This window comes from Coregonus clupeaformis, chromosome 21 (genome assembly GCF_020615455.1).
Source record: "Coregonus clupeaformis isolate EN_2021a chromosome 21, ASM2061545v1, whole genome shotgun sequence".
NCBI lineage: Eukaryota > Metazoa > Chordata > Actinopteri > Salmoniformes > Salmonidae > Coregonus > Coregonus clupeaformis.
Window position 1 is genome coordinate 22,025,425 of NC_059212.1, and position 116,937 is coordinate 22,142,361.

General features: G+C 44.2%; 2 protein-coding genes across 4 annotated transcripts in view; one reads left to right on the forward strand and one right to left on the reverse strand.

The window, feature by feature from the left end:
* Window positions 1-3,349, reverse strand: part of ackr4a (atypical chemokine receptor 4a) — a 5,174-nt gene extending 1,825 nt beyond the window's left edge. Inside the window, exon 1 of the mRNA XM_041841173.2 lies at window positions 3,251-3,349. Coding sequence (XP_041697107.1) covers window positions 3,251-3,339 — 89 coding nt within the window. The 5' untranslated portion in view covers window positions 3,340-3,349. The remainder of the gene's footprint in view (window positions 1-3,250) is intronic.
* A 43,515-nt stretch (window positions 3,350-46,864) lies between these two features.
* myripa (myosin VIIA and Rab interacting protein a) lies at window positions 46,865-113,157 on the forward strand. Of its 3 annotated transcripts, none has more exons than XM_045206247.1 (16): window positions 46,865-47,137; window positions 50,096-50,276; window positions 75,034-75,255; window positions 86,569-86,705; window positions 99,452-99,529; window positions 106,459-106,556; window positions 106,644-106,724; window positions 106,802-106,963; window positions 107,362-107,509; window positions 107,862-108,469; window positions 108,563-110,803; window positions 111,290-111,475; window positions 111,621-111,782; window positions 111,902-111,964; window positions 112,184-112,279; window positions 112,866-113,157. In XM_045206247.1, exons 1-16 carry the CDS (start codon window positions 47,035-47,037, stop codon window positions 112,887-112,889), a joined length of 4,590 nt encoding a protein of 1,529 aa, XP_045062182.1. In that variant the 5' UTR covers window positions 46,865-47,034; the 3' UTR covers window positions 112,890-113,157. The 3 variants fall into 3 exon arrangements, with proteins under 3 accessions (XP_045062182.1, XP_045062183.1, XP_041697726.2); XM_045206248.1 differs by having other exon boundaries at window positions 107,874-108,469; XM_041841792.2 differs by lacking the exon at window positions 111,902-111,964.
* The last annotated feature ends 3,780 nt before the right edge of the window (window positions 113,158-116,937 follow it).

The window sequence follows — 116,937 nt, forward strand, 5'->3', positions numbered from 1 at the left end:
AGGCCATGGAAGAACTGGGACATTTTCAGCTTCCAGGAATTGTGTTCCAATCCTTGTGACATGGGGCCGTGCATTATCATGCTGAAACATGAGGTGATGGCGGCGGATGAATGGCACGACATTGGGCCTCAGGATCTCGGCACGTCTTTGTGCCCATCGATAAAATGCAATTGTGTTCGTTGTCCGTAGTTTATGCCTGCCCATACCATAACCCCACCGCCACCATGGGGCACTCTGTTCACAACGTTGACATCAGCAAACTGTTCACCAACACGACGCCATAGATGCTGTCTGCCATCTTTCCGTTACAGTTGAAACCGAGATTCATCTGTGAAGAGCACACTTCTCCAGTGTGCCAGTGGCCATCGAAGGTGAGCATTTGCCCACTGAAATCGGTTATGACACCTAACTGCAGTAAGGTCAAGACCCTGGTGAGGACGACGAGAAAGCAGATGAGTTTCCCTGAGACGGTTTCTGACAGTTTATGCAGAAATTCTTCGGTTGTCCAAACCCACAGTTTCATCAGCTGTCCAAGTGACTGGTCTCAGATGATTCTGCAGGTGAAGAAGCCGAATATGGAGGTCCTGGGCTGGCGTGGTTACACGTGGTCTGTGGTTGTGAGGCCGGTTGGACGTACTGCCAAATTCTCTAAAACAACATTTGAGGCGGCTTATGGTAGAGAAATGAACATTCAATTATCTGGCAACAGCTCTGGTGGACATTCCTGCAGTCAGCATGCCAAGTGCACACTCCCTCAAAACTTGAGACATCTGTGGCATTGTGTTGTGACAAAACTGCACATTTTAGAGTGGTCTTTTATTGTCCCCAGCACAAGGTGCACCTGTGTAATGATCATGCTGTTTAATCAACTTATTGATATGCCACACCTTTCAGGTGGCTGGATTATCTTGGCAAAGGAGAAATGCTCACTAACAGGAACGTAAACAAATTTGTGCACATTTCTGAGAAATACGCTTTTTGTGCGTGTTTCTGGGATCTTTTATTTCAGCTCATGACACATGGGACCAACACTTTACATGTTGCGTTTATATTTTTGTTCAGTATATATTGAAAGTGAAAGGAGAAAGAAATGTAAACACCTCAATTTCCCAGCGTCATTGTGAAACATGTGTGGGGACAACGGTTTGTCACACCCAAAACAAAATGTGGTTTTGAGATGCAGAGTAGAGCATGAATCTACTAGCCTTTTCATACTCGATTCTTTCTGATAACTGGGATGGTTCTCCTAGTTAGCTTGTCTCAATAGTGCACTTATTATAATTTTTTTAATGAAAGTGCATTTACATTTTAACATCTCAATGTGCATTACAGCAAAACAGATACAGTAAAATAAAATGCAAGACATAAAAAGCAAGAATTACAACAAGCAGAGAGTGATTATATGGAAACCAGGGACATAAAAAGTGTTGGGCCACAGGCACATCACTATCACCTTGCTCTTTCCTCTGCTTGCTTTGAACACTGTGTGATCTCTATGGGATCTCACTCTGACCCAGTCAACTGCTATTGGAATGCCATTTGCTCAATCCATCCCAGCTCTTTCCGTTGTGTCTTTTACCTCATGAGGTTGCAAAATCATTGCGGACTGTAAATCGTGTGAGTGGAATCTACCTACTTACTCATACAGGCAGAAAGGTGGGGTTGAACTCCTGTGTCTCATGGCTATCTAAATGCATTAGCAGCATAAGTACCATAGAGGAGTTAAAAGAACAACAAATAAAATGTAATGTTATAGGAAACCTCTAATATGTGTATCATCCAGTAGGGTATGTGAGTGTTATGCCCATCCCAGACGTTCTCACCAGTGCTGGACCAATAATAACAGACACTAAAAATAAAGAGTTTCATTCCAAAATGCTATATATCAATTTTCAGAAATGTTGGTAAATTAGCTTTTATTGTTTAAAGAAATTATGAAAGAGATTGGTATGTTTTTTCCTCTATCTAATCATGGCATGAGGCTGTTAAAAGACAGACATGTATTTGTTTAAAATCTATCACTTAAATGGTTTCATTTCAGAGAGACAAATAATCATGTTTCTTTGCAAAATGCTATAAATCTGCCTCACTGTCAGATAAATAAGTAGTACTGCTAGGTTTTACACAGTCAAATGTAACAAATAACTACATGTTGAATAAATAAATTAGCAAATGCTACATTTGTGACATCAATATAAGTATATATATATATATTTTTAAAAGAATTCAACACAGATCTGTATGTAGGCTTTTGTCGAGAGCGACTTACAGTAAGTGCATTCATCTTAAGATAGCTAGGTGAGACAAACACATATCACAGTACAAATATACAGGATACGAACATTCCATTCCAGCTAAACAATGGGTATATAGCGTTTTTGCAAAAAATCTAAAATCTATAAATAAATAAATCTGTGAACAGTCATATTTCACACACATGAAGGTACTCATAAGTCATCATTTTTGATGAACAAACACAAATGTGAAAAATTGGTGGATATAGCGTTTCGGAAAGAAACTTCAAATAAATAAATAAAAGCTTGTACATTCACCTGGATTTACTCTACGCATTTGGGGAAAGTATATGACATACATACAGTGAGGGAAAAAAGTATTTGATCCCCTGCTGATTTTGTACGTTTGCCCACTGACAAAGACATGATCAGTCTATAATTTTAATGGTAGGTTTATTTGAACAGTGAGAGACAGAATAACAACAACAACAAAAAATCCAGAAAAACGCATGTCAAAAATGTTATAAATTGATTTGCATTTTAATGAGGGAAATAAGTATTTGACCCCTCTGCAAAACATGACTTAGTACTTGGTGGCAAAACCTGTATAAAAGACACCTTGGAGCCGGAAATCTTTCTGATTGAGAGGGGGTCAAATACTTATTTCCCTCATTAAAATGCAAATCAATTTATAACATTTTTGACATGCGTTTTTCTGGACTTTTTTGTTGTTATTCTGTCTCTCACTGTTCAAATAAACATACATTAAAATTATAGACTGATCATTTCTTTGTCAGTGGGCAAACGTACAAAATCAGCAGGGGATCAAATACCTTTTTCCCTCACTGTAGGTATACAGTATAAAGAAACAAAGACACCCTGTCTCTCCACATCCAACCATATCTTCAGCCAATCTATAGTCAGATGTTTTTGCTCGCTAAGGCACATATGAAGTACTAACCAGCTTTACAATGTCACTGCTAGGAATACTTTCTCCACAAATAAGTAAGCCTTACCGCCTCTGCTTGTCTCCTCTCCTGCAGTGAGCTATAGCTACTGGTCCGGTCCTCCTCTGTGCTTTTGGGAACTCTGACTCATAGCACATGATAAGGAGGGTGTTATTTTCTTAGATTGAGTGAGTGAGAGAATGAGAGCGTGAGAGAATGAGAGAGCGAGAGAATGAGAGCGTGAGAGAATGAGAGAGCGAGAGGGGAGGGAGAGAGTGAGAGGGGAGGGAGAGAGCGAGAGAGCGAAAGGGAGAGAGTAACACACCTAATTTGCTCAATCATAACAGAGTACAGCATTCTTACTACTATAACTGTTTAGAAATCATATGGGGCTTACAGGCTTGTAATTAGTGTTACCAAAACAAAAGTGCCGGTAAGTAATGTCATAACTTATTTTGCTGCCACAAACTCTCTCAACATCTTCTGTCATATATTTGTGGTCGGATAATTGAACAGCTCTGGAGAAGATGATGTTCAGTGATGGTGTCAAGGCGTGCTGAAGGTGGGTGTGGTGTAGGAATCATGCGCAGGACACAGAGGCTCAGTCCAAAGGCTTTAGTGCAAGAAATATATATCCAACCGAAGCAAAATAAGCCCGAAGGCAAAATGCACGACGCACACAGGCGACAAAACGAATGACGCACAAACATGTGCAAACAACTCTCACAAACACTGGAGGGAAAATGTAGCTCCAAAACACGAAACAGTAGTACAATCACACACAACGACAAGCACACACAACGGGAACTAAATAGGGCACTAACGAGGACTAACAAGACACAGGTGTACAACATCCAGACAAAACCAATCGAACATGAAACATAGATCGGTGGCAGCTAGTACTCCGGGGACGACGACCGCCGAAGCCTGCCCGAACCAGGAGGAGGAGCAGCCTCGGCCGAAACCGTGACAGTACCCCCTTGACGCGCGGCTCCAGCCGTGCGCCGACCCCGGCCTCGGGGACGACCAGGAGGACGCGGAGCAGGGCGCGCGGGGATGGTCCCGTGGAACTCCGACAGGAGAGATGGGTCTAGGATGTCCCTCCGCGGCACCCAGCACCGCTCCTCCGGGCCGTACCCCTCCCACTCCACGAGATACTGAAGACCCCCATCCGGCGCCTAGAATCCAAGATGGACCGAACGGTGTACGCCGGAGCCCCCTCGATGTCCAGTGGGGGCGGAGGAGTCTCCCCTATCTCATTGTCCTGGAGTGGACCAGCTACCACCGGCCTGAGAAGAGACACATGGAACGAGGGGTTAATATTCCTATACTCAACAGGTAGATGTAATCTATAACATACCTCGTTCAATCTTCTCAGGACTTTAAAGGGCCCCACAAACCGCCGACCCAGCTTCCCGGCAGGGCAGGCGGAGGGGTAGGTTTCTGGTAGAGAGCCAGACTCGATCTCCGGGTGCGTACACCGGCCCCTCACTGCGGTGGAGATCGGCGCGCGCCTTGTGACGAAGGACGGCCCGCTGCAGGTGGACGTGGGCAGCGTTCCACGTCTCTTCCGAGCGCCTCATCCAATCATCCACCGCAGGGGCCTCGATCTGGCTCTGCTGCCAAGGTGCCAGAACCGGCTGGTACCCTAACACACATTGGAAGGGGGTTAGGTTAGTAGAGGAGTGGCGGAGAGAGTTCTGGGTCTCGGCCCAGGGATTCCGTGCCACGGTCCTGGCAATACGACCTCAGAAACCTACCCACATCCTGGTTGACACGTTCTACCTGCCCGTTACTCTCCGGGTGGTACCCTGAGGTAAGGCTAACCGAGACCCCCAAACGCTCCATGAACGCTCTCCAAACACGAGAGGTAAACTGGGGACCTCGATCAGACACTATATCCTCGGGTACCCCGTAATGCCGGAAGACATGGGTAAATAGGGCCTCAGCGGTCTGTAGGGCAGTAGGAAGACCCGCCATAGGGAGAAGACGACAGGCCTTAGAGAACCGGTCCACAACAACCAGGATGGTGGTATTCCCCTGAGAGAGGGGAAGGTCTGTCACAAAATCCACCGAGAGGTGGGACCATGGTCGTTGTGGAACGGGCAGGGGTTGTAACTTACCCCTGGGCAGATGTCGGGCGCCTTACACTGGGCACACACCGAGCAGGAGGAGACATAAACCCTCACATCCCTAGCCAAAGTGGGCCACCAGTATTTAGTGCTGAGGCAATGCACCGTCCGGCCGATACCGGATGTCCAGAGGAGGGTGACGTGTGAGCCCAGTAAATGAGTCGATCCCCGAATCTCGCGGAACGTACTTCCGACCCTCAGGACACTGTGGAGGGCTGGGGTCGGTACGCAACGCCGCTCGATTCGGCATCGACCTCCCACACCACCGGTGCCACTAGGCAAGACTCCGGTAGTATGGGAGTGGGCTCAACGGACCTCTCCTCCGTGTCATACCGCCGGGACAGCGCATCTGCCTTACCATTCTGGGACCCAGGGATGTACGTGATTTTAAATACGAACCTGGTGAGAAACATACTCCATCGAGCCTGGCAAGGGTTCAGTCTCCTCGCTGCCCGGATGTACTCCTGGTCAGTCAAAATGAGGAAAGGGTGTTGAGCCCCCTCAAGCCAATGCCTCCACACCTTAAGGGGTTGAACTACAGCTAACAGCTCCCTGTCCCCAACGTCATAGTTACGCTCCGCCGGGCTGAGCTTCTTACTGTAAAAAGCACAGGGGCGGAGTTTAGGTGGCGTGCCGGACCGTTGAGAGAGAACGGCCCCTATACCAGCCTCAGACGCGTCTACCTCGACCTGAAAGGGTAATGCGGGATCCGGATGCGCTAGCACCGGAGCCGACGTAAACAGGTCCTTCAGTCTCCTAAAGGCCCTGTCCGCATCGCTGACCACTGCAGGCGCACCGACCCCCTTCAGAAGGGACGTGATGGGAGCTGCCACCTGTCCAAAACCCCGGATAAACCTCCGGTAGTAATTCGCAAAGCCCAAAAACTGCTGCACCTCTTTTACAGTAGTTGGGGTTTGCCAATTACGCACAGCGGACACACGATCCACCTCCATTCTCACCCCTGACGCGGACAACCGATAACCCAAAAAGGAGACCGACTCCTGGAAAAACAGACATTTCTCTGCCTTGACATATAGGTCGTGCTCCAACAGCCTCCTCAATACACGCCGCACCAGGGTTATATGCTCGGCTCGGGTAGACGAGTACACCAGAATGTCATCAATGTATACGACCACCCCTTGTCCCTGCATATCCCGGAAAATGTTATCTACGAAGGATTGGAAGACTGATGGAGCATTCATCAACCCATATGGCATGACGAGATATTCGAAATGACCAGACGTGGTACTAAACGCTGTCTTCCATTCGTCACCCTCCCTAATGCGCACCAAGTTATACGCGCTCCTGAGATCCAGTTTTGTGAAAAACCGCGCTCCATGCAATGACTCCGTCATGGTCGCAATCAGAGGGAGTGGATAACTGTATTTCACAGTAATCTGATTGAGACCACGGTAATCAATGCACGGGCGCAACCCTCCATCTCTCTTTTTCACAAAAAGAAGCTCGAGGAGGCGGGAGAAGTGGAGGGCCGAATGTATCCCTGTCTCAAAGATTCGGCTATATAAGTCTCCATAGCTTTCCTCTCCTCTTGAGACAAAGGATACACATGGCTCCGTGGGAGCGCTGCTCCTGCCTGGAGATCAATCGCACAATCCCCCTGTCTATGAGGAGGCAACTGCGTCGCCCTAGTTTTACTAAACACGAGTGCTAAATCCCCATATTCAGGCGGAATGTGCAGTGCGGGCACTTGGTTTGGACTTTCCACCGAAGTCGCCCCCACGGAAACACCCAGACATCGCCCCCTCGCACTGAGCAGACCACCCATCGAGAGCCCTCTGTTGCCACGAAATAGCAGGGTTATGGGTGCTTAACCAGGGAATCCCCAGCACCACTGGGTACGCAGGAGAGTCGATCAGATACAACTGTATAGTCTCCTCATGACCCCCTGCGCACACATCCGAAGTGGCGCTGTGATCTCCCTGATCAACCCCGACCCCAACGGACGGCTGTCTAAGGCATGAACGGGAAAAGGTTGGTCAACAGGTAGGAGAGGGATCCCTAACTCAAAACAAAACTTACGATCAACAAAATTCCCAGCTGCGCCTGAATCTACTAGCGCCTTATGCTGGGAATGAGGTGCAACCTGTGGAAAACAAACAGGTATACAAAAGTGTGCAACAGAAAGCTCTGGGTAAGTGGGACGTCTACTCACCTGGGAGGCCCCCAGTGCGTGACCTGTTGTCGTTACTCCCGGAGAACCCTCCCCAGCACCTGGCCGTAGTGTGCCCTCCACGACCGCACTTGGTGCAGGAGACAGGCCCCCTCGGGCTCTTCCTACTCCGTTCTCTAGCGCCGGCACCCCCGAGCTCCATAGGGCTCGGCTCGGAGGTGCCGGAGGGCGGAATGGACGGACTCCCCTCGGGACGTCCACGGGTGGCCAGCAGGGTGTCCAGACGGATGGACATATCGACCAACTGGTCGAAGGTAAGATGGGTATCCCTGCAGGCCAACTCACGTTGAACGTCCTCTCGTAGGCTACATCGAAAATGGTCGATGAGAGCCCGTTCATTCCACCCTGCATCCGCCGCTAGAGTCCGGTACTCTAGAGCGAACACCTGAGCGCTCCTCCTCCCCTGTCTCAAATGGACCAGACGCTCCCCCGCCGCTTTGCCCTCAGGTGGATGGTCGAACACGGCCTTGAAGCGGCGGGAGAACTCGGCGTAGGTAATGGTGTTGGCGTCCATCTTCCTCCACTCGGCGTTAGCCCACTCCAACGCCTTGCCCGTGAGACAGGAGATGAGGGCGGAAACGCTCTCGTATCCCGAGGGCACTGGGTGTACAGTGGCCAGGTAGAGCTCTACCTGCAGGAGGAACCCCTGACACCCGGCAGCTGTTCCGTCATACGCCCTCGGGAGCGAGAGCCGAATCCCCCTGGGTTCCGAACCTGGGACTGGTGGACCGACCGATGGGATGGACAGGGTAGGTGGAGGTGTGGGTACACTGCTGGCCTCCCATCGGTGCATGATGTTGATTACCTCCTGTAGAGCGGTCTCCAGGTGTCGGATCTGGTCCTCTTGCCCACGGAGATGCTCCTCGAGCGACACAGGCGTCACTGCAGATCCTGCTGATTCCATTATAAAGGTGTGTGATTCTGTCAAGGCGTGCTGAAGGTGGGTGTGGTGTAGGAATCATGCGCAGGACACAGAGGCTCAGTCCAAAGGCTTTAGTGCAAGAAATATATATCCAACCGAAGCAAAATAAGCCCGAAGGCAAAATGCACGACGCACACAGGCGACAAAACGAATGACGCACAAACATGTGCAAACAACCCTCACAAACACTGGAGGGAAAATGTAGCTCCAAAACACGAAACAGTAGTACAATCACACACAACGACAAGCACACTCAACGAGAACTAAATAGGGCACTAACGAGGACTAACAAGACACAGGTGTACAACATCCAGACAAAACCAATCGAACATGAAACATAGATCGGTGGCAGCTAGTACTCCGGGGACGACGACCGCCGAAGCCTGCCCGAACGAGGAGGAGGAGCAGCCTCGGCCGAAACCGTGACAGATGGTGAACCACACCGCAAAAGTAAAGATCTGATTGATTTCATTTGATACTACAGCATGAGCTCTTTCAAAAAGTAATTTAATAAATTTAGCGATGACAGCGAAAATGCAATCAGATGTTAGTGCAGTGAAAGACAAGAGAGAAATAACCAACATGTTGCATTACAACAAACCAAAGTGTGAATGAATGCGTGTGTAAATATTCATGCTAGCTGACAGGGATGTCAAAGCTTTCACACTAAGTTGTAGGCTACACAAGTGCAATTTATTACTTGTGAAAAGTTGTCAAAGTTTTTGTCTTGTTTGGAGAAAACAGAATTTTCCTCTCTCCTGTAAGAAAGGACACAGAGAGACAATTCACAGAAAATACACCACAGTTTCTGTGACTTCATGAATTACATATCAATATAAAGTTCAATGGAATAATAAAGGAATAGAGTCAAGCAGTGTAATACCATAATATTACAATATTTTCATTATTGCTGTATGTATGTTGAGGCCTATGAGCTAGAATCACAATTTTAAGGATGGATATAGAGGGTCCACTGAGTCCAGGACTCAATATTCAGTACACACGTAATGTTGATATTGGATCAAGTATTTATCTGTGGGAGTCAGGAGGGAAATTAATGATTTACCATCTTTAGGTACATTTCCATCATGGTTTGACTGAAGTATGAATTCTGGAAATATTTCTCTGCTAAAGTTCTGTTCTTTGGCCAAGTGTCACTTGCCAAAGCATATCAGCTTGGCTTCCAGGCTAATGCGACACCGCCCAGAGACAGCACTGAGGTGATTCACTGCTCTGTTAAAAGTTGCAGACAGCTGGTCTTCTAACTCTGTATATATTCTCTCACTGCCTCCCTAAATCTACCTAAGTTTCAACTGACCTTACAAAAAATCTGGGGTTGTGATGCTTTCTTGATTGAGTCAAATCTCTCGTAATAACCACAGTAGGAATAAATTGGATTGTGTTCCTGTCCTGGATATAACATTTCTATTTAGTAGAACAGACATATAAAACTGTTAAAAGGTTTGCTATGGTAAAATATGCAGTAACATTGAGCATTTTACAAAGAATAAAGTGAAATTGTGAAATTACTGACTACTGAAACAAATACATTGAATGCGTGTCTTGAAATGTTTGTTTCCATTGTTTTAACTGTGATTTAAGGTGTTGAATAACATTAAAATATAGAGTCGATTCCAGGAACATAGCGATCCCCCTTCAAGTTTGGTGACCCCAATGTGATTTGTCTTACAGAACAATAAAGAATTGCTTTCATAGCCCAGTCAGCACCGTGGGAGAGTTTTATTTATAATTGCATTACTGGAAAACTGAAAACAAAGTCAATGAAGGTTTTACTGTCTATACCACATAAACTACATGACCAAAAGTATGTGGACGCCTGCTCATTGAACATCTAATTTTAAAAATCATGGCCATTAATATGGAGTTGGTTCCCCCTTTGCGGCTATAACAGCCTCCACTCTTCTGGGAAGGCTTTCCAATAGATATTGGAACATTGCTGCAGGGACTTGCTTCCATTCAGCCACAAGAGCATTAGTGAGGTTGGGCACTGATGTTGGGTGATTAGGCATGGCTCTCAGTCGGCGTTCCATTTCATCCCAAAGTTGTTTGATGGAGTTGAGGTCAGGGCTCTGTGCAGGCCAGTCAAGTACTTCCACACCGATAGACAAAACATTTCTGTATGGACCTCGCTTTGTGCACGGGGGCATTGTCATGCTGAAACAGGAAAGGGCCTTCCCCAAACTATTGCCACAAAGTTGGAAGCACAGAATCATCTAGAATGTCATTGTATGCTGTAGCATTAAGATTTCCCTTCACTGGAACTAAGGGGCCTAGCCCGAACGATGAAAAACAGCCCCAGACCATCATTCCATCTCCACCAAACTTTACAGTTGGCACTATGCAGTCGGGCAGGTAGCATTCTCCTGGCATCCGCCAAACCCAGATTCATCTGTCGGACTGCCAGATGGTGAAGCGTGATTCATCACAATAGAGAATGTGTTTCCACTGCTCCAGAGTCCAATGGCGGCAATCTTTACAAATCAAATTGTATTTGTCACATACATGTTTAGCAGATGTTATTGCGGGTGTAGCGAAATGCTTGTGTTTCTAGCTCCAACAGTGCTGTATATTTCACAATGCATAACAATACACACAATACACACAACCTAAAAGTAAAATAATGGAATTAAGGAATATATGAATATTATAAATATTAGGATGAGCAATGTCGGAGTGGCATAGACTAAAATACAGTAGAATAGAATACAGTATATACATATGAGATTAATAATGTTTACATACTGCTTTACTAGAGTGACTAGTGTTCCATTATTAAAGTGGCCAGTGATTCCATGTCTATGTATATAGGGCAGCAGCCTCTAAGGTGCAGGGTTATGTAACCAGGTGGAAGCCGACTACTGATGGCTATTTAACAGTCTGATGGCCTTGAGATAGAAGCTGTGTTTCATTCTCTCGGTCCCAGCTTTGATGCACCTGTACTGACCTTGCCTTCTGGATGATAGCGGGGTGAACAGGCAGTGGCTCGGGTGGTTGTTGTCCTTGATGATCTTTTTGGCCTTCCTGTGACATCGGGTGCTGTAGGTGTCCTGGAGGGCAGGTAGTTTGCCCCCGGTGATGCTTTGGGCAGACTGCACCACCCTCTGGAGAGCCCTGCAGTTGCGGGCGGTGCAGTTGCCATACCAAGGTTGGTATGTTGCCAAGGATGCTCTCAATTGCAAAGTTTGTGAGGGTTTTAGGTGCCAATCCAAATTTCATCAGCCTCCTGCAGGCTCATCCTGACATGGCCCTCCAGCATGACAATGCCACCAGCCATACTGCTCATTCTGTGTGTGATTTCCTGCAAGACAGGAATGTCAGTGTTCTGCCATGGCCAGCGAAGAGCCCGGATCTCAATTCCATTGAGCACGTCTGGGACCTGTTGGATCAGAGGGTGAGGGCTAGGGCCATTCCCTCCAGAAATGTCCGGAAACTTGCAGGTGCCTTGGTGGAAGAGTGGGGTAACATTTCACAGCAAGAACTGGCAAATCTGGTGCAGTCCATGAGGAGGAGATGCACTGCAGTACTTAATGCAGCTGGTGGCCACACCAGATACTGACTGTTACATTTGATTTTGACTCCCACTTTGTTCAGGGACACATTATTCAATTTCTGTTAGTCACATGTCTGTGGAACTTGTTCAGTTTATGTCTCAGTTATTGAATCTTATGTTCATACAAATATTTACACATGTTAAGTTTACAGAAATAAACGCAGTTGACAGTGAGAGGACGTTTCTTTTTTTGCTGAGTTTATATACACATTTACATACACATACATACATGTAAATACATATACATACACACATATCCTTAAAAATATATATATATTTCCCTTTATTACTTTCCAACCCCACCACCCCTTCCCTAATTGGAGTAAACTAGTGAACAACAATGCTTAGGCCTCTACTTGCAGCTTATACATACTATCTACATTTTATGGACACAATCAATTTTACAATAATTAAATTTGGTTTGTTTTTACTCCTGAACTTCCTCTACCCTCAACCTCTCCGATAATTTTCATGATGTCCATCCAGTTTGCTTCTACAGTGAGGGAAAAAAGTATTTGATCCCCTACAGATTTTGTACGTATGCCCACTGACAAAGAAATGATCAGTCTATAATTTTAATGGTAGGTTTATTTGGACAGTGAGAGACAGAATAACAACAACAAAATCCAGAAAAACGCATGTAAAAAATGTTATACATTGATTTGCATTTTAATGAGGGAAATAAGTATTTGACCCCCTCTCAATCAGAAAGATTTCTGGCTCCCAGGTGTCTTTTATACAGGTAACGAGCTGAGATTAGGAGCACACTCTTAAAGGGAGTGCTCCTAATCTCAGTTTGTTACCTGTATAAAAGACACCTGTCCACAGAAGCAATCAATCAATCAGATTCCAAACTCTCCACCATGGCCAAGACCAAAGAGCTCTCCAAGGATGTCAGGGACAAGATTGTAGACCTACACAAGGCTGGAATGGGCTACAAGACCATCGCCAAGCAGCTTGGTGAGAAGGTGACAACAGTTGGTGCGATTATTTGCAAATGGAAGAAACACAAAATAACTGTCAATCTCCCTCTGCCTGGGGCTCCATGCAAGATCTCACCTGGTGGAGTTGCAATGATCATGAGAACAGTGAGGAATCAGCCCAGAACTACACGGGAGGATCTTGTCAATGATCTCAAGGCAGCTGGGACCATAGTCACCAAGAAAACAACTGGTAACACACTACGCCGTGAAGGACTGAAATCCTGCAGCGCCTGCAAGGTCCCCCTGCTCAAGAAAGCACATATACAGGGCCGTCTGAAGTTTGCCAATGAACATCTGAATGATTCAGAGGAGAACTGGGTGAAAGTGTTGTGGTCAGATGAGACCAAAATCGAGCTCTTTGGCATCAACTCAACTTGCCGTGTTTGGAGGAGGAGGAATGCTGCCTATGACCCCAAGAACACCATCCCCACCGTCAAACATGGAGGTGGAAACATTATGCTTTGGGGGTGTTTTTCTGCTAAGGGGACAGGACAACTTCACCGCATCAAAGGGACGATGGATGGGGCCATGTACCGTCAAATCTTGGGTGAGAACCTCCTTCCCTCAGCCAGGGCATTGAAAATGGGTCGTAGATGGGTATTCCAGCATGACAATGACCCAAAACACACGGCCAAGGCAACAAAGGAGTGGCTCAAGAAGAAGCACATTAAGGTCCTGGAGTGGCCTAGCCAGTCTCCAGACCTTAATCCCATAGAAAATCTGTGGAGGGAGCTGAAGGTTCGAGTTGCCAAACGTCAGCCTCGAAACCTTAATGACTTGGAGAAGATCTGCAAAGAGGAGTGGGACAAAATCCCTCCTGAGATGTGTGCAAACCTGGTGGCCAACTACAAGAAACGTCTGACCTCTGTGATTGCCAACAAGGGTTTTGCCACCAAGTACTAAGTCATGTTTTTGCAGAGGGGTCAAATACTTATTTCCCTCATTAAAATGCTAATCAATTCATAACATTTTTGACATGCATTTTTTTCTGGATTTTTCTGTTGTTATTATGTCTCTCACTGTTCAAATAAACCTACCATTAAAATTATAGACGGATCTTGTCTTTGTCAGTGGGCAAACGTACAAAATCAGCAGGGGATCAAATACTTTTTTCCCTCACTGTAAATATTGCAATCCTTCACACATTCCATTACCTGTGACCAAAAAGAAGCTACAAATGCACAGTACCAAAACAAATGATCTAATGATTCTGTCTTTTCGCAGCAAAATCTGCAGAGCTGGGAAGATTGTATCCCCCATATAAATAACATTCTATTGATAGCAAGAATTTTGTATAATAATTTAAATGGAACAATTTTAAGTTTTGAATCCGGCGTCGTTTTGCGTATCAGTTCATAAACACTGTGCCATGGGATCGGTACGTCAAAAATCTCTTCCAAACTATTTTGCAGTCTATATGGGACGGCTGTCAATCCTTTGGTTCTTAAATGAAACTGGTATACTTTTTTATTTATCACAATTTTCTTTAACCAATTATGTTATTTTAATGCAGGGCCAACAGAAAAGTTCCTTACTTTTCCCCCTTCCACTTTCCTCTTCCATTTTTGCGGTAATGCTGCAATTATTTGGTTGTAATTTTGGGTAGAGCAGACATTTCCATATGTTTTTGTTAGCTGTATGTGCGACATAACTCCACCAGTCCTACCTATGATATCATTTACGAAGATTATACCTTTGATAGAATAATTATTAATGACTAATTATTACACCCTGAAACTGTGTGAAATGTGTTAGAATGTGTGAGTGTAGGACCAGTAAAGACTATGACATTGAGCTACTATTTAGCAATGTGAGTAAGAGTGAGACAAGGAGAACTGTCTACAGACAACTGAGAAACCAACATAAAGAGGCCTCCCAATTTAGGGAGGAGAGAGAGAGAAACTGTTAGGCTTTTTAAGGAGTATGAAATATGGTGCAGGATATTGTGAGGACGTCGATAACTAAGGAATGCATGTGTGTGTGTGTGTATGTATGTGTGTGTGTGTGTATGTATGTGTGTGTGTATGCATGTGTGTGTGTGTATGTATGTGTGTGTGTGTATGTTTGTGTGTGTGTATGTGAACTGATGGTCAGGAGAGCAGTTTTAAAGTGGAAAACTACAGCCTGCCTAAAGAGGGGAGGGATTTTTGTATGACGTGTGAGTATAAAAGATGGACTCTGAAATTGTGATGGCAGAATTCTCAATGAATAAACATCTCTGACTATGCAGACTGGGACTCTGTCCGTTTCTTGATCCTTTTGGGAGACGCACAGAGACACTGAAATCGTTTGTTAAATAATTATCATAACAACCTTTTTTAAAAATGTCTTCAAAAAATAATTGTTTTTTATCAATTAGTATATTTGAGTTTAACCACAATATTTGTTGCATTATTTGTTCTGTGTCACGCCCTGACCTTAGAGATAACCTGTATTCTCTGTTTGGTTAGGTCAAGGTGTGATTTGGATAGAATCTAGTTTATTCTATTTCTATGTTGGCCGGGTGTGGTTCCCAATCAGAGGCAGCTGTCGATCGTTGTCTCTGATTAGGGATCATACTTAGGCAGCCATTTTGCCTACCTATGTTGTGGGATCTTGTTTCTGTTTCTGCTTGTTGCTGTTAGCCTTTAGAACTTCACGGTCTGTTGGATTTTGTTATTATTTTGTCTGTGTTTCTTAAAATAAACGTCTATGTACGCATACCACGCTGCACCTTGGTCCGATCCTTTACACAACGAATGTGACAGAAGATCCCACCACCAACAGACCAAGCAACGTGAACAGGAGGAGCAGACATCATGGACATGGGAGGAGATATTAGACGGAAAATGATCATGGACATGGGAGGAGATCCAGGCAGGTATGGATCGCCTTCCTTGGGAGCAGATGGAGACAGCGAGGGAGAAAAAACGGCGACTCAAAAGGTCCCGATCACTAAGGAAGCCCGAGAGGCAGCCCCAATAATTTTTTTGGGGGGGCACATGGGGTGGTGGGCGAAGCAGAAGGAGGCCTGGAAAGACCTGCAGCTCAGCACTCTGAGAGAGGAGACCACCACCTTACGGGGGCTGATAGATAAGAGGGAGCAGGAGCTCTCCCTTCAGAAGGAGGCACTGCAGGAGGCCCACAGGGATAAGGAGTCAGTGGATGCACAGAGAGAGGAGCTGGCTAGGCAACAGGAGGAGCTGAGAGAGGAGTTAACCCTACAGCAAAAGAGAACGTAGTCCTTAGAGCAGAGGCTGGCGGAGCCAGTTTTCAGAGTACAGCCAACTCCCCGCACTCACGTTAAGGAGCGTGGGACCATACAGGCACCCTGTTATGCTGTGATATGCACTGTATCTCCAGTGTGCATTCACAGCCCGGTGCACTTGGTGCCCGCGCCCCGCTCTTGCCGAGCTAAAGTGAGCGTTCAGCCAGGACGGGTTGTGCCTGCTCCTCGCACCAAACCTGTGTTGCGTGTCTCCAGTCCTGTACAGCCCGTTCCTGCTCCTCGCACTAAACCAGTGGTGCGTGTTGCCAGCCCGGTGCGCCCCGAACCTGCTCCTCGCACCAAATAAGTGGTGCGTGTCGCCAGCCCGGTATGCCCCGTCCCTGCTCCTCGCACCAAACCAGTGGTGCGTGTCTCCAGTCCGGTACGGCCCGTGCCTGCTCCTCGCACCAGACCAATGGTGCATGTTTCCAGTCAGGTACGGCCCGTGCCTGCTCCTCGCACCAGACCAGTGGTGCGTGTCTCCAGTCCGGTACGGCCTGTTCCTGCGCCACGCACCAGACCTCCACGAGGGTCCTCTGCTCCACTCTGGTGCCAGAGCAGTCCGCTCCACCGGTGCCTAGTCCAGCTCCGGTTATCTGCTCCCTACCAGAGCCGGGGCAGTCCGCTTCACCGGGGCCCAGACCGGGTCCGGTCGTCTACTCTTCCCCCATGCCGGAGCCAGACGTCAACCCCTCTCCAGGGTCGAGGGCTCCCACACCAGGGTCCAGACAGGACTTGGTGCATCGCGGGAGGACTGCTGGGCCGGGACCAGACGTCAGCCCCTCTCCAGGGTCGAGGGCTCCCACACCAGGGTCCAGACAGGGCTTGGTGCATCGTGGGAGGACTGAGAAGGGGAGCATCGCGCCAGGGTCCAGACTGGACCGGGCGTGCAACGGGGAGGCAGGATGGGAGAGGAGTTTACTGCCTACGTCACGTCTGAAGCCAGAGCTGCCACCGAGGCTGGAAGCCCACCCGGACCCTCCCTTAATGAGTCAGGTTTTTGCGGCCGGAGTCCGCACCTTTGGGGGGGGGGGGTGTACTGTCACGCCCTGACCTTAGAGATCACCTGTATTCTCTGTTTGGTTAGGTCAAGGTGTGATTTGGATAGAATCTAGTTTATTATATTTCTATGTTGGCCGGGTGTGGTTCCCAATCAGAGGCAGCTGTCGATCGTTGTCTCTGATTGGGGATCATACTTAGGCAGCCATTTTGCCTACCTATGTTGTGCGATCTTGTTTCTGTTTAGGCTTGTTGCTTTTAGCCTTTAGAACTTCACGTTCTGTTGGATTTTGTTATTTTGTTGGTGTTTCTTAAAATAAACGACTATGTACGTATACCACGCTGCACCTTGGTCTGATCCTTTATACAACGAACATGACATTCTGTCGTTTCTGGAGGATTAAATTGAAATTGCAACCAACTTTCTATGGCTTGTTTTAGAAATAATGATATTTGGGAGATTATTTCCTTTTCAAATAACTGAAAGTGAGAGGTTGTAATCTGAATAAAGGGGAAAAGGCCATTCTTGAACATGGGGTGAGACAATCTTACTAATTTGCTAGAGAACCAGTTCGGATTTAAGTATAACTTTTGTATGACTGAAGCTTTTAGTGATAGGTCTAGTACTTTCATGTTTAATAATTTCTGTCCTCAGAATTCATATTCATTATATAAATAGGCCCGTTTAATTTTGTCTGGCTTGCCGTTCCAAATAAAATTGAATCTTTTTTTCTCATACAATTAAAAAAACTGTTCGCTGGCGTAGGCAAGACCATAAGCATATTTTTGCTAACTTTCATTTAAAATGAATTGGAGTGAGATCATTTATTTCATTTGGGATATGTATTCCGAGTATATACACATCACCATCAGACCATTTCATTGCTAAACTACATGGTAATGTAAAAACTGTATTTTTTAGTGATCCAATATGTAATATAGTATATTTATCATAATATGGTTGTAATCCAGAGAGGTTAGAAAATGTATCTAGATACTCTATGAGGAAGTGGAGGGATTCAAGTTGTGGATTTAAAAGAAAACATGAATCATCAGCATACAATGACACCTTTGTTTTTAAACCCTGGATTTCTAATCCTTTGATATTATTGTTGGATCTGATTTTAATAGCTAACATTTCGATGGCCACAATAAACAGATATGCCGATAGTGTACAACCTTGTTTTACTCCTCTTGACAGTTTAAAACTTTTGGAGAAATAGCCATTATTTACTATTTTACACCTAGGGTTACTATACATGATTTTAACCCATTTTATAAGAGATTCTCCAAAATTGAAATGCTCCAGGCATTTTTCTTTTCTTTTTTACCTTTATTTAACTAGGCAAGTCAGTTAAGAACAAATTCTTATTTACAATGACGGCCTACACTGGCCAAACCCGGATGACGCTGGACCAATTATGCGCTGCCCTTTGGGCCGGTTATGATACAGTCTAGAATCAAACCAGGGGGTCTGTAGTGACACCTCAAGCACTGAGATGCAGTGCCTTAGACCGCTGTGCCACACTGAATAATGTCCGACAATACCTTTTTAATTATATGCGCTATGCATTTTGCTAGAATTTATGCATCACAACACTGAAGTGTAAGGGGCCTCCAATTTTTTTAATGGACTGGATCTTTATATTTCCCACTTGTATCCTGTTTCAGTAATAATGAAATCAGACCTTCTTCTTGAGTGTCTGATAATCTACCATTTACATAGGAGTGGTTAAAACATGCTAATAACGGTCCTCTGAGTATATCAAAAAAGGTTTGGTATACCTCGACTGGTATGCCATCCAACCCTGGAGTTATCCCGGACAATTAGCTTCAGTTAGAGGAGATGGAGGCGACTGAAATGAAACATTTGGTGAATCATGGGTGACTACACTGTTTGTATTTGGCCATATTCCCAGTCACCTTGCCATGGTTAAATATACCAATCCAGCTGACACTTGGCATTCCACATGGTGATCTTAGGCTCGTTTGCTGCTGCTCGGCCATGGAAACCCATTTCATGAAGCTCCCCACGAACACTTCTTGTGCTGACGTTGCTTCCAGAGGCAGTTTGGAATTCGTAGTGAGTGTTGCAACCGAGGAGAGACTATTTTTATGTGCTACGCGGCTGAGCCGTTGTTGCTCCTAGATGTTTCCACTTCACAAGAACAGCACTTTCAGTTGACCGGGGCAGCTCTAGCAGGGCAGAAAATTGACCAACTGACTTCTTGGAAAGGTGGCATCCTGCCAATGTTTGTCTATGGAGATTGCATGGCGGCGTGCTTGATTTTATACACAGGTTCATGTTTATTTCACTTCTGACCATGCTGTCGAGAAAATAACACAAGTTTCAGTAATGGTTTTCTCTCCATGGCCTGTCTTCTGTCTCAGTACCGTCTTCTTCTATGCTGAGGATCTGTAAGGCTGAATGCACAGATTAAAAAAAAATAAAAAATACATATGGCAGCAAAGGATTAATACAATCAGATACATTTTACATTTTTACATTTTAGTCATTTAGCAGATGCTCTTGTCCAGAGCGACTTACAGTTAGTGAGTGCATACATTTTTCATACAGTGCCTTCGGAAAGTATTCAGACCCCTTGACTTTTTCCACATTGTTAGGTTACAGCCTTATTCTAAAATGTATTAAATATGATTTTTTCTCATCAATCTACACACAATACCCCATAATGACAATGCAAAAACAGGTTTTTAGAAATGTTTGCTAATTTATTAAAAATAAAAAAACGGAAATGTAACATTTACATAAGTATTCAGACCCCTTACTCAGTATTTGTTGAAGCACCTTTGGCAGCGATTACTGCCTCGAGTCTTCTTAGGTATGACGCTACAAGCTTGGCACACCTGTATTTGGGGAGTTTCTCCCCTTCTTCTCTGCAGATCCTCTTAAGCTCTGTCAGGTTGGATGGGGAGCGTTGCTGCACAGCTATTTTCAGGTCTCTCCAGCGATGTTCGATCGGGTTCAAGTCCGGGCTCTGGCTGGGCCACTCAAGGATATTCAGAGACTTGTCACGAAGCCACTCCTGCGTTGTCTTGGCTGTGAGCTTAGGGTTGTTGTCCTGTTGGAAGGTGAAACTTCACCCCAGTCTGAGGCCCTGAGCGCTCTCGAGCAGGTTTTCATCAAGGATCTCTCTGTACTTTGCTCTTTGCTTCATCCTGACTAGTCTCCCAGTCCCTGTTGCTGAAAAACATCCCCACAAGCATGATGCTGCTACCCCCATGCTTCACCGAATGCACTGTATAGTGTCATGAACCGGCTCGTAGCCCGTAACAAATAGGGAGACAACGCGGAGATCAAGGAATAACAAAAATATATTAACTAAAGTAACTATATACAATTAACAATGGTGTGTGTAGTCAGTAATCAGTAGTGGAAGTGTAGTGAGTGGTTGCGTGCATAGATGGTGATAATGAGGGGTGTTGAGCGGTGCCCAAACAAACAAGCCACAAAATACCACAACCAAAAATACAGTGTGTCTGCATGGAGAGTCTCCACAATGAATGGGGAAAAGGTGTATTTATCCCTGGGACACACCCGAGCCCAGGTGTGTCCCATTTCTCTGACGACACTCCGCCCACCGACATCCTATTAAGGAAAACAATGAGAGAATTCGGCAGACAGAGTGGGAGGGTCGTCACAATAATCAGATGCTTTTGCTCGCTAACGAAAATATTACTCCTAATCAGCTGCACAATGTCACTGCCAGGAATACTCTCCACAAATCAGCAAATCCTTCACAAATAAATAAGCCTTACCTCTGCATTCTTACTACTATAACTGTGTCTAGAAATCATATGGGGCTTACAGGCTTGAAATTAGTGTTTTTCGTTTATTAATTCAACCATTTTAAAATACAAGCACACATAAAACTTGAAAAGCCATGCATGCACATGAGTAAAATCATCGAGGATCACACACAAAGTCTGTGACTTATTTCCATTGTGGTCCTCTTGAGACAAGATGGCTCAAGAGGACCATGGTTGCACACAGTATGACAGCAAGATAATAAAACATAAAAACAAAGAAGAACATTATCTCATCATTGCAGTCGCATCATAAGGTACATTCAAATGGACACAGAACACATCAGTTTTTTACTTTAAAAATAAAGCTGCCCAGAAAGGATGTCATTTTTATGGGCAAAGGCAACACATTCCACTCTGAGGCTCCAGTATAAAAGAAAGTACCTTTCCCAGCATTACTCCTGAACCTGTATAAGCACACATTAGCAACACCTGATCTGTTGCTGTGATTGTGTGCATCGCTAACATGGGGAAAGTAATCAGTTAGATATCTGGGCGCAGAGCCATAAATACTTCTGTAAACCAAACCCAGTCTAATCTGGGACACCCTGGCCTCAACAGGCAGCCAGTTGAGTTCCCGAAAGCAGCTCCTGCCTATGTGAGTATGTGGACTCACCTTCAATACTACCCTGATCATCTTATTCTGGGCTATCTGGAGCTCCCACTTCAGAAGCTTAGATAAGGTCCCCAAACCAGGAAGTACTAGCGTAGTCAAAATGGCATTGAATGAGGGCAGTGGCTAGCACTCACATAGAGTCCTTATCAAGCAGCTTGGACTAGACAAAAACGTAGTCCTGGCATTAACCTTCTCTAGCACTTTAGTGGCCATGCTCATACCTCCCAAGCTTCCATCAAGGATGCATCCCAGGTAACTAACAGAGGTTTTAGTAGTCAGGACCTCACCCACTAACTCCACTCTGATTTCAGAGGACCTACACAATTTAGGTCTGGACCCAAGAATAATTGCTTAAGTTTTACGTAAGTGCAGAGATGGCTTATTATCTCCAAACCATTTGCTAATGTTAGTAAGCTCTGTGCTCAGTATGCTCTCCAACATATTTTTACGAGACACCCGAAGTGTAGAGTCATCCACATAAAGGAAAAGACGGCAAGAACAAGCATCTTTAATATCGTTTCTATACAATATTGTTACCAAAACAATATTACCGGTAAGCAAAGGGATATTGAACAGCTTTGGAGAAGATGTTCAGTGAAGGTGCACCACACCGCATAATTAAAGACCTGATTGATTTTACAGCATGAGCTCTTTCAAAAAGTAATTTCATAAATGAAGTTGTCATGCCTGCTCCCCATCTCCAGCACTCGACGTCGCCGGTCTACTAACCACCGGTTCTGGCAACCATCATTACGCACACCTGCTCCCCATCATTACACACACCTGGACTTCATCACCTTGATTACCTTCCCTTTATTTAGCCCTCAGTAATCATCAGTATTGGTTTGTTTTCACATTCAGTACGCTTCTCCTATTTTGTTCATCTGCCTTGTCTTAAACTCTCTTTCTGCACCTGCTTCCTGACTCACTACGTATACGTCACAGAAGTGATGACCAGTGGCGACCCATCATTGAGCCCCACATGTTTCGCTAATATATATATATATATATATATATATATATATTTTACCAGTCAAAAGTTTGGACACACCTACTCATTCAAGGGTTTTTCTTTATTTTTACATTGTAGAATAATAGTGAAGACATCTAAACTTTGAAATAAAACATATGGAATCATGTAGTAAACAAAAAAGTGTTAAACAAATCAAAATATATATTTGAGATTCTTCAAATAGCCAGCTTGCCACACTCTTGGGATTCTCTCAACCAGCTTCACCAACAGTCTTGAAGGAGTTCCTACATATGCTGAGCACTTGTTGGCTGCTTTTCCTTCACCCTGTGGTCCGACTCATCCCAAACCGTCTCAATTGGGTTGAGGTCAGGGGATAGTGGAGGCCAGGTCATCTGATGCAGCAATCCATCACTATCCTTCTTGGTAAAATAGCCCTTACACAGTCTGGAGGTGTGTTGGGTCATTGACCTGTTGAAAAACAAATGATAGTCCCGCTAAGCCCAAACCAGATGGGATGGCGTATCGCTGCAGAATGCTGTGATAGCCCTGCTGGTTAAGTGTACCTTGAATTCTAAATAAATCACAGACAGTGTCACCAGCAAAGCATCCCCTCACCATAACACCTCCTCTTCCATGCTTTACGGTGGGAAATACACATGCGGAGATCATCCGTTCACCCACACCGCGTCTCACAAAGACACGGCGGATGGAACCAAAAATCTCCAATATGGACTCATCAGACCAAAGGACACACACACACACACACACACACAGTGCCTTCGGAAAAGTATTCAGACCCCTTGACTTTTACCACATTTTGTTACGTTACAGCCTCATTCTAAAATGGATTAAATAAATAAAAATCCTCAGCAATCTACACACAATATCCCATAATGACAAAGACAAAACAGGTTTTTAGAAATACCTTATTTACATAAGTATTCAGACCCTTTGCTATGAGACTCGAAATTGAGCTCAGGTGCATCCTGTTTCCATTGATCATCCTTGAGATGTTTCTATAACTTGATTGGAGTCCATCTGTGGTAAATTCAATTGATATTACATGATTTCGAAAGGCACACACACCTGTCTATATAAGGTCCCACAGTTGACAGTGCATGTCAGAGCAAAAATCAAGCCATGGATGTCAAAGGAATTGTCCGTAGAGCTCCGAGACAGGATTGTGTCAAGGCACAGATTTGGGGAATTGAAGGTCACCAAGAACAAAGTGGCCTTACATTTACATTACATTTTAGTCATTTAGCAGACGCTCTTATCCAGAGCGACTTACAGTTAGTGAATGCATACATGTTTATTTTTTAATTTTTTTCATACTGGCCCCCTGTGAGAAATGAACCCACATCCCTGCCGGCCAAACCCTCCCCTACCTTGGACGATGCTGGACCAATTGTGCACTGCCCATGGGTCTCCCGGTCGCGGCCGGCTGCGACAGAACCTGGACTTGAACCAGGATCTCTAGTGGCACAGCTAGCAATGCGATGCAGTGCCTTAGACCACTGCGCCACTCGGGAGTCGTTCATCATTCTTAAATGGAAGAAGTTTGGAACCACCAAGACTCTTCCTAGAGCTGGCCGCCCCCGGCCAAACTGAGCAATCGGGGGAGAAGGGTCTTGATCAGGGAGGTGACCAAGAACCTGATGGTCACTCTGACAGAGCTCTGGAGTTCCTCTGTGGCGATGGGAGAACTTTCCAGAAGGACAATCATCTCTGCAGCACTCCAACAATCAGGCCTTTATGGAAGAGTGGCCAGACGTAAGCCACTCCTCAGTAAAAGGCACATGACAGCCCGCTTGGAGTTTGCCAAAAGGCACCTAAAGGCTCTCAGACCATGGGAAACAAGATTATCTGCTCTGATGAAACCAAGATTGAACTATTTGGCCTGAATGCTAAGCGTCACGTCTGGAGGAAACCTGGCACCATCCCTACGGTGAAGCATGGTGGTGGCAGCATCATGCTGTGGGGATGTTTTTCAGGGACTGGGAGACTAGTCAGGATCGAGGCAAAGATGAACGGAGCAAAGTACAGAGAGATCCTTGATGAAAACCTGCTCGAGAGCGCTCAGAACCTCAGACTGGGGTGAAGGTTAACCTTTCAACAGGACAACGACCGTAAGCACACAGCCAAGACAACGCAGGAGTGGCTTCGGGCCAAGTCTCTGAATGTCCTTGAGTGTCCCAGCCAGAGCCCGTACTTGAACCCGATCGAACATCGCTGGAGAGGCCTGAAAATAGCTGTGCAGCAACGCTCCCCATCCAACCTGACAGAGCTTAAGAGGATCTGCAGAGAATAATGGGAGAAACTCCCCAAATACAGGTGTGCCAAGCATGTAGCGTCATACACAAGAAGACTCTAGGTTGTAATCGCTGCCAAAGGTACTTCAACAAAGTACTGGGTAAAGGGTCTGAATACTTATGTAAATGTGATATTTCAAATATTATTATTTTTTTGCAAAAATGTCTACCAACTGGTTTTTGCTTTGTTGTTATGGGATATTGTGTGTAGATTGAGGGATTAAAAAAAAAAAAAAAAAATTTAGAATAAGGTTGTAACCTAACAAAATTTAGAAAAAGTCAAGAGGTCTGAATACGAAGGCACTGTATATATAATAATTATGTTGTTTCCTGTTTTGCATGTTATTTTGGCATTAATACGTGTCACATATCAGTTTACAAACAATGTAAAATAAATAAGCATTGAATTAATAAAGCCACATACAAACATGATCTCTTTTTTGCTTTTTTGAGTAAGTCAGCTCCAAAATGCAGGTGTTTCAGCCTAGCTCAGTGCTTTCTGTGGTGGTGGGGGTAGCCAGCAGAAAATACAGAGCGTAGGGGTAGGTAATGTTTTCTAGTTGTGCCGTGATTGGCTCAGTGTTCTGTCACCTATGGATGCAAAATCTTCAGGGAGAGCTCGAAAATTCAAGCCCCTTGGGAGCTGCCATGGATTTACATTAAAAGTGCCCATCCAAGAATGCTCAAGGTCATTGGCCACAGATAAAATGTCAAATCACGTTATATATACCGTAGCTTTGATTGGACTGATCATGTCAACATCATACTTTCAAAATCTTAGCTAGCAAGCTAGACAAGCAGTCATCATGAATCAAGTTGACAATCTACTGGCAAATCCTTATCAATCCTATGAAAAATGTATGCACTAACTGTAAGTCGCTCTGGATAAGATAAGAGCATCTGCTAAATGACTAAAATGTAAAATGTAATCCTTGTCACATGAAGAGAAATTATAGATAAAACGTATTGGTGCTCATCGGCCATTGGACATAAACTTTACACAAGTTGGAAATCGCAAATTCAACAATGAGTGGTTTGGAAGGAATCAGTGGCTAACTGAAAGCGTTGCAAAGAAATCATTAGCCTGCTATTCAGTGGAGAGGGTGTGTCGTCCAAGTCTGGGTTTAAGGGTCTCTTTTCCAAGCTTAAAAGGATAAACATTCACATGCAACACCATGGGCCAGAAAAGGTTGAATACATTGGCCATGCTGTCAATCCAGCATGACTTCTGCCGCGTTCAAAACAACTGGAAACTCGGAACTGGGAAATCTCAAACTTCAGTAAGTTCAAGACCATTGGGAACGCAGAAAAAACTAGCTCCGACTGGGAAAATACGTTTTGAACGGTCATCCAACTCGGAATTCCAAGTCGGGAAGTCAGGCCCGTTTCTAGAGCTCTGACCTGAAGATCACCGACATCATGATTCAACCTTGTTTTTTTTCAGAGTTCCTAGTTGTCTTGAAAGCACCATAAAATCAGAGAATGCCAGACTGGTGACAAAGTTTGATAAAATTTGCCCAAAAGACAGACTGCCATACAACCTTCCTGTTCAAGTCAGTACATCACAACAGTGAGTCCAAAAAAGTATTGTATGCTGCTGCATAAATGATGTAATATGCCAGGGAGATATGTATACTGTAGCTAAGAAAGTAATACTAAGTGTATGAAGTGTAGTAAACTGTTAGTAGCCGATGTGCCTCACCCTAATTATTTGGTCCCTTTCCCCCTCATAACTTAGCCTACTGTTCTGACTTGTAGCCTGTAGCCTGTTTTAGAGAAATGTCATCATCAAATATTGTAAGAGCTTTCATTGTCTGCTTATATGCCCCCTTTATTTATCCTACGGTTCTGACTTGGTGTACAGGGAGAATAATGTAAGAACGGCCCATGTTCTGAATTCTGTCGATGTACATTTCAAAAGTGCTGAACAAATAGTTATGACTACGTCAGTCTTAGCTCGCTCATTAATGTCTTAATCAAAATTACAGATTGCCTCTTATCCGCTCATCGTTCCCTTATGCCATAATTTGTACATCTCAATTGTCAGTAGAAACCACATTTGTTTAAGCAAGTCAGCCATATCAGCTGTTTTTTAAAAAGCCAGTAAATGAGGCTGAATGAACTGTTTTTCTGCCAGACATGTCAGCTGTTGCTGCTCCAGAGAACAAAGTAGATCTGGCCACAGCCAGATTAAAACAACCACCACCCAACCGGTTTAGGTGTGTATAATTAGGCTCTTACCCTTCCGGGCCACGCTCTCTCCTGGCCGGCAGATGTAGCCAACGAGCAGCAATATACCGGCCATCACACACCCACCCTCTCAATCCATCACATGATGTACACTACATGACCAAAAGTATCTTGATGGACCTCACTTTGTGCATGGGGGCATTGTCATGCTGAAACAGGAAAGGGCCTTCCCCAAACTGTTGCCACAAAGTTGAAAGCACAGAATCGTCTAGAATGTCATTGTATGCTGTGGCATTAAGATTTCCCTTCACTGGAACTAAGGGGCTTAGCCCGAACCATGAAAAACAGCCCCAGACAATTATTCCTTCACCACCAAACTTTACAGATGGCACTATTCATTCTGGCAGGTAGCGTTCTCCTGGCATCCGCCAAACCCAGATTTGTCAGTCGGACTCCAAGTTTCCAATGGTGACGAGCTTTACACCACTACAGCCAACGCTTCGCATTGCGCATGGTGATCTTAGGCTATTCGGCCATGGAAACCATGTCATGAAGCTCCCGACGAACAGTTATTGTGCTGACATTGCTTCCAGAGGCAGTTTGGAACTTGGTAGTGAGTGTTGCAACTGAGGACAGACAACTTTGACGGGCTACATGCTTCAGCACTCGGTGGTCCCGTTCTGTGAGCTTGTGTGGCCTACTGTTTCGAAGCTGAGACGTTGTTGCTCATAGATTTTTCCACTTCACAATAACAGCACTTACAGTTGACAAGGGCAGCTCTTGCAGGGCAGAAATTTGTCAGCAACGGATGGGGCGCAACTTTCACTGGGGACGGGGGGACATGACCCCCCACACATTCTGAAATTGCGTGTTTGTCCGCCCCCCTTATCATTGCACTGTGATACAAAACGTTCCTCCGGTGTGCTTTAGGACCATGCAGACACCTCAGAGCATGCGGAAAGGCTGTGTGAAGGCAAAGCTTCTGAAAGGCTGGCGTATAGGACCAGCACGGGAGAGATGAACAGAGGCAGCTGTTGTTTGTGTTGTGCTTTTTCTCAGAGTTTAAAAAAAAGAACAGAGCAGAAACTGGCTACTCTTTAGTTGAATGATCTAGCTGGCAAGGTAACTGCTGTTTGACAGAACATATACATATATATATTCCCAGTGCTGAGCTAGTAGTGTAACTGACATGTTACGTTAGCTAATATTTAATCCCCTCTAGACTGAAGTGAATGAACTACTAGCAGCTAGTTAGCTAGCTAGTAGCTACCGTCAACAGTCAGTTCAGCTCTAGCTAGCCTCTAGCTACAGTATCTGTCAGGTAGCAGTATCTAACAGCTGTTTTGTCCCGTTTCAACATAAGTACATTTGATGATGTAAAATTGTACCATTAGCTAGCAGAGCTAGCCAAAAGTTGGCTAACGTTAGCTAGCTCACTAATTTTAGCTATTATTTTTGCCTCAATCACACTAGACCTGAATTAAATGATGAAACCAGCGGCCAAACGATTGAAGACTGATATTCTGATTTTTTTTCAGTGCAATGTGAGTTTCTATTAGTCAGTATAGCAATGTAACGTTATTGATCTGTCAGTTTCCCTAGCTAATTCCCTACTTTTCACACATACAATGTTTAAACAGCTCTACAGGCTTCACTGTCATGGTGCACAGTCAGTACACAACACAATGCTCTACAGTACTATTAGGCCTATGATATGAATTATGTGGAGGGTGTACTGTTTCTTTGTGTTAGTGTGTAAGTTTATGTGTGTTTTTATACAAGTTTTCCAAACCTTTCCATGAGACATAACAAAAAAGATGGGAAGGAAGTTGTGTTGGGGAGAGAGTTGAGTTATTGACTAGATTGGTGGGGGTTGGGCGTGCAGACGGCTTGGGCTGACTGGGTAGTCTGGCTGGAATTTGATATAGAGGATGTCTTAATAAAGACAATCAGAAGTCTTTGTACTTTATTTGTAAGAGTTGTTCATTTGTTAGGCTATTGGTTAAAGGTGCAACACAATAGTGATTGTTGAATTATCATTGATCTAGTTCAGTCTTATCAATCACTTAAACATATTTAATTATGATCTCTTACCTATATTGATGACTGGGCATTTTTGCTTACTTTATGCTGTTCTAAATAGAGATGGCTAGAAGGGCCATGGGCCATATTAGATTGTGTAGAAATGCAGGAAATTAACTTTAGATGCCCCCATAAAGGGGATGACCCCCCCACCAAGTTATGTCTCCCCCACTTCTAAAACCAAAGTTGCGCCCCTGGCAACGGGTGTGGCTGAAATAGCCTAACACACTAATTCGAAGGCGTGTCCACATACTTTTGTATATATAGTGTATGTATGTTGAAGCCTATGAGCTAGAATCACAATTTTAAGGATGGATATAGAGGGTCCACTGAGTCCAGGACTCAATATTCAGTACACACGTAATGTTGATATTGGATCAAGTATTTATCTGTGGGAGTTAGGAGGGAAATTAATGATTTACCATCGTTCTGTACATTTCCATCAAGGTTTGGCTGAAGCATGTTGTTCTGTAAACATTTCTCTGCTAAGGTTCTGTTCTTTGGTGTCTACACTGCACTAGTCTGGGATCTGAACTAATTCCCTGGTGAAACAGAGCATACTGTTCCTTGCAAAAGTATTCATCCCCCTTGGCATTTTTCCTATTTTGTTGCATTACAACCTGTCATTTAAATGTATTTTTATTTGGATTTCACGTAATGGACATACACAAAATAATCCAAATTGGTGAAGTGAAATGAAAAAATTCTAAAAAATAAGTAACGGAAAAGTGGTGCGTGCATATGTATTCACCCCCTTTGCTTTGAAGCCCCTAAATAAGATCTGGTGCAACCAATTACCTTCATATAAGGTCATAATAATTAGTCATATAATTAGTTAAATAAAGTCCACCTGTGTGCAATCTAAGTGTCACATGATCTGTCACATGCTCTCAGTATATTCCCACGGGGGGCCAGTATGAAAAAACAAAAACAAAAAAAAGATGTATGCACTCACTAACTGTAAGTCGCTCTGGATAAGAGCGTCTGCTAAATTATGTAAATGTAAATATACATGTACACCTGTTCTGAAAGGCCGCAGAGTCTGCAACCCCACTAAGCAAGGGGCACCACCAAGCAAGCGGCACCATGAAGACCAAGGAGCTCTCCAAACAGGTCAGGGACAAAGTTGTGGAGAAGTACAGATCAGGGTTGGGTTATAAAAAAATATCCAAAACTTTGAACATCCCACAGAGCAAAATTAAATCCATTATTAAAAAATTGAAAGAATATGGCATCACAACAGACCTGCCAAGAGAGGGCCGCCCACCAAAACCCACGGACCAGGCATGGAGGGTAGTAATCAGAGAAGCAACAAAGAGACCAAAGATAACCCTGAAGGAGCTGCAAAGCTCCACAGCGGAGATTGGAGTATCTGTCCATAGGACCACTTTAAGCCGTACACTCCACAGAGCTGGGCTTTATGGAAGAGTGGCCAGAAAAAAAGCCATTGCTTAAAGAAAAAAATAAGCAAACATGTTTGTTGTTCGCCAAAAGGCACGTGGGAGACTCCCCAAACATATGGAAGAAGGTACTCTGGTCGGATGAGACTAAAATTGAGCTTTTTGGCCATCAAGGAAAACGTTATGTCTGGCGCAAACCCAACACCTCTAATCACCCCGAGAACCCCATCCCCACAGTGAAGCATGGTGGTGGCAGCATCATGCTGTGGGGATGTTTTTCATCGGCAGGGACTGGGAAACTGTTCAGAATTGAAGGAATGATGGATGGCGCTAAATACAGGGAAATTCTTGAGGGAAACCTGTTTCAGTTTTACAGAGATTTGAGACTGGGACGGAGGTTCACCTTCCAGCAGGACAATGACCCTAAGCATACTGCTAAAGCAACACTAGAGTGGTTTAAGGGGAAAAATTTACTTGAAGGAGCTGGAGCAGTTTTGCCTTGAAGAATGGGCAAAAATCCCAGGCAAATGCGACACCGCCCAGAGACAGCACTGAGGTGATTCACTGCTCTGTTAAAAGTTGCAGACAGCTGGTCTTCTAACTCTGTATATATTATCTCACTGCCTCCCTAAATCTATCTAAGTTTCAACTGTTGATTGGAACTAGTGGATATATTGCAAACGTCCATGATGACCTTACCAAAAATAAAAAAATCTGGGGTTGTAATGCTTTCTTGATTGAGTCAAATCTCTCGTAATAACCACAGTAGGAATACATTGGATTGTATTCCTGTCCTGGATATAACATTTCTATTTAGTAGAACAGACATATAACTGTTAAAATATGCAGCAACATTGAGCATTTGACAAAGAATAAAGTGAAATTGGGAAATTATTGACTACTGAAACAAATACATTGAATGCGTGTCTTGAAATGTTTGTTTCCTTTGTTTTAACTGTGATTTAAGGCTTTGAATAACATTAAAATACAGAGTCGATTCCAGGAACATAGCTATCCCCCTACAAGTTTGATAACCCCAATGTGATTTGTCTTACAAAACAATCAGAAATGAGTGAATCGCTTTCATAGTCCAGTCCACAGCACGGGAGAGTTTTATTTCTAATTGCATTACTGGAAAACTGAAAACAAAGTCAATGAAAGTTTAGTCCCGCTTTATTTGAAATGCATCTTATGAAGGCTTCATAAAGCCATATAGGCTTCATAAGCACTACATAGATGCTTCACATATCATCTATAACCTTATATCTTGCTATATAAAGATTCATAATGTGGCATAACTGTGTGACATAACCATACATTTATTTGTTCATATTTATACATCACATTTATAAATCTTTTATAGAGCATGAAATATGGTTATAGATTATTCGTGACCCATTTATGCAGTGCTTATGAAGCCTATATGAATGTTTTTTAAAGCCTTCTCAGGATGCACTTCAAATAAAGCGGGACCGAGTGTTTTACTGTCTATACCACATATTTATTTCATGTTTATTTCACTTCTGACCAAAATAAAAGTACGTTTCAGCGGTGGGTTTCTCTCCATGGCCTGTCCTGTGTCTCAGTACCGTCTTCTTCTATGCTGAGGATCTGTAAGGCTGAATGCACAGATTTTTAAAAAAAATGTACGTATGGCAGCAAAGGATTAATACAATCAGATACATATACCATCATGTAAACCACACCACCTCTAGCATTCAGTTATGGACGATTGTCGGTCACCACACTTACAGGAACAGTTGGATCGGAAATTACAGCCAAGGCTCCAGGACGATAGGGTCTTTTGCGTCTGTCCTTGGTTCTCTCCTGCCTCTTAGTCCTGGAACTCTGAGGTGAAAGGATTACGAGTGGAAATTAGGACATTGATTCCGATCAAATCTGTTACTGTAACTGATCACAAAGTCAGTGCAGTTCTTTGAGAGCTGCATATAATATTAAATGAATTTAAGAGATTTCATATCAACCTTGCAGTATGACAGTACAATAGCATTGTTATGTCATGGGCTGTCCACTCTATCAGTCAGTTATACACTCTTAGAAAAAAAGTGCTATCTAGAACCTTAAAGGGTTCTTTGGCTGTCCCCATAGGAGAACCCTTTGAATAACTATTTTTGGATGCAGGTAGAACCCTTTTGGAACCCTTTTTTTCTGAGTGTAATTTTGATACATTTAAGGTTACTTATTCCCTTGACAGAGATGTAGTACCTTACTTAAAATTAGTTGTAAGCATACATATCCTTTACGTTTCAACACTATAGCGTCTCTCTCTCTCTCTGTTTCTCTCTCTCTCTCTAACCTTGGGTGGTGGTGGACGTCTAACCACTGAACAACTCCCTGGACGGTGGCCACTGCATCCCTTTCTCCTGTCTCCGTCGGCGACACTCTCCTCATGTCTCTTTGCTCTGAGCTGCACAACCAGTGGCTTCATGTCTACCTGATGTCCAAATGATGATACCATTAGAATCTATCAGGTCTCAAAGCAATCTTTTCTAGACTACTGACTTTGTGTGTTTTGTTATGTAGAAATTATGTGGAAATGTTGTAATGTGGTAATATGTGGTAATATTGTTTCTTACCTGAGGTGGAGGTCCAGGGAGGAATGGGGAAGAGCCTCCCTGTTGAGAGTGGTTCAGAATAAACATGATAGTACCAGCGTGGTTTCTATACCCATGTGCACATTCTAACTGTGTGTCAATCTAGAGCAGGGCTCTCCAACTCTATTCCTGGAGAGCTACTGTCCTGTAGGTTAATATACAATCCACCTGCCGTGAAGCCGCTCAACATTTACATTACATTTTAGTCATTTAGAAGACGCTTCCATCCAGAGTGACCCACAGGAGCAATCAGGGTCTAGTGCCCCGCTCAAGGGTACATCGACAGATCCCTCATCCAGTCGACGGGGACCCGAACCAGCGACCTCTTGGCCACTGGCCCAAGGCTCCCAACCGCCAGGCAACCTGCCACCCTCAAACATCCAAGACCCACCCACAGTCCCCTCACGAAAACCACCCCTCCACCATCCAAGACCCCCCCCCCCACAGTCCCCCCACGAAAACCACCCCCTCTACTTGATTCTAATAATTAGCTAGTTGATAAACTGGACCATGCTAGTTACAACTGAGGTTGGAGTGAAAACCTACAGGAGGGTAGCTCTCCAGGAATAGGGTTGGAATCACAGATTATAGGACAGGGAAGAAACCTAGTAGAATCCAGAGGAATGTCTCACCATGGCTTGGTTGGTTTGAAAGGCTGCTGTCCGTCTGTCTTGTCCAGGGAGGGCCGTGGTGGAGAGCAGACAGACCTGCAGACACAGGACACCCAGCAGCCACACAGTCTGCTCCATACTGATGCACTGGATCCTGACTACGCACAAAACCCTCTTTATACTGACATGGCTAATGATTACCAGATGGAGAGAGGGAACACTGAGGAATGCCAACAATAACACACACACACACACATTTTTAACTGTGTGTGAACAATAGGGAGGAGGCATGGACTGTATTACGGAAAGAGGCTTTGGGAGGACACCATGTTACAGTAAACTCTGAGTCAGTGGCGGTCCATGCCGTTTAAGATGAGGGAGGTTTTTGAGCATGGCCTTATTTCCATTACAGCATATTGGATGACTGTCATTCATATTCCATTCACCCAGTTCAATGTAACATCGATAGGTTTAGGCTACTACTGTACATGATACTCTAATTTTCCCTGTACCCATTATGAGGTTGCTACAACCTAGCCTATGAATGAAAGCTTACAACGTATGTGCACCTTGATTTTTTAGTATTGAATGTGTCAGACAGTGACACATTCAATACCGCATTGCACACTCTTGGCTGCATCTAGGTGACCTAGGGTGTAATCATTAGTCCAACAGTTGCAAACGACAGTTTCTGTTGGATAAATTCAGGTATGTTTATCCCCGTTTTGTTCCGTTTGCTTCCGTTTAAGAAAAGTTTTTCAACAGAATCGGCAGAATGAATACACCCCTGATCACGGGCAAACACAGTTCCATTTCATTGCAGTGACATACAAACAGCATAATCACTTTGCTCGTTATATATATAATTCCTTCTCACGTCTATCTACGCGCTTGCCTCCTCTCACCTTTTACCTTCGCTTGTGGACTTCAGTGCACAACACATCATCTGTCTGTCCGTTAACCGCTATACAGAGCCTACATCAGGGATCATCAACTAGATTCAACCACGGGCCAATTTTCTTCTTGAGCGGATGGTCGGGGAGCTGGAACATAATTACAAATACAGTGAGGGAAAAAAGTATTTGATCCCCTGCTGATTTTGTACGTTTGCCCACTGACAAAGAAATTATCAGTCTATAATTTTAATGATAGGTTTATTTGAACAGTGAGAGACAGAATAACAACAAAAAAATCCAGAAAAACGCATGTCAAAAATTTTATAAATTGATTTGCATTTTAATGAGGGAAATAAGTATTTGACCCCCTCTCAATCAGAAAGATTTCTGACTCCCAGGTGTCTTTTATACAGGTAACGAGCTGAGATTAGGAGCACACTCTTAAAGGGAGTGCTCCTAATCTCAATGTATTACCTGTATAAAAGACATCTGTCCACAGAAGCAATCAATCAATCAGATTCCAAACTCTCCACCATGGCCAAGACCAAAGAGGTCTCCAAGGATGTCAGGGACAAGATTGTAGACCTACACAAGGCTAGAATGGGCTACAAGACCATCGCCAAGCAGCTTGGTGAGAAGGTGACAACAGTTGCTGTCCGTCTGTCTTGTCCAGGGAGGGCCGTGGTGGAGAGCAGACAGACCTGCAGACACAGGACACCCAGCAGCCACACAGTCTGCTCCATACTGATGCACTGGAACCTGACTACGCACAAAACCCTCTTTATACTGACATGGCTAATGATTACCAGATGGAGAGAGGGAACACTGAGGAATACCAACAATAACACACACACACACACACACACACACACATTTTTAACTGTGTGTTAACAATAGGGAGGAGGCATGGACTGTGTTACGGAAAGAGGCTTTGGGAGGACCCCATGTTACAGTAAACTCTGAGTCAGCGGCGGTCCATGCCGTTTAAGATGAGGGAGGTTTTTTAGTTTTTTTATGAGCATGGCCTTATTTCCATTACAGCATATTGGATGACTGTCATTCATATTCCATTCACCCAGTTCAATGTAACATCGATAGGTTTAGGCTACTACTGTACATGATACTCTAATTTTCCCTGTACCCATTATGAGGTTGCTACAACCTAGCCTATGAATGAAAGCTTACAACGTATGTGCACCTTGAATTTTTAGTATTGAATATGTCAGACAGTGACACATTCAATACCGCATTGCACACTCTTGGCTGCATCTAGGTGACCTAGGGTGTAATCATTAGTCCAACAGTTGCAAACGACAGTTTCTGTTGGATAAATTCAGGTATGTTTATCCCCGTTTTGTTCCGTTTGCTTCCGTTTAAGAAAAGTTTTTCAACAGAATCGGCAGAATGAATACACCCCTGATCACGGGCAAACACAGTTCCATTTCATTGCAGTGACATACAAACAGCATGATCACTTTGCTCGTTGTATATATAATTCCTTCTCACGTCTATCTACGCGCTTGCCTCCTCTCACCTTTTACCTTCGCTTGTGGACTTCAGTGCACAACACATCATCTGTCTGTCCGTTAACCGCTATACAGAGCCTACATCAGGGATCATCAACTAAATTCAACCACGGGCCAATTTTCTTCTTGAGCGGATGGTCGGGGAGCCGGAACATATAATTACAAATACAGTGAGGGAAAAAAGTATTTGATCCCCTGCTGATTTTGTACGTTTGCCCACTGACAAAGAAATTATCAGTCTATAATTTTAATGGTAGGTTTATTTGAACAGTGAGAGACAGAATAACAACAACAAAAATCCAGAAAAACGCATGTCAAAAATGTTATAAATTGATTTGCATTTTAATGAGGGAAATAAGTATTTGACCCCCTCTCAATCAGAAAGATTTCTGACTCCCAGGTGTCTTTTATACAGGTAACGAGCTGAGATTAGGAGCACACTCTTAAAGGGAGTGCTCCTAATCTCAGTTTGTTACTGTATAAAAGACACCTGTCCACAGAAGCAATCAATCAATCAGATTCCAAACTCTCCACCATGGCCAAGACCAAAGAGGTCTCCAAGGATGTCAGGGACAAGATTGTAGACCTACACAAGGCTAGAATGGGCTACAAGACCATCGCCAAGCAGCTTGGTGAGAAGGTGACAACAGTTGGTGCGATTATTCACAAATGGAAGAAACACAAAATAACTGTCAATCTCCCTCTGCCTGGGGCTCCATGCAAGATCTCACCTCGTGGAGTTGCAATGATCATGAGAACGGTGAGGAATCAGCCCAGAACAACACAGGAGGATCTTGTCAATGATCTCAAGGCAGCTGGGACCGTATTCACCAAGAAAACAATTGGTAACACACTACGCCGTGAAGGACTGAAATGCAGAGCCCGCAAGGTCGCCCTGCTCAAGAAAGCACATATACATGCCCGTCTGAAGTTTGCCAGTGAACATCTGAATGATTCTGAGGAGAACTGGGTGAAAGTGATGTGGTCAGATGAGACCAAAATGGAGCTCTTTGGCATCAACTCAACTCGCCGTGTTTGGAGGAGGAGGAATGCTGCCTATGACCCCAAGAACACCATCCCCACCGTCAAACATGGAGGTGGAAACATTATACTTTGGGGTGTTTTTCTGCTAAGGGGACAGGACAACTTCACCACATCAAAGGGACGATGGACGGGGCCATATACCGTCAAATCTTGGGGGATAACCTCAGCCAGGTCCCTCAGCCAGGTCATTGAAAATGGGTCGTGGATGGGTATTCCAGCATGACAATGACCCAAAACACACGGCCAAATCAACAAAGGAGTGGCTCAAGAAGAAGCACATTAAGGTCCTGGAGTGGCCTAGCCAGTCTCCAGACCTTAATCCCATAGAAAATCTGTGGAGGGAGCTGAAGGTTCGAGTTGCCAAACGTCAGGCTCGAAACCTTAATGACTTGGAGAAGATCTGCAAAGAGGAGTGGGACAAAATCCCTCCTGAGATGTGTGCAAACCTGGTGGCCTACAAGAAATGTCTGACCTCTGTGATTGCCAACAATGGTTTTGCCACCAAGTACTAAGTCATGTTTTGCAGAAGGGTCAAATACTTATTTCCCTCATTAAAATGCAAATCAATTTATAACATTTTTGACATGTGTTTTTCTGGATTTGTTTGTTGTTATTCTGTCTCTCACTGTTCAAATAAACCTACCATTAAAGTTATAGACTGATCATTTCTTTGTCAGTGGGCAAACGTACAAAATCAGCAGGGGATCAAATACTTTTTTCCCTCACTGTAAATGTGGAGACTGCAAAGTGACCACAAGAAGCCCAAACAGATATAATGTTTGACTAAAATATAATCATTTCAAAGCTTGCTTACATTTGGATACGATCACGTGTCTGTCTATTATGCATATGAAGACATGGGAACAGATTTCTTAAATTAAAATCACTTGGAGCTGATTTCCTGGTGTTTTTACAGTCTTATGTACAACAATTCTTCTTCTTCTTATTTTTCACGTTTTTCTTTGGTGGCCAAATAAAACCACCTGCGGGCCAAATTGGGGAACCCTGGCCTACATCATTGTCACCATTTTAGCCAACGTCATAGTAAACATAGCTACTAGAAGTAACGCATTAGTAAACCCGCTACAATCATGCAGTACAGTGTACAGTCAGCAAGCAGTTTAGCAGTTACACCGGCAGGCCCCAGTGGCAATAAATTAATCAAACCAAAAGCTTACCATGACTTGGAAGAGTTCCAGTGTTGGATAGCCATAGCCAGCTAGCTAACTGTCATGCCCTGACGTATGGAACTCTTCTATGTTGAGTCAGGGTGTGGAAATCTACGTGATGTATTCTATGTTTAGGATCTAGGTATTGTGGTTCTATGTTTGGCCGGGTGTGATTCCCAATCAGAGACAGCTGTCGCTCGTTGTTTCTGATTGGGGATCATACAGTTGCCTACTATGTTGGTGGGATCTTGTTACTGTGTTAGGCTTGTATTGTGTATAGCCTTGGACTTCACGTTACGTTGTTTTGTGGTTTTGTGGTGAGTTTATTTGAGTTAAATAAACATGTTCACATCGCACGCTGCACCTTGGTCTGACCCGTCTCTCAACGATTGTGACAGAAGATCCCACCAAAAACGGACCAAGCAGCGTGCCCAGGAGCAGCAGACACCCTGGACACAGGTGGGGAAGAGTTTTTGGACATGGGAGGAGATTTTGGCAGGAAAAGGACCCTGGGCGAAGGAGGAGGCCCAGGCAGGAGAGGGACACAGAAGGCGTCGGCCGAGGAGGAAGCCCGCGAGACAGCCCCAATATATTTTTTTGCGGGGGCTAAAAGGGTGGTTGGGGAGCGATAGAGAAGAGCCCCAACCACTGCACTTGTGGGGGCTCAAGGAGAAGTCCTCACTGGAGGAAGACTGGGCGCGGAGAGTAAAGGACTGGTACAGTCGTAGACCTCCAGCGCCGGTTCCCAGTCGGATACGCCTCGTGCCTGCTCCTCGCACCAAGCCAGTGGTGCGTGTTCCCAGTCCGGTACGGCCTGTGCCTGCTCCTCGCACCAGACCAGTGGTGCGTGTCGTCAGCCCGGTATGCCCCGTGCCTGCACCTCGCACCAAGCCAGTGGTGCATGTTCCCAGTCCGGTACGCCCCGTCCCTGCACCTCGCACCAAACCAGTGGTGCGTGTTCCCAGTCCAGTACGGCCCGTCCCTGCTCCTCGCACCAAACCTGTGGTGCGTGTCGCCAGCCCGGTACGCCCCGTACCTGCTCACCGTGTTCCCTGTCCAGTACGGTCCGTCCCTGCTCCTTGCACCAAACCAGTGGTGCGTGTCTCCAGTCCAGCCCAGCCCGTGCCTGTACCTCGCACCAGACCAGTGGTACGTGTTCCCAGTCCAGCCCGGCCCGTGCCTGCTCCTCGCACCAAGCCAGTGGTGCGTGTTCACAGTCCGGCACGGCCCGTGCCCGTTCCACCGGTGCCTGGTCCAGCACCGGTCAGCTGTTCCACTCCGGAGCCAGAGCAGTCCGCTCCACCGGGGTCCAGTTCAGCTCCGGTCAGCGGCTCTAGTCCAGACCCAGACGTCAGCCCCTCTCCAGGTTCAGGGTCTCCCACACCAGGGTCCAGACAGGGCTTGGTGCATCGCGGGAGGATTGCCGATCCAGGCCCAGACATCAGCCCCTCTCCAGGTTCGGGGTCTCCCACACCAGGGTCCAGACAGGGCTTGGTGCATCGTGGGAGGAAGGAGAGGGGAAGCATCGCGCCGAGGTCCAGACCAGACCAGGGGTGCAACGGGGAGGCTGAGAGGTCGTCATGCCCTGACGTATGGAACTCTTCTATGTTGAGTCAGGGTGTGGAAATCTACGTGATGTATTCTATGTTTAGGATCTAGGTATTGTGGTTCTATGTTTGGCCGGGTGTGATTCCCAATCAGAGACAGCTGTCGCTCGTTGTTTCTGATTGGGGATCATACAGTTGCCTACTATGTTGGTGGGATCTTGTTACTGTGTTAGGCTTGTATTGTGTATAGCCTTGGACTTCACGTTACGTTGTTTTGTGGTTTTGTGGTGAGTTTATTTGAGTTAAATAAACATGTTCACATCGCACGCTGCACCTTGGTCTGACCCGTCTCTCAACGATCGTGACACTAACATAGCATCCCTCTCTGGTTGAGCTGGGTTTTTGAGTAGGCTAAATTAGCTAGCTGCATTTGCTAGCTAAGTAAGTGAAAAGATAAATACTATGAAATATAGCTAGCTCGCTCTCTCTATATATCTCTATCTCTTTCTCTCTCTTGCTTCTTAATTTTTGAAGAACATTATTTGTTCAAAACTAACTATTGTCTTTCTCTCTCTTTGAGTCAACTACTCAACACATTTTATGCACTGCAGTGCTAGCTAGCTGTAGCTTATGCTTTCAGTACTAGATTAATTCTCTGATCCTTTGATTGGGTGGACAACATGTCAGTTCATGCAACAAGTGCTCTGATGAGTTGGAGGATGTCCTCCGGAAGTTCTCATAATTACTGTTTAAGTCTATGGAAGGAGTTGAGAACCTTGAGCCTCCTAGGTTTTGTATTGAAGTCAATGTACCCAGAGGAGGACGGAAACTAGCTGTCCTCCGGCTATGTGACAGGTTGAAGGAAACACTCATAGCCTGTTATACGCTAAAAAGTATTGGTAAGTTCATGGTATGTGAGGATCTTAAAATATCTAAGGTTAAAAAGATCATGCATTCAGTTCTAGTTCATAGAGATTGATAAAATTCATATAATTGTGTTAAAAGGTTCAAATCTGTCAAGCGTACAAAGGGTAAAAATTGTAAGAGGAATGTGTAAACGTTATATTGATTACTTTATTTTGTGGTGCCTAATTTAAGGGTAAAAGTGTTAATCTGATCTACTAAATGCTCTTAATCTATGAGCCTGAGATCGATTGCTCTGGTCTCCACCCAAGTTCGCGGGGAAATCGCGGTATTTTCCTCATTACACTAAAGTTCTCAGTGAGGAAACATAACTGCATCACTCTCGTGATTATTTCTCCCCTTTTTCAGTGGCGTAACAGCTACACCATGGTTCTACCCTACAGAGTGCTGTTGAGGCTACTGTAGACCTTCATTGCAAAACAGTGTGTTTTAATCAATTATTTGGTGACATTAATATATTTAGTATAGTTTTATCTAAAAAGGATAACTTTGTAAATGTTTCACAATTTTTTTTCCTGAAATTCACTGAGGAGGATGGTCCTCCCCTTCCTCCTCTGAAGATTCTCCATTGGATTGAGTAATATACTTTCTTATTAGAACAGCTTGTCAGACAAGAGGGAGTTGATCTTGGCTTCCCTGGCTGTTGGTTTGGTCTAATATGTGATTTTGTAATATACAGAGGTCACCATGACAACTACTAATAATGATAATAGTAATACAGTAATAACAACAGCCAATTTTATTTGCAAAGAACTTTCCCTACGGTGAAGCATGGTGGTGGCAGCATCATGCTATTGGGATTTTTTTCAGCGGCAGGGACTGGGAGACTAGTCAGGATTGAGGGAAAGATGAACGGAGCAAAGTACAGAAAGATCCTTGATAAAAACCTGCTCCAGAGCGCTCAGGACCTCAGACTAGCGCGAAGGGTCACCTTCCAACAGGACAACAACCCTAAGCGACAACGCAGTAGTGGCTTCAGGACAAGTCTCTGAATGTACTTGAGTGGCCCAGCCAGAGCCCGGACTTGAACCCAATCGAACATCTTTGGAGAGACTTGAAAATAGCTGTGCAGCGACGCTCCCCATCCAACCTGACAGAGCTTGAGCGGATCTGCAGAGAAGAATAGGAGAAAATCCCCAAATACAGGTGTGCCAAGCTTGTAGCATCATACCCAAGAAGACTCGAGGCTGTAATCGCTGCCAACGGTACTTCAACAAAGTACTGAGTAAAGGGTCTGAATACTTATGTAAATGTAATATTTCTACAAAGATTTGTCATTATGCGGTATTGTGTGTACATTGATGAGGGAAAGAAACTATTGAATCAATTTTAGAATAAGGCTTTAACGTTACAAAATGTGGAAAAAGTCAAGGGGCAGTGGTGTAAAGTACTTAAGTAAACATTTTTGTATATACTGTATTTTTGACAACTTTTACTTTAACTTCACTACATTCCTAAAGAAAATAATTTACTTTTTACTTCATACATTTTCCCTGACACTCAAAAGTACTTGTTACAATTTAAATTCTTAGCAGGAGAGGAAAATCGTCCAATTCACACATTATCAAGAGAACAACCCTGGTCATCCCTACCACCTCAGATCTGGCGGTCTCACTAAACACAAATGCTTCATTTGTAAATTATGTCGGAGTGTCGGAGTGTGCCCCTGGCTATTGATAAATAAATAAAAAAACAAGAAAATTGTGCCGTCTGGTTTGCTTACTATAAGTAATTTGAAATGATTTACACTTTTACTTTTGATATTTATGTATATTTTAGCAATTACATTTACTTTTGATACTTAAGTATATATTTAAAAACAAATACTTTTAGACTTTTACTCAAGTAGTATTTTACTGGGTGACTCACTTTTACTTTAGTCATTTTCTATTAAAAAAGGTATCTTTACTTTTACTCAAGTTTGATATTTGGGTACTTTTTCCACCACTGGTATGGGATAGAGGTCTAGGTGGTAATGGGGGTAAGCCCCCCTGTTGAGAGTTATTGCATATTGTCATACCGTAACAAAATATCACCTTTCTCAGCTTCTGCTTTACTAACAACCTCTTTGGTTCTTCATGTTTGTGTTTGGTGGTCTCTTACCCAACTGGGCGCCGGAGGACTCATGGCTGTCATGGCTCCTGGGCGGGAGCGACACATTTCCGGCTTTTTCTTGAATTCACTCCTGAATTTCTCCTGCCTCTGAATCCTTAAACTCTGAGGCCAGAGGAGAGAGGGATCAGACATATGGAAACAAGAACAGTGTCTCTATCAAATGTGTTATTTTGTTTGTTTCTCACCTCAAATGGAGGGGGAGGAGGAGGACGACATGGTCTAGGAAGCAGGAATGGTGGTAAGTGTCCCTGTTGAGAGTGATTACATATTGTTATAAACTGGATGGTTCGAGCCCTGAACGCTGATTGGCTGAAAGCCGTGGTATATCAGACCGTATACCATGGGTATGATGAAACATTTAATTTTCACTGCTCTAATTATGTTGGTAACCAGTTTATAATATCAATAAGGCACTTCGGATGTTTGTGGTATATTGCCAATATACCACGGCTAAGGGCTGTATCCAGGCACTCCGCGTTGCGTCGTTCGTAAGAACAGCCCTTAGCCATGGTACATTGGACATATACCATACCCCCTCAGGCCTTATTGCTTAATTATGCCACAATAGGAGAACTGGATCAGAAAAACAAGAACAGTGGTTCTTATCAAATGACCTCTTTGAGAGCTGCATTATGAGAGCGGCATATCAAATCTGTCAGGTCACCAAGCCATCTCTCTATTCACTTTTCTCAATGTCTGCTATACGAACAACCTCTTCATGTTCGTGTTTGGTGGTCTCTTACCCAACTGGGCGCCGGAGGAATCATGGCTGTCATGGCTCTTGGGCAGGAGCGACACATTTTCAACTTTTTCTTGCATTCACTCCTGACTTTCTAGTGCCTCTTAATCCTTGAAATCTGACGCAACAGGAGAGAACAATCAGTGATTGGAAACAACAGTGGCTCTATCAAATGTGTTAATTTGTAAGTTTCTCACCTGAGATAAAGGTCTAGGCGGTAATGGGGGTTAGCCTCCCTGTAGAGAGTTATTGCAAACATTCTGAACAGAACCCTTGCAGAAATATTAATATGATAGCAATTAATCTATTCGTACATTTCCATTCTCTATTGCTATAATTAAAATCAAATAAAATGTTATTCTTCACATCCTTCGTAAACAACAGGTGTGAACTAATAGTGAAATGTTTACTTACAGGCCCTTCCCAACAATGCAGAGAGAAAGAAAATAGAGAAATAACAGAAAAGTAATAACACATAATAATACAAGTAATAATAAATACACAATGAGTAATGCTAACTTGGCTAAATACACGGGGTACCAGTACCGAGGTGTATGAGGTAACTGAGGTAGATATGTACATATAACTAGGAATAGAGTGACTGGGCAACAGGATAGATAAGAAACAGAAGCAGCAGCGTATGTGAAGACATGGTCAGCTCAACTAGCAACAAGATCTCACGGGCTCACTTCAGTTTTTAAAATTTTTCCAGGGGAAGAGAAACATCTAGGGGTGAAGAGAAAGTAGGTAAGGCTTAAGGTTGTTGAAACAGAAAAAACGTGACGATTAATCATAATAAACTTTGACGGTTAAGTTGCCCCTAGTGGACGGTATTGAAGGCATCTCCCGATTTCCAGGGGACCTGGACAAACGTTGAATACCGAAGTCTATCTGGTGTGATTGCAACTACGGGGGATACAACGCTCAACATGAAATCGGGGGTGTATGATAGGCAGCCTAGTCTGATCTGCGATGGATTTGTTACTATAATGTTTGTACTGGTCATACTGGTCACAATACACAGTGTGGTAGTCTTTTCAAAATGTTATTGAGCAAAAGCTGTGTGATTTAAGGAAATAGACGCCTGTCTCAAACAGAAGCCTGTCTCTAATTAGCGGTGGTTGTGTTCAGTGATTGCAGCAAATAAAAGCATGGGCTATTAATTGAAGTTGCCGTATTTAGCAGTCTTATGGCTTGGGGGTAGAAGCTGTTCAAGGTCCTGTTAGTTTCAGACTTGGTGCATCGGTACTGCTTGCCGTGCGGTAGCAGAGAGAACAGTCTATGACAATGTTTAGGGCCTTCCTCTGACACCGCCTGGTATAGAGGTCCTGGATGGCAGAGGTCCTGGATAATTGAGTGAAAACACATGTGTGTCACCCCACACAGTTGAAGCCGCACGTGCACACAATTATATTGTTGGCTGTAAAATCATTGATGTGCTCTGAAGATGAGAGCAAATTTGCCTCAAACATGTACAGTATTGATTACTGTATTTGTGAACTTATTGGACAAACCCTCACTGACTCACAGTGTTCCCCGACCATAAAGGTTGGTAGACCCATGGAGATACATTTATATTAGTGTTCTATTTAATTCTGTGTGTAGAAGAACACAGATCATTCTGACCAGTGAGGTACAGAGGATTGGAATGTCTCACCATAGCTTGGTTGGTTTGAAAGGCTGCTGTCCGTCTGTCTTGTCCAGGGAGGGCCGTGGTGGAGAGCAGACAGACCTGCAGACACAGGACACCCAGCAGCCACACAGTCTGCTCCATACTGATGCACTGGAACCTGACTCCACACTCAACTCTCTTTTGTACTTTTATTACACAGGCTCACATGCGCATGCACAATGCACAAACGCATTTCGCACACTCATGCACTCATGCATGCAACACACCTACTTCTCATTTCTATTCCTCTCTGTTCCTCTCTTCCTCTCGTCCTCTCTTCCTCTCTCTCTCAATTAAATTCAACTCCTACTACTTTGTGCACTATATGGAGAATAGTGTGATTACGGTGTGATTCTGCACTCTGATACCGAGTCTACTACAAGCAGCAGAGGGACCCAGTGAACTTTGTCCTCCCACACCACACCACACCACACCACACCACACCACACCACACCACACCATAGCCCAGGCAGCAGCCACCCCAGCTGACTGGATCCACATGTGACTGGGTTTCACGTGAAGCAATCATTAGTCCAGCTTTATCCTCCAAACAATCACTTCACTGGCTCCCTCAAAAAGCCTGGACCCAGATCTGTGTCACACTAATGACCATTGACATTGGCAAGACAGCACAAACAGATCTGGGACCAGTCTACAAAAAGCCTCATCACCCCAGGAAACCTCACTGTGTGACAGTTCACTGTTCTAGCAGGAGCTTTTCTTTTATGGGAGACAGTCACAGGCTGTGAAGATTCCTGGTTATGAGGTTTTATTTAATTCACCATCTCTTGCAGTTGAGCACCTGTTTTTCTCCCTTTTTCATGCTGGGCTGATGCATTGTTTTCTTGTTGGGTTCAGTAAGGCTATGAGGAGCAAGGCTATCTGAATGGGGAAGGGATACCAGGTTAAAAACTTCAATGAGCATTCGGTCGATCATGACTTACATAAAAATGTGATAAAATGTGCCCATGATTATTATTTCATCGCATTTCAGGTTTAGTAGGCCAATGTGATTATGGAGTGTTAAACGTTGTTCCATGAAAAGTTTAAACCTAAAATCCAGCTTTAGTTGCTCCATAGAAATAGATGATGGAAGCTTAGAATATAATACCTTCATTCTCATTCAGTTAAAAACATGTCATGGAAAATGTATTGCTCAATTATATTAACTTTTGTCAATGAATTTAACTACAGTGGTCTAGTCTTTGTGATATCACTTCCGGGCTATACAAATTAATTTACAGTTTAGCCTACTGTGCCGCGTTCATTCCAAACAGTAAAATAACGGTTTATATGCAGCGGTCTGATAGGCTCTTTCGCCAGCAGCGCAGGTGTTTGCAACTTCGATTGCGCTTCTTAGTAGTCCAGATATCGTCCTTTCCATATTGTACAGAGACCGAAACATAGGTTATTAGCTTTATGCATGTGTTGCCTAAAAAGTAAGTCGAAATTCTGAAGAGACTAACATGAAACGAGAATGAAATGGACTTAATTTACACGGATATGATCATGTAGGCTAGAGTGTTTCTGGCTTTCATAAATCGTGTTAATGCACGCACGACAGCTGACTTGCACAACATTTGGCCAGAGACCGGGATTTGCTCACTGTATCGGTGTGGACCTGAGAAGAAGAAGCCTAAGGCACGGACCCGGTGAGTTACTTATTTCTCTACATTTTAATGTTTCGATATAAGCTACGTTTGTGTGACAAATTAAAATGTTATTATTACACCCCGTCAAAGTTATAGTAATTTACTATACGACTGATGAAGCCGAATAGCCTAATAGTAATAGCCCATTCATCAATATGAATTTGATTTCACTGTTCATCACTATCATCACAAGGTAGTACTGGTATAATAACGAATTAATCACAAATGTAAATTCCATCTCTCTCTCATTCTCTCTCTCTATCTCTCCCCCCCTGTCATAGGCAAACAATGCTGTTTTAAATTCTTCATTTGATATGGGTGGCTGTAGAATATGTGACTGTATTGTTCTAAACATAGGCTCTTACTTTTATCCTAGTTTTTCTTTAAATATTTTCTTCTCCAGGCCTGGAAGATTTTCAAAAACAGAGATACTGAATGGATTAACAGGATTGTACAGATGCAGGCAATGTTTGCTGTTAACTCTAGGAAAAGGGACTCCTGTGTTTCTCACATCAGCTCAACAGATTGTAGATCAGTTATTGTAGATCAGTTATCATATCACTCAGTGTTGGAGTGAGACATGAGCTTTTGGACTGACTCCACACATGCACGTATGCACACGCACATACGAACATACGTACGCACACACACACACGCACACGCACACACACACTGTTGAATCTCTTCTGGGACTTTTGACTGTGTACATACAGGTCTTCACGGGTCCACCCAAACCTGGATACCCAAGACCCGTCCCAGGACCTGAGCGAGTCCGGATCCAAAAATTCTAACTTTTCCCTCAGGTCCTGGGCGGGTCTGTTTGATTGTTATCGGGTCTCGAGTCAATGTAACTACAGCTAATAGACCCGCATGGACCCGACCACGGCTCTGCATAGCCTATAGCATATTTATTTTACGCTAATAAGGTGAATTGATTGATTTATAGGCCTAGCCAACATATAAAAACCTATTCGTTTACCAGAATGGCAACTTGGCTCCATCTGGGTTCAGGCCATGAGTACTAAATGCTCCATACAAAACGGCTTGATTGTTGTGGCTTATCAGATTGAAATGTGTGTTCTCTCACCATGGGGTTTAGGGTGCTGCTGTGCTGAGAGCAGTCCTAATCACCTGCTGTAGTTAGTACCTTAATCACGAGTTATTAACAAGCCAGAGATGGGTGTCAGACCTGGGTTCAAATACTATATGAAATCATTTAAAATACTATATCTAGGCTTGATTGACCTTGCCAGGTACAATGGAACCAATAGAACAGTTGCAAAAGTGCAAACCCCACCAATCTGGCACTTCAGGCAGGCTGAAGCAAATGCTAAAAGTATTTGAAGGATTTCGAATAGTATCTGAACCCAGGTCTGGTGGGTGTTTGGCTGCTCCTGAAAAGTCAGACAGCTCAATGTGTTGTTCAATCTGAGAGTACAAGTATCCGCATAGTGTAGCCCACCCTTGTTTTCTTTCAATCAGTCACACTTGTAATCTTGTGTTCAGTCTTGTTTTTCAGCACAGAGCGTTAGTTGAGCTTTTCATTCACCATTGTTCATCTTAAATATTTAGTTTTGTGTTTCCTGCACACACAAAATACCAACCATAATTGTTTTCCTTTTGTCTTGGAGGAAATGAAGGACTTGAAACAAATCTAGACAATGGTATCTTGATTTAAGAGAGAGTCAGAGCCTACAGTCATATGTAATTTGTGGATGATTAGGTTATATTCATTCACTCAAGTAAAGGCATCTCATTGTTAAGTGAAAAGGGACTAATTACAATTCAGTCTTCTGTAAAAGGAGATAATTTTTTTAACATTTTGTAAAGAAGATGCTTTTCGGAATGGTTCTGGCTCTCATTGTCTGTACACAGAGAGACAAATTATGCTACATAAGGATTGGATAGGAAGGTCTTTCTGCCTGACCTGCATGCCAGAAAGCTCCCACCCTGACAAAAGACTGCAGAGCCACCATGTATTCCTTCCTGGTGCCTGCTCTATATTGTGAAATCAACACAGACGCAGAATTTCATTAGACCTGTGAAGTAAAAAAAGGCTTAATTTGTATATCTGTTTTAGTTGAATCTTGATGTAGCTAGTTGTTACTGTGATTCAGCAGTAAGGTGTGTGATGCACTCTTCGAAAAAAAGGTGTAAAGTAGAACCATATAGGATTATTCGGTTTGTCCCCATAGGGACACAGCTGGTTCACTCATACTCCCTTCTATTCGCCTACTCTCTGCTCAATAAAATCACAGAAAATACTCATTTGAAAGACAGAAATCATGGAAAAAATATAAATTATATCAGTACTGTAAATGTAATGTTATTTAGGGAATACCAGATACATTCACAATATTTCCATATACATTTTAAAACATTCTCACACATATCTTTTAAATGTATCAGATTACTCAAACTCCCTGATTTTAATGTTTAAATACTTAGGTAAACACCAATGCTCGGGCACTATTTAAAAGAAAGAAACATATTACAATAAAAAAGCTTATTCAGATTCAGAAGGGTTCTATGTAGAACCCATCTTGCCTTCCCAAGAATCATAAAAAACCCTTTCTACCAAAAAAGGTTATCAGAATGTTAAAGGTTTTAGGTAGAACCCTTTGCCTTACAAATAACCCTTGTTTATCAAAAAGGGTTCTTCAGATGAAAACAGTTCTTGGTAGAACCCTATTCCTCTGCAAAGAACACTTTTAGAACCCTTTTTTCTAAGAGTGTGCTCACTGAAAATGACTTTTGCAGAAGGAAGAGACGACATGAGCATTGTTCTCTGTTGTGTTGTGTGGATCTAAGTTAGGCAGACACTTAAGACCAACTTAACCCTCTCAACCCTCTTAAACCTTAACCATCAGAAGAAACAACCCAAACTGTCCTTACATCATAATCTAGGAGCAACTTCATCCTTTGACCTTTTCCCAATGTCTGTCATCCCTTTTACAGGTTGTCCTGAGCTCAGTGGAGACAGTGGATTGGGCCAGGGTGTTGGATTGACAGTGGTACCTGAGTCAGCCATGAGGCGGAAGCTGGACATGTCGGGACTGACGGACGATGAGGCAGAGCACGTTCTACAAGTGGTGCAGAGGGACATGAGGCTCCGGAAGAAAGAGGACGAGCGCCTCAGGTGAGTTTGGACCTTTGGACCATAGAGTTGGATGGAGGGCACACTTGCCACAAAGCCTGTTTCAGCATGGGTAGTGCCATTGAAGGCTTTCACTATGATAAAGTAGTCAACTCAGTGGGACTTGCTATGGGTTAAGGAGGATCACAGATTTCTATCCAGGTCCAATCAAATCAAATCAAAATGTATTTGTCACATGCTTCGTAAATAACAGGTGTAGACTAACAGTGAAATGCTTACTTACGGGTCCTTCCCAACAATGCAGAGAGAAAGAAAATAGAAAAATAGAAATATAATAACACGAGGAATAAAAACACAATGATAACTTAGCTATATACACGGGGTACCAGTACCGAGTCGATGTGCAGCGGTACCAGGTAATTGAGGTAGGTATGTACATACACAGTGAGGGGAAAAAAGTATTTGATCCCCTGCTGATTTTGTACGTTTGCCCACTGACAAAGAAATGATCAGTCTATAATTTTAATGGTAGGTTTATTTGAACATTGAGAGACAGAATAACAACAAAAGAATCCAGAAAAACGCATGTCAAAAATGTTATAAATTGATTTGCATTTTAATGAGGGAAATAAGTATTTGACCCCCTCTCAATCAGAAAGATTTCTGGCTCCCAGGTGTCTTTTATACAGGTAACAAACTGAGATTAGGAGCTCACTCTTAAAGGGAGTGCTCATAATCTCAGTTTGTTACCTGTATAAAAGACACATGTCCACAGAAGCAATCAATCAATCAGATTCCAAACTCTCCACCATGGCCAAGACCAAAGAGCTCTCCAAGGATGTCAGGGACAAGATTGTAGACCTACACAAGGCTGGAATGGGCTACAAGACCATCGCCAAGCAGCTTGGTGAGAAGGTGACAACAGTTGGTGCGATTATTCGCAAATGGAAGAAACACAAAATAACTGTCAATCTCCCTCGGCCTGGGGCTCCATGCAAGATCTCACCTCGTGGAGTTGCAATGATCATGAGAACGGTGAGGAATCAGCCCAGAACTACACGGGAGGATCTTGTCAATGATCTCAAGGCAGCTGGGACCATAGTCACCAAGAAAACAATTGGTAACACACTACGCCGTGAAGGACTGAAATCCTGCAGCGCCCGCAAGGTCCCCCTGCTCAAGAAAGCACATATACAGCCCGTTTGATGTTTTCCAATGAACATCTGAATGATTCAGAGGAGAACTGGCTGAACGTGTTGTGGTCAGATGAGACCAGAATCGAGCTCTTTGGCATCAACTCAACTCGCCATGTTTGGAGGAGGAAGAATGCTGCCTATGACCCCAAGAACACCATCCCCACCATCAAACATGGAGGTGGAAACATTATACTTTGGGGGTGTTTTTCTGCTAAGGGGACAGGACAACTTAACCGCATCAAAGGGACGATGGACGGGGCCATGTACCGTTAAATCTTGGGGGAGAACCTCCTTCCCTCAGCCAGGGCATTGAAAATTGGTCGTGGATGGGTATTCCAGCATGACAATGACCCAAAACACACGACCAAGGCAACAAAGGAGTGGCTCAAGAAGAAGCACATTAAGGTCCTGGAGTAGCCTAGCCAGTCTCCAGACCTTAATCCCATAGAAAATCTGTGGAGGGAGCTGAAGGTTAGAGTTGCCAAACGTCAGCCTCGAAACCTTAATGACTTGGAAAAGATCTGCAAAGAGGAGTGGGACAAAATCCCTCCTGAGATGTGTGCAAACCTGGTGGCCAACTACAAGAAACGTCTGACCTCTGTGATTGCCAACAAGGGTTTTGCCACCAAGTACTAAGTCATGTTTTGCAGAGGGGTCAAATACTTATTTCCCTCATTAAAATGCAAATCAATTTATAACATTTTTGACATGCGTTTTTCTGGATGTTGTTTTTGTTATTCTGTCTCTCACTGTTCAAATAAACCTAACAAAAAAATATAGACTGATCATGTCTTTGTCAGTGGGCAAACGTACAAATTCAGCAGGGGATCAAATACTTTTTTCCCTCACTGTAGGTAGGGATAAAGTGACTAGGAAACAGGATAGATAATAAACAGAAACAGCAGCGTATATGTGATGAGTCAAAAGAGTTAGTGCAAAAAGGGTCAATGCAGATAGTCCGGGTAGCTATTGGTTAACTATTTAACTAACTATTTAGCAGTCTTATGGCTTGGGGGTAGAAGCTGTTTAGGCTCCTGTTGGTTCCAGACTTGTTTCATCGGTACCACTTGCCGTGCGGTAGCAGAGAGAACAGTCTATGACTTGGGTGGCTGGAGTCCAGGCATTGGAGATCACAGGAGATTTCCCATCCTGCCTCTGGCCCACTGTGTCTCCAAAACAAGAGACAGGAAGAGCCTGCCCTTTCCTGTTTGACTATGACTCTCTTCCTGCCTAAATCACCATGGATACTGGTATATACCCCTATCCTCTCAGATTGGATAGGGGCAGTGGCGGCTCCTGAAAAAATTCTCAGGAGGGGCAATTTTTCTGATGATTTAGGTGACCTACACACATTTAAAAAAAGATATGTCCAGCAACAACATGAAGACAGGGGCAGCATATAAGTCAATACCAGAAGCATTTATTGACTGATCTCAAAAGTGTTGGCTTACCAGGGTTGGTGGAGCCCTCAGTTTCATCTTTGCCTCGCAAAGCTAACTCAAACACTCCGCAAAACTTCACACACTGGATTAGCCGGCTGAGGATGTGGCGGTTCTTGCTAATGTCGTAGTAAATATATTTGTTATAGTGAATATGGAATATGATATGTTGAGTAAAATGTTGTGCTAAGATCTATTTAGGTCAGGAGCTGGTTATAAGTTCTGTTCCTATCCAATAACAATGGACAAAAGGGTCCTATCTTGTCAGCCTTGTCAGCAGGTGGCCAAGGACAACACCCACGCCATAGGCCTCTCAGTTCTTCCAACTCACGAGTTCTTGCTCTGAGGACACACACACACACAAACACACACACACACACATCATCACTGTTAAACACACACACACACACACACACATCATCACTGTTAAACACACACACACACACACACACACAAAAATCCCCTCTCTTAGGCTGAACATTTGAAGACAGAGAACCCGACTCAGAGCCAATGCAACAGTGACAGTAGCCTGCAGGGGACCTCGCCCAACTCATCAGGACCAATCAGAAGATCAGAACTACTAGATTGAACCTACTTCATTTATTGCATAAAATGTCTGCACACAATGTTTCGGGGCTCTCTTCAGATAATAATAATAATAATAATAATAATAATAATAATGCCATTTAGCAGACGCTTTTATCCAAAGCGACTTACAGTCATGCGTGCATACATTTTTGTGTATGGGTGGTCCCGGGATCGAACCCACTACCTTGGCGTTACAAGCACCATGCTCTACCAGCTGAGCTACAGAAAGTGGATACTCATGGATGCGCATTGCAATTGTAAAATGTCAACACAATTGGAGACACCACGTCATTGACAGTAAACTATTGTAGATGCGACTGCTAACTAACTAAAACATTTTAGCTGGCTAGCTAATCATCTTAGCTAAATGTGGGGCAAACAATTCAGTTATTTACCGTTAATTTGAGGGATTGGGGTGAAAGAAATCGAGTTACATAGTGATACTTTACGATATACTGTATTGACAATATCGCAATATTTTAGCGCTAGTTGGCTGTACCTGCACCAAAACACCATTATTGTTCCTTCATAGCTTGTTCTCAATCTTTTCACATTGGGAGCCAATTTGTTTTCAGCACTTTTATTTCCATGACTGATCAAAACTCGTTCTCATGGCTTTCTGATCCCTCTGCAACAGACATATGGTGCGCAATAAAATCACAGTATCGAATCGCAATACGTATAGAATCATGAGACTCGCAATGCTGATGCATATATCTTATCGTGAGGTTCCTGGCAATTCCCAGCCCAAGTTCATTTGCCACAACAAATCTCTTCGCTAGCAAACGCGATGTCTTCTCCAAAACGGCAATGTGTCTCCAGCAATGTTTACTTTTTTGACGTTCTATGGCATCTCCACTTTCCAAGCATATATGACCACATGTAATATTTTGGTAAGTGATGCAAATAGTGAACTATGTAGGGCCAGGATGTAAAATATATGTAGCTGCAGCAATTTCTCTTATCTGATATGGTAAGTAATGGGGCTTAATTTATAGCTCCCTAAGAGTTTGATCGAACGGGTCCGTGAACGCGATTCCAGATATATTTACCTCTGAATAAACTGCCTTTATTACACCATATCCACATCCAGTAAACTTGTGATTATCAACACTAACCTCATCGTTGTGGCAGCGGACAGCTAGCCTGTATCCCTCATCATCCAGTTGAGTGAGTGGCAATGTCTTTTTCGTTCGTACCAATTTTTTGGAAAATCCTCGGGTGTAGGACTTTCCGCCTTCAGTAGAAACCTGTTGAATTATTAAATTTGGTCTGGGAGGTCCTAATTGTTTCGTTGCCAATTTATCTTCATTTGTTCGCCGACAAAAAGGAACTTCTTTCAAACAATCCACTCTTTTCTCAGTTACGTTCATGGTTACGTAACGTGTATGAGCAGCGTAAGTGCAAGCCCACAGACACCCATTGAGATTGTATTGAAGGCTCTGAAATTTGAAAAAAATAGATTTTACATGGGAGTCTATGACAGAAGTTCTGGGCGATTTTCAATCTGACTGAAATCGCCCCAAAAGGGGGTGGAGCCATTTGAAGCACGACTTTAGCCTGATTCGACATTTAGTGGCAGTGTGGCACTGTGGCAGATCAGACGTATAGATTACAACACTGATAACTACTGTTGCCGTGATATAATTGATTAGAAAAAAAATCCCTTCCTTTTCCCGTTTGGCAGTGCGTCGCCCATATCGCCCTATTGAACAGGCCGTCCCTGGATAGGGGTAATCAATATGGCCTATTAGGGGGGAAAGTAGAGTCATTACTGTACAGTACCATATTTCTTACACCCATACAGTCATTTACAGTCCTTTCAGATCTGTAGGTAGGGGCTAGAATGTATGGCGTATGGGTTGGGGGTAGATTTGGGTTTGGGTGTATGAATTAAAATGACAGCAATTGAAGGTCCTTAGATACAAGCGTCAATACCGCAGTGTGTTGTGCTGTATGTGATAATTGGATACTAACTGATTAAAACTAAGAGGTGTCCTTGGATGGTTCTGAATACCCACAGTCACAATTAATGAAATGCATCTGTTAATGCATTCATGGTCTGAGTTATGTGTGGTGAGGTAGTGAGCAATGAGAAGCATTCTCACCTCTCCTAGAACACAATAGTAGGAAACCATAAAGCCTGCTGAGTGAGCCTTCAGAGGGTAAAAACAACAGTAGTCCTTTCTCTCTACTATGCTCCAGAACCTTCAGGGGGAGGACAGCTCTCTCTCTCTCTCTCTCTCTCTCTCTCTCTCTCTCTCTCTCTCTCTCTCTCTCTCTCTCTCTCTCTCTCTCTCTCTCGCTCTCTCTCTCTCTCTCTCTCTCTCGCTCTCGCTCTCGCTCTCGCTCTCTCTCTCTCTCGCTCTCTCTCTCTCTCTCTCTCTCTCGCTCTCTCTCTCTCTCTCTCTCTCTCTCTCTCTCTCTCTCTCTCTCTCTCTCTCTCTCTCTCTCTCTCTCTCTCTCTCTCTCTCTCTCTCTCTCGCGCTCTCTCTCTCTCTCTCTCGCTCTCTCTCTTTCTCACTCTAATGCATGCTCATGTACAGGGTGAGATTGCATTTCTCTCTGCTACCGCACGGCAAGCGGTACCGGAGCACCAAGTCTACGTCCAAGAGGCTTCTAAACAGCTTCTACCCCCAAGCCATAAGAGTCCTGAACATCTAATCAAATGGCTACCCAGACACCTCTGAAAACCACAGAAAGTTATTCTGCCCTAATCGGCTCAGAGTTGATCTAACCTCATAGAACCAGTCTGATAGTTGTGTTGATTCTGTAAGGAACAGAATGGTGAGCTATCACGCAACCAGGCTGGTTCACAAGGCTAGTGTTGATTCAGTGGTGACTGAAATATGTGGATTTTGCCAAGATTATCAGACTGTTTTGGACTGATCAAAGTCTTGGCCTGAGTCTTTGGTGTCTGGCCAGCATTCACTTGAGATCTATTGCAAAATTCAGTGTAATAAGGTATGTATCAACGTTATGGAGATGTAGTTACAATGGGGGCTTGATCCACTTGATTGAAAGTAGTAGAGATGTGCTGGCGCTACAACCTGGAATTTATAAACCACATAAGGGGTGTGTGCTCAGTCCTTGGAGACTCTAACTAGGCTTAGCTTAAGTTGCCATCCTGAACCTTTTTTCAGTCCTCCTTGAGCTTCAAGTTCCTTGGCGTACACATCACCGACAAACTGAAATGGTCCACCCACGCAGACAGTGTGGTGAAGAAGGCACAACAGAGCCTCTTCAACATCAGGAGGCTGAAGAAATTCGGCTTAGCACCTAAAACCCTCACAAAATTTTACAGATGCACAATTGAGAGCATCCTGTCGGGCTGTATCACCGCCTGGTACGGCAACTGCACCTTTCGCAACCGCAGGGCTCTCCAGAGGGTGGTGCGGTCTGCCGAACGCATTGCCGGGGGCAAACTACCTGCCCTCCAAGACACATACAGCACCCGATGTCACAGGAAGGCCAAAAAGATAATCAAGGACATCAACCACCCGAGCCACTGCCTGTTCACCCCGCTATCATCCAGAAGGCGAGGTCAGTACAGGTGCATCAAAGCTGGGACCGAGAGAATGATAAACAGCTTCTATCTCAAGGCCATCAGACTGTTAAATAGCTAGCACATTAGAGGCTGCTGCTGCCTATTGAAATCACTGACCACTTTAAGAAATGGAACTGTAACGATCCCGAGCGGTCTGAGTCGGGTCCTGTCTGGTGACGAGTGTTTCTGGTCGTAGCTCCTGTTTCCCGAGGGTTCGGGAACGCTCCGGGAGGCGCGCTTGTTTCCGCACCTGCTTCCCATCAGCAATCGGCACACCTGGGCCTAATCATCACCCTTCTTAGGGTCTGGCCCAACATCCAGTTCCTGCCGGATCGTTAGCCATGAACAGTATGTTTTGCCGGCGTATCAGCCTCCAGTACTAGAGTTAGTTTTTGTTGTTTTGTTGCACCCTGTTGACCTGCCTGGTACTTACCTCCGTTTGTGTTCTCCCCACAGTCACTCGTCCGGAACCTCTACCCAACCTCTGCCTGATGGTCGGCGGCTGCCGAGCCATCATCGGATCAACCACTGGACCCTCTACAACTCCTCCACGCCGCCGCTCTGTTCCCTGGATTATTTCCCTTCACCCTTGGTTCAGTAAATAAACACTCACCTTTTGACACCACTTACCTTGTCCTGGTCTGCTTCTGGGTTCTGGCTTAGTAAACCGTGACAGAACGATCCGGCCAGTAATGAACCCAGCGGACCTGGACTCTGTTCGCCATGCTATTACCCAGCAGGAGAAGATGTTGGGTCATCATAGCACGGTACTACAGGAGATCGCGTTGTCAGTTCGGAACCTTTCTACCGGTCTGACGGAGGTCCAGAACCAACGCAAGTGGCCGGTGGAGGATCCACTACCGGGTTCATCCATCTCGCCTGCCGCTTCTGAAGCTGTGGCCATCCGTGAGCCCAAGGTTCCGACGCCGGATAAATATGAGGGGGAGCTGGGAAGATGCCGTTCCTTCCTTATGCAGTGTGGACTAGTGTTCGATCTACAGCCCTACTCTTATGCCACAGACAAGGCTAGGATAGCCTTTGTGATTGAGTTGCTGCGTGGTCGTGCGCTGGAGTGGGCTTCAGCCGTTTGGGAACGACAGGATCCCTGCATGGCTTCATACCAGGGGTTCACGACCGAGATGAGGAAGCTCTTCGACCATTCCGTCCGAGGGAGGGACGCAGCTAGGCGCCTGTTTTCGCTTCGCCAAGGAACTCGCAGCGTGGCCGACTTCGTGATTGAGTTCAAGACGTTGGCTGTGGAGAGTGGGTGGAACGAGGAGTCTCTGCAAGCGGCCTTTTACCAGGGTCTGTCGGAGCAGCTCAAGGATGAGTTGATCTCCTATCCGGAGCCTAGTGACCTGGACAGCTTGGTAGCCTTGTCCATTCGGGTGGATAATCGAGTCCGAGAGCGAAGGAGGGAGAAGCAATGGGGTCCGTCCAATCGATCAGTTTCTCAGTTCCCAGTCGGGTCGGGTGGTGGACCAGAACACATCGATCATTCTCCACCACAGTGGATTAGTGGAGAGGTCCTCTCTCCCGATTCGGAACCCATGCAAGTGGGGCGGCACGGGGTTAACCAAGGAGGAGCGTCAACATAGACGTAAGACCAACTGCTGCCTCTACTGTGGTAGCTCGGGACATTACATCTCCACTTGTTCCCGGCGGTCGTCAAACTGCCCGGCTCGCTAAAGTTGGGAGGACTTTTAGCGAGCCAGTTTCAACCTCTCAGTACCTCTGTCAGACCCCGCTTCCCGGCTACCCTGGTGAACAGGAATCAGAGCTTAGCGCTTAACGCTTTTATCGATTCAGGTGCCGATGGAAGCTTTCTTGATGCCGAGTTGGTGGAACAGCTGGGGCTTTCCAAGGAGCAATTGCCGGAAGCCATTGAAGCGACCACTCTGAACGGCAGTAGTCTGGCACGTATCACGATGAGGACTGAACCGGTTAAGATGCGGTTGTCAGGGAATCATTCTGAGATGATTTCATTTTTCATTCTGCCGTCTTCCCATGTTCCTCTGGTCCTTGGATACCCCCTGGCTGAAGGAACACAATCCCACGTTCGATTGGGTGACGGGCAAGGTAGCGAGTTGGAGCCTGGATTGTCATGCTAACTGTCTCAAGACTGCCTGCCCCCATTCGGTTCCCAGTCAGGTGATTGAGGCTAAACCTCCAGATTTGTCCCTGGTTCCCGAGACATATCACGATTTGGGGGAGGTTTTCAGTAAGCAGAAGGCTCTGTCACTCCCTCCCCACCGACCATATGATTGTGCCATCAACCTGGTCCCTGGAGCTGTCTACCCCAAGGGAAGGTTATACAGTATCTCCCGACCTGAACGTGAGGCGTTGGAGACCTACATCAAGGAGTCCCTAGCTGCTGGTCTCGTTCGTCCCTCGTCATCACCCCTGGGGCAGGATTCTTCTTTGTGGGTAAGAAGGATGGCTCTCTTCGACCATGTATTGACTATCGGGGGTTGAATGACATCACGGTCAAGAACAAGTATCCCCTGCCCTTGATGAGTTCTGCCTTCGACTCCTTACAGGGTGCTACGGTGTTCACCAAGTTAGACCTACGCAATGCGTATCACCTGGTCCGATCAGAGAGGGGGACGAGTGGTTGACGGGTTTCCAATACACCGATGGGGCACTTCGAGTATCAGGTGATGCCGTTTGGACTGACCAATGCTCCAGCGGTATTCCAGAGTATGGTGAACGACGTCCTGAGAGATATGATCGGTCTCTTCGTGTTTGTTTACCTGGATGACATTCTGATCTTCTCGAAGGAACCTACCGACCACGTCCAGCATGTCCGGCAGGTTCTGCAGCGATTGTTGGAGAATCGCCTGTTCGTGAAGGCCGAGAAGTGCGAGTTTCACGCCCACACAACATCCTTTCTCGGGTACATCATCTCCAGGGGAGAGATTAGGATGGACCAGGAGAAGGTTAGAGCGGTTCTGGAATGGGCCCAGCCCGGTACGAGATTGCAGCTCCAGAGATTTTTGGGGTTTGCGAATTTCTACCGCAGATTCATCCGGGATTACAGCCGTGTGGCCGCTCCATTAACTGCCTTGACTTCCAGCATCAGGACCTTCAAGTGGAATCCGGAGGCGGATCGAGCGTTTCTGGATTTGAAGAGGCGATTCACCAACGCACCGATTCTCTCTCAACCGGACACGGCCCGTCAGTTCGTTGTTGAAGTGGGCCGCGTCTGATGTGGGAGTTGGCGCCATCCTGTCGCAGCGATGCTCCACGGACAGTAAACTCCATCCCTGCGCCTACTACTCTCGTCGCCTTTCACCTGCGGAGAGGAATTACGATGTGGGTAACCGGGAGCTTCTCGCGGTGAAACTTGCCTTGGAGGAGTGGCGCCACTGGTTGGAGGCGGAGCAACCGTTTGTTGTCTGGACTGACCACAAGAATCTTGCTTACGTGCAATCGGCGAAACGTCTCAACTCCCGTCCAGGCCAGGTGGGCGTTGTTCTTCGGACGATTCAAGTTTGTCCTGACGTTCCGACCTGGGTCTAAGAACGGCAAGGCGGACGCCTTGTCCCGGATGTTCTCCAAGACGGAGGAGAGTGGGTCCAAGACCGAGACTATTCTCCCCCGGAACTGCGTCGTGGGAGCAGTCATGTGGAAGATTGAGGAGGAGGTGCTGGCGGCCCTTCGGACTCAGCCCGGTCCCGGTAACGGTCCACCCGGTCGGTTGTTTGTGCCTGAGTCGGTTCGTCCTGCTGTTCTCAAGTGGTCCCACGCCAGTAAGATGGCTTGTCACCCTGGCGTGGCTCGGACTATGGCGTTTCTTCGCAGACGTTTTTGGTGGCCTGCCATGGCCGAGGATACTCGGGGTTTTGTTGCTGCCTGTCCAGTGTGTGCGCAGAATAAGAGTACCAATCGGCCCAGCTCTGGACTACTTCACCCCCTTCCTATTCCCCGGCGTCCATGGTCGCATCTGGCCCTGGACTTCGTCACGGGGTTGCCCGCTTCTGAGGGAACACGGTCGTTCTGACTATCGTGGACAGATTCAGCAAGTTCGCCCACTTTGTGCCGATTGCCAAGCTTCCCTCTGCCTCGGAGACGTCCGAGATCCTGGTTAGGGAGGTTTTCAGGGTCCACGGTTTGCCCAGTGATATCGTTTCCGACCGTGGCCCTCAGTTTACCTCTGCTGTCTGGAAGTCCTTCTGTTCGGCCATTGGAGCTACAGTCAGGCTCACATCTGGGTTTCACCCCCAATCCAATGGTCAGGCGGAGAGAGCCAACCAGAAGATGGAATCCACGCTACGCTGTCTGGTCTCTTCCAACCCCACCTCCTGGGCCTCTCAGTTGCCTTGGGTTGAGTATGCCCACAATACTCTCCCCTACATCTGCCACTGGGATGTCTCCCTTCCAGTGCCTGTATGGCTACCAACCTCCCCTGTTCCCTTCTCAGGAGAAGGAGCTCTCAGTGCCTTCTGTTCAGGCCCACATTCGTCGTTGCCACCGGACCTGGCATCGGGCCAGAAAGGCACTCCTTAGAGGTTCGGACCGGTATCAGCTCCAGGCGAATCGTCGCCGGATCCCCGCTCCCACCTATACCATCGGAGATAGGGTTTGGTTGGCCACACGGGATCTTCCGTTACGGACTGAGTCTAGGAAGTTGTTACCGAAGTTCATTGGTCCGTTTGTGGTGGAGAAGGTGATCAATCCAGTGGCAGTTCGACTCAAACTACCGAGGACGCTCAGAGTCCATCCCACCTTTCATGTCTCCTGCCTCAAGCCTGTCCTCCTCAGTCCTCTGTTGCCTCCTCCGCCTCCTCCTCCTCCTCCTCGGATGATCGGAGGTGGTCCTGCCTACACGGTGCGGCGCATCATGGATTCCCGACGGCGGGGCCGGGTTTCCAGTATCTCGTGGACTGGGAGGGGTATGGTCCTGAGGAGAGGAGTTGGATTCCGCGGCGACAGGTCCTAGATCCGGATCTCCTCAGGGACTTCTACCGCCTCCATCCTGGCGCTCCGGGAGTCCGCCCGGTGGCGTTGCGTCGGAGGGGGTACTGTAACGATCCCGGCGGTCTGAGTCGGGTCCTGTCTGGTGACGAGTGTTTCTGGTCGTAGCTCCTGTTTCCCGAGGGTTCGGGAACGCTCCCGGGGAGCGCGCTTGTTTCCGCACCTGCTTCCCATCAGCAATCGGCACACCTGGGCCTAATCATCACCCTTCTTAGGGTCTGGCCCAACATCCAGTTCCTGCCGGATCGTTAGCCATGAACAGTATGTTTTGCCGGCGTATCAGCCTCAGTACTAGAGGTTAGTTTTTGTTGTTTTGTTGCACCCTGTTGACCTGCCTGGTACTTACCTCCGTTTGTGTTCTCCCCACAGTCACTCGTCCGGAACCTCTACCCAACCTCTGCCTGATGGTCGGCGGCTGCCGAGCCATCATCGGATCAACCACTGGACCCTCTACAACTCCTCCACGCCGCCGCTCTGTTCCCTGGATTATTTCCCTTCACCCTTGGTTCAGTAAATAAACACTCACCTTTTGACACCACTTACCTTGTCCTGGTCTGCTTCTGGGTTCTGGCTTAGTAAACCGTGACAGGAACACTAGTCACTTTAATAATGTTTACATATCTTGCACTACTCATCTCATATGTATATGTATATACTGCATTCTATTCTATAGTATTCTACTGTATCATAGTCCATGCCGCTCTGTCATTGCTTTTCCATATATGTATATATTCTTAATTCCCATTCCTTACTAGTTTTGTGTGTATTGGGTATATGTTGTGAAATTGCTAGATATTACTTGTTAGACTTGTTAGATATTACTGCACTGTCGGAGCTAGAAGCACAAGCATTTTGCTACACCCGCTATAACATCTGCTAAACACGTGTATGTGACAAATACAATTTGATTTGAATCGATTTGATTTGATTTGATCTCAAGATAGTGGCAACTGACAAGAGGATGACCAGTTTGTAAAGACCCAAACTTCACTTAGTTTATATCACAGCTGTGCAACCTTAGCATATCCAGCAGACTCTTATTGGCAGTCTTCATAGCTCTCTCTTCCAACCAGACGTTTTACCCTTCACTTCCCCAGTGATTAGGAAATGAGTTTCGCTGCTGCTACTCTGTTTGATTCTAGTAAACAGGCCAGGCGCTTACCAACAACTAATCTTGTTGTTTTCCGTTTATGTCTGGATTTGTACAGCCAGGCTGGGGAGATTGGGCGAGCTTGATGGTGCAGTTTCAACACAGTATAAAGCAGTGCTGGTTGTCTGAAGTGTGGTTTGATTGAATTTCAGCTGTATTCATCATCATACTGATTCTACTCATAATTTCCTCACTTGATTTAGAGGTAGTTTCAGAGATAAGACACTGGATAGTTAAGTTAGCGTCAGATCCTGTGATTTCATTAGGTTTTGATTAGACCTGGTGGAGTCTTTATCAAATGCTGGTGATAAAGTTACTGTCTATTAATGACACAATGGCTTAAGGACACTGAGCTCTAATTCATTTACTGCACACACACACACACACACACACACACACACACACACACACACACACACACACACACACACACACACACACACACACACACACACACACGCATGTACACACCACTCACACCCACCCTTTTCAGTTGTTATCTCATTAAAAGGCTAAACTGTCATTTGATGCAGCTAGTGTACCTGGGCTAAGGCTTTCTCTGTCTCTCCACCCATCTGTCCCCAAGTGATTGCTGTTGGCTCCATGCATCCTGCTTTTCAATTTCTCCTCTGACACGCAGGAGCATCACAGAATATCAAATAGGGATGAGTGAGAGACCGAGGCACTGGAAGACACATGGCTGTCATATTCTCAAAATATAAGATATGAATGTTCTAGACACGTTTCATGAGAACGTTGCAAGAACATTCCTGTATATCAGGATGTCGCCTGATGGTCCCAAAGAAACGTTCTACAAAAAAATTAATTGTTTCATCATTACACATCACCCCTTGTTACTGTGGCTGAGCCCATCAAGGCTCTGATTGGTGAACCACTGATCCATTCACAGCTCTTTGTTTTTTGGCAAGGTTAGGGACACTCATACACACACAAACAATGCATTTAACCTACAGTGTTCTCAGCTTACATATTTGACACACATGATTACATTGTGCATGTTAATTTATAAAGTCGTTATTATTCCACATGTCCTCCCTGGGATTTGAATTGACCTCTTACTTCACAGCATTTCAATCTTCCTGCTACGCCACCATGTCTGTGTCAGTTATCAGTAATCAGACTATTCCCTCATCAATGAGTATGGTTACATGCACACAATAATGTGATTATTGTGGATAGTCTGATTAATATAATAGTTCGGTTAAAATGTTTACCTGCTTTGCAAGAAGAGCGATTCCCTAATAATCCTGTTTACATGGACACATCTGAAATCAGGCTACCTGATGGCACTCTGATAAATGCAGGAAATCGCCAATCAAAATAAACATTCTACCACAGAGAACATGTTATTTTTGCGAAACATATTTGAGTCTGAGTTCAAACATCTAAAGTTTGTATGTGAAAACTACTTCTAAGACGCGTACATTCAGTTGTTCGGAACACACTTCACTCGCACTAATAAGGGAGGCTCGCTTGGCTGGTGCTAGCACATGCATAGACCAAATACACTGCTGGAACACAGATTAAGGTGTTTACATGTCCTAATAATTTGAAACATTGCTCAGAAAACCAGATGTTTTAATCGGCATATGCTTACTTCAATTTTGACCTTACGATGATTAAGATAAGCAGAGGAAGGTGTTTGCATGACTATTGCGTAATCTGCCTACTGCCATAATCAGTTTAATATCAAATTATTAGTGTGCATATAAACGTAGTCATTTATTTGATTTACTTATTTCAGCAATTTTAGGGCTTTTTGTATAGTTGTCTAATGTTGGTGGGGCATATAACCCTGTTTAAATGTTACTTGTGAATCACTATGATCAATAAAATAGTTGAGTGTGCTTTTAACAGAGCTGAGATTTACTTCGAAGTGCGTTCACCCTATTTCTTACACCTATCCAGTTGTTTCAGATCTACACAAGTGCCTAGGGAGAAGGGTTTATGGATTCTTCTGGACCGGGCCTAACTATCCTGGCCCAATAAGCACATGCCCTAGGAATATCCCTTATTGGGACAGTTTTAGGCGTTTGTCATTGGTGCTATTGACCTGGGCTTGAGACCCACTCAGGAGTCTCACATTCTTAGCGATATATGTTCATGTCATTATTTGGCAACATTTACAACACCCCTAACTGATCTAATTAAAATCAGTTTCTTATTGAAAGATGGGAATCTGTAAGATTAACCCTTGAGCATAAATTATGACCACATTTCCACAACCTCTCATAGATTATCAGTTTTAGTCCCATGTAGCTCAGTTGGTAGAGCATGGCACTTGCAACGGCAGGGTTGTGGGTTCGATTCCCACGGGGGACCAGTATGTAAAAATGTATGCACTCACTAACTGTAAGTCGCTCTGGATAAGAGCGTCTGCTAAATGACTAAAATGTAAAATGTAAGTGTATTTATCAGTTCTATATAGCTCAGCATCTCTCCATCGTCTTCTTGAAATGCACTTCAAAGTAAATCTCAGCACTGTTAAAAGTACACTCAAGAAAAACTATTTTACATGTAATCTGATTACAAAAAAACTGTAGGTAACACTTCATTATAAGGGTCCGTAATAAACCATTTATAAGGCATTTTTAAGGAATTTATAAATTCTGTGTTCACCATTTATTAATCATTAGTTAAGTCTTTTTGGAGTCCCTAATCTAAAGTGAGCACTATTTATACTTTAAAAATACTGTATAAATGTTTTTAGTGACCAGCGTAATTTCTCACAAAAAGATGGGCATGCCATTGGTAGACATTGGCAGTACCTCATAAAAGAATAAGAACACAACACAGGATGTTTAAAGCCCGCATGCAGTCTTTAAATCATCACTATTTGCCTAATAAATCACTGTGTGTGTTTATTTAATGAAAATAACTCCAACATATATTTTGAATCATCCTTTGGCCCTTGAAATGCTCAGTCTGATAATGTTGGCATTAGGAAACAAATGTGAAGATATTTACATACACAGCTCTAATTGGCTGATAGGATGGTCTAGAGCCCACCCCATTAACAGGATGAACAGTCAATGGTCTATTATAATCAGATCACATTGTAGCCCTGTTTATACCTGGTTCTAACAGGCATCCTTTGTCCTGATTTTGTCCACATTCTGGTTGTGCTCACATTTTTTGACAGGTGTAGACAATCAAAAGACACATTGTGATCTGATTGTGATCAGATCTTCCTGCCCACCCCCGGAGGTAGTCAGATCCACATTGTGTCTGGATATCTTACAAGTGTAGACAGATCTGGACAGTGAAACCTTTTAAAATCAGCATTATCCCGCCCTCTAAATTATTGACAGGTGGCACCATTGACTTATGGCATCAAAATGTAAATGAAAATAAATAAATATTATTTCTAAAGATCTGTCAAAAATTTGCATACAGGGGGCATTATTTTAGACTGCTGTTAAGGTGGCACTAGTGTCAAACACACGCTCTTTGGCAATTTCGACTTGTAAAAGCCAGCGTTCTGCTGTTTTCCAACCTTTGCGCCAGGGTTGGTAATTTACCTGTCTAACATCTGCTCGCTTGCGCTGAAGTGGGAGGGGTGGAAATATTTTTGGTGTGTCCTAAAAAATGTGTGCCAATATTCCAATTTCATTAAGCACAACTGGGTGTATTTAAGACAGACCAAAAGCTGGTCTTAGCGGTAACACATTTGGTTATGGCATTGATTTAACCAGCGGAGGCGCACACAGTAGCCTTATCAGTACATCACCAATGTTTAATGAAAATATTATAGCCAGCAAAACAGACAACCGAATTTTTGTCCAGCTTCTGTGAAAAGTTTGGACTCATTTGTGTGATGCCCATTGCATGAAGGGTGTCAGTGACTGTAGGAAGCCAGTTTAGGATCATTAAGTTATTTAAAATACTTATTGTTTTTCGTTTATAATTTTGTCAAAAATGCATCTTCCACTTTCCTCTGTTGGATCTAACTGTCAAATCGAGAGAATTCCGATCGCTGTCCATGATTCTGAATCCGCTTGTAGGCGATTTGCCTGTTTGTTTGTTTACCTTTCACGTGGCAAAGTAACTACTGAACATATCAATGGTGATGGTAATCTATCGATATATATTTGTGTGCACTATAATGGTGAGTGGACAATACCCCTTTCTCTTTTTTTTGTATTATAATTTTTTTGGGGGGCCCATCCATCTTTGGAGGACCAAAATAAACGTTGTTTTTACAACTTTTTATTTTGTTGTTACATGTATTTCTACACACATTTTACATACATGGTAGAATTACACCTTTGTTTTTAAGCCCTGGATTTCTAGCCCCTCTATATTATTATGTAGCTGATTTTAATAGCTAACATTTTGATGGCCATAATAAATAGATATGCAGACAGTGGACAACCTTGTTTTACTCCTTTTGACAGTTTAATACTTTCTGAGAAGTAGCCATTATTTACTATTTTACACCTGGGGTTACTATACATAACTTTAACCCATTGCAAAAAAGATTCTCCAAAATTAAAATAGTCCAGGCATTTATATATAAATTCTAGTCGTACTTTATCAAAAGCCTTTTCAAAATCTGCTATGAATACCAGACCTGGTTTCCTAGATTTTTCATAGTGTTCTATTGTTTCAAGTAATTGTCTTATATTATCTCCAATGTATCGTCCATTTAAAAACCCTGTCTAATCAGGATGAATAATATCCGACAACACCTTTTTAATTATATGCGCTATGCATTTTGCTTGGATTTTTGCATCACAGCACTGAACTGTAAGGGGCCTCCAGTTATTTTTTAGACTGGATCTTTATACTTACCACCTGGTTCCTGTTTCAGTAATAGAAAATCAGACTTTGCTGAGTACCTGATAGTTGACCATTTTTATAAGAGTGGTTAAAACATGCTAATAATGGATCTTTGAGTAGATTATAAAAGGTTTCATCTACCTCAACTGGTATGCCATCCAGCCCTGGAGTTTCACCTGGCCTAAAGGCTATACTTTGGCCTTCACACAAGTGTTTCTGTACAGCTGCTTTAAAAATAAATTATAAGCTAATTTTACCCTATTATTAGGAAAGAAATCCTAACAGTTAACATCAGTTAGTGGAAATGGGAGAGACTGAAAAGAGAACATATGCTTAAAATACTTTGCTTCCTCTTTCAAAATCTAATTAGGTGAATAATGGATGACTCCATAATTTGTAACAAGTTTCTGTGAATTCTTTTTGGTAGCATTTCTATGTTGAAGATTCAAAAAAGAGTTTGGTGTATTTTTCACAATTTCCCATCCAATTCGCTTTATTTTTTATAATATATTATAATTGATCATTCCCCTTTCTCTTTATATTGGCTCTTTTTCAGACCTGTGAAGTGTTTGGATGTGCGTAAAACCCTCCATAGTCTACGTTGTCTTAATGTTATATGCCCACGGGGAGCAATTATGATGCCTGTTACCTAACTGTACCACAGGAGGTTGGTGGCACCTTAATTGGGGAGAACGGGCTTGTGGTAATGGCTGGAGTGGAATAGGAGGAATGGCAATAGAATGGCCTTACTGAAGAGCTCAGTGACTTTCAACGTGGCACCGTCATAGGATGCCACCTTTCCAACATGTCAGTTCATCAAATTTCTGCCCTGCTAGAGCTGCCAGGTCAACTGTAAGTGCTATTATTGTAAAGTGGAAACGTCTAGGAGCAACAATGGCTTAGCCGCGAAGTGGTAGGCCACACAAGCTCACAGAACGGGACAGCTGAGTGCTGAAGCGCGTAGCGCTTAAAAATCGTCTGTCCTCGGTTACAACACTCACTACAGAGTTCCAAACTGCCTCTGGAAGCAACGTCAGCACAAGAACTGTTCGTCGGGAGCTTCATGAAATGGGTTTCCATGGCCGAGCAGCCGCACACAAGCCTAAGATTACCATGCGCAATGCCAAGTGTCTGCTGGGTGGTGTAAAGCTCACCGCCATTGGACTCTGGAGCAGTGGAAATGCGTTCTCACCATCTGGCAGTCCGACGAATCTTGGTTTGGCGGATGCCAGGAGAACGCTACCTGCCCCAATGCATAGTGTCAACTGTAAAGTTTGGTGGAGGAGGAATAATGGTCTGGGGCTGTTTTTCATGGTTCAGGCTAGGCCCCTTAGTTCCAGTAAAGGGAAATCTTAATGCTACAGCATACAATGACATTCTAGATGATTCTGTGTTTCCAACTTTGTGGCAACAGTTTGGGGAAGGCCCTTTCTTGTTTCAGCATGACAATGCCCCCGTGCACAAAGTGAGATCCATACAGAAATGGTTTGTCGATATCGGTGTGGAATAACTTGATTGGCCTGCACAGATCCCTGACCTCAACCCCAGGCCTAATCACCCAACATCAGTGCCTGACCTCACTAATGCTCTTGTGGCTGAATGGAAGCAAGTCCCTGCAGCAATGTTCCAACATCTACTTGAAAGACTTCCCAAAGGAGTGGAGGTTGTTATAGTAGCAAAGGGGGGACCAACTCCATATTAATGGCCATGATTTTGGAATGAAATGTTCGACGAGGAGGTGTCCACATACTTTTGGTCATGTAGTGTAGCTTATTTAATTATTTTATTTCACCTACAAGTTGCTTTTTAATTTTATTAGAATTGTATTATAATTATTCACTGTATTTTTAGGTCTTATCATTTGCTTATTGGCAAAGTTTGACCCATGGCTCATGATGCATTTTACAGAAGGCATATATCAGTGTGAATGCTATGTTTAACAATATATTTCCATATTGAAGCAATGCAATTACCTAGAACAATGTGGACTGCAAACATTTTCAAAATATTTAGCAAATATGAGATAGACTTACAGTATATTGAGCATGTTCTGATTGGCCAGTGAAGAATCAAGCCTTGACACACCTACTATTTATTTATTAATCAAAACCTAGCCCTTTCGCGACACCGCCAGCTACTGCACCCATAATACCCATTGCGAAAGAGCAAAAATATTCCAGACACACCCCCAGAGCTATAGCGATACCACCAGCACTAACATTTATATATATATATATATATGCCATTTAGCAGACGCTTTTATCCAAAGGGACTTTGGATATGGGTGGTCCCGGGGATCGAACCCACTACCTTGGCGTTACAAGCGCCGTGCTCTACCAGCTGAGCTACAGAGGACCACATTTACTATTTACTATTACTAGGTTTGTTAAAATAGAGCCCAGGGTAGGACTAGGACATCTGGTCTCAATGTGGACACAGTGGACAGATAAGATAAACATTTTAGTACCATGTGTAGATGCATGTCTGAAAATGTGGGTACAATCAGAATATGGACAAAATCAGTTTACAGGACCCACGTTAGCGCCAGGTATAAACGAGGCTAGAGACGTCATGATGCGGGACAAAAGATCCATCCCACCTGAACAGGCTGAAATTCCGTATACCAAATATTAGGAACACCTTCCTAATATTGTTTGACATTAAGGGAATGGTTCTTGGAAACAGTCCTTGCATATTACTGGAACATTCCTATGAAAACGTTAGGTAATGACCTAATGAGATTCTTAAGGGAACGTTCTCTAATGTTGTGGGAACTTTTTTTGTTAGCTGGGTGTCTAGCTGTAGGCTGTAACCTAACATTTTTCCTGGTCAGGTCATGTACTTGGGAAAAAACTCTAGCCCTTCTGTGACGTCACGAGAGGCTACACAGCTTTCAGCGGGATTGCTCAAGTAGTGCAAGGAGACAAGGTTCAAACAAAACAAGGATTTTATTATAGGTCTTGGGAAATTAACGAAAATATAACAAAATTCTGTTCTCTTGTGGCTCTTTAAGGGTTAACAGTTCAGGGATGTCTCTTCCACATCCAAAGTCATAATTCTCACTCGCTCAGATAACTTTTCCCCAGCCTTACTGTAGTCCACGTTGCAGCTAGTGGCCAACCCAGCAAAAAGTCCTTCCAAATGTCTCTCACGTATTTCCCACAGGTGCATATATCCAAAGGTGAGTATTTCCCAAGGTAAGTATCTCCAAATCCTTATATTCCTCATGGAAGTGGACGTGCAGCACTCTTGTCCTCCAGAGAGCCCAGGTTGGAGACTGTGTCTCTTCACCCCCACCACACTCCCTCAGTGTGTCTCTTCCCTTCCCAAACCTTCAGCTCATCAGCTCCTCATTTGTTTCAGCTGCGTGGGAAGATTGGCCATAGAGGGGTGGAGTTCCCGACCCTACCAGCAGATGGAGCCATAGCTGTCTGGGTTTGCAGCCATCTCAGGGGGATGTAACGTCCCTCCAGGACACAGCCTCTCGTGACATCACACATCCCCCTCCTCGGGACCGACGTCCTCGTCGGGGTAAAGGCAGCGAAGAAGGCATCACGCCGGGAGAGGGCGTCCGCATTGCCGTGGTGCTTGCCAGCCTGCTCTCTCTTCAACTCCTCCACCTCTAGGACCAGGGACTCAGCCTCCTGTTGTCTCTCCTTGAGTTTCTTACTGAACGCATCAGCCTTGGTTTTAGCAGAGTTTAGCTTCTGTTGAGCAGCTTTCAGTTCCTTCTCTCTCTCTGCCTCCGCATTCTTCATCTTGTTCTCCAACACCTTGTACTTCTCCTCTGCCTTCTTCTGGACCTCCCTTACTACTGCGCAGGGTCTCCTCACACTCTCGATGGTCCTGCGCAGCCTCTCCATCTCCTCCTGTTGCTTATGGAAGGAGCTCTGTTGGAGTTTAGCCTGGAGGATATCTAACTCTTCTGTCTTCATGTCTAACTGTTGCTTTAACAAACGATACCTCTCAGCGGTCCCCTTCAGACCAGACAGTTCTTTGTCCAGATTCTGTAGCTCCGTCTCTGTGTCGGTCTGGGCACCTGCCATCCCTATCAGAGCCCGGGCGGGGAGTGAGTAACTCGGAGGATTGCACCGGAGCCTTCCCAGGATGAGTCTTGCCTCTCCGTTTCCGAGGTACTCGGGTTATCCTCTCCTGAGACTCTCTCCAGAGTGGGTAAAAGGCTGGGCAGTCTCGTCCAATTAGGACAGGGACGGGGAGGGAATCAACCACCCCCGCCGTCGTGTGTATGGTTCCCCGTGTGCTGGTCATTGTAAGTTCAGTAATGGGGTATTCTCTGGTGTCCCCATGGACACAGGAAACTGGGAGGACTTTCCCCGGGGTCAGACACGTTGGGCCCACCAAATCCTTACGCACCAGGGTGGCCCGGCTACCAGAATCCAGTAAGGCCTCCACATCATGGTGATTCACAGTTACCGGGCAGGTGGGGGGTCGATCTGGGCCGCCATCTACGACTCCCAAGAGCGAGGCAAAACGGTGTGTGGGTGCTGAGCTGGAGGACTCCGCAGTGGGCATAGGTTCATCGGCTGGTTTCCCACACTGCCAGGAGATATGTCCCATCTCCCCACACCGGTAACACTGTCGAGTTTCCCCCTCCTGGTGTACTCTTCTTGGACCCGCCTGGTTTCTGGCTCCCCCTGGAGCCGGGATAAGTCCTGACGTGGCTGGGTTCGAGACCTTGGGGTCCTTTGGACGGGTTCTTCCCATTTGTGGTGGGGCCGCACTCCTGGGGTCTTTTCGGGAAGCATTCAGCATCTCCGCTGTGGCCTGGTACTTTTCCACAGCTTCCACGGTCAGATCAGCCGTGGTCAAGGCCTGTTGACTGATGAACCGTTTTGCCTCATAAGGCAGGGGGCGCGTAGGTAACGATCCACCACAACGGCCTCCACCACCGCCGCTGCTGTATTCCTCTGCGGATCCAGCCATTTCCCTTGCGATTCGGACAAGTTCATGCATCTGCGCCCGAGGAGGTTGGTCTGGTTGGAAGGTCCAGCTGTGAAAGCGCTGGGCCATACCAAACTTTGTGAGTCCATATCTGCTGAGGATCTCAGACTTCAGGGCATCATAGTCAGTAACCTGGTCAGGGCCCAGGTCCCGGACAGCATTCAGCGATTCCCCGGTTAGAAAGGGGGCTAACAGACCAACCCACTGTTGCTTGGGCCAGGCTTCCCTAGTGGCCGTGGCCTCAAATGCATGCAGGTATGCCTCAATGTCATCGGTAGCTCCCATCTTAGATATAAAGTCACTTGCCTTTATTGGGCGGGTATTTTGGACCACCCTCTGTCTCTGCAACTGCAATTCCTCTGCCTTCAGAAGGTTGGCTTTCTTTTGCTCCTCCAAGAGAGCCACGTTTGCTTGCATCTGGGCTTGCTGGCCAGCAACAAGGGCTTTCAATATGTCCTCCATTTCAGTCGGCGGGGAGCCTACGGCCAACTTGGAAAACTGGGTGATCAAACCTTCGGGTATCCTCCTCTGACATGCACTATTAACGCTTGAGCGTGCCCGTATTCTCCACCATCTGTGACGTCACGAGAGGCTACACAGCTTTCAGCGGGATTGCTCAAGTAGTGCAAGGAGACAAGGTTCAAACAAAACAAGGATTTTATTATAGGTCTTGGGAAATTAACGAAAATATAACAAAATTCTGTTCTCTTGTGGCTCTTTAAGGGTTAACAGTTCAGGGATGTCTCTTCCACATCCAAAGTCATAATTCTCACTCGCTCAGATAACTTTTCCCCAGCCTTACTGTAGTCCACGTTGCAGCTAGTGGCCAACCCAGCAAAAAGTCCTTCCAAATGTCTCTCACGTATTTCCACAGGTGTATATATCCAAAGGTGAGTATTTCCCAAAGGTAAGTATCTCCAAATCCTTATATTCCTCATGGAAGTGGACGTGCAGCACTCTTGTCCTCCAGAGAGCCCAGGTTGGAGACTGTGTCTCTTCACCCCCACACACTCCCTCAGTGTGTCTCTTCCCTTCCCAAACCTTCAGCTCATCAGCTCCTCATTTGTTTCAGCTGCGTGGGAAGATTGGCCATAGAGGGGTGGAGTTCCCGACCTACCAGCAGATGGAGCCATAGCTGTCTGGGTTTGCAGCCATCTCAGGGGGATGTAACGTCCCTCCAGGACACAGCCTCTCGTGACATCACACTACACATAATTCAAGAGGGTATTTTTATTGTTGGTGTGAAGCTGGGCATAATAATGTCCTTACCTGAACAGGGCTGACATGGCAGGCATCTGCTTCTCTAGAGTGGCACCAGTGGACATACACTGCTTGGCACATAATACCTCCGGTTGGTAGTGCCACTGTCTGTGCCAACTCTCTCCTCTATGCACACCCACGTATACACTTACACACACAAAGATGTACACACACAGAGACACACACACACACTACTGATGGGCAGAGTGTGGAAGTGAAGTTGTTTTCAGTAGATTGAAGATTTTTGTTTGACACAGCTCAGGTCACTAGGAGTCTTGTTCTCTGCGTTGAGCTAGAAAGCCCTCCTGTGTGTGAAACTGGACTGCTGTCTTTGTGTGTCCAGTATTCTAACTGCCAATATTGCTATAGTAGCCTGGGTACTGTATCACCTTCCTTGAGATATAACTGTTACTCATGGAGTGACAGGCTAGTCTCTTGCTCTATTGGCTAAGATGTACGCTTTGGGTGACTGTTGTTGTGCAGAAGGTTGTGAGTTCAAGGCCGGTTTGAGGCAGAACAGAATGCACTCTGTTACATATACAGTAGCTCCACATACTCTCCACCCCTCCCTCCCCTATCCTTATCTCCTGTCTGTTCAGTTATTCATTCTAGTCATTCATTTATTTATGAACGACAGGTCATCATTTTTTGGAGTGGATCCAAATCTATTGAAAATATTCAGATGATGTCAAATGTGAATGGAACTTTGGAATGAGTGAAAGCAATTTTACTTCAGCTTCTGTGATGTGTTTGATAGTGTTCCGATGTTCATATGTTTAGATTTTCAGCATACACCATTATGTAATGAGAACCCTTGAGCACAAGCTTTTTCCTCCTAAAACTGTGGTTCATTTATTACACCATCATCCTCCCTCAGTGAGCTGAAGCAGGAGCTGGATGAGGAGGACAGTCGCTGCTCCCTGCTCTCCCGACAGCATCGCTTCAACGAGCGTTGCTGCATCCGCTGCTGCTCTCCCTTCACCTTCCTGGTCAACCCCAAGCGCCCATGTCTGGACTGCCAGTACAACGTCTGCAAGACCTGCCGCTCGTACAGCAAGAAGGACAAAGCCTGGGTCTGCTCGGCGTGTCAGAAGGGCAGGTCAGTGGGGATGGAGGAGTGTGTGTTTCTGTGTACAGGTATAAGTGGGGATGGAGGGGTGGAATGAGGTGTAGTAGGATGTTGGATTGGAGATGGAAGAGAAGACTGCCAGAGAATTGTCTATGTGTGTGGGTGTGTCAATGTGTGTGGGTGTGTCTATGTGTGTGGGTGTGTTTATGTGGGTGTGTCTATTTGTGTGGGTGTGTCTATGTGTGGGTGTGTCTATGTGTGTGGGTGTGTCTATGTGTGTGGGTGTATCTATGTGTGGGTGTGTTTATGTGTGTGGACGTGTCTATGTGTGTGGGTGTGTCTATGTGTGTGGGTGTGTCTATCTGTGTGTGCATTTTGGGCACCGTATACTGTAGCTAGCCTATTTGCCAATGGTGAATGATAGTGACAGTCTTCATCAGCTGTGTGAGCCTGTGTTGAGCCTTCGACCTCAGTGACTAACATGCATTTAGTAATGGCGATGTCAGGTAGCCACACTGTCATAAACACACGTAATCTCCACAGTCTCCTCTCTCAGATGTCCCTGTCTGTGACACCTGTACACTGACTGTGTCAGTTTAGTTTATATTCACTATGGCACGTACTGTACATGCACACACACACACACACACACACACACACACACACACACACACACACACACACACACACACACACACACACACACACACACACACACACACACACACACACACACACACATACACACAAACACACACACACTGTCACACCTCAACACAGCAACTGCCACTCACACATTTACTAAGTTTACCACCAGTGTAGGCCTATGGACATCTCATAACTAGAGACACACATTATGAGCAAACGCAAAATAGGGTCATATAGTTATGACCCTATAAGAATCTCTGACTACCAGTGTTTGTTGCAGTTTGTTTGCTTTAGGTAACACTGCTCTTTGGTAAAGGTTTTAACTAAAGCCACACTTCTCCCCATTGATTTGATATTTCGTTCTGTCCAAGACATGTTGTGGTCATGCAGTACTGTTCATGTGTAAGCTACCATGAGCATACTAATGCAGCTTACCCTGGGTTGCGGTGTCTAGTAATGGTTAGGTTAAATCATGTCAGTCCACAGGGACCACAACCTCTGTGTTGTGTTGAAGCACTCATTAACCTAATTTATTATTCATGATCCATGCTGCTTTGCATACAGTAAATATCCTAAGACAAGCTCACCTAGATATTGTAAATACTAAGCCAAATGTTGGTGGCTTTTGTAATGTTATAGCTTATGATATAGGCCCGTATTCACACAGTGTATCAGACACTCATAGATACCTTCAGAAAGTATTCATACCCCTTAACTTAATCCACATTTTGTTGTGTTACAGCCTGAATTCAAAATTGATTAATTAATTATTTTTCTCACACATCTACATACAATATCCCATAATGACAAAGAGAAAACATGTTTTTAGTAATTTTAGCAAATGTATTGAAAATGAAATACAGAAATATCTAATTTACATAAGTATTTACATCTCTGAGTCAATACTTTGTAGAAGCACCTTTGGCAGTGAGTCTTTCTGGGTAAGTCTCTAAGAGCTTCCACACCTGGATTGTGCAACATTTGAACATTTGTTCATTACTCTTATCAAAATTCTCCAAGCTTTGTCAAATTGGTTGTTGATCATTGCTAGACAACCATTTTCAGGTCATGCCATAGATGTTCAAGTAAAAACTGTAACTCGGCCACTCAGGAACATTCACTGTCTTCTTGATAAGCAACTCAAGTGTAGATTTGGTCTTGTGTTTTAGGTTATTGTCCTGCTGAAAGGTGAATTCATCTCCCAGCATCTGGTGGAAGCAGACTGAACCAGGTTTTCCTCTAGAATTTTGCCTGTGCTTTGCTCCATTCCGTTTCTTTTTTATCCTGAAAAACTCCCCAGTTCTTAATGATTACAAACATACATATAACGGGATGCAGCCACGACCACGCTTGAAAATATGGAGAGTAGTACTCAGTAATGTGTTGTATTGGATTTGCCCCAAACATAACACTTTGTATTGAAGACAAAAAGTGAATTGCTTTGCCACATATTTTGCAGTATTACTTTAGCGCCTTGTTGCAAACAGGACGCATGTTTTGGAATATTTTTATTCTGTACAGGCTTCCTTCTTTCACTCTGTCAATTAGGTTAGTATTGTGGAGTAACTAAAATGTTGTTGATCCATCCTCAACTTATTATGTGACTTGTTAAGCACATTTTTAGTCCTGAATTTATTTAGGCTTGCAATAACAAAGGGGTTGAATACTTATTCACTCAAGGCATTTAAGCTTTTCATTTTTCATAACTTCTTCAAAATTTCAAAAAACATAATTCCACTTTAACATTATGGGGTATTGTGTGTACAGTGGCTTGCGAAAGTATTCACCCCCCTTGGCATTTTTCCTATTTTGTTGCCTTACAACCTGGAATTAAAATGGATTTTTTGGGGGTTTGTATCATTTGATTTACACAACATGCCTACCACTTTGAAGATGCAAAATATTTTTTGGGGGTGAAACAAACAAGAAATAAGACCCCCCCCCCCCTTTTGCAGGTCTCTTGGGGTATGTCTCTATAAGCTTGGCACATCTAGCCACTGGGATTTTTGCCCATTCTTCAAGGCAAAACTGCTCCAACTCCTTCAAGTTGGATGGGTTACGCTGGTGTACAGCAATCTTTAAGTCATACCACAGATTCTCAATTGGATTGAGGTCTGGGCTTTGACTAGCCCATTCCAAGACATTTAAATGTTTCCCCTTAAACCACTCGAGTGTTGCTTTAGCAGTATGCTTAGGGTCATTGTCCTGCTGGAAGGTGAACCTCCGTCCCAGTCTCAAATCTCTGGAAAACTGAAACAGGTTTCCCTCAAGAATTTCCCTGTATTTAGCGCCATCCATCATTCCTTCAATTCTGACCAGTTTCGCAGTCCCTGCCGATGAAAAACATCCCCACAGCATGATGCTGCCACCACGCTTCACTGTGGGGATGGAGTTCTCAGGGGTGATGAGAGGTTTTGGGTTTGCGCCAGACATAGCGTTTTCCTTGATGGCCAAAAAGCTCAATTTTAGTCTCATCTGACCAGAGTACCTTCTTCCATATGTTTGGGGAGTCTCCCACATGCCTTTGGCGAACACCAAAACGTGTTTGCTTATTTTTTTCTTTAAGCAGTGGTTTTTTTATGGCCACTCTTCCGTAAAGCCCAGCTCTGTGGAGTGTACGGCTTAATGTGGTGCTATGGATAGATACTCCAATCTCCACTGTGGAGCTTTGCGGCTCAATTTTTTTATAATGGATTTAATGGTGATCCGTGGGATGTTCAAAGTTTCTGATATTGTTTTATAACCCAACCCTGATCTGTACTTCTCCACAACTTTGTCCCTGACCTGTTTGGAGAGCTCCTTGGTCTTCATGGTGCCACTTGCTTGGTGGTGCCCCTTGCTTAGTGGTGTTGCAGACTCTGGGGCCTTTCAGAACAGGTGTATATATACTGAGATCATGTGACAGATCATGTGACACTTAGATTGCACACAGGTGGACTTTATTTAACTAATAATGTGACTTCTGAAGGTAATTGTTTGCACCAGATCTTATTTAGGGGCTTCATAGCAAAGGGGGTGAATACATATGCACGCACCACTTTTCCGTTATTAATTTTTTTGCATTTTTTGAAACAAGTTATTTTTTGCATTTCACTTCACCAATTTGGACTATTTTGTGTATGTCCATTACATGAAATCCAAATAAAAATCCATTTAAATTACAGGTTGGAATGCAACAAAATAGGAAAAACGCCAAGGGGGATGAATACTTTTGCAGGGCATTGTAGGCCTGTGACAAACAATCTCAATTTAATCATTTTTAAATTCAGGCTGTAACATAACAAAATGTGGAAAAAGTCAAGGGGTGTAAATACCTTCAGAATGTACTGTAAATATGGGGAAAATGTCTCTGTCTTTTAGAGTTGAGGATCTCATCCTCACAACTGGCTACTGTACTCTGAAGATGTCGAACATTTCTGATCCTCTGTGGACCAACTGTATATTTGCGTCAACTGTGGCTGAAGTGGGTTGGTGCTCCTCCAGAACTCAATGCCTCTACATACACTACCAGTCAAAAGTTTAGACACACCTACTCATTCAAGGTTTTTTTTACATTGTAGAATAATAGTGAAGAAATCAAAACTATGAAATAAAACATATGGAATCATGTAGTAAAGAAAAAAGTGTTAAACAAATCAAAATATATTTTATATTTGAGATTCTTCAAATAGCCACCCTTTGCCTTGATGACAGCTTTGCACACTCTCTCAACCAGCTTCATGAGGTAGTCACCTGAAATGCATTTCAATTAACAGGTGTGCCTTCTTAAAAGTTAATTTTGTGGAATTTCATTCCTTCTTAATGCATTTGAACAGGTTTTCATCAAGGATCTCTCTGTTCTTTGCTCCGTTCATCCTCGATCCTGACTACTCTCCCAGTCCCTCCCGCTGAAAAACATCCCCATAGCATGATGCTGCCACCACCGTGCTTCACCGTAGGGATGGTGCCAGGTTTCCTCCAGACGTGACGCTTGGCATTCAGGCCAAAGAGTTCAATCTTGGTTTCATCAGACCAGAGAATCTTGGTTATTCATTGTCTGTGTAACATTCGTTGTATAAAGGATCGGACCAAGGTGCAGTGTGGTATGCGTACATAGTCGTTTATTATTATAAACACCGACCAAATAACAAAATCCAACAGAACGTGAAGTTCAAGAGGCTAAACATCCAACAAGCCAAACAGAAACAAGATCCCACAACATAGGTAGGCAAAATGGCTGCCTAAGTATGATCCCCAATCAGAGACAACAATCGACAGCTGCCTCTGATTGGGAACCACACCCGGCCAACATAGAATGAGATACATTCCCCCCCAAAGGTGCTGACTCCGGCCGCAAAAACCTGACTTATTAGGGGAGGGTCCGGGTGGGCATCTAGCCTCGGTGGTGGCTCCGGCTTCGGACGCCGTAAACTCCTCTCCTTTCCTGCCTCCCCGTAGCACACCTGGTCCGGTCTGGACCCCGGCGCGATGCTTCCCCTCTCAGTCCTCCCACAATGCACCAAGTCCTGTCTGGACCATGGTGTGGGAGCCCTCGACCCTGGAGAGGGGCTGACGTCTGGTCCCGGCCCAGCAGTCCTCCCGCGATGCACCAAGTCCTGTCTGGACCCTGGTGTAGGAGCCCTCGACCCTGGAGAGGGGCTGACGTCTGGTCCCGGCCCAGCAGTCCTCCTGCGATGCACCAAGTCCTGGACCCCGACCCTGGAGAGGGGTTGACGTCTGGCTCCGGCTCGGACCCCGGTGGAGCGGATGGCTCCGACATGGGGGAAGAGTAGACCACCGGACCCAGACTGGGTACCGGTGAAGCGGACTTCCCCGGCTCTGGTAGGGAGCAGATAACCGGAGCTGGACTAGGCACCGGTGGAGCGGACTGCTCTGGCACAGGAGTGGAGCAGCTGACCGGAGCTGTACTAGGCTCCGGTGGAGCGGACTGCTCTGGCACAGGAGTGGAGCAGCTGACCAGAGCTGGACTAGGCTCCGGTGGAGCGGACTGCTCTGGCACAGGAGTGGAGCAGCTGACCAGAGCTGGACTAGGCTCCGGTGGAGCGGACTGCTCTGGCACTGGATTAAATTAGCTGACCGGAGCTGGAGACTCTGGACTGCAGACCGTCGCAGGAGTCTCTGGACTGCAGACCGTCGCAAGAGGCTACGGGCCATGGATCATCACTGGAGGCTTCATGCCATGGATCATCACTGGAGCCCGACAAGTGCGGGGCACTGGCCCATGACGCACTGGGCTGTGGACACGCACCACTGGTTTGGTGCGAGGAGCAGGTACGGGGCACACCGGGCTGGCGACATGCACCACTGGTTTAGTGCGAGGAGCAGGTACGGGCCGTACCGGGCTGGCGATACGCATCACTGGTTTGGTGCGAGGAGCAGGTACGGGCCGTACAGGACTGGAGACACGCACTACTGGTTTGGTGCGAGGAGCAGGTACGGGCCGTACCGGGCTGGCGATACGCATCACTGGTTTGGTGCGAGGAGCAGGTACGGGCCGTACAGGACTGGAGACACGCACTACTGGTTTGGTGCGAGGAGCAGGCACGGGCCGTACCGGTCTGTGAAGGCACACTGGCGGCACAGTGCATAAAGCCGGCGCATAGCCTGGTGCCTGCACGGTCACACGCTCCTCAAAGCGATTGCGGGGAGTTGGCTCTCTTCTGAAACCTGGCTCCACCAGCCTCTGCTCTAAGGACTGTGTTCTCTGCTGCTGGAGGGTTAACTCCTCTCTCAGCTCCTCCTGTTGTCTGGCCAGCTCCTCTCTCCGTGCATCCACTGACTCCTTCTCCCTGTGGGCCTCCTGCAGCGCCTCCCTCTGAAGGGAGCTCTCCTGCTCTCTCTTAGCTAACAGCCCCCGTTAGGTAGTTATCTCCTCTCTCAGAGTGCTGAGCTGCATATCTTGGAGGGCCTCTATAATAGCGGCCTCCTCTTCCTCCACAGTCAGCCCTTTCAGGGCCTCCTTCTGCTCCGTGTGCCCCCCCCAAAATGTTTTATTGAGACTGCCTCTCGGGCTTCCTTCACGGTCGGCACCGTCGGCGTCGCCGTTGATCCTCTCTTGCCTGGGCTTCTTCCTTCGCCCAGGATCCTTTACCGGCTAATATCTCCTCCCATGTCCAAAATGTCCTCCCCACCTGTGTCTAGGGTGTCTGCTCCTCCTGGCCACGCTGCTTGGTCCGTTAGTGGCGGGATCTTCTGTCACGTTAGTTGTATAAAGGATCGGACCAAGGTGCAGCGTGGTATGCGTACATAGTCATTTATTATTATGAACACCTCCCTGACCAAGGCCCTTCTCCCCTGATTGCTCAGTTTGGCGGGGCGGCCAGCTCTAGGAAGAGACTTGGTGGTTCCAAACTTCTTCCATTTAAGAATGATGGAGGCCACTGTGTTCAATGCTGCAGAAATGTTTGGGTACCCTTTCCCAGATCTGTGCCTCGACACAATCCTGTCTCAGAGCTCTATGGACAATTCCTTCGACCTCATGGCTTGGTCTTTGCTCTGACATGGGCTGTCAACTGTGGGACCTTATATAGGCAGGTGTGTGCCTTTCCAAATCATGTCCAATCAATTGAATTTACCACAGGTGGACTCCAATCAAGTTGTAGAAACATCTCAAGGATGATCAATGGAAACAGGATGCACCTGAGCTAAATTTTGAGTCTCATAGCAAAGGGTCTGAATACTTATGTAAATAAGGTACTTCTGTTTTTCTTTTTTAATACATATGCTAAAATCTCTAAAAACCTGTTTTTGCTTTGTCATTATGGGGTATTGGGTGTAGATTGCTGAGATAAAAAAAAAAAAAATCAATTTTAGAATAAGGCTGTAATGTAACAAAATGTGGAAAAAGTCAAGTATAAATCTAAATTAAAAATGGTGAATGTTTGTTGACTGTTTTGCTACTCGTGATATTGTAATAAAACATTGGTGATGTACTGATAAGGCTACTGATAAGGCTACTGATAAGGCTACTGATAAGGCCACTGTGTGCACCTCCGCTGGCTAAATCAATGCCATAACCAATTGCGTTGCCGCTATAACCAGCTTTTCGTCGGTCTAGTTGTGCTGATTGAATTGGGCATATTGGCACATGTTACACCTCAAATACTTCCACCCCTCCTACCTCAGCGCAATGGAGCTGATGTTAGACAGATAAATTACCAACTCTGGTGCAAAGGTTGGAAAATTGCGGAGTGCTGGCTTTTACAAGTCGAAATTGCCAACGAGCGTGCGTTTGACACTAGCGCCGCCTTAACGGCAGTCTAAAGATGATTTATGGAATTCACTGTCCAGATCCATATACACTTGTAAGATATCCAGAACATTTTTGTATCTGACTACTTCCGGAGGTGGGCAGGAAGATCCGATCTCAATCTGATCACAACCTGTCTTTTGATTGTCTACAACTGTTTAAAAATGTGGGCACAATCAGACCAAAGGTTGCATGTTAGAACCAGGTATAAATGGGACTTCTGTAAGTGAGTCAACTTAGGCAACGGTTGGCTGGGAGCAATATGTGAAGGCTGATTGTCTGAGAGTGTACAGGGGAAAGCAGGACATTGGCTGAGAGTGTACAGGGGAACGCAGTTCATTTACTAAGAGTCTATAGGAGGCAGCAGGTGAAGGCTGATTGTCTGAGAGTGTACAGCGGAAAGCAACCTATTGGCTGAGAATGTTCAAGAGACAGTGTGTCATTGGCTGACTGGGTTCAGGAAGCAACAGGTGAAGGGTAGCCTAATTAGCTGAGAGTAGAGGTCTTCACATGTCAAAAATGTTTGACCCGTTCCGAAAGTTTGAGCCTATATGCATAAATTATTTCTTTAAATATAGAGACCCATTGCAAAAGTACCCGAGGAACACTAGACTCATTCCGTGTAGACCTGTTCAGATTCAGACCCAGTCCGATCCGAATGAGGGAAGCAGCAGAAAATAATTTGTTAAGGTACTTTATTAACCAGAGCTGATAAAGGGAGAGAGAGGTGGTGCTGCTCTAGGAGGCGGGGGAGGAGCCATACTGTGAGCAAGTGAAACGGGGAGGAGGGAGGGAGAGATAAGAGACAGCAACCAACCAAGCCGACTCGTGCTATAGTAGACTAATAGCTGCCATAGCTAGGTTATTTATCATCCAATATATTATGTAGTATCTGTCTTGACTGCATCAAACGGGGGGAGAAGCTATAGCTAGCTAACATTAGCTAGCTAGGCTAATTGAGGCTGCAGTGCATGCACTTTCTCATAGTGACAAATAACAACAGCTCTATTCAGAATATTACGTAGCAGCCTACCTGTTGGCTCTTGGTCATTGTAGCCTATCCTTCTCCTTTAACTTTTAATTCCGTCATTTTAATTCCATCTTCCATTGATTAGATATCTCCTAACTTTTGCCACACACGGAGGCTCTATGACTGTAGCCTATTGCTGCTTTGATGACTTATGATTGGCCAACAACAACAACAAGCTACACGCGCCACGCTCCACTCTGGTGAAAAGCAGCAACACAAATTATCTAATGTCTCTTTCTCTCTACTGCAGCAGTCAGTTAAAATTACACATAACGAGACCTGTGACAATCATATCAGAACCGATCCAGACCTGTGACATTATTTAGAATTCTGAATCCGGACCCTCTCGGGTATTCGGGTACAAGTGGATCCGTGAAGACCTCTAGCTGAGAGTATACAGGGAAAAGCAGGCCTTTGGCTGAGAGTGTTCAAGAGACAATAGGCTTGTTCGACATTGCAGCTGACACTGCAGGCGACTGCCGACTGACTGATCCACAAAGAACCTTGCATCATAAATAACTACTAATTATTATTTGTAGATCAGTCAGTGTGTCATTGGCTGACAGTGTTCAGGAAGCAGTAGGTCATTGGCTGAGAGGGTACAAAGAGACTGTCATTGGCTGACAGATTGACTGATAGTGTTCAGGAAGCAGCAGGTCATTGGCAGGTCTTTGGCTGAGAGGGTACAAAGAGACTGTCATGGGCTGACAGATTGGCTGACAGTGTTCAGGAAGCAGCAGGTCATTGGCAGGTCTGGAGGGATGGAGAGATAAGAGTGGGTACAAAGAGACTGTCATTGGCTGACAGATTGGCTGACAGTGTACAGGAATCAGCAGGCATTGGCTGGTAATTGACTGAGAATGTACAGGAGGAGACAGAAGGCCTGTAAACTCTGGACCAGCTGTTTCTAATGACAGCCTTGATCTGCCCAGCTGTTCCACTGTAGGATTTAGACCTGTGGACTTTGTACTTACATACGCTGCTAGAATCAAGATGCTTTCCCTGGAAGATAAGGTGTGTGTGTGTGTGTGTGTGTGTGTGTGTGTGTGTGTGTGTGTGTGTGTGTGTGTGTGTGTGATCTTGGTCTTCTATCCTCATGGGGACCTGAAATCCCCAAAGGGATACTAAAACAAAGGCTTTTTAAGCTTATGGGGTTAGGTTTAGGGTTAAGGTTTGGGGTTAGGGAAAATAGGGTTAGGGTTAGTGTCCTTTAGGGAGGAAATAGACTTAATCGATTCAAGGGAAATAAATATTTATACAATCAGAGGAGGGAGGTCTCCTACCTAGAATAAGTTGGCAGATGTTCAACAAGGTGAGATGAGGACGAGGGATTTGTGTGTGTGTGTGTGTGTGTGTGTGTGTGTGTGTGTGTGTGTGCATGTGTGTGGGCCATGGTCCCCTTGACTCAGAGGTATATGTGGTCACACACGCAAAGCCCATACACACCCTACAAAGTGATTATAGTAGAGTGCACAGAATGCCTTAACCCTTACCCAGCAGAATGGAGCTAATGGAATAGCCCTAAAAGTTACAACTCCAATGGAATAATCCCAAAAGTGCCAATCCAGCCCATCAAAACATATAAAGTAATTGAAAGAAAACAGATACTATCAACACAGGTCTGCTATATACAACATACATCATTTTCCACATTTTGTTGCATTACAGTGGGATTAAAATTGATTTAATTGTCTTTTTTTTTTCAACGATCTACACAAAATACTCAAAGTGGAAGAAAAATTATAGCATTTGTAAAAAATAAAGGAAAATACAACACTAATATATCTTGATTAGATAAGTATTCAACCCCCTGATTCAATACATGTTAGAATCACATTTGGCAGCAATTACAGCTCTGAGTCTTTCTGGGTAAGTCTCTAGAGCGTTGCACACCTGGATTTTTATTTTTACCCATCTACCAATCGGTGCCCTTCTTTGCGAGGCATTAGAAAACCTCCCTGGTCTTTGTGGTTGAATCTGTGATTGAAATTCACTGCTCGACTGAGGGACCTTACAGATAATTGTATGTGTGGGGTACAGAGATAAGTTTTTCATTCAAAAACCATGTTAAACATTATTATTGCACACAGAGTGAGTTCATATAACTTATTACGTGACTTGTTAAGCACATTTATACTCCTGAACTAATTGAGGCTTGCCACAACAAAGGGGTTGAATACTTATTGACTCAAGACATTTCAGCTTTTCATTTTTAATTAATTAGTAAAATCTTCAAAAAACATAATTCCACTTTGATATTACGGTGTATTTCACAGTGACAATAAATCTCAATTTAATCCATTTAAAATTCAACATTTGGAAAAAGTAAAGGGGTGTGAATACTTTCTGAAGGCACTGTATACCACATCTCATCAGTCCTCCTTTCTCTCTCTTCTCTCTGTTCTCATTGTGCCAGGCTTCTGAAGACCCAGTCCCTGGAGTGGTACTACAACAATGTGAAGTGTCGCTTCAAGAGGTTTGGTAGCGCCAAGGTGCTGAAGACACTATACAGGAAACACCTGGCAGAGCATGGGACGCTGGGAGAACTCACAGGTACTGGACTGGACTGTTTTCTTTACTGCTGCTACTACTTTAATCTCGACATTAGCATCGACCGTAAGAGTGCAGAAGCTCTCTGCATGTGTCTAGTGTCAAATATTCCAGCATCTTAGAGATGGATAAAAATGTACAGAATGGTTACATGCCATAAGACTCCTGAACATCTAATCAAATGGCTACCCAGACTATTTGCACTGCACCTGTTGTATTCGGCGCATGTGACAAATACAATTTGGTTTGATTTGATTTTGAATTGGGGGAGGGTCATGCTTTTTCAATTTCAGTCAAGGGGCGGGTTTAGTATTTTTATAATCTAGTCCAGGGGAGGGTCATGTAATTTGTAATTGATGAAATTTCAATATTTCTCAGTGTTTTAGAATTAGTTGCTATAAATGGATGTGTGCCTGATGCCGCCCCTCACCTCTGATTCTTCGCTGGGTGTAATATCAAGTGCACCTATAGGCTATTTAGTGAGGTCTCAATCAAATGATCAACAGCCTATAGGCTATAGGCTACGAAGTGCATGCTGGGAGAAACACAGAGCAAAGTTATATTTCTATAGCTGCTGGGATGGTATAAATAAAACTATGCTGCATTACATACTGCAATGGATATTCCAACCCTGAACCCGGCCTGCTCTGCTCTTGCTGATCAAAAACGAAAAACGTCCATCAAATGGCTGTGCTGTGTAGGCCTACAGTGGCAGTTCAGGAGGAGTGAAAGGCTTCCTCCGAATGTTTTTTTAAAATTAGGCCTAGTATAAAAAATATTCAATGTGGACTAACCTATACCCTATGTTCTGTTCAGTTTGAGAAGGAGAGCGCAAAGATGAGAAGGTCAACTTTGATAGCTTGCTATTACTATAATAGATTTGATTAAAAACAATATTTTTCTTACCCATTATGTACAGTGAAGGAAAGAAGTATTTGATCCCCTGCTGATTTTGTACGTTTGCCCACTGACAAAGGCATGATCAGTCTATAATTTTAATGGTAGGTTTATTTGAACAGTGAGAGACAGAATAACAACAAAAAAATCCAGAAAAACACGTCAAAAATGTTATAAATTGATTTTCATTTTAATGAGGGAATTAAGTATTTGACCCCTCTGCAAAACATGACTTAGTACTTGGTGGCAAAACCCTTGTTGACAATCACAGAGGTCAGACGTTTCTTGTAGTTGGCCACCAGGTTTGCACACATCTCAGGAGGGATTTTGTCACACTCCTCTTTGCAGATCTTCTCCAAGTCATTAAGGTTTCGAGGCTGACGTTTGGCAACTCGAACCTTCAGCTCCCTCCACAGATTTTCTATGGGATTAAGGTCTGGAGACTGGCTAGGCCACTCCAGGACTTTAATGTGCTTCTTCTTGAGCCACTCCTTTGTTGCCTTGGCCATGTGTTTTGGGTCATTGTCATGCTGGAATACCCATCCACGACCCATTTTCAATGCCCTGGCTGAGGGAAGGAGGTTCTCACCCAATATTTGATGGTACATGGCCCCGTCCATCGTCCCTTTGATGCGGTGAAGTTGTCCTGTCCCCTTAGCAGAAAAACACCCCCAAAGCATAATGTTTCCACCTCCATGTTTGACAGTGGGGATGGTGTTCTTGGGGTCATAGGCAGCATTCCTCCTCCTCCAAACACGGCGAGTTGAGTTGATGCCAAAGAGCTCCATTTTGGTCTCATCTGACCACAACACTTTCACCCAGTTCTCCTCTGAATCATTCAGATGTTCATTGGCAAACTTCAGACGGGTGTGTATATGTGCTTTCTTGAGCAGGGGGACCTTGCGGGCGCTGCAGGATTTCAGTCCTTCACGGTGTAGTGTGTTGCCAATTGTTTTCTTGGTGACTATGGTCCCAGCTGCCTTGATATCATTGACAAGATCCTCCTGTGTAGTTCTGGGCTGATTCCTCACCGTTCTCATGATCATTGCAACTCCACGAGGTGAGATATTGCATGGAGCCCCAGGCCGAGGGAGATTGACAGTTATTTTGTGTTTCTTCCATTTGCGAATAATCGCACCAACTGTTGTCACCTTCTCACCAAGCTGCTTGGCGATGGTCTTGTAGCCCATTCCAGCCTTGTGTAGGTCTACAATCTTGTCCCTGACATCCTTGGAGAGCTCTTTGGTCTTGGCCATGGTGGAGAGTTTGGAATGTGATTGATTGATTGCTTCTGTGGACAGGTGTCTTTTATACAGGTAACAAACTGAGATTAGGAGCACTCCCTTTAAGAGTGTGCTCCTAATCTCAGCTCGTTACCTGTATAAAAGACACCTGGGAGCCAGACATCTTTCTGATTGAGAGGGGGTCAAATACTTATTTCCCTAATTAAAATGCAAATCAATTTATAACATTTTTGACATGCGTTTTTCTGGATTTTTTTGTTGTTATTCTGTCTCTCACTGTTGAAATAAACCTACCATTAAAATTATAGACTGATCATTTCTTTGTCAGTGGGCTCTCAATAAGCCAGATTCAAGTAACTTTGTGGTGCTGAAACTTGAAGCAGCAGCCGCAGCACAATCAATCAGAAATGGACAGCTAATGTTGCTGAAAGTAGGCAAATTCGAGTAGGCAACCGTCTTCATTTTAATTAGACTTTACTAATAACAAGAAGGCTGCCTGTTTTACAGATTACATTAGGCTATATCCATAGATTTGTCAGTCAATTCCTCCACCCCCATGCACTCTTTAAATAGCCTACCTCCCTGTCATTGATGTGCTGTTAAATTAAAACCAAGAATTGAGGGGGTATGAAAAGGTACGCCATAAGCCTACCTTTTATTAAAGAAAATGGTCAAAAAGCACAGGCCTACCCCTTGTGAAAATAAAATGGAACCTCTCATTGGGTTAAGCCACGGAAGAAGAGTAGCCAGCAGTTAAAGCTTACATTTTTCTGCGTTGGTAGGCCTACTCTTTCTAGGGTCGAAAGGTAGGCCTAACTTTTGAAAGTACCATGCTCAGATTCCTAATGATGTCTCCTATTTAATTATTTGCAGACAGGGACAGTTTCCTTGCAAAGAAAACACACTGATTTGGCATTAGAGAAATATGATAAAATGAGCACATACGCCTATCTGTCTGTCCATTAGCCTGTAATTTCGGTAATCTGTGTGGTATAAAAAAATATTCTGCTAATATGTAAAATGAAGTAGAATTGCATGACATTTTTATAAAAGGATATTTTTTCTCGGACAGGCAAATACGATGATAGATTCATGCAATGATTTTACTATAAAGGAGCTCTTTACACCCCTACTCTTTTCCACGGTGGTCTGCGAACCCACAACTTTCTGGCCTAAAACCATGTGCACTATCAAAATTCCTCCAATGTCATGTAATGCTTACAGGACGAAGAACAATTTAGCATATTATTTTTTTAAGCGTTCAGGGAGGGTTTAGGTAAAATACTGTATATATTGCTGAAGACAGGGCCATCCATTTTCATTTCAGAGAGGTCCGACTTTCTCCACGTAACCCTTATTATAAATAACGTTCACTCCCTTAGCAGCCTTGTATGGTATACACTAGATGCCTTCAGGTCAAGCTGTGTGTGTTTGTGTGTGTGTGCGAGCATGTGAGTGAGTGAGGAGTGAGTGAGTGTGTGTATGTGTATGTGTTGTGCAGCAGGACTGTTGAGGGAGAAAGAAACAGGATTAAGCGCCTGCAGGCTTTAATTTTATATAAAAAGTTCACGGGCAATGTGTAGGCCACACTGATTTTAGGAAAGGAAGCAAAAATCTGTGTGTGCGTATATTATGTTAATGTAATAGTAGAATGCAATGTGAATGCCTCAAAGGTGTGACTATTATTAGTGTGTGGATTACATTCTACTTAATGCCCTCTGCCATATTCATAAAGCCTACGATGCTCCAGAACCTTCAGGGGGAGGGCAGGACAGCTTTGGCAACAGATATATTTGCAGTAGTAGGGGTCACCTCTCTCCCTCCCTCCCTCTCCTTCCTTCCTTCCTTTCTTCCTTTCTTCTCTCTCTCTCTCTCTCTCTCTCTCTCTCTCTCTCTCTCTCTCTCTCTCTCTCTCTCTCTCTCTCTCTCTCTCTCTCTCTCTCTCTCTCTCTCTCTCTCTCTCTCTCTCTCTCTCTCTCTCTCTCTCTCTCTCTCTCTCTCTCTCTCTCTCTCTCTCTCTCTCTCTCTCTCTCTCTCTCTCTCTCTCTCTCTCTCTCTCTCTCTCTCTCTCTCTCTCTCACCAGTTGAGGGATTTCAGATCATTCTTCATGTTTGTGAAGGAAAGGTCACGTTAAAGCTGAGAGGAGGATGCTTTAGAATGTAGATCTTCTGTGTTAGACATGCTGGAGCAGCATGAAACGTTCAAAATTGTTTTCATCCCAAATTGATTCCTCCTCACAATATGTTGGCAAATTATGATGGAACAACGTTGATTCAACCAGTGTGTGCCCAGTGGGTTTAGGCGTCACTGCTGGTGTAAGCTCTCCTGCACAACATTATTCACCTGTTAAACACAGAGCCATCGGCTAGTGACTCAACATGCTCTGGGACTTCTCCAAATACCACAAGAAGGAGAATAGAAGCATAGCTCTCCATAGCCCATTTGTAACAGTGAGCAACAATGAATGTAATTTCAAAGTTCAAAGTTAATTCATCGAAAAGGTGCTTTCTCGCAGTACAAAGAGTCTTGTGCTGGCAGCCTGGTTAGGCGACCGGATTTGATTGAATTGAGGTTTGCTAGTAAAGCACAGAGTGCGTGAGTGACTGGGTTTGAACCCGGGTCATCCATCAGTGTGACAAGACAAAACTGTGTTAGTCGGCTGAGCTAAAGCCTAGACATTAGCAAGGTTACTCACACTCTCTGTGCTTTAGGAAGGAAGGTTGCCTCAAGCAAGGTTACTCATCACGCGAGTGTGCTGGAATTTGTCAAACTACCTCTGCAGAGCACACAGAGAGCCTGGGGAAGCAGACTGGAGGCTGCTGATCGAGTCAAGCCAGGCAGAAAACCTCTTAGATGTAAGTCCCCAATATATACAGGACTTTGAGTGATTCGGTTCCGACTGACATTTTGGTGTAGAAAGCGCTGTGTGTGCGCCGTAGGGTCCCTGCCTTATGGTGCCAGAAAGCCCCATCTGTCTGCTTTCCGCTTCCACACTCTCAGCGGCGCTGAATTGAAGTGTCATGTTTCAGACCCCACATTTGCATAGGGAGTGACGTGTCACATTTTTTCTAGCCAATCCAGACAAATAATCAATTTGCTCTTCCTCTGAATGACGGAGCCCAACCTGGCATACCGCATATGAAAGGTGACAGTCTATCGAATCCAACCGTTGTGGTTTCATCTCGCTGTGATATTCTCAGACAGAAAATATTAAATCATTTGAATTGAAACAAGACTACTTTCTCATGGTTGTCACGATCGTCATAATGATTGGACCAAGGCGCAGCGTGATATGCGTACATCTCTTTAATAGTGTACTAGCAACACGATACAAAATACAAAACAACCAAACAAAACGTGAAGTCCTCGGTTAACAACACAAACCAACACGGAACAAGATCCCACCAAAACACAAGTGCACAACAGGCTGCCTAAGTATGGTTCCCAATCAGAGACAACAAGCAACAGCTGAATCACGTTGCCTCTGATTGGGAACCACCCCGGCCAACATAGAAAACACATGAACTAGAAACTGAACATAGAAAACGAAACATAGAAACTACACATATAAACTAACACCCTGGCTCAACATAAAAGAGTCCCCAGAGCCAGGGCGTGACAATGGTCACACGGACTAAATCACCTTGTGCACAGTAGCGGATAAAATCACTGAGGAAGCCAAGCCAGAAAAAAAAGGCATATTTAAATTGATGTGTTGTGATAATTGCGTTGTTTGCTGTATAATCTGTTTGTTCATATACCTTGCGACCGTGATATATAGGCCTAAAGCCGAGACAATAAGAAGACACAGTGGCAGAATAAATTCAATCACGCCTTTGTTTCATCACAAAATTGAGTCCACAAAGCATATTGCATGTAACAAACAGTTACATGACCTACAGCATGGTCAGGCAAGTTAAAACCAGTTACATTTAATTAAATGTAATCGAAAATGTCATCTACGTAATCCCCAAAAGTAATTATTTATCATGAGAGGGCCATAAACAATAACTAGTAATGCTGCATACTCAAAGAAAGGTTAACATTTCATCTTTCTGGTAAATGTTTTTATTAATTGCTGAGGTGTAGTCACTTTTGAGGACAAAAGCTCAAGTACACAGTACAAATATAATTAAAATATGAAAATATGAAATATTTTATTTGATGTATTTCCTATTCAACAAAACTGTATGAATAAGGCTTGAAATGACTTGTACTGTATGCTTTCTAAATATACAGTGCTATGAAAAAGTATTTGCCCCCTTTCTAATTTTCTCTACTTTTGCATATTTGTGATACTGAATGTTATCAGATCTTCAACCAAAACCTAATATTAGATAAAGGGAATATAAGTGGACAAATAACACAACAATTACATATTTATTTCATAAACAAAGTTATGCAACACCCAATTCCCCTGTGTGAAAAAGTAATTGCCCCCTTACACTCAATAACTGGTTGTGCCACCTTTAGCTGCAATGACTCCAACCAAATGCTTCCTGTAGTTGTTGATCAGTCTCTCACGTCGCTGTGGAGGAATTTTGGCCCACTCTTCCATGCAGAACTGCTTTAACTCAGTGACGTGTGGGTTTTCAAGCATGAACTGCTCGTTTCAAGTCCTGCCACAACATCTCAATTGGAATTAGGTCTGGACTTTGACTAGGCCATTCCAAAACTTCCAATTTGTTGCTTTTTAGCTATTTTCATGTAGACTTGATTGTGTGTTTTGGATCATTGTCTTGCTGCATGACCCAGCTGCGCTTCAGCTTCAGCTCACAGACGGATGGTCTGACATTCTCCTATAGAATTCTCTGATACAGAGAAGAATTCATGGTTCCTTCTATTAAGGCAAGTCGTCCAGGTCCTGAGGCAGCAAAGCATCCCCAAACCATCATACCACCACCACCATGCTTGACCTTTGGTATGATGTTCTTACTGTGGAATGCAGAGTTTGGTTTTCGCCAGGCATTACTGGAACCATGTCGTCCAAAAAGTTATACTTTTGAATCACCTGTCCATAGAACTTTCTTCCAAGAGTCTTGATGATCATCCAGGTGCTTTTTTGGCAAACTTGAGTCAACTTTTTGGACGAGATGGGTCCCATTGAGTGTAAGGGGGCAATTACTTTTTCACACAGGGGAATTGGGTGTTGCATAACTTTGTTTATGAAAGAAATGAAATTAATATGTAATTGTTGTGTTATTTGTTCACTTATGTTCCCTTTATCTAATATTAGGTTTTGGTTGAAGATCTGATAACATTCAGTATCACAAATATGCAAAAGTAGAGAAAATTAGAAAGGGGGCAAATACTTTTTCATAGCACTGTAGCATAATCAAAATATAAAATGACTAACTATAAGATTTCACCTTCCTTATGACTGTAAAATACATATTTGCATGTTTAGTGTTAGAGAAAATGTGCATATTTTCTGAAGGTCTCTCTTGATCAAAACATCTGCCGCCATCGCTGTGAATTTCTCACAGAGCTCTAGCTTGGCTTCCTGAACTCGTTAGGAACTCGACTTTCATCTCATATTAATCTTGTCCGTCTATGACAAACAGAACGTGTTTTTTTGTTAAATATCTATGAATTATTTTAGATTAATAGCTATAAATCTATCTCTGAATGTGCTACTGTGATCAAACCACTCTCTCCTGCTGCGCTACGAAGGATTGCAGCCATGTGCTTTGTCCGTGGCTGTGATGTAGGGTTCAGCCAGGAGTTGATGGACAGTCAGAAAAGTGAATGAAATGGTAGGGAGGACATCCCAGCTTCAAGTGGTTTCAGATTTCACATCCTACATCACACAGGCTCAGAAAAATCAGTTGGAACCAGGACTATCTCTCAATGTAAGCCATTTCGATCTGCGGTGTTCACAGATCAATTTATAAGTGAAAATGTTGGTCGGAACTGGAACAAGAAGGGGACCTTACATCTAAGAGGATTTATTAATGTTTCCGACATTTTCTGACTACTAAACAACTATTGATTTAATACCAAGGAAAGTTACCGCAAGTCGCAAAGAAAACAGGAGCTGCCTCCACTATTCCAGCATCATTTCAACTTCAACATTTCAACATCATCAAATCACCTATGCTTAGTCTAATACAGTGACAACTAAAAAATACCAAAAACCAATTTAGTCCAATCAACTTAAGCTAAATATGATGTGGCTATCCATGGTTCTGATTTCTGTGTGTGTGTGTGCGTTCGTGCCAGTAGAAAAAACATTTTGACTCACTCTACTATTAGAGAAACGCCAAAGCAATCCTTCTCTCTTTCATGTTGACGAAACGGTCTATGACTCTGTCATACAGTACACACATTTATTTTTTGTTGTCTTAGGCTACCTGGCTAAAATGCTTGCTCGCTAGCCTAACTTCCTTTCATGACCAACATTAGCTAGTTAACAATAGCCTTCTACATCTAGCTACATATTGAACTTCCATCCTCTCAGGCCAGGGGCAGAAACGCCATTATAATCATTGGCCAGTATGGAGAATTAAGTAAAACCAGTGGCTAGCTAGTTAGCTAAAAAAAAGTCAAAATCCCTTTCTCCATCCATGGCTAATTTAGGAAAGGGCCAATTTTAGCTAGCTAGCTATCTAGCTACTGGAGGACAACAACACAACGAGATGCAACAATTCAAGTTGTTTCTGTCAATGGCGTATTGCTCTCGATGTGATGTGATTGGTGTGAAGCCAAATCCAAACTGGCTTCCCTTGACACTTTTTTTTTTTGGTGTGCTAGGACCATTTACAGATGAGCTCCCTCAGTTTAGCTCTACGCTGATTGGCTATTATTTTAGACTTTTTTTATCAAGGGAGGCCAAATGCTTGCTGGCTTCCCTTGCATTCAATGCTACGGGCGGCAACAATGTCATACTCTTTTTGCCCAGACAGCATCAGAAAGATGGCCGACACATACAGAGACAGAGGGACGCTGCTTCGCTCGCTCTGATGCTTTCTCCGGTGAGATACATTCAGCCTCTTGTGAATCGAAGGAAAATAATGAAAATTATGAAACATGTTAAAAATGTTTCTTTTTTTGTTCTTGCTCAATTTTTTGTGAAAGCCTGGCACCCATGAATACACGCCACTGTTTGTGCACACATTTGAATGGTGTCTCTGCGCCGCTCAGTGGACGTTTAGGAGGAAATTATCTGTTGTCAGTATATGAAAGTGTGCCAATATTGTACTGTCACTAAGTATTTTATAGTTATAAGAAAGGTGACATCTTAGCTTCCACACGCACTCTCTATCCGTCAATGGATCCTCACTTTTTTGGATATAATTTATATGGACCTGTTTACCGCTGGGAGATGGGAAAGTGGGGAAGGAGAGAGTGAGCGAGTGTGAGTGTGTTTCCTGTTTCTTGTGTGTGTGTGTGCGTGCGTGTGTGTGTGTGTGGTTGCGAGGTCACGATCTACTTCTATGCCCAGTATGGGTCCACCACCTCCCTGAGGGGCTTGTGGTGACATCAAATACCATGTGACCTTTAGCTGCTGTCTTCTAAGGCCTCATTGTGAGGGCAGACTTATAGTGACGTGTCTGATACATACACACACTTCACAGACTGGACGAGGGGTCACTGGCACTCTGACTGATGTAGAGTGTGTGTGTGCGTGTGTGTGTGCGTGTGCGTGTGTGTGTGTGTGTGTGTGTGTGTGTGTGTGTGTGTGTGTGTGTGTGGACCCCCAGTACACAGTCAGTTAGCAATAGAGTCACAAAGAAAACAGAATGAGGCTTATTTGTTCACAAATCTAGTTCATGTCACTCAAGTTCACTGCCACCTTCCTCCTTAAAAGGACTGGAAATGACCATAGTGTTCCCCAATCCACTTCTGAACTACATGAACACTGGGCGCACACAGTCCAGGGATAAGGCTGATAATGCCTCACACAAGACCCAGTAATGCAGTTATATAACAACAAATAACCTCAGCTTTATGTGCATATTTAGAGGGCGTGAATAGAGCTCAAAGCAGAATGAGAATTTATGACTAAGGCTGTTATGGTGACTGTAATACCAGTCATGACGGCAGTCAAATTCCACTTGACGTTTAGTCATGGTAATTAGGCTTCTCCAAGCTCTGATGCTGCTGATGGTCATTAGTAACCTACCAAACTTGCTAACTGCCTGGTACTCAGCACTCTATTGTCCCTCTAATCACTCTGACATCAATGAAAATCTAATCGAAAATCTAATAAAATACTTAATGAGAGCCCATGAGTTCATGTTGCGCAACATTTCTATAGGCTATGCAATTGCGTGAGAAAACAGAGTGATGGCCTCTATTAAAAAGAGGAGGATCCCGTCAGCTTTCTATAGGCTAGGCCTACTATATTTATTTCTCAACTTTCCTAATATTAAGCACATTGCTTCTCTTTACAATAGGAGTATAGCCTACCTGGCTGGCATGAAAATGAACCATGGGAAAAGCGTCCTCCATTCGCTATTTAAGTGCATAGATTACGTAATTTTTGCATGATAATGGTCCATTCTAAATCAAATCAAATGTCACATATATATTATTTAGTATATGTAAAGACAAGATTAAATCAAGAATAGTGTGATGGGTGACAATATTAGCCTATCACAATTATATTTGTCACTTGTGAATGATGCCCAGCTTAAGGCAAGAAACAGCACATGCTTTTTTTGCGACTTTTTCAAATCATAGTCACACACCTCCTGTAGCCTATCCCTTAGGCATATATGTTTTGATAAGGTTTGTATCAGAACTAAAGTGGCAAAAAGCAGCGTGTGAGTTTCAAGTTTGGGGAAGATAATTTTCACCATAAAAATGCACTTTTACAATAAAAGCATTACATGCATAATTGCATTTGTGGTCACTTTTGAGAATTGTGTTTTCCTGCTAATGGAACATTTCCGCTTATAGCCTACTGCCGTGTGCGCATTGCTGCGCATACACTGTGAAGAAATAGCCTAATAATTTATCAACATTTTAAGCTAAACGTTCTCATCTGTTGCGTCAGGCTCATTGCTTAAAACAGGTTTTTTGATGCTAGTGGTTGTATTAATTTGGGATCTATTGCATCCCACAACTGTCCCAAACTATTTTTGGAATATGTATTTCTCGCACAGAATAGAATGGGTCAACTTTTGTACTATGGGGGATAGTAGATTGACATAGGCTAGTGCTTTGCTGTTTGTTAGGCCTACTCATCTTGTTGGCTGACGAAAAGTAAATGTGGACAGTTCTTCCAATATCTTCAATATGCGCCTCGGAATTAGATAAGGACGCACGCAGTTACGTAGCCTGTGAGAAAGACCCGATCACATGATGGAGAGCTATGTGAGTGAGAGGTGCTTATAATTATTATATTCAGCCCAAGGGCACATTAGCATTATCAAGTGCTTGTCAAATTGTGAATGAGAGACTGATGAAGTGTGTACAGCCTGCACAAAAACAAAGCAGAGCTCATGCCTTTCATGTGTCTTTTTTCAAATCATCATTAGAGTCACATCATGCAGCCTTAGAATGTATTGCGCTCCAGCAGGTATATCTCACTGGTCATCCCCAAAGCCAACACCTCCTTTGGCCGCCATTCCTTCCAGTTCTCTGCTGCCAATGACTGGAACGAATTGCAAAAATCTCTGAAGCTGGAGACTCTTATCTCCCTCACTAACTTTAAGCATCAGTTGTCAGAGCACCTTACCGATCACTGCAACTGTACACAGCCCATCTGAAATTAGCCCACCCAACTACCTCATCCCCATATTGTTATTTATTTTGCTCATTTGCACCCCAATATCTCTATTTGCACATCATCTCTTGCACATCTATCATTCCAGTGTTAATACTAATTGTAATTATTTTGCACTATAGCCTATTTATTGCATTACCTCCATAACTTGCTACATTTGCACACACTGTGTATATATTTTCTGTTGTATTTTTGACTTTATGTTTTGTTTTACCCCATATGTAACTCTGTGTTGTTGTTTTTATCGCACTGCTTTGCTTTATCTTGGCCAGGTCGCAGTTGTACATGAGAACTTGTTCTCAACTGGCTTACCTGGTTAAATAAAGGTGAAATAAAATAAATAAAAATTACATGGATTTATTAGACTTTTTTAAATGTAGATGTTCCAAAGGTCTGTATCAGTGGCTTGTAGGCAATGTGAGGAAGCCAGGAGATGCTAAATGTGTTTATGTTAATTAACAGTCAATTACCGTGAGAACGGCAGTTATTTGCTTGACAATCACCGGCTGACAAAATGTCATGAGTGCCACAGCCCTATTTATGACTAGCCTTTTGGTACAGGAAATACCTCAGGCATAAGTTAACACTGCACAGGCAAACGCCCTATTCGACTGCAATTAAATTGTTCTGCAATATTTCTCGCTATAGCCTGTGTACTATAGCTGTTTATTTGAATGCTCTATGTGTGAATGCTGTGGCATAGTAAGCATAGTAAGTCAGTAAGCACAAAACAGGAAAACATTATTTGAAACAGACAAAGTTGTCCAATGCCTTAAGTTTTCCAATACCCATTTTATTTTCCTGTTTACACCATTTTGCTACATTGTGACCTACTGAACATGACCCATGCCCTGTGTGTTGTATCTCTTTGCAGAGGGTAGCACGTATGAGGAGAGCATCGGCAATGAGGGCAGCATCTGTAGTGAAAACGCCTTCTACAGACAGAGTGAAGGTAGGCTTCTGGCTTTCCCATTCTAAAGTATTTCACGCATTTATTGAAAGAGCAGATAGGGGGCGGTAGGTAGCCTAGTGGTTAGAGTGTTGGCTTAGCAACCAAAATGCTAATTTGAATCGCTGAGTCGACTAAGTGAAAAATCTTTCGATCTGCCCTTGAGCAAGGCACTTAACCCTGGTTGCTGTCAATAATGGCTGATCCCTGGCTGTGAACCCACTCTCAGGGGGATATGCAAAAAAAAAACATTTCCACTACACACTTGTGTTTATTTGTTGACAACCATTATTATTTATTTTTTCATAAAATAAATTCTGGTTCCGGTGGCATGCATTGAAACTGGTGGCTATCTTGTGGCTTTTCTTATGCAAAATAACTATAAATGAACTTATTTTCAAATGATTGTCAACATATAACATCACATTAAGGTGTGTATATGTATTTATATGTATGTATGTATGTATGTATGTGTATATGTATGTGTATGTAAGTATATGTACAGTGGGGAGAACAAGTATTTGATACACTGCTGAATTTGCAGGTTTTCCTACTTACAAAGCATGTAGAGGTTTGTAATTGTTATCATAGGTACACTTCAATTGTGAGAGACGGAATCTAAAACAAAAATCCAGAAAATCACATTGTATGATTTTTAAGTAATTAATTTGCATTTAATTGCATGACATAAGTATTTGATCACCTACCAACCGGTAAGAATTCCGGCTCTCACAGACCTGTTAGTTTTTCTTTAAGAAGCCCTCCTGTTCTCCACTCATTACCTGTATTAACTGCACCTGTTTGAACTCGTTACCTGTATAAAAGACACCTGTCCACACACTCAATCAAACAGACTCCAACCTCTCCACAATGGCCAAGACCAGAGAGCTGTGTAAGGACATCAGGGATTAAATTGTAGACCTGCACAAGGCTGGGATGGGCTACAGGACAATAGGCAAGCAGCTTGGTGAGAAGGCAACAACTGTTGGCGCAATTATTAGAAAATTGAAGAAGTTCAAGATGACGGTCAATCATCCTCAGTCTGGGGCTCCATGCAAGATCTCACCTCGTGGGGCATCAATGATGATGAGGAAGGTGAGGGATCAGCCCAGAACTACACGGCAGGAACTGGTCAATGACCTGAAGAGAGCTGGGACCACAGTCTCAAAGAAAACCATTAGTAACACACTACGCCGTCATGGATTAAAATCCTGCAGCGCACGCAAGGTCCCCCTGCTCAAGCCAGCGCATGTCCAGGCCCGTCTGAAGTTTGCCAATGACCATCTGGATGATCCAGAGGAGGAATGGGAGAAGGTCATGTGGTCTGATGAGACAAAAATAGAGCTTTTTGGTCTAAACCACTCGCCGTGTTTGGAGGAAGAAGAAGGATGAGTACAACCCCAAGAACACCATCCCAACCGTGAAGCATGGAGGTGGAAACACCATTCTTTGGGGATGCTTTTCTGCAAAGGGGACAGGATGACTGCACCGTATTGAGGGGAGGATGGATGGGGACATGTATCGCAAGATCTTCGCCAACAACCTCCTTCCCTCAGTAAGAGCATTGAAGATGGGTCGTGGCTGGGTCTTGCAGCAAGACAACGACCCGAAACACACAGCCAGGGCAACTAAGGAGTGGCTCCGTAAGAAGCATCTCAAGGTCCTGGAATGGCCTAGCCAGTCTCCAGACCTGAACCCAATAGAAAATATTTGGAGGGAGCTGAAAGTCCGTATTGCCCAGCGACAGCCCCGAAACCTGAAGGATCTGGAGAAGGTCTGTATGGAGGAGTGGGCCACAATCCCTGCTGTAGTGTGTGCAAACCTGGTCAAGAACTACATGAAACGTATGATCTCTGTAATTGCAAACAAAGGTTTCTGTACCAAATATTAAGTTCTGCTTTTCTGATGTATCAAATACTTATGTCATGCAATAAAATGCAAATTAATTACTGAAAAATCATACAATGTGATTTTCTGGATTTTTGATTTTTTAGATTCCGTCTCTCACAGTTGAAGTGTACCTATGATAAAAATGACAGACCTCTACATGCTTTGTAAGTAGGAAAACCTGCAAAATCGGCAGTGTATCAAATACTTGTTCTCCCCACTGTGTATATATATATATATATATATATATATTTGCGAGAGAAAAAAAAACATATGGGGGATTGGAAGTGATGCAGACAATTACATTGATGGTAGTTATAATCTATCTGCAATCTTAAAGCTGATCTACCCCCTAAAAATAAAATTAAAAAAACATAATAATAATAAAAAAAAAAAAAAGTGTGGGACGTTTACTGTATTACAAGGAACAAAAGCAGGTCTATTTCACTCCAGTAGTTGGCATATTCTGTACATTCACAATTCACCTGTGGGAACATGGTGGCTCTCAACACCCGACAACAGAAAGAGTTGGCCACTACTATCCGAGAGATTGTTCATGCGAAAATGACCTGTGCCCTCGACTTGCAATTAAAACGGATAAATGAATCTCTTGCCCTGCTCACTTCTAAAGTGGATACCTACTCAACTAAAGTGGAAGGTTTCGAGACAGCAGCCAATGTGACAGAGGGGCGACTCCATGACCTGGAAACAGCGCGAACTAAGCTAGAAGGGGAAATCAATTTCCTAAACAGAATCACTCGAAAATCATTCCCGTAAATTCAATGTGCAGCTTTGATGCTGCCATAGGACAATGATGAGGAAACCCTCTCAATTGGGTAAAAGGAACACTATTATTATTATTGCTGAACTTCATTATTATTATATTGCCTATGTTCCAGGACATTTAGACAATGATGACTCCACGCCAATTAATGAACAATGGACAATATATTGAGATGCCATACAGACTGGGGTTGCTTCCTTTTGGGGCTACAGTACATTGCAGGAAACATTTGTGACCGACCGGCTCAGTCCTATGTAGCAACATTTGAAATTGTGTTTCTTACATTGGATAAAAGTAGAGACTCAGAGCTAGAAAAGTGTATATCATACACTGCAGTTGAGGACCAATGGGAAAGTAATTCTGCTTTGAAAGTTGATAAACTTGTAACCCCACTTTTGAGAAAATGGACCTACAATGTTTTGGTACACCTACTGGAGAGCTCTTTGTCTACACCCATTCAGCATTGTTCACACCCTCTTAAGTCTTAGCCCCACCCATCTCTTTAAGGAGTCACATGTGAGGCCATGTGCTAAACAGAGTGAGTAAGGTAGTGTAGTAAACAACCAAAGATTTCAAGACTAAAAATTGTGAAAGTAGTAGAAAAATACACTTTATCTAGTCCTAGGCCTATATCCTAATCTGACTTTGGTGCAGGTCGTGCTGTTCTTCTCATTACCGTCTCTGGTAAACACACACTATTTAAAATAAAATCAAAGTATATTTGTCACATACACAGGATACGGAAAGTGTAAACGGTACAGTGAAATGGTTACTTGCATATAAATCATAGTAGCAATATCAAAAATAGAAAGTGTCCAGATAAATATTGTATAAATATTTTATAATTATTGGATGATTCTTACTCAGACACACTTGTCTAAATTGATGGGTCATGTGAAAGAAATTGTAGTATCGCGTCAATGCTGGTAATTATTGCTGTCAAACAAAGAGTCTGCTTAGGCTGTACTTTGATTATAAGTTTTATTTATATCACAAGATGTCAGCATAAGTTTACAGACCCTGCCGGGCTGGAGAACAGTGTCCAAAGATAATATGTCTGTTCTAACCTCTCCTTTGTCTAGCCTATACTTATAAGGTATGCAAAAATATGGGTTGCTCCCTCTGCTGTCCAATCACCTGTCTCCCCTGGGGCGTCACCCTAAAAACGTCTCTTTTAGAACTAAAATAAACATCCCCTCAGGTTCCACTAGAATAGTCATAATCTTAATACACTACAAAATGCTATAACCACCCCCCATCCACATCTAGCTAGGTGTCTAGACATGAAATACAATAGATGACGTAATCAACCCCAGATAACTGGCTAACTTGAAGGGTCATGTAATCATCTGGTGAAGTGAAGTTTTTTGTTTAGACATGTAGCTGGCTATCTAGCTAAACAATGAACCTAATGGTGCTTTTAAGACAATTACGAGGTCAAATCATCCATCAGGTCGGAAAGTCGGGGCTCTAGAAAGAGGCCTGAGTTCCCGAGTTGGAATTCCGAGTTGGATGACTGTTCAAAACTATTTTCCCCAGTCGGAGCTCGTTTCTTTCCGAGTTCCCAGTTGTCTTGAAAGCACTGAAGTCGGAAGTTGGAGATTTCAGAGTTCCCAGTTGTTTTGAACGTGGCAATAATCCCAACCCATACTGATTGTCATAGCTAGCCACCATGCATTAATCTGCAGGAAGCTAAAGCTAACCAACTAGGTTAAATGTTAGCTAGGCTACATTAGGCTATAACTAGCAATGCAAATGGTTTTCTGTGATAATATTACTACAAAGATCATAAACGTAATGTTAGCTAGCAAGCCAGCCAGCTAACGCTTGCTAGCTAGCTAACAGTACGCTTTAACTTGCAATGAACTTGCAATGTTAGACTGTAAACTCTCCTTCCAGACTCACATTAAGAATCTCCAATCCAAAGTTAAATCTAGAATCTGTTTCCTATTTCGCAACAAAGCCTCCTTCACTCATGCTGCCAAACATGCCCTCATAAAACTGACTATCCTACCGATCCTTGACTTCGGCGATGTCATTTACAAAATAGCCTCCAACACTCTACTCAGCAAATTGGATGTAGTCTATCACAGTGCCATCCGTTTTGTCTCCAAAGCCCCATATAATACCCACCACTGTGACCTGTACGCTCTTGTTGGCTGGTCCTCACTACATATTCGTCGCCAAACCCACTGGCTCCAGGCCATCTATAAATCACTGCTAGGCAAATCCCTGCCTTATCTTAGCTCATTGGTCACCATAGCAACACCCACCCGTAGTCTGCGCTCCAGCAGGTATATCTCACTGGTCATCCCCAAAACCAACACCTCCTTTGGCCGCAATTCCTTCCAGTTCTCTGCTGCCAATGACTGGAACAAATTGCAAAAATCTCTGAAGCTGGAGACACTTATCTCCCTCACTAACTTTAAGCATCAGTTGTCAGAGCACCTTACCGATCACTGCACCTGTACACAGCCCATCTGAAATTAGCCCGCCCAACTACCTCATCCCTATATTGTTATTTATTTTGCTCATTTGTGCCCCAGTATCTCTATTTGCACATCATCTCTTGCACATCTATCATTCCAGTGTTAATACTAATTGTAATTATTTTGCACTATAGCCTATTTATTGCCTTACCTCCATAACTTGCTACATTTGCACACACTGTATATATATGTATTTCTGTTGTATTTTTGACTTTGTTTTGTTTTACTCCATATGTAACTCTGTGTTGTTGTTTTTATCGCACTGCTTTGCTTTATCTTGGCCAGGTCGCAGTTGTAAATGAGAACTTGTTCTCAACTGGTTTACCTGGTTAAATAAAGGTGAAATAAAAAAAATAAAAAATGAAAACGACTTTCTGACCAAACTTGAAATGTATAATATCTGAAAATGTAGCCGTTGTTAAGTTGCGTCAATTCAAATCTGGTATTAGGAACAAAAGAGGTCAATACACGTCTTCTAAAATAGACTAGTATTTTAATTAATGCAAAACACTTCAATGGTAAATATGATGTTCGTATATACGGGTCCACTGAAATACCACGCAGGGCACTCAGAGAACTGATCCATTGTTCTAAGTTCTTCTCCAAATACTCTGACAGAGATAGTTCCCGCTCCCTGCTGGCCAATCAGAGTAGAGACTGAGCGTGGTTTAGACTTACTCAGCCTATCGTTGGCGCACAGGCTGGTCCCAGCCCCTTGGCGCTTCACTATATTCCAATCCCTCAGCCACAGTTATAACAGGCATTATCTGCTCTGCTCTGCTCCGTTCAGAATCAGAATAAATGCGTCCCATGGCTCCCCCTTCTGGTAATTGGGATAAAATTCATAGTGCGGTTTAAAAATGTATATGGCAAGGTAAACGATCCCGGATAAAATGTATACATTTACAAAGAGGGAAAGACGTAGGAGGACTATCTTTGACCAAACTTTCAATTGTATTTCCAGGCTCTAGCATTTGTCCCCATCCTAAATTGGTTCAGACAATTGGTTGAGTATTTCCAGGCTCTAGCATTTGTCCCCATCCTAAATTGGTTCAGACAATTGGTTGAGTATTTCCAGGCTCTAGCATTTGTCTCCATCCTAAATTGGTTGAGTATAGAGATAAATATGATGTCTCCTATTGCCCTGGAAGAGGCGGTCTTCACTGGTATATCCCTTAAACAATGTAAATTACGATTTGGTCCTACTTTTGCTCACACTTTCTATTTGGTGCAAAATTGAAAAAATAAACTGTAACTGGGAATCAAAATGGCATGCCAATACTCCAATATTTCACAATAATGCCTTGAGTTCTGGAGGGCATCCTTTTGCATTCCCCCAGTGGTGCAAATGTGGAATCCGTACGCTTACCGATATCATGGACAGTAATGGTTTGAGAACATTCCAAGATTTGAAAGATACATTCACATTACCAGGTAATTCATTTTTTCTATATTTACAACTTAGGTCAGCTACCTAATCATCTAATGATGGGATTTATAAATACATTATCTGGGCTCCTGAAAGGACTGATCTCTATAATGGATCAGGGTTACCTTTATATGCGTTTATTGATTTTTTTTTGTTGTACCTGTAACCCCGCTCTGAAAAACATAAATTTCTAAAATAAATAAAAAGTTGGTCACAAAAAAAGAATAACAAAAATAGACGAACAAAACACTAAGTACTACCGCCCTCTGCTGGCTGGTGTGTGTACAGCAAGACTTACTTTAATCTAAAGAAACCTCTCGATTATGTCCCCATCCCTTTTCAGAGCACAGCATGGCAGAGACCCTCACGGTGGCACTGAGGGTGGCAGAGGAGGCCATCGACGAGGCCATCGCCAAGGCAGAGGGACACACCGACAGTCCGGTAACATATTCTGCGGGAGGTAGTTATGTCTAAAAAGAGTAATCATCTTATTGACTGTATATCTGACTTCGTTGTTGTTCTGACCAGGACAAGCAAAGCGAGGCGAGGTATCTGCGAGACCACAGGGAAGAGCTGATTGAGGAACTGACCACAACCATTGTGCAGAAAGTACGTCCAAATTAATTTAATTGAATTTATATTCATTTCTATTAAATTAAATTCAACTCAATTTAATTTCATACTAGATCATCCGGCGGAGGAAGAACCTGGCTGAGATGAAGCCAGACTATGACCTGGACTGGCCCCCCGACAACCAGAGTGGTGATCAGCCCTTGGTTTCAAGCTCCCCCAGCTCCCAGCCCCAGATCTCCTGCACCACTTCAGCCCGCGCCAAGGCCTCTATATGGGTTAGTATGGAGTGTAAGGTTGTTCAGGGAACTACCTTACATGATCAGTAGCCTTGCCTAGGCTTTAGCTCAGAGGGCTAACACAGTCTTGTGCAGACGACCCAGGTTGCCGAACCTCGATATCCAGGCTTCTTCATGTTTGTTCAGAAAGCTGAGTGATAAATGAGACTTGGAAGCATGGTAACTCAAGACTATGGGTTGCCTAACGTAAAGTCTTGTGTTAGTTGATGCCCAGGCTTTAGCTCAGAGGGCTAACTGCGGCATGCAGTTGATCCAGGTTCAAAACCCAGTCTGTCACATATTACCAGTACAGAACATATATATACAGTGTGGCCTATATTGATTATCTTTACCTCTCGTTAGATATTCAACTATTTAATTACTTGTATTTGTCTTAGCGGTCTCACTCTGCCTTCTCCCTGCTGGATGACAACGTTGTGATGCAGTGCTCTGGAGTTTCCCAGGACTCTCAGCAGGGGCTGAAGAAGGAGGGAGGAGTGGCAGGGTTGGCCAACTGGAAGAGTGTTGACCGCCTGGACAACTCCAGTAAGACCCTGCTGGCCACTCTGCTAGTCATTATTCACACGCGCCATTACAATGGTCTTTCCACACACTTAGTTTAGTCATTTTCAAAATTACTTATTTTTTTATATATTTTTTTCAATTATTTATTTGCTTTACTTGCATGTCCTAGACAATTACCGTTTCAAGATACATACAAATATGTACTGTTCAATAGGGGGAAAATAAACAAACAAAATGACCTATTATTGATGTACTGTGGTAAAAGACTGGTGGCTAAAGGCATCCTCCCCTGTGTTTGTGTGTCTGCCTCTGTCTACTGCGTGTGTGTGTGTGTGGCATCTGTCTACCCTGATGTGTGTGTGTGTGTCCGGAGGTGCGTCCTCAGTGCTGAAGAGCCCAGATGGGAACTGGATGGCCCTGCAGAGCACCCAGCTGTCTCGGCCCAGCCTGCTGACCAAGAGGAAGTCGCTGGTATTCAGTGTACTGGAGAGGGAGTCCGGTGTGATCTCCGCCTACGATGAGATGGGCTCAGATGACGCCGAGGGGGGAGAGGGGGCCTGGGGCGCCGCCCTGCTGGAGATACGCAGAAAAATGACCAACAACAACCAGGGGTCAGAGGCACCAGACGCCCAGGCCTCTTCTGACCAGCAGCACAGCCTCCCCTCACCCTTGCTGGGCTACCACGCCAGCACGGACACCCTCAACTCTGAGTCTGAGGTAGGAGAAGATCAGATTCAAGGTCAAGGGCCGAAGCCCCAGAAGCCTCTGCTCGCCGTCCTGAAGAGAAAGGTGCCTGTGGAGCACCGGTGCACCCCCTCGTCACGTCGGTCATCCCGGCCGGGCATCTTCGACGTGAACTTTAACCCTGAGGGGATAGAGGCTGAGAGCAGCGGGGCTGATGAGCTGGAGGAGGGGGGCAAAGTCAGGAGGACACGAAGGAGGAAGAGGACTAAGAAGGATCAAGGGGAGGGAAGAGGAGAGGTAAAGCGAGACTGTCTGTCACTTTCACTTATCATGTTGGACTTCCATTTAATTTCTCTGATATCTTCTATGTCTTCTATCTGCTGTTAACAGGAGTATAGCAACATGCTGCTGGATGACCTGTCCAAGAAACTAAGCGTGAAAAAGACCAGCCAGTCTGGCGCAGTCACCCCAGACACTCTGACTTTGGACGGTGGCTTGACCTCCAGGGCGCTGACCCCTGAACCATGGGGTCCTGAGGGGGAGGCCCCCGGCTGTGGGGCCCCTGAGGGCCAGGGAGGAAGGACCACGGGAGTGACCATCAATCTTGAGCAGGAACTGACCATCAGACTGAGGGAGCTGGCCAGCCAAGTCAGCCTCGCACACCTCTCATCAACTGAGGACGAACTGGACAGACCGGGAGAGGACGAGGGAGGAAGGGAGGGAAGGAGAGAAGGAAACCAGGCGGAGGAGAGGTTATGGCATATAGAAGTCGAGATGGAAGGAGGGAGAGCGGGAGAGGGTGAGGAGGAGAAGAGGACAAAAGAAAGGGAGGGAGATGGAGGAGGAGAGCTGAAGTCGACACTAATCAAGCTAGCTAGTCAGGTCAGAGGCACAGAATTCTCATCCACTGAAGATGAGTTGGACAGAGTGGGTAGGGTTGAGGAATGGGAGAGAGAGTGGGAGGAGAAGAGCGCAAAAAAGAGGGAGAGAGAAGGAAGAGAGGAGCTCACCGTCAAGTTGCGTATGCTGGCTAGCCAAGTCACACATTTCTCATCAACAGAGGAAGAGCTTGACCGAGTGGGCGTCAGTGATGGAGAGATGGAGGAGAAGAGAGAAGGAGAGAGGGAGGGAGAGAAGGAAGAGCTGGCATACAAACTGTGCAGACTGGCTAGACAGGTCAATGCCGCGCAGTTATCATCAACCGAGGACGAGCTGGATAAAGTGGGTCTCTATGATGAAGAGATGGAGAAAGGGAGAGTGGAGAGAGAAGGAGAGAGGGAGGAGATAGACGCGGAGGCACTGTGGGAGATGGAGGGAGATAAAGAGGAACTGACCTCCAAGTTGAGAGATCTGGCCAGTCTCGTTAGCGCCTCCCAGTTCTCCTCTACGGAAGACGAACTAGATAGAGTGGGAAAGAACGAGGGAGAGAGGGAAGAGGAGGAGGAGGAGGAGGAGGAGGAGGAGAGAGCAGAGGGGAGCAAAGTAGACAGACTGAAGTCGTCCAATAGAGTGGCAGACTGGGTCGGAGAGAGACGAGGATCGATGGAGGGAAAGTGGCATGGAGAGAGATGGGGAGAGATGGAGGGAGAGAGGAGGAGGGGACAGGTGGAGAGGGTGAGCGAGAAGCCCTGGTACCTGGGGGTGATGATGGAGGTGGAAGGGAGGATGAGGAACGAGGAGAGGAGAGATAGCGTCGGTGAACTAGACGTCAGACTCTTTGACTTTGAGGATGAAAGTGAGAAAGAGGGAGAGCTGCAAAGCGAAGAGACGGACACAAAGGTAGAGGAAGAGGGAGTCATGAAGGTACAGAGGATGATGGAGAGGATGTTTGAAGGAGTGAAGGAAGGAAAGAGGGCAGGGGAAGCAGAGAGAAAGGTGGAAGGAGGAATGGGAGAGGCAGAAGTGGGAGAAAGAGAGCGAGAAAGAACAGAAAGTGGGGACACTGTGGAGGAAGAGGTGATGTTTGACGACATAATCAGCAGCCTAGTGAACACACTGGGTGGGATGGAGGTAGAGATGGATGGAGAGATGGTGGCGGACCCAGAAAGAGAAGAGAGAGAAGAGGATAAGAACAAAACAAAAGTTAGAGAAACTGAGTTTAAGGAAGAAGAAGAGGTAGATGAATATCTAATTAATGAGATGCTAATGTTAGAACAGCTTTCAGACAGGTTTGGCACTTTAGATAAGACTGGAGTCAAACCTCAAGAGAAGGTTGGAGGGAAGAAAAGACTAAGAGACTCTTGGGATAAGACAGTAGAGAGTGTCGTGGAGCGAGGTGGAAAGAAGGTTGGAGAGAAAGATGAGCAGACTGAAACAGAGACCCATAAAAGTCTCCTACCACAGAATTTAGATGAGAGAAAGGAACAAGTATCAGACCAGACAAAGAAAGAGACATCCCGAGACCTGGAAGAAGAGAGCAAGAGAGTAGAAAGAGGGGGAGATGAAGGTGGGGAGGTGGAGGAGCAAACGAGTGAGAAGGAGATGGATGATTTTGGGGAAAGAGAAGGGGAGAATTTTGGGAAGAATACAGACGAGAAAGAGAAAGAAACTGAGGGCAACCGAACTAAGGACCCAGAAGAGAGCTCCCCCTGTGTTCAGGAGGAGATACTGTCTTCAGAGGAGATCCAGAACGTAAGAAACTAAAAGGACCTAGCTTCACCCATAGAGATACCAAAATTGCTATGTAATTCTGTGGCTCTACCCTTTCGACATTTCTAACCTCAAAGCAACTAACAGCTGTAACATTAACTCTGTGCTTGCTACTCTATACCCTTCTACTTTCCCTATCTTCCCCCCCCTCTGTCCTCCTTCGTTCCATTGCTCTGTGTTAATGATGAGGACCTAGAAAACACACTCCAGTTCCTTTCTGCTTCGCTACAGCAGGTGAGATCACAAACTAACTGATAACTTGACCGTGCTTTGGACACCGGGGGGTAGCGCTATATGCAATCAATCAACCAATCAAACACTTTGTTTCTCTTGAATCTGGCTCTTCTCTGCTTGTCTAAAACGGTTATTCCCAAATTAATGGATGTGTTGCACACAGAGACCTAAGGCTTTTAGGGATTGCATAAAACTTGTGTAAATCCAATCGTGTGTGTGTCTGTGTGTGTGTAGAGGTACTCGGCGATGTCACTGCGCAGTATCACCACTGAGGTGCTGAAGGTGTTGAATGCGACAGAGGACCTACTCCAGGGGGTGGAGGAGGGTGACTACGCTTGTTCTCCTCCCTACACCCCCTCACTGCCCCTCAACACTGACACCAAGAGGCTGGACGAACAGCTCAGCAGACTGGAGGAGAACGTAAGACCTGTCTGTCTTTGTGTCTGTCTATCCTTTAACATATTTCACTGTCCCTGTGGGTTCAAGAACACTGATGCTAATGTTATAAAACTGCAATGCCAACAGTCAGTCAGTCTGTCTGTGCCAACTGAACTGTGCCTTTCAGGTGTATGTGGCGGCGGGCACAGCGTACGGCCTGGAGGCGGAGCTGGATGACCTGGAGGAGTGTGCCCGGGCCATCGGCGATGCCACCTCTGACCTGGAGCTGTCCTACCTGGAAGAGCAGGTGGCATCGGCTGCTGCCCAGATCCATCAGTCTGACCTCCAGGTGTGTTCAAGTCTGGATGCCCTCTGTGTCTCATAGCTAGTTAGTTAGTGTCCAAAATGGCACCCTATATTCTCTATGTAGTGCACGACCTTTGACCCGAGCCCTTTGTGGCATTTCAGACGCAGACTTTTGCTTTGGAAAAAAGGAGAAAGCGGGGGATTTTACCTCGGGTTTTACCTCGGGTATGATGACATTAGAATTAGAAAATTGTATGTTATTGTATGTTTGAATGTTGGTGATTGTCACATAATGAAAATAGCAAATAAAATGTTTGAATGAAAGAACTAGACAGATGTCCATAATGTGGATATTTGCTTTAAAACATACAATTCAATTGTGTTTTTAAGTCCTTTTAAGTTGATCTGAGTGAGAGAATATTCATGTTATGTACTTTGTTGTAGGTGTCGGACATTGCAGCCAGGATCACAGCTCTGAAGAACGCAGGTCTCAACGTGGTCCCACAGAACCGTTTCACTAAGCCCAAGAAACAGCCTAAGGTACTGGACCAGACCAGGTCACTTAGCACTAGGACCAGGAGTTTTACCTGCTCAGGTCATGTGGTCAGGAAAAACTCCTGGCCCTACGTGTCACTCACTAACAATTTATTTTAAACATATCTTGTGATTTTCTAACAACAACTAATCAAGTGGCACATGACTCTCTGCAGCCACAAATGTTGGACTTGTCAAGGCAAAAGAGGCGGCAGCTACCTGCTCCAACCTTGAAGGTTTAGAGATATATATACATATATCTCATTCAGTGGAGGCTGGTGGGAGGAGCTATAGGAGGACGGGCTCATTGTAATGGCTGGAAACCACATGCTTGACTCTGTTCCATAAATTCCATGCCAGTCATTACAATAAGCCCGTCCTCCTATAGCTCCTCCCACCAGCCTCCTCTGATGTCATTATATATACATATAAATATATATATATATATATATATATATATATATATATATACACACTGTATGCCAAGATAGTCACATGTACTACAATCACATTATTTCCTGTATTCAGTAGTGTGTGGTCTTATACTGTATGTTGTTCTGTATTTTGACCCACATGCCTTATCTCTTCTCAGATAAAGAAACCTAAGCCGGACTGATCAGGCATGTTGACCCGTCATGACCCCTAGCTTCCCCCCACACCAGTGCCTTGAGCCCCTTGTCCATTCAGGACGGTGCCATCCGTGTCCAGTCAGAGGGGTGCTACCTGCCTTTAACCAACCATCAGGACAATGCAGAGTACAGACTGACAGTATTACCAGTACCTTTGGCACTGTGGACAAAGATGAGAGTTATAGATGTTAATAATGAGATGAAAATAGTACATACTTTATGTAAAAAATAAAAATGGATGAAGTTAAAAACAAAGCTGGTTTCATTTAGAATATTTATCGTAAATATCATGTGACATGTCAATAATTTCTTTATTATTGGACATTTTAACCAATCAGTAACCATATAGCCATATAAGGTAATGAAGAGAACATTGCTACAATGATGGACTCTAACAAGCTGTGTGGCTCCTGGCTGAAAGCTGTGATTAATACTACTGATTGTTTTAACATGTTTTAACAGTTAAAGGTCCAATGCAGCCATTTTTATCTCAACATAAAATCCTTTCTGGGTAACAATTAAGTACCTAACTGTGATTGTTTTAAATTAAAATGTACAAAAATGTACAAAAATAGCTTCTTAGCAAAGACCAATTTCTCAAGCAAGAATTTTGCTAGGACTGTCTGGCAGAGGTCTGAGTGGAGAGGGGAAAATTGAAAACTAGCTGTTATTGGCAGAGAGGTTTGGAACTCTTTCTTATTGGTCTATTAACTAATTTACCACCTGGTGATGTCACCAGGCAGGCCAAAACTCCATCCCACCAAAACAGGCTGACATTTCAGGTGGTCTTTTCAAACAGCTCTTACACTAAAAGGGCATTATCATTATTTTCACAATTTCACAGTATTATTCCAACCTCAGTGTGGATATACATATATAAAACACAGGAAAAACACTTTTTGACTGCACTGGGCCTTTAACATGTTTAATAGTCTATCATTGTTATGGGAACAATTACATATTAGAGACACTTATTGCAATAAGTGCTAAATGACATCCTTAATCATCAATGATTTGTCTAATACTGTATTAAGTATCTGTTGAATATGGGTAATACATCATTTCGTATTTTCATGTAGACAGAAAGTCCCACAATAAAGGTCTATGGTCGTTAGTTCTTTCTAACCTTGTACATTTTATGTTTGATTTTACATTGTAAATTATGGCGCACAATAAAATAATCATTTAATTACTTATGGCTTATGATTGTGCTCCTACAGACAGACATTTCAACGTGAAGGCTAGCTACTTGTCTTCCACTATTACAAGTGTGGGAACAAAGTCATGAACTAAAGCCTTGAAGCAATCAATCTTGAGATTCATCCACACACAGAGTTTGCCTAACCTTGTAGGGTAAAGAGACGGGGAAAATACGTTTGTTTGGGTTTTTGAGTGGAGGAAGTGGCACCAGTGTCTGACATTCCTCCTGTGTTGATGGCGCCGTGGGATCTGCACACAGGGGTTCTGGAGAAATAAAAGCCATCCTTATGGAAACAGACATTCAACAGTTTATGTTCCAATGACTGCTTCCAAGAAAACCCTTTAACATCCACTTGTTTCACTCAAGCAGTGATCCTGCCTTTGTTTTCCATAGACATTCAACAGCATCCTACCTTCATCGAATAAGAGATAAACATCACTTAATGACCAGAGAGGAATAGATTAATTCATCTGTCCACTTTAATTCATTATGTGTCCACTTTAATGTATTATTTGTACAGTCCTCTGCAATCACACCATTCTCACACAAATTAGAAATGGGCAAAGCATATTTACAGTAGAGAATCATCAGTACATTGTTCCAGCTTTTTCTGTCACTGTCGTTGAGTTCAGTCCCTCTGCATAGGTATGAGACTCTCCTGAAGCACCGCCATTTCCATCTCCAGTAAGCTGTAGCAATGTAGTCCACCAGCAAAACAAAATCTGGTCATCATGCTGATGGCATTCTTAGCTTATATTATTCATTGCTTTTTAAAATCAACTAGTTTTCTTCCTCAGCAGCTCTGAGCCTGGAGGTTGCCATATGCTGAATAAAGATCATTGAAGGAATTCCTCTTGACACAGTTCTTCCACAGAAGAACTGAAGAAGGCCGAAACATGTTTTTTTTCTTCTCAAACTTCAATTTGTGCTCCAAGTGTCTGAATATGCATGGTCTCTCACAAATTCAGTCTGTTCCTCTATTCATGCACACAATCTCCTTTCCACGGTGGAAAGTACCAGAAAGTACCAGTTTCTTACACCTTGGTTGGACTGCGAGGTAGCGAAAGCATACATTCTCCTTCCACATTATAAAATACTAGTTCCTTCCCAAAGCCCCCTGAATGGTCAGGTCTGGTTAGTTCTGGTCAGATCCAGTTAGTTCCTGTCAGCACTGAAACTGTCCTTGCCGTCTCGGCCGGAGATAATGAACGTTTGTTTGGGGTCAATGACCACCACAGCGTCCTTCTCCAGCCCTGCAGTCTTCCTCAAGCTGCGACAGAACTTCAGCTTCATAGCAGGCCAGCCCACCGGCCGCCTCCGGGGAAGCACAGAACTGAAAGGAGGTTTGTGCTCAAACAACTGTGTAAGAGGAGCATCCCTAAAATGTGTAACTACTCCATGTAGGCATAAACAATGTCTGATGTTCTGTCCTAAATGTCACAATGAGTTTAGCATACATAAAATAAAATGGTGTTCTCAGTGACTTCCCTTAACCAAATTAAGGTGTAAATGAACATATTAATCTTTGTGAGTGCCAGCCGGGCCAGCAGGGGGCAGTACCCACCTCTGAAGAACAAGCTGGCGCTGGAGGTCGGATGGTTGTACATCAAGGCAAAGGGTGGCTATTTGAAGAATCTCAAATATAAAATTGATTTGTTTAACACATTTTTGGTTACTACAAGATTCCATATGTGTTATTTCATAGTTTTGATGTCTTCAGTATCATTTTACAATATAGAAAATAATACAAATAAAGAAAAACCCTTGAACGAGTAGGTGTGTCCTAACTTTTGACTGGTACTGTATGTATTAGGAAGCTAAGTGTTTGTGTCTTGGGCTTTAGGAATATGACTGAAAAAGTGCCTCAAGCCTTGAAAAATAAAACAAAATACTGATTGGGGATATCGGTGAACAAATGCCGTGGTCAAGGCTACGACGGCGCCAGTGCAATGAGTGGAGCTTATACAGGTGTTCAAAAGGCATATCAGAATGAGAGCCTAATGCTTCTTAGGTAGTTCTTTGTTAGTTTTAGTTTAGAAAACGATATCTCTCCGCAGAAGCGACAGTTACTGGATGATAAAAACAGCTTGATTACCTTAGAAACATCAGAGAAACTGGGCAGAACGGAGTTGTGCTTCAAATACAGCAGTTCTGCAACATCTTTAATTGAGCCTCTCATTCTCCTTAATTGCCGGCCTCAACACATTACGGAAAGAGATGAACTGTACAGGTCGCCTGGATACTGGACAGCCAATAAATTGGCAGACGCAAATAGATTATCATATTTAGTGGACAACAGTTCTTGAGGGCTTCAACAAAAAAAAGCAGTTTGCGATTTCGTTCATACTGGTGAACCGGCGTTTGAGTTGTGTGGTTGCAAATATCAGCAGTCCTTTATCTCTGGTATATCTTGGCATGCATCATTCAAGACTAAGTTTAAATTGTGTGCAGCACAATGGACATAGGACTATAATGCACAATGTCTCAGGAAAGTCTGGGTTGGCAATACTCGGTATAGAAAACAGACGGGCCTGCAACCTGGACCTACAACAATGGTTCTTCTAAGATCCTCTAAGTTCTTCGAAGAACCTTAGGGTTCTTGGCACTGAAAATGGCCCCCAAAAAGGTTATTCCAAGAACCCCATAGGAGGTGGGGTTCATCAAGGAACCTCATTAGTTGGTGGGGGTTCTTGCAGGAACCTAACTGCCCAACTGAAACATTTTGATTTTAATTTGAAAGGACAGCAGGTGCAGGCACTTAATGGACAAATGTCAAGATCTCCTCAATTTAAGGTAAGGTTTGTCCCTTGTATGATCTAAATTGATATTGTTTC

Bases quoted from the DNA above. Each gene is read 5' to 3' on its own strand.
- myripa (XM_045206247.1), top strand. From the start codon at position 47,035: ATGCACGCACGACAGCTGACTTGCACAACATTTGGCCAGAGACCGGGA. The intron at 107,510-107,861 runs GTAAGACCCTGC...GTGTGTCCGGAG, and splicing joins TGACCGCCTGGACAACTCCA to GTGCGTCCTCAGTGCTGAAG. The intron at 111,965-112,183 runs GTATGATGACAT...ACTTTGTTGTAG, and splicing joins TACCTCGGGTTTTACCTCGG to GTGTCGGACATTGCAGCCAG.